We start from the raw sequence: 104759 nt of genomic DNA, 5'->3' as shown, positions 1-104759 counted from the left end.
ACTTACATGTGGATCTATTGAACTTATTACTGGAAGTCAAGTCTGTAAGTGCTAGGGTGCTTCTTACAGCATATACAGTGCTTGTGCCAACAAACAGAAATCAAAATCTGCTACTTCTGTTTCATCGCATACTATAAGACCTTGACCTTGTGACAATCTCACAAAACATGCAGGTGTGTCTGTACCAAGACCAATATTGTTACTTGAATTTTGATGTTATTTATCAAAGCGAGATATACTGAAATGTAAATAATGTAACTATAATGAGTCCAAGAAAGGCAAGATAAAGGGAATCACAAACCAGAAATGAAATTAATTTGATAGTGTGGTCATTTTTATAACTTAACACTATCAACATGGTCCAAAAGATGTCAAGAAATAATTTTAGTGGTTTCACTGAATATTATAAATCAACAATGTCAAAAGGTCAGCTGCTGATTTTTTACTGTATTCAGGGTTTTACTTGACGAGTGATTCCTGCATATTTGACGCAACAATTTTCTAAAAGACTCTCAAAATATTATCATAGGAGTCAAGCTCTATCACAACCATTAAGTTTATTTTCATGACTTAAGAGTGTAGAAAATAGGCTCTGCATGTACAATCGATAATAATATAATATAAATTGTTTGTAAATTGTTTAAAAAAATATTATCTGAACTTATATATTATGTATTAAATATAAACTGCATTAATTTTTTTATAAAATGTATAAAAATAGTAATTTTAGTAAAGTAAATTTCATTGAAGTATTTGTTTTCCCATATTCACATAGCAAACAAATAATCTGAGATGCCCCATATTATCAACGTTTTTAACAAATTCATAAACCCAGAAACTAAGTCTGTCAAAAACATAAAAAAGTGTCATGGCGCATAACACTTTTACTGAAGGGAGCAGCTGACATTTCATAACAGCTTTCCAGTTGATGGCGCAGACTGCTTTTTGATTCAACCCATCCTGACCCTATGATGAAGATATTATTCATTATGGCGGGCTGAAATGATTGGTTCCGGTAATCGAAATTATCATCAATGGGAAAAATGATTATTTTAGTAATTAGTAATATAAGCCTAAATATGTCCCCAGTCACAGTTATGTGAAATTCGATGATTACTTTCAGACGGTTTTGGCATTTTTGCTCAAAGTTCAAGACAATGGGTCGATGTTCCGTTAAGGATTGTCGATCTCTATGATCAATATCAATAACCAGCCCTACTATTCATTTTCAAGGTCAAAAGTTCATGACCTTGACTTAAACACTACATCCCCTGATAGATTTCGTCCCATGGAAAACCTGAAGATGTTATTGTTTTGGAAGATCCTGCCTTTCAACAGTTCCCTTCGACTTCTCAAAAACGACAATTCACAAAGTTGCAACAAACTGAGGAATTCCTTTTGAAATTTTCTAAGGAGGAAACAACTTCTGTCTGACTGGAATTGGACATTATTTTTGTAAACTACTTGCCTAACAAAAACTTAAGAAGTCTAGAGACAATGAGTATGCCTAACCATTAAAGATAGACCAGGAGTGTGGAAACATCAATACTACAAGTGTAAATCGGATCACTTACCCAAAAACCTATTTTATAAAAACTATCAGTCTTTCATTAATTGTTGTTTTAATACTGACTGATACTAGTATATCCATGGCTTTTTCAACCACGAATAATTGATTCTCCCATCAAGGCTCAGGATATGTCTACATGACAGTCTAAGTAAACTTAGACTCAGTATAATTCGTGACACTGCTATACTGAGTCTAGCAAAGCCTTGTGGAAGGTCGCGGCAGGTAACCTTTGAGCGACCTATGACCATCCAATCAAACGTGACACGACCGAACGGATTTAACCAATCAGACAACGGCTACTATTTAGGGTTTGGCGGGACTTACAAAATGGATTTTCTCTTCCCCTGTCGCCAACACTGATCTCACAACAAATGAAAACCCGCGTAAAACACAGATATTATATATGACCTGCAGAATATACGCTTTTGGGTTTCTGTTGACATGGTTATCATTAGCTAATATTTCCGCAAGCTGACATCCTTGAATACTGACAAAACGCTATTTTCAGCGATTGTTTACTCACTGTTGTGGCGTGCTCCATGTGCATCACTCGGAAGCGATCGTATGGAAAATAGCATTCGGAATCGTTCGGGTACAACTCTTTTTCAAGGTAAAAGTTCAAAAGGTATGTGCGAATGTCAAAATTCGCGATTTGGTGAGCTGTGTTCTGATTGGTCCATTGAAAAGGTTAGCTGACGCGACCTTCTACTAGGTTTTGTTAGACTCAGTATAGCAGTGTAATGAATAATACTGAGCCTAAGTTTACTTAGACTGTTTTCAAAGCTATACAGTCAAACACAAATGTGTCGAAGTTGAAGAAACCAATGTATGAACACAGTCTGATACAACTGCAAAATGATTATAAGAAAGGTAAGATACTTTATGGATGATAACTGCTTTATTATATTATCATGTGACGTTTCGTTCTAAAACAGTTGTCTAGCATGAGTCAGTGGAAAGCGATTACTTAAGAAATACAAAAGAAAGAAATTCGAAAGGACCAAGTTTTCACATTGAGACAACTGTAAGTTCGACACATCAAAGTTCGACACATCAGTGATTGACTGTATCTAGAATTGTTATTTTCCACACCCCTGGGGACTACGCTTTCAGTCTTATTAGGCATTACTAATCGCTAAACAGCATCATCCATGCTCTTCATCATCTCTGCCTTCATCATCAGAGTTGTTGGCGGTGGTTCCATCACCGCTGGAGGCGTGGTTCCTGTCTGAGCTGTTCTTCGGGGCTGCATTGTTCGTGTCACCGGGGCGAAATGGCAAGGCTGAAATTACAGAAATATATTGCAGATTGTGATGGACAGCGGTATAGAGTGATGGTCAGCGGTATAGAGTGATGGTCAGCGGTATAGAGTGATGGACAGCGGTATAGAGTGATGGACAGCGGTATAGAGTGATGGTCAGCGGTATAGAGTGATGGTCTGATTTGAAGGAGACTGATAAATCCATGCAGTTGTGCTCAGCAATATTCCAGCTATATGGCGTCAGTCTGTAAATAATTTAGTCTCGACCAGACAATCCAGTGACTGACATCATTAGGTGAGGTGAAATTGGGTTTAACGTCGTGCTTGAGAATATTTCGCTCATATGATGACGTGCATGCGTGTGTATGTGTATGTGCGGCTGCTTGTACTAGCCCAGACTTAAGCTGGTTTTATAGTGCTAGCCCACTGAGATACCATGCCGCAGTGAAGCATGAATACCCCACTCAGACACATTATACTGACTCCGAGCCGACCAGTCCTTGTTGCACCCATTAATGCCGGGCGCCAGGCAGGGACCAACAAGTACCATATTTTAACGTCTTTTGGTATGACGCGTTTGGGGATTGTACCTGCGACCTTCTGCTCTCCGGGGGGACGCTCTAACCACTACACCATGGAGGAGGTTGTGACATCATGAGCATCGATCTATGCATTTATGATACAAAGACATGTCAACCAAGTGAGCGAGTCTGACAACCCATTATCCCTTTAGTCGCCTCTTACAACAACCCTGGGTTGGTAAAGACCAATTCCGACCCAATCATCAGAGGTTCTGCAACATGCTCTGTGAGTAAAATACGATGTGAGTTATCTCCCCTGATCAGACACTTGAGTCATTGATGTACCCGGTCTATCTCGGTCTGCCTTGTCCTGTACCAAAGTATCCTGTACCTAGTGTCTTTGTACCAAATCCAATACCATGTTTTACAAATATAATAAGATAGCCATGGACTTAGGATGAAAGAGGTGAGGTTGCTTCATCATGCATCTCAAACATGCATAAGTGGACAAGTGGCAAGATACTGTTTCTTTCACAGCTAATATTAGATAGTTCACAGTGAAGAACTTCTGATAAAAAACATCAAATATATTGTGTGGCGAAGTCGCATTACACTAAACTCACTCATTCACTCCTCAGCAAAGTACAGATACTAGTACTTTCTCTGGATTGAGTCCAATTTGCGATTCATCTGAGGGAAGCATCTAATCGCCTGCACACAAAGTCAGAGATGTAACCCACTGGGCCACCATGCCTCGGACAACCCCTAGAAAATACTAGGAAAGTATATTTGACCTCTTTTCAAAGACCGCCTCCGTGGTGTAGTGGTTAGAGCGTCCGCCCGGTGAGCGGAAGGTCGCGGGTTCGATCCCCGACCGCGTCATACCAAAAGACGTTAAAATTTGATACTTGTTGGTCCCTGCCTGGTGCTCGGCATTAATGGGTACACCTAGTTGCGGGTACAGCAACATGCAGTAAACTTGGACAAAGTACTGTCACTATGTGTTCCTGGTCTGCTTGGAGTCAGTATAATTTGTCTGAGTGGGTATTCATGCTTCACTGCGGTATGGTATCTCAGTGGGCTAGCACTATAAACCAGCTTAAGTCTGGGCTAGTACAAGCAGCCGCACATACACATACACACGCATGCACGTCGTCATATGAGCGAAATATTCTCAAGCACGACGTTAAACCCAATTTCACCTCTCTTTTCAAAATTCATTGAGTATTAAAACATGACTTACGTTCACGTGAAACAGCTCCATCTCCATCCTGCCTCCCACTGCTGCTGTAGCCAGAGTCGCCCTGTGTCTGCAACAAACAGTACTCCAAGCTAGCAACGTAGTACAAAGAGCTTCTCATTGGCTCCTCCAGCCCACTGCTAAGTCACTCAATAAGAGGCATATTGTTTGACAAGAAAAGACATACCGTATATGACCGTCTATAAGCCGATCCCATGGATAAGCCGACCCCCAAACTTGACCCTCAAAATCAGTGTCAAAATCATATCTCTCATGGATAGGCCGGCCCCCCTCGAATGGGTCGCGGCCAGCAGAGACCAGAGTACCCGGTAAGTATGTTCCATCAACGACGAGACACCATTACGAGAATATTACATAATAAAGATTACCGGTGTTTGTTTACCTTTTTGCATCAACAACGAGACGCCATTTGGAAAGTGGATATACAGCGTAAGTGTTGGTGAGAATATTACATAATAAAGATTACCGGTGTATTGTGGCAACATGTGTTTGTGTTCCTTTTTATATCCCGGCATCAACAACGAGACGCCATTTTGTGAAATCGGTGAGTATGGAAATGTGAACCCAAGAGAAAAAGTACCATCGGTAAATAAAAACTGAAGTCAACTTTTGTTTCAAAATATATTATTTAAGTGTCCATATTTCATCTATATATATATGACAATAAGAAAAATAGTCCACTAACAATAAACACGCGACAAACTCATCCCACAGACAACTGGCAGTTACCAATAATTATAACTTTGGTCCACATTATTCATAGAATTCACTGTCATATATATTGTGTCTACTCACGGATCGAAACGAAGTGTAGTTGACAGAAAATGCATAATATATTTTGCTTCTCTAAATATCATATTTATTGTAGCAACAAACTGGCTTGCTTATTTTACCCCATTCAACAATCACAAACTGATTACGCCTGTTCCATGTCACGCGTGCTTACCACGTTCATGATGGTCCGTTATAACCTTAGTGTTGATTATATATTTTTTACATAAAAACTATTACACAATGCTAGGATATATTTCTTTGGGTTAAATAATAGTATTCAATCAATAGAATTCATCCCGTTATATTATTGTGCATGTTTGAACTTGTTCGCGGGGAAACGTGTGCACAGCTGATTGCTATTTCCGGCTTTGTGTACAAGACAAATTCGCACGGTAATCTTAATTAATTTATAGAGCAAAAACTGTAACTAAAATTACACAATGCTAGGATATATTTCTTTGGGTTAAATAACGGTATTCTGTATTATATTTTACTGTTGACTGCGTCAGAATTCGTCCCGTTATATTATTGTGCATGTTTGAACTTGTTCGCCGGGAAACGTGTGCACAGCTGATTGCTATTTCCGGCTTTGTGTACGAGACAAATACGCACGGTAATCTTAATCCCTGCAAATAAAACAATGCCCAGCAAAAACAACTTATAACTTAAATGGTAATTAATCTTGTCTAGTGATGTTTAATTGCAAATTTGACGTCTCTACTGACAGTCGTCTTCTGTTGTTTGTTCACGCGAAGTGATACGATGTTGTTTTCTTACCCCTGGAAAAAAGTTTGACGAAAGTGTAACTCATGGATAAGACGACCCCCTTCTACAGACTGCTTTTTTTGGTCCTCAAAATTCGGCTTATAGACGGTCATATACGGTATATCCTGTGTGCTGTATCCAGTATAAAATACTTTTCTGATATTTCTCTATACTGCTCACTCTCATTTACAAAAAAATAAACATGAAATGTAAATCAAATTTGCGAGTTTTCATTGCAAAATATGAATTACTTAGTAAGCATTTATCGCAAAGTTTCAACCAATGAATAAAGAGTTACATCCCTTCGTTATGACAAATTCATTTGAGCAGTCGGGTGAGAAAATGACATGTGCCTCATGACAATATCATGTTCTTTTTAACAATGGACATTGTCAAACAAAACAAAATTCTGTTAACCAATTTAAAAATGTAATTTTTAGAGTAAAATTGATATTTTATACTTATCCTGACTCATGCTCTTTTGCTTGTCTTCTTCTTCTTGCGAACATAGTGGAACACTTGTATCTCCTTAATTGAAGCTCCCTTCAATGTAAAATCACTAATTAGCACTCACCAAGAGTTGCCTCCCTTTGCCTCCGCGCGGGAAAAGGTGGCGCCACCCTCTGGCCTCATGCTTCACTCTCTCCTGATTTTACGAGCCCAACACTTGAATTTACAGGGAAATCCAAAGTGTTATGTGGAGAGGATGGGAGGGCTTACCTCATGAGTCAGGATAAGTATAAAATATCAATTTTACTCTAAAAATTACATATTTTTCCTTATCCTGACTCATGCTCTTTTGCTTGTAGAATCCTACGGAAAAGGAGGTGGGAATATATAATACTTTGGATTTTAATAATTAGTGATTTGAACTGTGATGATTGTAATAACCCTATGGGAACTTCATTAAGGCACTGAACTGATGAATTCCTGCTGCTAACTTATCAGCTGCCATACAAAGGTTATTACAATTTACTTATTATGATAAAGTATATATAACATTAATACAATGCTTGAGACTAAAAGACTTAAGCTTGTTAATATGATAGTATAAACACCTTAGATGTTTGCTAGGTAAAATACTTTATGATATAAACATAGTACTAAGCTTAAGATATGATTAAACTTAAGCTAAATATATAATAGCAAAACTCCTTAGAGTTTATAGCTAATATACTTTATAATGTAATCATAATGCTTAAGATATGATGGGACTTAAGCCAAATATATAATAGCAAAACTCTTTAGAGTTTGTTAGCTAATATACTTATATGATATAAACATAGTGCTGAGCTTAAGATATGAATAAGCTTAAGCTACATATATAATAGCAAAAACTCCGTAGAGTTTGTTAGCTAATATATTTTTACGATATGAGTATAGTACTGTGCTTAAGATATAATTAACTTAAGCTATATATACAATAGCCAAAACTCTGTAGAGTTTATTAGCTAATACATTTATAATGTAACCATAGTACTGAGCTTAAGATATGATTAAACTTAAGCTAAATATATAATAGCAAAAAACTCCTTAGAGTTTATTAACTAATATACTTTTATGATATATACATAGTACTGAGCTTAAGATATGATTAAACTTAAGCTATATATATAATAGCAAAACTCCGTAGAGTTTGTTAGCTAATACATTTTATAATGTAACCATAATGCTTAAGATATGATGAAACTTAAGCTAAATATATAATAGTAAAAAACCCTTTAGAGTTTGTTAGCTAATATACTTAAATGATATAAACATAGTATTGAGCTTAAGATATGAAGGAAACCTTAAGCTACATATATAATAGCAAAAACTCCGTAGAGTTTGTTAGCTAATACATGTTATGATGTTACCATAAAACTTAAGATATGATGAAACTTATGCCAAATATATAATAGCAAAAACTCTTTAGAGTTTGTTAGCTAATATACCTATATGATATAAACATAGTACTGAGCTTAAGATATGAATAAGCTTAAGCTACATATATAATAGCAAAAACTCCGTAGAGTTTGTTAGCTAATACATGTTATAATGTAACCATAATGCTTAAGATATGATGAAACTTAAGCCAAATATATAATAGCAAAAAACTCTTTAGAGTTTGTTAGCTAATATACTTATATGATATAAACATAGTACTGAGCTTAGGATATGAATAAGCTTAGGCTACCTATATAATAGCAAAAACTCCGTAGAGTTTGTTAGCTAATATATTTTTACAATATGAGTATAGTACTGTGCTTAAGATATAATTAACTTAAGCTACGTATATAATAGCCCAAAACTCTGTAGAGTTTGTTAGCTAATGCATTTATAATGTAACCATAGTACTATGCTTAAGATATGATTAACTTAAGGTAAATATATAATAACAACCTCCGTAGAGTTGTTAACTTATATATTGTATGATATAATAACCATAGTACTGTTATATATAGCATGTAGGTATTTAGTACTGTTATAAGATAAGTAGAAATCTGTAAGATAGACTTATCTCCTCCGAGGAACTGTCAACTGTTGTGCGAGGACCATGGGACCGAATTGGTGGATACCTGAGGGCGCCCTCGGTGGTGATATCTCTCAGATAATGGTTGGCAACCACCATATCGGATCTCCAGAAATAAACCCTCCATAATTCCAATAGTACTTGTGTAGATCAATAGTAGAAGTTAGCGTTCTAATATCATGAGTATTAGAAGCTCATGGAGGGTCGGGTCCTGCAATCTTGTAGGCACGTAGTATGACAGTTCTGATCCAAAAGGAGATAGTAGTACGTGAGACTTCAGTCTGCGTAACTTGATGATAGAGGAAATAATCTGTTGCATTTTTCCCCCTGTTTGGTTCGGTGGAGATATATATACAGTGCTCTTACTGGCCATCGTGATAGAATCATCGTATCATGGAGTCCAAGTATATTATCAAAGCGTGTTCATAAACCTCACTTGTGAGGTGTTGGAGCACTATGTACAGATCCCCAAGTTGGAGCGTGAAACTCCAATCAGAAAGCTTAAGTAGGTTTACTAACCATCTTGAACTGTGAACTAAGATCGACCTCTGCGTAGGGCGTTGTCCATCGCGGTCCAATCAGAACAAGGCATTTTGATTCTGTAGAATACCCGCGCGCTGTGATGTCACCGGTGTAGCAGGAAAAGAACCTTGTATAATATCGTGCCGTCGTTGATATTAGAATAATCGTCAGTCTTCACCGTAGCTTCCCGAAGTTACCCGAGTGACCACGTGTTTCGAGGGTTAATGGTAAACGCGCGAAACCTCTGGCGCGAAATACCTCGCTCTGTAATATTAATGCTGGGTAGGTTATTTTCCTGGCTGTCGTGAAAGTAACTTCAGTCTTGAATATAATTCCGACTTCCTTATATAAAGGTACAATAACTTGCCAGTTATCAGCTTGTAGACTGTATACATGAATGTATCGTCATAATTGTAGAATTAAAGCTGAACTTGTTGTACATATTTCTTCTCAGAAAACGTTGACGATTATGAGTTATACTCGCTGTAACAAGGCTGCTGTTCAATTTCGATATTGAATTGTCTGCAGATCTGCGTAATGGTCACGCATGTAGATAATCGTATCGTAGTCCGGGATTGCATATCTAGCAATCTATACGGAAAAGTTGATTCCTGTGAAGATCTATGAAACGTCGTTGACTAATTAATACAGCGACGTTCTGTGTTGTAAATAGCCTGTGCAATTGTCTTCGCGTAGGCTTATAGACGGCATATGGCATACAGTTGATAGACAACTTATGCAATGTCTTGAACGGACTGACGAGTGGCTATATATGACGAGTGGCTAGTATATGGAGACCTTGGAGGAGACTTCCTCGGTGAACGCCGGAGACTTCGCGAAGCTCTCGAAGTAACCCTTCTAGATCTTCTGGGTGAAGTAGACTTGGAGCCACTTAGCCTTCGCGACCTTCGCGAAGGTATCGAGTCGGAGCCCGATCAGTATATATATATGAGCGCTTGCTTCGCGAATGACCTCTGTGTTCAACAGGGTGTGGGGTCGGCGAAGCGCTACTCCTCCGCGACGTCCCTTGTAACTGGTGAGGCTCTAGCTCCTTCGCGGAGGCGGCCTGGGACTTCCTTAGCGAAGTGTCTAGAGTCCGATCAATATATGAGCGCTTGCTTCACGAACGACCTCTGTGTTCTACAGGGTGTGGTTCTTGCTGGATCTATTAAGGCCAAAGAACATACGCCTCGTCATGGTGTGGCGTTTGAACTTTCGTGGCTTTATGGCAGGCTGTGTCCAAATTCTGTGGCACCGCAGCAATCGGGTCGATCGGAGGTAAGGTGATGGCGTCTGCATCGTCCTCCTTCATCAGGCAAGTATGCGCCGAGTTACCACTCTTGGAAGGTGAAGAAAGGTCTAGGTTGTTAACCATCCAAACGTATCTCAGCGTCTGAGAAATTGATGCCTCCATCATCTTCTACCACGGGATCGCTGATGAGAGGTTGATGCTCTTCAGATGGTGGACTGTGTGCTTCTACCACTGTACCGGGTGTCTGTGAAGACTTGTGTGGTGACCTGCGAGGAGATCGACGTGGTGATGTACGAGGAGATCGGCGCGGTGAACGGCGAGGTGATCGGCATGGAGAATGGCGAGGGGATCGTCTTGGTGAACGTCCTGACGATCTGCGTCTATGGGTTGACCTTCGCGGAGATCTGTGAAGTGAATGTTGATAGCTACGCGAATCTCATGTGGAATCCCTCGATGTCCTTCTGGGCGAAGATGATTTGGAGCCTGATAAAGGTGCCCTTCGCGAAGGCCTTCGCGAAGCTTCCTCTGCGTCCGGTCCTGAGGAACGGCGACTTGACCTTCGCGAAGGCTTTCGTGAAGTCTGGTGGTCCGTGTCCGAATCTAAGGATGAAGCCGAGGTAGGTGATGATCTATCAAGCCTTCGCGAAGGCCTTCGCGAAGGCTGTACATCTGGGTCCTTCGTCGAGGTGGTCTGTGACTTCCTTCGCGAAGGTGGCTTCGTCGTGGCCGCTACGTTGACAGGGGGTCCCTCTAGGATGTCGTCTACATTGGAGCCTTCGCAAAGGCTCAGGTCCTGGGCTGATCTTCATGATTTGCCGCATCAGGTCGTCTGGGACGGTCTGCGACGATCTAGTCGGTGCCCTCTCTGCGATGTTAGCGACGGGGCCCTAAGGAAGACGATCTAGTCGGTGCCCTCTCTGCGATGTTAGCGACGGGGCCCTCAGGAAGACGATCTAGTCGGTGCCCTCTCTGCGATGTTAGCGACGGGGCCCTCAGGAAGATCGTCCGACATCGGTGTAGACACATCAGGCTGCATGGCGATCTGTGCTGACGTCACTGTTGCCGACACCGGTCGTCTCTTGTGGCGTAGATCGGGGATGCTGATTGGCTGATCATCGTAGAGGCCCAGTTCAGCGGCTGGAACAATCTCAGTTGAGAAAGTCCTAGTAGACTTCGTTGATTTCCCCTCAGAGGTCGACGCTGCCCTGGGGGTGCGGAGTCTGCGTTGAGATGAAGTAGAAGCCCTCTAGTCTTCGGCTGCGACGATGGGATGTCTGGGAAAACAGGACGCTTCTTGGAGACGGCGGACTACGTCCCACGCCTCTCCACCACTCTAGCGGAACACCAGACGGGAGGGGGGTCAACCAACAGCAGTAGACTGGCGAGGGGTTCAGGTGTATCAGTCATGGCTAGACTCTGCATACGCGACCTATCTGCTGCGCGTCTCAAACGCAAAGTAAATATTTATTAAAGGCAGAATTGGATAAATTAGTACCGCAACTGCAACGTGAATAAAATGAACATGGTCGCAGTACAGCTAGGGCATATTAATGCGGATAAGCAGCAGATAAAAAACGTAATCTGCAAACAGTACAGATTTTCATCAACGTAATACTAGCTGAACAATCACGAACTCACGTGAATAAACAGTAGAAATATGATTAATTATCAATACATATTAATGAAGGATACTAGCTATACCTCTATAGTAACCTATAGGAGGTAACTAACTAAGAAAAACCAAAGGATATAGTGTGTAAGGAGACACAGGCGCTCTCACATCCTGCTCACTGGGCGAAGAAGGAGAGAGTGAAGCATGAGGCCAGAGGGTGGCGCCACCTTTTCCCGCTCGGAGGCAAAGGGAGGCAACTCTTGGTGAGTGCTAATTAGTGATTTTACATTGAAGGGAGCTTCAATTAAGGAGATACAAGTGTTCCACTATGTTCGCAAGAAGAAGAAGACAAGCAAAAGAGCATGAGTCAGGATAAGGAAAAATTTAATTGCTTACCAAGGACATGAACATATTTCTGGCTACACATGAGCTATCTTACTGCCATCCTCTAACAAAACATCATAACATGCTTGATAACAGTGTCAGTATCCAGAACAAAACATTGCAGTCACTGTAATAAAGAACATCCCTTGTACATCTCAGTCTGGACTGTCTAATATGAAGGAACACATTTAACCCAATCCTTCGTCCATTAGTTTTATCTGACATAGAGTGTAAAATACCTTTGTGGATGAGGCTTGGTCACCAGGAACCTCTGCGATTCCAGCAGCAGTCGTTGTTGCGGCTGCAGCTGCAGGTGCTGTCGCAGTCTGAGATGAAACAGCATTGGGGCTGACGACTGCTGGCGCCGGTGATTCCTCTGCTGGCGCAGTTCCTGACGTCACAGTTTTAGGGCAGGTTACTTCTGCTGGTGCTTCAGCCACGGTCCCAAATTGATCCGGAGATGTTTGGGTAGCCATCTCTTGTGCTGAGACCAAGTTATGGAGCCGTCGAAAACCGGTACACCCTAACAAGAGAAAGTCACAAGCTGTTCTAATACTCAGTGAAGTGGTAAGTAACAGGCTCTCACAGGAAGAAGAAAACAGACACAACTATAACATATATTATATTTGGGATTACACTTTCTCAATAAAGTACAGATTCTTGTACTTTTGTTGGGTTGGGTCCCATCCGGGATTCGAACCCACTTCCTCAGAGTCAGGCACCTAATCGCCAGCACACAAAGTCAGCCATCTAACCCACTCAGCCACCGGGCCTCCACAGAAATGGAAGTCGAACAACTGGTAGTCTAGGCCATGGACTTTGTGTACCCTCAGATAAGTTAAAATTGGCTCGGCTCCCATGGCCAAAAGTTTAATCCCTAATATACCGAGTTACATTTGATCACTTTCTGAATGGTATTGTGTATTGTGTAACCACTTGTTTTGTTTCAAACAAGAAATCTTGCATCGACAATGACTGAGCTAAACAAATACTTCTCATTTTGTTTCTTGTTAGGACAGTAGTCCGCTTGATAGCCACATTCTGATGTAGTAGAACCCCTAGTCTGTCTCACAGTCCCTAAACCACATTATTTCCCCTACGGCCCAGCCTTCCCTGCAATGTAGTCTGTGTCACAGTCCCTGAACCACATTATTTCCCCTACGGCCCAGCCTTCCCTGCAATGTAGTCTGTGTCACAGTCCCTGAACCACATTATTTCCCCTACTGCCCAGCCCTCCCTGCAATGTAGTCTCTCTCATAGTCCCTGAACCACATTATTTCCCCTACTGCCCAGCCCTCCCTGCAATGTAGTCTGTCTCATAGTCCCTGAACCACATTATTTCCCCTACTGCCCAGCCCTCCCTGCAATGTAGTCTGTCTCACAGTCCCTGAACCACATTATTTTCCCTACTGCCCAGCCCTCCCTGCAATGTAGTCTGTCTCACAGTCCCTGAACCACATTATTTCCCTACTGCCCAGCCCTCCTGCAATGTAGTCTGTCTCACAGTCCCTGAACCACATTATTTTTCCTACTGCCCAGCCCTCCCTGCAATGTAGTCTGTCTCACAGTCCCTGAACCACATTATTTCCCCTACTGCCCAGCCTTCCCTGCAATGTAGTCTGTGTCACAGTCCCTGAACCACATTATTTCCCCTACGGCCCAGCCTTCCCTGCAATGTAGTCTGTGTCACAGTCCCTGAACCACATTATTTCCCCTACTGCCCAGCCCTCCCTGCAATGTAGTCTCTCTCATAGTCCCTGAACCACATTATTTCCCCTACTGCCCAGCCCTCCCTGCAATGTAGTCTGTCTCATAGTCCCTGAACCACATTATTTCCCCTACTCCCACGCCCTCCCTGCAATGTAGTCTGTCTCACAGTCCCTGAACCACATTATTTTTTTCCCTACTGCCCAGCCCTCCCTGCAATGTAGTCTGTCTCACAGTCCCTGAACCACATTATTTCCCCTACTGCCCAGCCCTCCCTGCAATGTAGTCTGTCTCACAGTCCCTGAACCACATTATTTTTCCTACTGCCCAGCCCTCCCTGCAATGTAGTCTGTCTCACAGTCCCTGAACCACATTATTTTCCCTACTACCCAGCCCTCCCTGCAATGTAGTCTGTCTCACAGTCCCTGAACCACATTATTTTTCCTACTGCCCAGCCCTCCCTGCAATGTAGTCTGTCTCACAGTCCCTGAACCACATTATTTTCCCTACTACCCAGCCCTCCCTGCAATGTAGTCTGTCTCACAGTCCCTGAACCACATTATTTTCCCTACTGCCCAGCCCTCCCTGCAATGTAGTCTGTCTCACAGTCCCTGAACCACATTATTTTCCCTACTGCCCAGCCCTCCCTGCAATGTAGTCTGTCTCACAGTCCCTGAACCACATTATTTTCCCTACTGCCCAGCCCTCCCTGCAATGTAGTCTGTCTCACAGTCCCTGAACCACATTATTTTCCCTACTGCCCAGCCCTCCCTGCAATGTAGTCTGTCTCACAGTCCCTGAACCACATTATTTTCCCTACTGCCCAGCCCTCCCTGCAATGTAGTCTGTCTCACAGTCCCTGAACCACATTATTTCCCCTACTGCCCAGCCCTCCCTGCAATGTAGTCTGTCTCACAGTCCCTGAACCACATTATTTTCCCTACTGCCTAGCCCTCCCTGCAATGTAGTCTGTCTCACAGTCCCTGAACCACATTATTTTCCCTACTGCCTAGCCCTCCCTGCAATGTAGTCTGTCTCATAGTCCCTGAACCACATTATTTTCCCTACTGCCTAGCCCTCCCTGCAATGTAGTCTGTCTCACAGTCCCTGAACCACATTATTTTCCCTACTGCCCAGCCCTCCCTGCAATGTAGTCTGTCTCATAGTCCCTGAACCACATTATTTTCCCTACTGCCCAGCCCTCCCTGCAATGTAGTCTGTCTCATAGTCCCTGAACCACATTATTTTCCCTACTGCCCAGCCCTCCCCGCAATGTAGTCTGTCTCAGTCCCTGAACCACATTATTTTCCCTACTGCCCAGCCCTCCCTGCAATGCTAAAGCCCTAAATGAAGCAAGACTGGATTTCATCAGGATCTGAATTTCCCATCTCACTGGGGCTCCTTTTCAATTTAATGTGTTTATTTGTTACTATCAAAATTTCATATATTCAGAGACAAAGCATTAGTCTTGAGAACCTCAAAAGTCATTGCTAAGTGTCTCGTAGACAGACCAAGGTACATCCTTGGTAGCCATATTGCGAGACTAGTGCTTAGTCACTGAAAATACATTACTTTAATATAAACACATCTCCAACACGTTCTATATATATTGAAAAGGAGCTCCAGTGAGATGGGAGATCCTGAACCAAGAAAGACAGAGCTACAGACAACTTTTTGGGTTTTGGAATAGAACCTCTCAGTTTTCCTCATTTTATCTCTCCAACGCTACGCAAGCCAAGATTTGACATTTTTGTGTCTATGCATGTAAGAACTAAGATCAAATTTATTGAGTATTTACAAAAATTCAAGCATACCTAGGAATTCAGTTTTCACATAAATATCTGCGTAATTGTTAACCAAGTCAGCGAGTCTGACCACCCGGTCCCCAATAGTTGCCTCTTACGACAAGCATGGGTTGCTGAAGACCAATTCTAATCCAGATCTTCACGGGTCCATCAACAGCACGAGCATTGATCTACGAAAGTGACATGATGACGTGCCAACCAAATCGGCAAGCCTGACCATCAGTTCCCGTTACTCGCCTCTTACGACAAGCATATCTTACGAAGACCAATTTTAACCTGGATCTTCACAGGTTGACTCTGTATCTATGTATCTATGTATCTATGGATGTTCATACCTTGCTGTTGCTGCAGCAGGATCCGAGGAATCTGCATCTGGAGATGAGTTCTCCTCAACAGGTCTGTATGCTCCTGCCACATCAGTCGGTCCAACAGTGGTGTTGTCACATCAGTGTCTGAAATAGATGTGCCATCATATATTCAACAGGACAAGGGCAAGTTCTTGTGGATAAAAAACATTTTACAACAATGGAGGCATATTAGTTCTGGACAAATTTATCATGTTCTTAAAACTATTATACAATCTCAACTCATCTTGGACAAGTTCTTGTGGATTAAAAACCCATCTCTATTACAATAGGAGGCATATTTTGATTTGAAAAACGTGCTTGGAAATATATACATAAAGGCAAAAGAAACGTTGTAATATTGGAAATGACATTTAAGTATCAATGAAATATTTGGAACTATATTTCTTAAATATACACCGGAAGTCAAGTTTGAGGAAAACTTGAATCGTGGTCATATAGCCTGTCGACCCCATGTAACAACACGTCGCCAGGACAGTCATAGCGTCCATCAACACCTGCAAGACCGATTCGCAAGGGCCACAGAAACAGCTGGGGTGACCACAGGAAACCACCAGGGAGCAGTCAGTGACCGACTCCATTCGGCGATGTCTCCAAGCCAGGAACCTGTTTTGTCAGCGTCCTGCCAGGCCACTCGTATTCACCCAACGTCACTACTGGGAACGTCTCCTGTTGCAAACAGTGGCAAAACTGGCGTGGGGAGAGAACAGAGAGGGGTTATCTTCTCTGCTTATAAGAACCCCAAGGAGGAATATATAACAAAGAATCAAACAAACCTGTAGAGGCTGCAGATTCTTTGAATATATTCCTCCTTGGGGTACGGCCACAGCCACCCACCTCCCAACTTTCTGTCTGATTACGTTCAGTATGGAAAGTGAGGGACAAGGTTATAGTCTAGAGTTACCTGCTCTTGGCTGTAGGGGTCCGTGGGGCCTTTTAGGGGTGGTCTCACAAGACAAAACCGTAGTTTTTGGTTTTGTAAATTTGTAAGTATTTTATTCAAAGATTGTTACAACTGTCATAGGGAATTTAAATGGGTATTTAAATGCTTATAACTACACTAAGGAGGAATATACAGAGCTCCAGATAAGATTTAGCTCATGTGAGTACTGTACCCACTGTATTTGTTTATGGAGTGGGTCCTATGAATGTTGTGTGGGTATTTCATTTTCCGTTACCCACTGCTTTGAAATATGTGGGTCTTTCAGTGATTTTACTCACCTAAGTATATGTAATTGAGTAAGTTTACTAAGCAGGTATGTACTGCCTTATGTCATACCTAAGCAAAACCAACTTAAATATAATGGAAATGATTTCATAAATCTACACTCATCCTATTCTATCAGTACAACACTTGTCCTATACTGACAGTACAACACCAGTCCTATACTGACAGTACAACACTTGTCCTATACTGACTGTACAACACTTGTCCTATACTAACAGTACAACACTTGTCCTATACTGACAGGACAACACTTGTCCTATACTAACAGTACTACACTTGTCCTATACTGACAGTACAACACTTGTCCTATACTGACAGTACAACACTTGTCCTATACTGACAGTACAACACTTGTCCTATACTGACAGTACAACACTTGTCCTATACTGACAGTACAACACTTGTCCTATACTAGCAGTACAACACTTGTCCTATACTAGCAGTACAACACTTGTCCTATACTGACAGTACAACACTTGTCCTATACTGACAGTACAACACTTGTCCTATACTGACAGTACAACACTTGACCTATACTAACAGTACAACACTTGTCCTATACTGACAGTACAACACTTGTCCCTTACTAGCAGTACAACACTTGTCCTATACTAGCAGTACAACACTTGTCCTATACTAGCAGTACAACACTTGTCCCTTACTAGCAGTACAACACTTGTCCTATACTAGCAGTACAACACTTGTCCTATACTAGCAGTACAACACTTGTCCTATACTAGCAGTACAACACTTGTCCCTTACTAGCAGTACAACACTTGTCCTATACTGACAGTACAACACTTGTCCCTTACTAGCAGTACAACACTTGTCCTATACTAGCAGTACAACACTTGTCCTATACTAGCAGTACAACACTTGTCCAATACTAACAGTACAACTTGATAGCAATCGATGTCTTTTCATTACGCGAGCGATTTTTATAAATATATTCCGTACGCATATGTTTTAAACTTTTTGAGTATCTAACATTTTAAATGCGTAATTGGTACGGAACAATTATTTTTCAATGTGTAATTGGAAATTTTCTATGCGTATTTTACCCGGATACGCAGCTTATCTGGGCCTCTTTATACATGAAAAAGAATATCAAATTTGGCCATTATTTCGGTTCTAGAAATATAATTCACCTACCTGTGCACTGTTGAGGAACCATGCGAGATCTGCTCAGATGGATCTCCTGACTGGTTTCGTTGACACCATAAAGATGATGGAGGACCAGCTGACGGGCATGAAGGCGTAGTCTAAGGAATATATCCTCAAACTGCTGGCAGATGAAGCCAGCAATTATGATAACTAATTCATCCCAAGACAGTCTCCCATCTTGTCTTGGCATCTTGACCTGAAACACAAGGTTAGGGCTGGCTATACAGATCAATAATCGGAAATAGCGTCAAAGGGAAGAATTATCAATGATTATCAATGTGAGTGAGTGAGTGTGGTTTTACACCGCTTCCAGCAATATTCGAGCAATATCATGGCTGGGGACACCAGGAATGGGATGCACACATTGTACACGTGGTGAATCGAACCCGGGTCTTCGGCGTGACGAGCGAACGCTTTAACCATGCTACCCTACCCCCCGATTATTGATATTAAAATTGTGTCATCAATATTATCGTGCCTGAACTATTGTAATGACACATAGTGCTAATTTACTGACACAATACACAAAGCTATATTTTCATTTGGGGACTGCTTCTAAATTATGCTCTGGAGACAGTTTTGTTTATAATCTATTAATATGTCACTATTCACCAGTGAAGTGAAGACCCTTTTAGACCCTTTTGCCAATTTTTGTAAAAAATTACTTTCATGATGATAATAGATCAATATTTAGTTAATAATTATTGATCTCTTTGCTCTATATCGATAGCCTGCCCTACACAAGGTGTTACAATTCTTAATCAGATGCTATGAGTAACATATAAAATCCAAGCCCCTGACTGGGCTCGCTAAATAATTGATGATCAGAAATATTGCTGATGGGAAAAAAAAAATAAACTAATAAATTCCCCTCTCAAAATATAAAATCCTAACGCTAATAATGTTATACAAGTGAAATACGCTTGAAATCAGTGTGAACCCTAAACTCACACTCAACTTATTTTTAGTTGATATAAACAAACCAAAAGAATGAACATGGAAACTCATGTGGGTTTTTGCTTTGACTGGTGATTTATTTTTTTGGCCTCCTGCCTTCAGGTTTTCTGAGGACAAAAAGCTGTAAACAAGAAATAGAATTGGTCTGGCCTAAATATGTAATTGTTTTTTTTAATTTATTATATGGTACTTCCCTGAAGGCTGATAGTTAGTGTTACTGAAGGAAATGCATTATGTATTTTTGAGAAACGTGGTGTGACATTGTGCCTTTAACACATGTGATATTTTGTTAATTTATTCACACAATATACAAAGTTAGGTATTTATTCATGGACTGCTTCTAACCACTAAATTATGTTCAGGATGCTGTTGTGTTAGTAATGCATAAACATGTCACAAGTGATGTGAAATATATTAATTTTTTTCTGACCTTTTGGCATGTTTGCCCGAAGTTATTTCTCTGATATTTATCGATAATCGATTGATACTTAGTTAACAATGTTTATGATCTATATTGATAGCCATGAGGCTCACAAAGGGGCAACCTCCAGTAACCCATGCTTATAGTAAGAGGCAAGTTACGGGGTTGGGGAGTCAGGCTAGCTGACCTGGTTGACAAATGTCATCATATCCCAACTGCATAGATCGATGCTCACACCGTTGATCACTGGATTGTCTGGTCCAGACATGATTATTTAGAGACTGCCAAACATGGTAAAGGGATGCAATGTTTTAAAGGCTTATTGCGCTTACTTGCTGTACCATAATTAATTGTGTGTGAGTGTTCCGTGAAAGTTAGGGACCATTATTTAATAAATCTATCTTTGGTTCAAGGGAGAATACATTTATAAAAAACGTACCCATCGCTTTTTAGCAGTCACTCTTGAGAAAATTATTAACACTAATTTTCAAGCTGTTAATCCCATGTTTATACTCATAATCCACTTTCTACGATTCCACTTTCTACTTGTCTGTCCATCACTCTCTTCTCAACGTCAAACAAAATTACCTGGCTAGCTATTCTCGAAATGTTCGTAGCCCTACGAACTTCTTAAGCCCCCAATTGTTGCCAAATTTGTCCATCTTATGAATTGTGATTTTAATCCAATTATACAAAAATCAGCACAATCTGTAAAAGAATATATGTGTCTTTTTTAAATTTCACTGTATGTACTCTATATCACTTTGTGTGATTTTTATGAGAATAAACTTCAGTTCTAGAGCATTGTCTATGGGAGATTTCCTGTTATCAAGGTGTGGGAAGTCACTTTTAGGAACTATAAACACTAATCCCCCAAAATTGCAAGCTTTTAATCCCATGTTTATACCTATAATCCATTCTAATCCCTACTGCAGGCACAGTGAGCTTAAACCATTTTGAGTATTATACTGACTTTTGTGTCATGCAATGCATGTTTTATTTCATACATATGTGTTTTATTGATTCTATTTCATTAATAAGTATATGGTCTACAGCACTCATGAACCCTGGTTGGTTGGGTGGTTGGTTTGTTGTTTTTCACTGCACTGAGCAATATTCCAGCCAAATATTCGAGTCTGGACCTCACAAGCCAGTGATCAACAGCATGAACATTGATCTAAGCAAATGTGATACGATGACATGTACCAACCACGTCAGCAAGCCTGACCACCCGATCCCATTTGTCGCCTTTTACAACAAGCATGGGTTATTCAAGATATAATCCTAGCCTAAGGTACTGAGGACTCAAGCTGTTAGCAATCCTTTCAGTAATTCAGAGTTATGACCAGATGATTAAATGCATCTATTGTAATCCAAGCACCTGTAATTGACACATCAGATTAGGCTCGTTAAGATCTAGCCCAGGGTAAGCATCCAAGCATCCAGTAAAAAGTGCCATCAAGAAAGTCCCCAAAAATCTCTATGTTCAAGCATGGGTTAGTACTTACTGAAGACCAATTCTAACCGGAATCATCAATTTGTACACATGTAGGGGTGTGTCAGGTTTTGCACATGACATGGGGTGGGGGGTGGGGTGTGGGGTGTTGTCATTCACATATTGTGAATGCTTCTCCATAATAATCATCACCCCTTCATCAAATTATGAACGGTTCCTAAAGAACTTCTCCAAATATCACAAACATTGACATATTAAGTATAGAATCCATCAGCATCCCCAACATCTATTGACCACGCCCCGCTTGATTAAAATGGACTCCGCCGTTCGGGTAGCCGAGAGCCGCGAAGGATTTCTTCAAACAAGCCAGGAGTCAGCACCTTATCGCTGCTCTCCCTCTATGGGGTATAGTTCTCACAACTTCTGTACTCTGGTTTGCGATAGGGTACATTTTCGGAAATGGTAAGATATCCCGCAATATGTAGCGATATCATCCCAGGTTGTCAAATATGATGTAATATATTACCGAATGGGTTGTTTTACAAACAAATATGACCATGTTGACATGGCGAGGTACGAGCGAGATGCAGCCATGATGACCCAGTAATCAGCCTAAACTTTTAAGTGCCCCAATACTGCATCTCTGACCGTTCAACAGATTCCTTATGTGTCACCTATAACATGAAACTATACCCTAATACCTTTACCTTTTGGTCCGATCGAAAAACACCAACAGATCAGAAGGTTTGTGATTTTTAAGTCGATACACTTCTCCTTCGATGGTCTGTATTCTTGGTCTATTAATGACTTCCTGTGACTTCCTGTGACGTAACACAATATTGTCCTAAACCATATTACACCTGTCAAAACCTGTACTTATAATAAAACGGACGTCTACTTGAGAAATGCAGTTCGTTCTACCCCCATGTAGATCTGTAATGTAATAAAGTACAGGTTTGCCCTTAATTATTATAGATAAATTACGAGGACCAAAGTGTACTTTATTACACTAAACATGGGGGTAGAGCGAACTGTTTTCTTTTCTAAGATGCCAGATTTAATACACACAGGAATTAATCTAGGCAGAAAGAAATAAAACGGTATCGGTGGCCTAAATTAACCATCCTCGTTCAGGGCTACCTGACGGGCTCTTCCAGTGACGTGTCTGTCCCCTACGGTAAGACGCACATTACCGTGAAAACCAGCTAGAAGATGGTACATTTAACGTTCGGGTTAAATATCTTCTCTATATAATTTTAGTTACGTCTGTGTTTATCGTAAACCACATGGAGCAATATGAACGTCGCACTTCCACTACCAACGTAAGTTTAGAACGGTAAATCCAGATGAAGCTAGTCACGCGACAATGTATAAACATTGCGAACGTTGCCGTGTCGCTGTTGAACTGAGAAAAAAATCAAATTTGTTATGTTTGTCTGTTGTTTTAAGGCCGTACTCGGCAATATTCAAGTTATAGGGCTGCGGTCTGTAAATCTGGACCAGACAATCAAGTGATTGACATCATGAGCATCAACGCAATTGGGATACCATTTTCAATTCAAAATGAAGTTATTTGGTTCAGTCAAAGTTACATATTTTCAGAAACTTTAGTATGAAAAATACTACAATAATTACAAAGTTGGTTTTAAATTTGTAGAGGCACATATTTTCGCTAAACGGTTTCATAACCCCAAATTTATCCACTCGTATTTTATGATGAGGTCTGTTTGGTGAAGTCTTGTTTTCGGTCATTTTAAGCGTATAATTGCAGTTAAAAGAGAACGTGGTGCACGACGTAGATTGTGAGTTCGGGGCGGTGGGGTAGCCTAATGGTTGAAGCGTTGGCTCGTCACGCCGAAGACCCGGGTTCGAATCCCTACATGGGTACAATGTGTGAAGCTCATTTCTGGTGTCCCCCGCCGTGATGTTGCTGGAATATTGCTAAAAGCGGCGTAAAACCAAAGTCAGTCAGTCAGATTATGAGTTCGAATCCAATAGTCATGATTACGATCTTTTGCCTGTCTGAACCACACCCGTGCTTTAAAATATCAGATATTATATGAACCACATGTTGCATTGTCTTCTTCTGTGTATTACCCGAGAAGATCCGGGTTAGAATTGGTCTTCACCAACCCATCCTTGTTGTAAGAGGCGACTAACGGGATCGGGTGGTCAGGCTCGCTGACTTGGTCGATACATGTCATCGTATTCCAATTGCGTAGATCGATGCTCATGCTGTTGATCACTGATTTGTCTTATCCAGACTCGATTATCTACAGACCGCCGCCAAGTAGCTTGAATATTGCTGACTGAGGCGTGTAATAACAAACAAACAAAACAAACTAAACCTGGTTGATGCATTTCATCCAAAACTGCGTGGATGGATGCCATGCTGTCAGTCACTGGATTTTCTGGTTGGGACTCGATTATTGACAAACCGCTGTCGCACAGCTGGAATATTGCTGCGTGCGGCGTAAAACAAACGATCGCGAGCAAGTCGTGCCGTATCTGTGCCGTTTTGGCGAATTATGTAATTTCCTTTTTGCTCGGTGTACTGTGTTGCTGCAGTTTATATACCAAGATGTTTCGAGGCATTCATTCGTGACCGACTCGTGTTACTCCGTGCAGGTTACGGAACGGGGCGAATAGTGACGAATGACAAATTCTGACGTACATTTCCGAGTATGTACTTGTTGAATGTCAATTTTACTGCTACTATCACTAAAAGCGGCGTAAGACAATAAGCGATAACACGATATTGTGCTCAAGAGTCAATTTGATCTATTTAAGATGGGGCTTCCATCAAATAAGTTTATATACTGAAGCTGAATAATCTACCGTGTTTATTCACAACTCTCAAAATGAACTCACCAAGGGAGGTAACCGCACAACGGTGAAATATCTTAAAGTGGAATCAGCGAACCGACATTGCATTCTTCTGGTGTGTCTGTACTGATGTAACATTCTGACTAAGTTAAGTGAGTGAGTGAGTATAGTGTTACGCCGCACTCAGCAATATTCCAGCTATATAGCGGCGGTCTGTAAATAATCGGACAATCCAGTGATCAACAGCATGAGCATCCATCTACGCTACGATGACATGTGTCAACCGAGTCAGCGAGCCTGACCACCCGATCCCGTTAGTCGCCTCTTACGACATGCATGCGTTACTGAAGATCAATATAAGTTATTCTATTTGTACAAGTTAATTTATAAGGGATATAGGGGTTATTAGGTAGCTGTACAAAAATAAAAAAATTCAGTCATTAATTTAAAAATAAATAAATTTAATTGTTCTGTAATTTATATACAAATCCCCTCCTGCAGTCTAGGGTCTGCCTGTTTTCTGTCTCGTCTCTAGGCATTGTGACAGAAATTGTTGACAGTTGAATGAGGTCTGCCTTTAGAAGCATGTTACTGTTGATGTCTAGACCTTTACGCTAAAAAGAGTACATTTCCCATTTCAGCGAAGATCTTTTACCTGCAATTCAGCGGACGACAGAAACAAATCGTATTTATCAATCGTATTTATTCAATATGAAACTGTATTTCTGGAATATAACTTGAAATAATTCAAAGGTCTACTTGTCATTTTTCATGGAAATATTTTGGAAGAAGTAACATCTGCCGAAAGATTGTACAATGGCGATGATATACCGAAATATTTTGGAGACTCTCAGTGAGTGAGTGAGTAAATTTAGTATTACGCCGCACTCAGCAATATTCCAGCTATATGGCAGCGGTCTATCGAGTCTGGGCCAGATAACCCAGTGATCAACAGCATGAGCATCGATCTGCGCAATTGGGAACCGATGACATGTGTCAACCAAGTCAGAGAGCCTGACCACCCGATCCCGTTAGTCGCCTCTTACGACAAGCATGGGTGACTGAAGATCAATTCTACCCCGGACCTTCACGGGTTCAGTCAGTCAGTGATAACACCAGGTGTTCACAACAAATGAGCCTTTACTTTGCCAAAATGGCATCAATCACCTCAATGAAAATAACATTGAATTATGTGGCAAAAGTCAAACTAGAGACCGGCATAGAACATTGCTACTACAGTCTGTACAACTGTACATGCTTGACAACAATACAAGAATCGGTATCGAAACGTCGCATCACCCGAATAAGAAGTTGTTCATCCATAAAGTTTGTCTTTATCTCCCTGCACGTTGACATTTGGTGCCAGATCATTCAAACACTCTGCTACTGAGCTATGTAGCTCTCCTTCCTAAGCTGCCTATAAACCTGAGCCTAGATTTTCGAAGCTCTCTTAGCGCTAAGATAGTCGTAAGTAAGTTAATGTATGGCACTTACGACTATCTTAGCGCTAAGAGAGCTTCGAAAATCTAGGCCCTGGCCTAAAGATTAATACATTCCTTAATTACTGACAACTTTTTAGTGGTATGCGCTTAGAGTATGCCCTTGCTGTATATAGTTCAGTGCCATATAATTGGATTAATTATAAATATATATATGCATAAAAAACACCCAAGTTTATGTGTAGAACCTTTTCCTCTGTGGACCAGGTTCCTGCCACAACTTCTGTTTTGAGGTGCGCACCTCACCCCTGAAGAGAGGTGTCCACATAGAGCTGTAGGTCGTACGCGGGCTCTTGCAAGAAGGTTCCTCCACAGACATTCAATCTGTCCGTCCACCATAGTAGGTATTTTTTTAGATGCTGTGGAGCTGGGCTCTTGAAATCCGGACGATTGACATAGGTTTTGATGAAACGTTGGACAGGTCTCAGTTGAAGTCTTCCCCTGCATGTAACTGCCTGAGCCGATGTGAGAAGACCCAAGATCCCCCGCCAAGATCTGATGGTCTTGCGTGGGTTCTAGGTCCGATTTCATGAGATTGACCAGCCAACCAACTGGATTAATATATAGTTGTGTGGTGACGTTCAACAGAAGTTTGAGTTGATCTACTTGTTGATGAGCTTGTATGTTGTCGTCCAAGTAGAAGACCAAAGATCATTATTTTGTTGTCACTTTTCGCTATTTTTGACGACGGGGACCACTTGCTTGTAGAACAGCCAGGTGTGCGAGTTGCACGTGTGAAATTGAAATTTTACTACACACGCTTGTTGATTACCTGGCTGTTCTACCAGCAAGTGGTCCCCGATCGTCAAAAAATATGGATCGTTTGTTAAACAACTTTGTTTATTTTTAATTGTGTTACAAATTATTGTGTGATATTTCATAAAGGAACAGGCTTTAGAAAACATGTGTCGGTATGTGGCGGTATGAATGAGAGAACGCGGCAATGTCCCTTCTCGGATTCCATAGCTGAGTGCGTAATGGTAAGGCATATAGGCGTTTTAAACAGAGGCTATTCCCCCATGTTGACATGTCCACCCGTATATCCGCCCCCGGAAACCCGCCCCCCGGAAATTAAATGACAGTAGATTGTGAGAACATATAGCTTTCATTTTCCACAACAATTGTCACGATTTCAGGTTTATACAAGCCTGTAAACAAGATAATTTCCCCCCTAAAATGTAGATGAATTCTGCATCGGCCCTCAAAGCTATTCCTCATATGACGTCACAGAGACGCGCCGCTCTGATTGGTTGAAATTTCGTTCGCGGGTGAGAATTGTGCACTGTTGTCAAAAAGGTCGATTTAAGTCAATTAAAGGTCGAAATGAGTAGTTTTAATGACGGGGTTTCATTTATAACGATGCCAGTTAGTGATTTATGTATTTGTACCCCCTAGGGTATATGTGATCTTTAAGAAAATATCAAAGAGGGCCCTCATCAACCAAATTTCCAATAACCCCAATAATTTCAAAATGTCTATCGTAGAAGTATCATGCTTAGAAAATTATCATTTCCAATCAATATCTGATAATTAGCAAACTAGGATGTGGTTTCAAGACCCGTGAAGATCCGGGTTAGAATTGGTTTTCAGTAACCCATGCTTGTCGTAAGAGGCGTCTAACGGGTTCAGCTGGTCAGGCTTGGTTGACACATGTCATCGTATCCCAATTGCCTAGAACGTCGCTCATGCTGTTGATTACTGGATTGTCTGGTCCAGACTACAGACTGTACATTATTACAGACCGCCGACATATAGAAGAAGAAGAAAATAGTTTATTAACGTGTCACGTGGTTTACAATTGACATATTAAAATCACATAAACTTCACAATAAAAAGCGCAGACCACCCGCCCTACGGCCTATGAGACACGATAACAGCTTTAAATCCACATACAAATGTGAAAAGTATTGAGACAAGACAAAAACGTTAAAGTATTAACATACATTACGATGATTATTGACTGGAACTAAAACGCGTGTTTTCGTCTATTATACATTTGTGATATTAATGCGACAATAGGCTTCACAAATCTTTCACTACGTAATAAGAATATAGATTAGCTTTTGAAGACATTTGTGAAAATAGAGGGTTAATACGGGAGATATCCTGCCATAAATTATATCTAATATCAGAATAAAATCGCACTCGTCGACAAAGTGTACCTCATCTTCAACAGATTTGCTGCAACAAAATTTACAAATCCTATCTTCTAAAGGTGTTTTCGGGTGGATATACCCGCCTGGTTTTATCTGCGGCAGAGTGCCACAGCGAAGCTAACTCAGTACACTACGTTGGGATCTTGTTAACAGTGAGGTGACATACTGTTCTGGTGACAAATAGCTGGAATGTTTCTGAGTTCGGCGTTAAAAATCAATCAATCAATCAATCAATCAATCAATCAATCAATCAACTCACCGAGTGTTTGCGAAGCAAGCGTCAGTGACTGCTTAATTTCCAGGGTCTGCTTCTCAACATCTGACAGGACTCTGTGTAAAGATGACACTTCGGAAGTGGTTGTATTGAGAGTGCTCTGTACTGAATGAAGATCCGCCTTGACCAACTGAAGGTCTTGTCTTACGTCATTAACCTCAAAACAGGTTGAATTTGTGTCTGGCTGTTTGGAAGCATTGTGTGCCAGCAGACTTGCTATTTCAGCATTCGCTTCTCGTTGCTGTTCCTGGCTGGTCTTGAGATCTGCTTGTACCGTTTGAAGATCCTTCTTCGTGCTCTCCAGTTCTGCCTGGGTTGCCTGAAGATCCTTCTTCGTACCTTGCAGTTCTGCCAGTGTGTTTGTTAGATCCGTCTGTAGACGTACTGTAGTTGACTGAAGAATGCTTATATTCTGCTGTAACAGATTAACGTGGCTCATGAGAATTGAAACATCATCATTACCGTTTGGTTTTGTCACAATTAATCCTGACAGAGACCTAGCCAGCAAAGTCCACAAAACAAGAACAGCCACGTATATCACATCCATTCTGGGTTATGCGGTTCACATATGTAGCTGGCTCACCTTCTTGTGTGTAAAACCACGTGATGGGTGCGACCTTGCGATAACAGCGTCTGACCTTCACTTTGTTCCATTTTTTACCTGACATAAGAAAATCTTAGCAAAATGTGTCCAAAGCGAGTGAGTGAGCGAGTGAGTATGGTTTTGCGCCGTTTTTAGCAATATTCCACCAATATCACGGCCGGGGACACCTGAAATGGACTTCACACATTGTACCCATTTTAGGAATCCAACACGGTCTTTCGGCGTGGCGGGCGAACGCTTTAATAACTGAGCTACCCCACCGCCCTAAATATGTCCAAGAGTACGAGGGGACTATCAAAAAGTTTTGAGCCTAAACAAATTCTGATAGGTGCATGATACTCGTACTGCGGCCAATCGCTCATCAATGTGCTTCGCCGGGTGGCCATCGAGTACCATGCAAACACTTTATGATTGGCCTGTAATCAAGCTTGTCCATTTCTGTCATTTCACATCTGTTTTCCTTTTCATCTGACTTTCAGGAGAAAAGTGGGGTTCGCCGATGGCCATTGAATAGACTGGCCTTCAGGACCATTTCACAGTTCGTTTTCATCTGTTTTCATGGAGTGCGCACATTGAATAGACTTCACACACCTTTCACCCCACCCCCACACCCTCTGGATCCGCCTATGTATAAACCATTCTTCAGTATCATGCAGGTTTTTTATCATGCACATATCAGAAGTATTTTAGGCTCAAAACTGTTTGATGGCCCCTCGTATGTCACGGAGGATTGTGTTTTTGCGAATAGTGAGATACTTTAAACTTCAACCTTATCACCCACATATGTCACCACTGCCTATGAACCTGAAACATGTTGACGGTTATTTTTAAAATAATGGTTTTCTTGTTCTTTGTTATTAGAAGCCGTGAGCCCGAAAGGGCTTCAACAGTTAAAAAAACATGATGAGGCTCAACAGATGACACGTAAATTACACAAGCTGTTGCAATGCAACTTATCAATATGCCTAGAGCTAAAACGTCCCGCCGCTACTCATTGAATAAGTGAGCGAGCGAGTGGCATATTGCTGGAAGAAGAGTAACTTTACTGAGCATCACATTAAGGGATCATGAATATTTTAGGAGAATTTGTTTTATAAAATTGTGATCTCTTAAATATCCCCAAATATATTCATGTTTTGTTTGTTCAATGTTTAACGCCTCCCTCTGTGGGCATCTGGTTTAATGGCAGTTAGCCAGTTTGATGATGGACATAGTCATAATTACAGCATTCCTATATGGCGGCGGTCTGTAAATAACCGAGTCTGGACCAGGCAATCCAGTGATCAACAGTATGAGCATCGATCTAGGCAACTGTGATACGACGACATGTGTCAACCAAGTCAGCGAGCCTGACCACCCGATCCCGTTAGTCGCCTCTTACGACAAGCATCGGTTGCTGAAGACAAATTTTAACCCGAATCATTATGGGTTTATGATGTTTTATGTGTTTCTTTAGAACGACAGGACTAGCTGTCCTCACTCTTGCAATGGTATTACTGTTGTAATGCGGACTAAGATTATATGTATTTAAGGCATTAAGCGTTTATTTGTGGGGAAAATGAATGATCATGATCAGTCAAAGACGTAATGTGTACGCGAAACGGCCTATTGTCTCTTGTTCATGAGACGGGTACACGCTACTGCACAGGGGTTCGAATCACTGTTTGGACAATAATTATATTAAAATAAAAATCTAGATTTTTGCAGCCGTATATTGTTATAAATGTTATGAGTAACTTATATTTCAAATTTGAACGAAATCGGTGAAGAAATGGATTTTTTAGAAAAAAGAAATGGATGTTTTTAGAAAATTCACATACATGTATGTGTAATGAGTGTAGCGGGAAAATTTTCTAAAAAATCCATTTCTTCGCCGATTTCGTTCAAATTTGAAATATAGGTTACTCATTACATATAAAAGCAATAAACGGTTGCGAAAATCTAGATTATTATTTTAAAAAAAATTATTGTCCAAACAGTGATTCGAACCCATGTGCTCTATGGTACTAAGTGAAGAGCTTGGCCATAATTAAATGAATTGCTGTGGAAGCCAGTCAAGAATCAACGGGTTTCTCGGTCTCTGTGTTTGATAATGATTGGACACTCATGAGCATCGATGTCCCACGCAATGGGGACACGGTGACATGTATCACCCAAGTCATCGAGTCCTGTCATGACCACCCGATCCCCTTAGCCGCCTCTCAAGACAAGTATGGGTTGCTGGAGACCAGTTCTACTCCAAATCTTCATGGTTTCATGATGTTTAGGTGTTTCTTGAGGACGACAGGACCAGCTGTCCTCACTCTTACAATGCTATACTGTTGTATTGCAGACTAAGAATATGTGTATTAAAGACATTACAGGGAGTTCAGCTTGACCTGAGCTACTCTACATATGCATGACCCGGGAGGTCAAATGGCACAAACGGCTGGTCGAGTGAACAGAGGATGTTGTTATTGTTGCGTTCGTGCGAAACATACATACATGGATTCGTTACAGAACTTGTCCCGGAAACCAACACTAAAAAAACAATCATTTCATGTTTTAATTAAATTGTTTTTACAGTCATATGCTATCTGGTTTGGTTTACTAACTTTACAACGTAAAGTCTGTTATTTTCACAATCCGATTCACACTCGCTATCACTCTCTCCACCCAGTTCTTTTCGACCCAGGGTTGAACTGGAAACTCCTGTTGCTGCTGCTGCTCGCTACCTAAAAGCCCGAATAGGAAACATAAAACCGTCTGTAGCTTGTTTTGGAAAAAAAGTAAGGACATTGCTGGCGATTTTTCGACACTGAGATGTCAAACGGCGACCTTGTCGCTCGGACATGTTGGACATCAGCTGACAAAGGCGCACCCCTTCACAATAATAGACCCAACCAGTTGTGACACGGTCACGCAATGCATTAGTATTCACTTGATTAGGTCAAGCTGAACAAGCTGTAAGTGTTTATTTGTGGGAAAAAAATGAATGAACAATGGGTGGATGAATAAATTAATGAATGGGTGACAGGGAGGTTTAAGGTCCAGGACTGGGGGATGGGGTGTTAACGTGCCTCTAGACAGTGATGCAAAAAGGAACTCGAATAAATAACACATAATCACAGTGAATGAATGTTGCATTTGTATTTGGCAATATTTGTGCTGTAACAGTGTCCTTTTCATTCCATGATTTTTCAATCACTCAGCAATTTTCTAAACGCAACGTGAATGCACCATTTACTCAGGCACACTGTTTAAATGCCTTATGTCCGGTTTGATTCGCTTTGCTCCTTTTCTGAGATGTCTGTTGTGACCTTAAATGTAGATTGGGCTTAAGTTTCATGACTATTCTCATCAACCTGACACCGAGTATACAACGTAATAAGAGAGTGAGTGAGTTGGGTTTTACGCCGCTTTTAGCAATATTACAGGAATATCACAAGAGCGGACGCCAGACATGGGTTTCACACAGTGTACCTATGTGGGGAATCGAACCCGGGTCTTCCGCGTAACAAGCGAACGTTTTAACCACTAGGCTACCCCACCGCCCCGTGAAGCCTATGCTTCGAAAACATACATGAAGTTGGAAAGGCATGAATATACATGGATATTATATACATCCATATTTCTATCAGTCTTTCATGGAAACTTAAAAATATTCTTGCCTTTCACAAGGCGAATAAGGCGAATGTGATTTTTCAAGAATTAGATAGATGGTATCTAAACATTCGTTGGTTTTATTGATATATGTCACCGAATTTGAGATATCAGTAAATGAATATACATTATGTAAAAACATCAGAGAGTATATGGTAAATAGTAAACTGACAAGGAAAACAGGGGTAGCCTTTTCAAAAAACAATGGAATGAAAGATTCGTAGACAAAAAAGCAGTCACATAAAAGAAAACGATTGTGGTACAAATGTTCGCTTAGGAGTTCTGAATTCTATTTATGATTCACATAAATCATTATTCTAATCGATAGGTTAACGTTGCTTGGTATTGTTAGGCCACGAAAACCTTGCAATTATGGCGAGTTTTAGCTGTTATTAACTTTTGTCAGACTCAAAATGGTCTTACCTAAGAACAAAACAATTTTCATGATGCCAAATATTAAATGCCATAAAATGATAGCAATAATCCTCCTTTGTGAGTATGCTTATCCTGTTCTTCGGTCACTTAAACACCCACGTTGAAAACTGACGACATGTATCGACCTGTTTTAGTTCAGCATAGTAAACGCTGTAAGTAAAACGAACCAATCAGCTTCCAGAATCCAGATTATAGCGCGAAGTCAACTTTGACCTCAGGTGACCCCGTACGCATGGGTCAGCTGTAGCCAATCAAAATGTCCGATTTGTGTAGTAACCTACAATTTCGCGGGTAATCTTTCATGGATGAAGTTTGTGATGTGCCGAATCATTGTAAACATTTCGGACTAATCGATGATCAGATACACCAAATCAAACTTTATATGATTGATTGTGGAACGGTTAATCGATATGGCGACTGAATTAGAAGAGAGAGACGCCAGTTCGCAGGATTCAGGGTAGGTTATCCCAGTCGAGCACTGTTGATTTGCTCGCACAACTTGTCGATGTGTGACCTGCCCACTTTCGACCTGTCGTTTTCACAACCGGTCGTCAAAGTTGATTAACTGGTATTGAACCGAATGTGTACGTAATATTTTCATTATCTTTACTTTAATAGGTAGGCCGATCGCGATCTTATACCCTCCGTTTTATTGGATTTGTGAGAACTGTACTGGGGTGAACTAAATATTTTGCTTGCATCATATTACAAAATAACTGCGTCGGGCAGAGGAAACCCTCCATTCTGTTATGTTTTATTTTATATGAATAGGCAATATTTCAATACATAAATTTCAATCGTATATGTTTCTGATCTCAATTTAAGGATGACAAAATAACCCGGTGAACGGTGAGCTCTTTCGCTTCCTAGTAAATAGAGTTACTTCCCTTGTTTGTGTTTTGACAAATTTTCACCGATCTCTTTGTAAAAATTATTTCAACTTCGAAGAGAACAGTCAATCCATGTTTAGATCTTAACGCTGACGGTAAGACATTTTGTTAGTATTCACCAGGTTACGTTTGATTTATTCTAGCTTAGAGTTAAAGCAAGACAGTGGGCACATGCACACTGCCACCGATTACAGGCAGAACACCAATAAGCTGTGAATGACTGAAGTTAAGAAATCTTTCTAAGTTTGAAGTTTAGAAGGACAGACACAGGAAAAACCTGACTTTTGTACATTATAAGGTTTGTTTTACACAGTTAATCAGAAATGCCGCAAATACTCCATGTTCAGTCAGTATTAACAAGAATTTTGAAGTCCACAAATTTATCAGCAATCAGATGAGTCAGAGAGTGGTGATCAACTGTGCCATGTTTGCTTTTACCAAGAGAAGATCGTCTCAGATTCTTCATCCATGGGACTGAATTGTGATGATTTTAAGCCATGGCTCCTTTGTATTTGGACCTGTGAAGTTCTGAGATACAATTGGTCTCCACTAACCCATGCTTGTTGTAAGAGGTGACTGGGTGATCAGACTCGATGACTTGGGTGATACATGTCATCGTATCCTAATTTGCACAGATCAATGCTCATGATGTTGATCACTGGATTGTATCGTCCAGACTCAATTACTGGTTAGTCAACACTGTTCTTCAGGATGTAGACTCAAATTTTAAACACCCTGAAATTATTACACAAAAGTCAAATTTATCAGTGCACAGAGTTTTATTAGACACAAGTTGCTGGACAACACTTTGTGATTTGGGATAATTGTTTTTGCCTTTGTATATTTAAGCACAAGTTGTCAGTCTTGTTAGGTATGGATAGTTTTCACTGTGTATTGAGTATGTCAGTGCAAAGTATATCACTTGATATATGTCAGTTATACACATTTGTCCTTGGTTTAAAAAAATTATTTGGAAATAAATGTGACTATTTAAGTCATTATGATTTTAAGCCATGCCTGCATTGTGTTTGGACCCGTGAAGATCTTGGCTAAAATTGGTCCCCAGCAACCCATAATTGTCGTAAGAGGTGACTAATGGTCAGATGGATCACTTGGGTGATCCATGTCATTGTTCCCCAATTACATAGATCACTGGATTTTCTGGTCCGGATTTGATTATTTACAGACCACCTCCCTCTGTATGGGGTTAATCAATGGACAAACATACTTGAACTTTGACAATTCATTTAGCATGTTAAAAGTCGAAATTGTTACAATGTTATTAGTTAATTAATAAACACCACTTGGCAGTGAATGAACGATTCCGTGTCATGTACCTATATGTTGTTGATGGTTGAACAAATTCATTAAAAAATTGTCACAGTAAGAATCAAGCTGCCAAAACCAACTAGTATTACATTATACCTGTCCCTTCATTTCAAGCTGTTTTGTTCTTGTATTTTATACTGTTAATGAAGAGTAATCTGTTCAATTCAACCTCCCAACAGCACAAATGGGTGGGTTTAGGTTTTCGCCACTTTTAGCTATTTTCCAGCAATATCATGCCGGGGGACGCCAGAAAGGGGCTACACATTGCACTTATTGGGGAATCGAACCTGTGTCTTTAGCTTAATGAGTGATGCTTTAACCACTGGACTACCCCTTCACCATGTTCTCAGTATGACAATATGGCATGGATATGTCAGTATGACGTATGTGAAAAATGATTGAGATGATGTATAGAGCAGGACGATACACTATGTCACGATACAATACATATCGCAATATTTTACATACGATACGTATCACAATACATACACCGTGAAAGAATGACACAGTATCAAGATTTAAAATAATTTATTTCAAGTTGTTTGTGTTTAACAATAACACTATTGTAATAAACAAACAAGTAACTCTATCATACTTGCGTATTTTTCTCTAAATAAGTACTGTAACATGTTTAAGATAATACTGTTTTGAAAAAAAAGTTGTGTATCGTTTTATATCGATACACCAGTCCACGATACGATAGCTGTATCAAACTTAAATGTATCGCGGTGAATCGTCTCAGTCCTATTGATGTATCAAGATTTCATGGGGCAATATGGTGACTAACACATCCCATTTTAGACCTGAAAAGAACAGGGTTAGATTTAATTAGTATTCAGCATCCCATCCTTTTTGTTAAAATCTTTGGTTTGTCATGCATGTGATTGTATCCCGATTGTACAGATCAATGCTTGTTATGGCAATCACTGGATTGTGTGGTCCAGACTGTTTACAGACCACAACCATATAGCTGGAACTCTGCATGTTTTAAGCATCTCAAGAAACATGGATATGTACGATAAACATTGTTAATTGCAATCGGCACTGAATTTCACTAGTTTACAACGTGATTAACCAGAGCTCAACAGCGGATTTGTTGGTGTGCTATTTTTGATGATGTGAATATGTGTGATCACTGGGCAACTTTTTTTATGGGAGCCACGGATTACCCCGCGGTTTAACCGAATCCGCGGTATTGCGAAGAGCGTTATTGTGAGGGATGTACATGGTTACATTTTTATTTCAATTGCAAAATTTCGAAGCATTTACGGATCCTTATTTCAGTTCCAACAACCCAAGAATAACTTGGAAAAATAAGATCTTCATTCAATTTTATCACACCTTAAGAATAGGTGTACAGCAGTTTATTCAGAATCTGAACAATAGCTACATCAAGTATATGTCTGAAAGTCCAATCAGTATCAAAGACCGAGACCGAGAAACCTGTTTATTCACGACTGGCACTTAACCACCACACTTTGTTCCTCGGTGATTGATTTAATTAGGGTCAAACTCTTCACTTAGTATTATAGAGCGTACCTGTCTCACAAACAAGAGACAGTAGGCCGTCTCACATACACATTACGTCTCTGTCTGATCATGATCATCGAGTGTTAGAAATCGAGCTGAGAATATTGTGCATCTTTTATTGAAACCATTGAAAATGAGTGTCTGGTGAACGTCAAACAGTGGTGTATTTGTTTTGCAGCCAGGGCACAGATATGACCAAGGAAAACACCAAGGTGCCTACAGCTCAGAAAATGGATACTGACTTTCTGAAGTTGTGTGAAGAGCTCGAGCTGTCAGAGGATGTCAAGAAAAAGGCTCTGGTCCAACTGAAGTGTCTGATGATGGGGAGCAGCCCTGGGGAGGGTCAGGTGAGATGTGCTTTTCTGTCAGCAGGTGTTAAAGGGGGGACCAGCGTCTTGAAGTAAGGATGAGATCTATGCTTGAGTTATAGATGAAATATACAAGAATTAAAGATGCGATCTGCTAGAGTTATAGATAAGATATACAAGAATAAAAGATGAGATCTGCTAGAGTTATAGATAAGATATACAAGAATTAAAGATAAGATCTGCTTGAGTTATAGATGAGATATACAAGAATTAAAGATGCGATCTGCTAGAGTTATAGATAAGATATACAAGAATACAAGATGAGATCTGCTAGAGTTATAGATAAGATATACAAGAATTAAAGATGCGATCTTAAAGATTTCTCTCTTTTTCAGTCTTCTTATTTTGACCTATTCACATGTGCCTTGTACATGGCGATGGTGGACTCGAGGTAAGTGCTGTCAACTCTGGGTTCAGTCAGGTGTACTACAGTGGGTTCAGTCAGGTGTGTACTACAGTGGGTTCAGTCAGGTAGTATACTGGGTTCAGCCAGGTGTATGGTAGAGTGAGTTCAGTCAGGTGTATACTACAGTGGGTTCAGTCAGGTAGTATACTGGGTTATGCCAGGTGTATGCTAGAGTGAGTTCAGTCAGGTGTATACTACAGTGGGTTCAGTCAGGTAGTATACTGGGTTCAGCCAGGTGTATACTACAGTGGGTTCAGTCAGGTGTACTAATGTGGGTTTAGTCAGGTGTATACTACAATGGGTATAGTCAGGTGTATACTTCAGTGGGTTCAGTCAGGTGTATACTTCAGTGGGTTCAGTCAGGTGTATACTTCAGTGGGTTCAGTCAGGTGTCTACTACAGTGGGTTCAGTCAGGTGTATACTTCAGTGGGTTCAGTCAGGTGTATACTTCAGTGGGTTCAGTCAGGTGTATACTTAAGTGGGTTCAGTCAGGTGTCTACTACAGTGGGTTCAGTCAGGTGTATACTACAGTGGGTTCAGTAAGGTGTGTACTACAGTGGGTTCAGTCAGGTGTCTACTACAGTGGGCTCAGTCAGGTGTATACTACAGTGGGTTCAATCTATCAACACTGGTGCATCCTACAGTGGGTTCACTCCACCAGCATGTATAGCACATGTCAGCCTGATGGCAGGTCAATTTTTGTCTCCGGTCTTGATGATTAACGGGATGCCTTCTTGGAATATTACTGAGTGCAATGTGTAACCAACAAACACAAACAAACACAAGCAAACATGTTTCTTTATCTTACAAGAAAAACATTTGAGTGTGAGTGAGTTTAGTTTTAGGTAGTGTTGGGAATTGGTTGAAATTTCACAATTGATGATTGCTTCATTACCAACGAACAGTCATCGAAAAAAAATTGGTTAGCGTCATTTTTCAGATTTTCCTATCCAGGTTGTTATTGTAGATATGTATAACATGATGCAACTTGCTACTTTGAAGTGATGACTAATATATCATGAACATAAACTTCCTGGAGTCTTAGAGAAATATTCAGTCATGACTTTTCAGTTAGTGAAGTGACTTTTCTAAGAATTAAACATGTTTTCAGGACCTGACAACTTCTAAGATATGTTCCATCGTCAAGTATTTCAAAGACTAAAACAGTAGTTCCAAAATCTTTTATGTTCGATTATGAGAAAATGTGATCGATTGCGTGGTCGTTTGGTCACTGCGACCAATGTTCGATTATTTCAATTAAATCGGAACACCACTAGTTTTAGGTCACTCTTAGCATTATTCAAGCAATATCACTGTGGGGGACACCAGAAATGGGCTTCACACATTGTACCCATGTGATGAATCAAACCCGGGTCTTCTGCATGACGAGTGTCTGAACATTTTGGACTATCACTTCTTGCTTTTATTTTGTTGAAATGGCATTCAGGAAACCTATTCACTATTCAGTCTTATAAACATATTAGACTGAGTTTTATCTCTGATTTTAGGATGCCCTACGGTCCACTAGACCCCCAGTTGCAGTGCGGCTACCTTGACGGCAATCCCAGCATCACCCTCACCAACCTGCTACAACACACCAACCTCAAGTAAGTCAATGGTTACCATGGTTACAGTACAAGAAGGCTGAAGCTCACCTGACAAGAGTCAGCTTATGTCATTGGCAGCCATTGAGATTTATCCATCAGAGATTTATCCAAGATTTAAATCTAAGTGTTCCTGAAAACACAATACCTGTGGTGAATGTGGTCAGATGTAAGATATGAGATATTTGGGATTACACTTTCTCACGAAAGAACAGATTGTAGTACATTTTGGATTCAGTCTCATTCAGGACTCGAACCGGCACTATCAGACTGAGGCACCTATTCTAGCACTATTAGGGCAATATCACATCAGGGGACACCAGAAATGGGCTTCACACATTGTACCCATGTGGGGAATTGAACCTAGGTCTTCAGCGTGATTAGCGAACGCTTTTAACCACTAGGCACAGACCTTGTTATCCCCCGCAACGCGTTTTGCGGGGGGTATTAAAATGGACTCCGTCCGTCCGTCCGTCCGTCCGTCCGTGCACATTTGTCTTTTCCGGAGCAGAACTCTAAAACCGTTCAATATGTCTTCACCAAACTTGGCACATAGATAGGTCTGGTGGTGTACTGGTGCCTTTTGGTAGTTTTGGAATTCTGAATAAAATATTTTTGGCGTTTCCATGGCAACAAGTTTGACTTAGACTGAAATTGGTGGTAGTGCTCTTTTCCGGAGCAGAACTCTAAAACCGTTCAATGTTTCTTCACCAAACTTGGCATATAGATAGATCTGGTGGTGTACTGGTGCCTTTTGGTCGTTTTGGATTTCTGAATAAATTATTTTTGGCGTTTCCATGGCAACTAGTTCGACTTAGACTGAAATTAGTGGTAGTGCTCTTTTCCGGAGCAGAACTCTAAAACCGTTCAATGTTTCTTCACCAAACTTGGCATATAGATAGATCTGGTGGTGTACTGGTGCCTTTTGGTCGTTTTGGATTTCTGAATAAATTATTTTTGGCGTTTCCATGGCAACTAGTTCGACTTAGACTGAAATTAGTGGTAGTGCTCTTTTCCGGAGCAGAACTCTAAAACCGTTCAATATTTCTTCACCAAACTTGGCACATAGATAGATCTGGTGGTGTACTGGTGCCTTTTGGTAGTTTTGGAATTCTGAATAAAATATTTTTGGCGTTTCCATGGCAACAAGTTTGACTTAGACTGAAATTAGTGATAGTGCTGCGTTCTGGAGCAGAACTTTAAAAACCTTTCAATACTCTCCTTCCACTTTTCTATATACACACCTAAATATTTGACATAATCATAACTCGTAGACATAATCATGAAGAGTATTTTGCCATTGCGGGGGATATTGATGACTTTGTCTTCTTGTTATGTATGGTTGTGTGTACTACTCTGGACGAATCCTGTTAAAAAATGTCAGTCCTTACTCCTGTCATAATTGAGCGAGTGAGTGAGCATAGTTTTATGCCGCTTTGAGCAATATTCCAGCAATATCATGGCGGGGGACACCAGAAATGGGCTTCACCCATTGTACCAATGTGGGGAATTGAACCCGGGTCTTCAGCGTGACAAGAGAAGGCTTTTAACCACTAGGCTACCTGATGTGATCCAAGATTTTACTAAACATGGTAGACAGTCATCATGTTTGTACTTTGATGTGTTTCAGCATCACAGAGTTCTTCCGGAGGATGCGAGTGTTGAAAGAGAGGGTAGTTGTCAGCGAGTCCGTCCGGCTACATCTGCTTAGTCTGGAGAAAAACTACTGTATTGTGTCCGCTCTCTTCCACACATTTGAAAAGTAAGCACTTTAAATAACAAAATCTGTCAAGGATGAAAATAGTAGGCCCACCTGTTGACATTTCACTCTGTTTAAATTTATGTTTGATAGTTATCACATCCAAGACTTTAAAAAATATGGCATTCAAGATGTAACAAACCCATTACATATCATATTTGGGTAATACTTACTAGAAAGTATTCCAGCTTGTTCAGTGTTGCATCCAGGCTGCGCAATTGTGGGATTCACCCCTATTAACGTACATCTCCCTCAAAAAATGAAAATCGATGTGCCACATCTCACACAATATAAATGACCACATACCCATCATATTATGTCAACTCATGCACCTGCATAACGTGTGGGTCTCGTGTACACATTTGCATATCGCAAATCAAAAGCATCTTTGGTAAATATGTAAGCAAGACCGCGAATCATGTTGATATAATCTTCCGTTTGTTAAACCAAACCAGTTTCGTTATTCTCTCTTTTCATGACAAATACCCAAAGTGGTTTCTTCACCTATATCATTGCTGTGATGGCGTCAGCATTACAGTAAATTCCTATCTGCAGTCAGTATGTGATCCCCCCCTGCTTGGTGTCAGGTCCCCCTCTTGTAATGGATAAGGGGGATGTTAAGGTTGGATGCAACACTGTTGTTTGATTTTTCTCTGTATTCTGCTAACACTGGACCCGTAAAGATCTGGTTCAGAATTGGTTTTCAGGAACCCATACATGTCAATGCTGGGTTCATGTTGCTGATCACGGGATTGTCTGGTCCAGACTTAATTATTTACTGACTACTGGAGTAGCTGGAATGTTTTTGAGTGCGGCATTAAACAAACAAACAAAAACAAATAACTTCAGAATATCTTTGTTGTCCATTGTACCAGAAATGTTTAAAAAAGAAAATATTTATCGATATATAGGTTCTTACATCATTTTGAAGTTGGAATATGAATCTATTTCGTAGTCTATACTTAATCAACACTAAATGCAATAAACTGTAAGTTATTCTCCATGATGGAGTACCTGTTCTCACCAACCTCTAGAGGTGAGGTGAGGTGAAATTGGGTTTAACGTCGTGCTTGAGAATATTTCACTCATATGACGACGTACATGCGTGTGTATGTGTATGTGCGGCTGCTTGTACTAGCCCAGACTGAAGCTGGTTTTATAGTGCTAGCCCACTGAGATACCATGCCGCAGTGAAGCATGAATACCCTACTCAGACACATTATACTGACTCCGAGTCGACCAGTCCTTGTTGTACCCATTAATGCCGAGCGCCAGGCAGGGACCAACAAGTACCATATTTTGACGTCTTTTGGTATGACGTGGTCAGTGATCGAACCCGCGACCTTCCGCTCTCCGGGCGGACGCTCTAACCACTACACCACGGAGGCGGTCACACCAACCTCTAGAACGCGAATGGAACGACTATTAAGGTATTATAAGGCCAGATGTCACCTGGTGTATGTTTGGTTGTTGTACAACACTGCATTCAGCGATATTCCATCTGTATAATATCGGCCGGTAAATAATCAAATAACAACCAGACAATCCAGTGATTAACATCACGAGCATTGATCTACACAATTGGGATTCGATGACTTAGATCAACCATTTCAACAAGCCTGACCAGGGGTGGAAATAACCCATTGCTCGACGTCCGAGTCCAGTGTTTTTTTCTGTCGGGCAAGCAAATTTGTATATCACACTGTACCAGTGTCCAGTTGACTTTCCAATGTTAATTATGTTGTTTATTTATAAAAAATCAACAAGAAAACAGCCGGTATATAGCGGAAAAATTATCAGGGCAAGTGATTTTACATGTGCCCTGTACTGGAGTACACTAGCAATTGTAAAGTTAATTCCACCCCTGCTGACCACCCGATTGCATCAGTTCATGGCTTGCAACAAACATGGGCGTGCTGAAGACCAGTTCCAATCCAGATCTTCACTGGTATTTAATGTGTGTGATCTTCATGTTGTAGGCTATGCCGATCTGTATTTAGAGAAGACCCCAAAACAGATGAGGATTCTAACGAGTAAGTCATTATTAGAATTTGGAACTTACTGGCAAACAAGGATAAGTTGGACTGGCGCAGAGAACGTGTTTATGAGAAGTAGGCGGTGCATGGCAATGTGCAAACCCATTTGGTTTGTGAAAGTTAGAGCAGATGTAGGCTAGCGCATGTGCAGTGCATGACGATGAAATTGATTCCACGTGTAGCTGCACAGGCCTTGCTCATAAGACTCTCACGTGGTCGGTGCAGCTGGTCGGTAATATTCGGATGTATAGATATATTTTTCGAGAGAATTAAGCATGTCAAAGTCAGATAATACATTCTCAGACCGAGAAGTGGCATACAATGTTATTATGTACATGGAGAAAGAATGTATTCCACGGTTTTGTCTCTCTCTCACCCATCATCAGCTACACTTGATCGCGGACAACCTGGGGCCCATTAAACCACAATGGCGCGCCAGTCGGCGGCATTCATACATGCTAATACCCAGATAGCATTCAAGCGTTATTGCGTTGGCAATGGTTTTGCCAACATTGGGTCAGCGTTCAATGCTATCTGGAATAAGGAAATCAATTGTCAGGTCGTGCTCAACTTATCCTTGTTTGCCAGTAGGCAAATTGTGAGGTAACAAGAGGCGTTATAGTGAGTATGGGTTTGAACCTCTCTCGGGAGGGGAATAAATGGCTTTATACCTTGTACTATAGTACTATACCCAGTAAATGTTTCCAGTCCAGTCCATTCTGCAGTTCTTCAATAGTTTCATTCACTACTCGTTTTTGGAGCCAATCCAAATCAACTTTGTCTTATCAATGTTTATTTTAAACCGGAAAAAATTCTTTTCAGAAGAAGTCCTCCTTGGGGTACATATAAGCATTAAAATGTCCATTTTAAAGCCTCGACAGTTGTAACAATATTTCAATAAAATATTTTACCAAACAAAAACTTCGTTATGTGTGGTGAGACCACCCTACAGGGCCCGTAGAGGGCCCCTACAACTCAAAACATTATGCAGGTAACTCTGGCTGTGTACCTCGTACCTCACTTTTCATGCTGTAAAATTAGGCCGTGTAGAGTGCGTTTGCATGGTCAAGATCTGAATAAGGATGAGTGAGATAGAGTCAAATCCTGTATGTATGGTTCCTTTTTTTATTTCGAGCTAGCTGGAATCTTTGTATGACTTTTTCATTCATGATTTGTTGTAACTTTACGGCGTGTTAAGCTGTCTCCAGCCACGTGGCAGGCAAGATGGCGGACCGCGGGGTTCCGTTTGCTTTCCTTCTCCTGGCTTTAGAAAAAGCCTTGTAGTCGGGTTGTGAAAGGGCTGATATTTCATTTTGTAGATTATACTTGCCTAAATTCCTCTTTTTTCAGGCTTTAGGTAAGTTTTGCTTGAGTGTTTTAAGTGGCGGCGTTTGCGTTAATGCTCACACATGTTGCTCTTTGTCACCTATATATGCGCAATTCAGCAGCTATTATGGCTTTACGCTAGTAATTAATAGCTTTGCTGTAGCAGTTAAAATATCGCCCGGGCGTTGTATTTTGTTCTGTTTTGTTGTGTGCATATTATATTATGTATATCGTACAGTCCTTGCTATTATCATAGCGTGGTTCTGTTTTTTGCAGCCCAAGGGGTGTGTCACCTGTAGCGGCAGTTTGTTAGCCTCAGGATCGCCACCTGGTTTGCTTCGTTGTTTAGCGGAGGAAGCCCATGGCGAACAAAGGTTGTTCTATGTGTCAGGCTTTCTCCCCGCTTTCATCAAGTCCAGGCGTGCTGATTACATGTTCTACGTCCTTACTTCAGGCGGGGGGGACATTTAAGGGTCAGGAGCAGCCTAAAGACAAAGATAAAAACAAAGAAAAGAAGGCTTGGCTTCCTCTCTTTGAGGGGATGCTCCTAAGCGGTGAAGAAGGTGCGGGGCCTCCGGCTCCTTCACCTGCCATCCCCTCAACATCACAGGCACCTTCCCCTCCTGTCCCTGTTTCTAACCAGCTAACAATTGATTTACTTTCTGATATATTGCAGAAGCAGATGGATTCGGTCCACACTCTGGTGGCTGGCGATGGCTGGCCTCCGACAGGAGGTGGTGTCCGACCAGATGCGGGTGTGTGTGTCGGGTCTATGGCGGGCAGTGCTCCCAACCTCAGCTTAGGCTCTGGTGTGGGGGTTTCTGTCCGAGTGCGTCGGCTCGAGTTTTATCTCGGTTGCTGGCCACCCCTCGCTGTAGTAACTACTACCGGCCCGAGCCTTGGCTCGGGGTCTGAATCCAATAGTTAGTAGTTTGGCAGTCCCTGTAGTTGCCGCTTCGCCATGGTGGTCCCACGCTTGCGCCCGGCTTGGCGGGCCATTCGGTGTCTGGATCATTTTGTCTACCATTGAGGAATCCCAGCGCGCTCTTCCTCATCCGCGGCACCCAGCGACTCAGTCTCGAGTCTTGGGTGGGGTGTGCGGGCAACCCGGCTCTGCTCGAGCCTTTGTCCCTCTCTGTAGACCCCTCGGATGATCCCTCAGAGCTCTCTCTGGAAACAGAGACCTCACTCGTTGAGGATCGATTCGAGGAGGCTATGGAGGAGGATGAGGAGTCGGGAGGAGTTAGATGCGCCTGCTGGTTTAAGCTCGGTCGTCCCTGAGGCAGATGCGGGGCGTGTTGCTTCTGTCCTGCCCCAGGTAGTGGTCAGTACTGGCACCCGACCCTCAGGAGTTTAAGCCTCCCAGGGGAGGCTTTTGCTCCCACCAAGGTGGGGGACACAAGGCTGCGTATATTACCCTCAGTCTTGTCTGAAGTAATCAACCCCTCCTCTGTGGTACCAGGTCCAGGTTGATTTGCCAGAACTTGACCGTCGGTACCTCATGGGGAGACTTGCCTCTACAATCCCCAGTGGTTGGCGATTGTGTTTTACGCATCCATTAAGCCCTGGGGGTTAAATCGAGTAATTCTATGGCTTCAGCCAAGCAAGGTCGCCGGCTTCCGCCCGTTCCGACGACTAGCAGCTACAGCGCTTAAATCCGCCTATCGATCCTTTGAAGAGCAATACGCAATGCGGTTCAATGCCTCAAAGTGGCGATCCATTCGCCTACATCTCCGGTGTTGCAGAGGCAACTACTGGATGTGGGTGGGGTGGAGAAGATTAGTCTCCCTCCACCTTGGCTAAGCAATTAGCGGAGGTACAGTCACATCTGGTAGCGATTCTATCAGGTGCGTCGGCTTGCCAAATGATGTCGGCGGTGATGGGCCTCCGTTAAGCCTGTGGCTTTCGTGGCGAGGTATTAAGCCTGCCCGCATAACAGGCTCTGCTGGCTGCCATTCGGATGGGTTCTACCCTGTTCCCGGGGCAGCTACAGTAGTCGGGGAGGCAGCGGAGGCTGTCTCAACCTTCAAGGACTCTAAGCCCTTGCTGGAACAGCCTCACCGCGTCTGCTTCGCGGCCCCGGTTGTCTCCTCCATATCCTTCTGCGGCGAAGGAATCTGTTAAATGGGCTCAGCCCTTGCAGTGTGCGGAGGGTAAGGGCAGAGGCAGGGGGCAAGGGCAAGGCCCGCGGCCCCCACCAGCCTTTTCAGAGGAAGGGAAGTCAGCCCGGCTTCCCAGCTATAATTCCTCCGGAGCCCTTGTTGGTACCAGACCAAGCAGTCAGAGTACTGCCAAAGTCCGGTATTCAATGTCTCCTGCCACATATCCCTGTGGGTGGTCGACTTTCCCTCTTCCTGTCGGAATGGGAAAAAGTCACGTCCAATCCCTGGGTCCTGTCCACACTCAGGGAAGGCCACTTGCCACAGTGGGCGAGACCCACCCCTTCTCCGGGATCCGTTGCACTCCAGTGCGGCTGCCCTAGAGAGGCGGAAGTGCTCGATGCGAGGTCAGTCGTTGCTGGACAAGGCAGCCATAGAGATGGTTCCTGTGGGACAAGAAATGTTGGGTTTTTACTCAACTTATTTCCTTGTCACCAAAAAGGACGGAGGGTTCAGACCTATTCTAAACCTCAAAGGTCTGAACGACATGTTAGAGGTACCGTCATTCAAGATGGAAACACTGCGTTCGGTGATTTCGTCTGTGGAGAAGGGAGATTGGCTCACGTCAATCGACCTCAAAGGCAGCGTACTTCCATGTCCCTATGCACCCGAGTTCGGAAATACCTAAGGTTTTCCTTCGGCGGGAGGTGCTATCAGTTTCGAATTACTCCCCTTGGCATTTCCACAGCGCCAAGGGTGTTCACCAAACTCATGCTAATTCCAGCTCAGGTAGCCAGGTCACAGGGCAGGTGCTGTCACCCGTGCCTAGGCGATTGGCTCCTTAGATGCTTGCCACTCACTTGAGTCGAGTTCGCGACACTTGCTGTGATGAGTATTCTCACCAAGTTGGGCTGGATTATCAACCTCAAGAAATCAGAACTGGTTCCCACCCAGGATCTGGTGTTCTTGGGGCGAGTTGAGACAGCGCGAGGATAGTCTCCCTGTCTCGGACAGCGTCACCAAAGTCAGAGAGTTGTGTTACAATTTCTCGAGTTCCCCAGGGCCTCAGCTGGGACTTGGCTCCAGTTGTTAGGCAACATGGCGGCAGCGGTGGACATCGTTTGGCGGCCTTGGGTTGAGGATCGCGACCCATTCAGCAGGCTCTAGCTTCGAATGTGGGTCCACACCCAGGGTTCTGAGTTGATTCTCCACACTCCAGGGTGGCTAATTCCTCATTCACGGTGGTGGACACTGGCAGGGAATTTATCAAGGGGCTCCCTTTGGACATCCCATCGCCAGATCTCTCAATTCAGGCGGGCGCTTCCCTCACAGGGTGGGGGCGTGCTGAAGCGCCCTGTCGGTCTCAGGCCTGTGGTCACAGAAGCGGCGCAACTGCACATCAATGTGCTAGAATTGAGAGCAGTCAGGTTGGTGTTCAAAGCGACTTGGGAGCAGGTTCAAGGCCGTGTGGTCCGTCTCGAGATGGACAACCAGGCGGCAATGACCTACATCCTGAAGCAGAGGCGATGCGGTTTCCCGTCTCTTCTGCAGGAGGCATGGCAGTTTCTGCTCTGGTGCGACCAGTTCGACATCACGGGTAATGCCTGTTTATCTCCCAGGGGCGGACAGCGTTGAGCAGATGCACTCTCTCGTCATATCCTGGCCCCTGCAGTGGATGCTCCATCGGGGGATATTCGGGGCTATCTCCCAGTTGTTGGTCGTTCCAGGTGGATCTGTTTGCATCTGGGGGGACGAACCAGATTCGGTGTTTTGCTCTCGGATACGGATCGAGAGCCATCGCCCAAGGCGGCTTTCCAGCTCGATTGGGCGGACAGGGTTCTGTGGGCGTTCCGCCACTACCCTGATTCCCAAAGTCCTCTTGCAGCTTGCCACCCAACCAGCTCGACTTCTTGTGCTCCTTGCACCTTTGGTCGGCTCAAAGCTGGTTTCGGTACTACTCAGGTTTCTGGCTCAGCCTCCTGTACTATTACCCTTTCGACCGGACTTACTATCCCAGAGCGGGCGCCGCACCGAATCCCAGGATTCAGTGGGTGGCCTGGCCTCTGTCGGAATACAGCCTCCGCAGCGGCGGAATTCCTGCACCAGTTGCAGACACAATTCTGGCCAGCGGAGGGATTCGACAAGCGTTCAGTATGAGGATAGATGGGCCTGTTATGCTTGGCGCTGGTGTCGGCAGAGGATTCTTGATCCCTTTTCTTCAACTGTAATTGAAGTACTGGAGTTCTTGCAGTCTCGGTTAGAAGCCCGGTTTAGCGTCGTCTACTATCGGGGCTACTCCACGGCAATCTCTGCCTTCCATATCCCTGCCGGCGGTGCTCTCTTGGGGCAGCACCCTCTCGTCAAGCGCTTTTTAGCAGGCGTGGACAGAATCCGTCCGACTGTCCGGCGGATTAGTCCCCGTGGGACTTGTCAATCGTTCTTGATTGGATGTCGGTCCTCTCTTTCCGCGATCTGTCGTCTCTTTCCTCCAGCTGTTAAGTTGGAAGGCTGCCTTTCTTGTGGCGGTAGCGTCTGGCAGGCGGGTAGGTGATATCCATCGCGATGTCAGCGGATCCTGCTCTGACTGTCTTTCACAAAGACAGAGTCAGTATTCGGTTGCCAGACTCCTACCGTCCTAAGGTGCGAAGCCTTTCATATAACTTGGCGCCTATCGAACTGCCAGCTTTCACTCAGCCTCCATCGTCCGGTACCTCTCTTGGTGCTCCGTCTTAGATGTCCGTAAGACTCTCAAGGCTTATATCAAGCGAGCGGCTGCTATCAGGAAAGATAAGCAGCTGTTCTGTTGTTATGGCGGTGGCAAGGCTGGTCTTCCGGCGAACAAGCAGACCATATCTAGGTGGCTTGTCTCTGCCATTTGTTGAGTTACTCTTACAAAGGATTAACCATCCCTCAGGGTTTAAAGGCTCATTCTATTAGGGCAGTGGCGACATCAAAGCATCGCCCGGCGGCACTGCCCATTGAAGAGATCTGCTCAGCGGCTATCTGGAGCCGACCGAGTGCGTTCATCCGCCACTATCAGCTGGACAAACACTCGCGGGGCGTGCTTTCGGTTTGGCCAGACAGTTCTCACCAGTGGGCAGTGTCGTGATTCTCTAGCGAATGAGCCTTAGAAATCCGCGTTTGCTTTTCTCATGGTGTAGGTGTTAATAAATTCCTCAATTTTTATCGGTGGTGGTATCACATTGGTGGTGGTTTTACTGTATGTAGCGATTATCACTTTCGCTACAGTCACTGTGTTCATCCCTGCACCAGCTTAGCTGGTTTGGGTTGCTGAGGGATATATATTGGACTGCGCCCATACTTTCCCTCCCATTTTGATGGTTGGGGGTGGGACTTGCGTCCGCCTTTATAAATTCCACCAATAGCCTATCGGCTGAGCTCCTTTTCCCCGCCTTGCCGCCCGCCCCGCCTGATTGACATCAGCGGTCAGGTGACTAGGTGAGTGTACTTTCTCTCTCTGTGTCGGCGGCCCGGCTGTGCCTTCGACTGAACTAGGGGTATGTTAGGCAGACAGAATACCACTCCGACTCAACATCGTTGGGAGTCTGTCTTATGCTTATATGTACCCCAAGGAGGACTTCTTCTGAAAAGAATTTTACAAACCTGGAGAGGTTATGAATTCTTTGAAGAAAAGTCCTCCTCAACAAATCTGACACTCCACCTCCCCTCATTCTGTCTGACCGTTCAGCATGAAAAGTGAGTCACGAGGTACACAGCCAGAGTTACCTGCTCTTGGCTGTAGGGGGCCTCTCACGGGGCCCTGTAGGGGTGGTCTCACCACACATAGCGAGTTTTGTTTGGTAAAATATTTTATTGAAATATTGTTACAACTGTCGTGAGGCTTTTAAAATGGACATTTTAATGCTTATATGTACCCCAAGGAGGACTTTTCTTCAAAAGAATTCATAACCTCTCCAGGTTTGTAAAAATCTTGTATACATAAGCGAAGTCAGTCAATGAGAAGTTGATTGGTATAGCAAACTGATCCAATTAACAAACCAGCTCGGCTCACACCTTTCCGCCATAGACGGGTGAGTTCAAAAGGCAGATTAGTGATTTTATGGAAATCATTGTCTGTGCTAATCAGACTGGAACTGATAAGGTGCCCCTATTAGTGATATGGAAATCATTAGATAAACAAATGCTTAGGTGGAGGAATTAGGACTGGATCATCTTTTTTCTACCCTCATAGACATACCTATGTCTCGAATACATGGATAAGTCGAATTAATTACTTGGTCCCCAGCGATTCGACACATCGGTATTTGACTGTAGTTATTTTTAATTTTTTTTTCAAAACTTCACATCTTTAAAGGATGACTAGTATGCTAGGAACATAAATTTCTTGGCGTCTTTAAGATAAATTCAATCTTGCCTTGGAACGGGCTTGTAGTGCTTATGAAATGTAACAGACAAAACCAACCTTGTTAAAAATATTGTTGATGAAAACAAGTGTTCCAGAATTGTTTGTGTTTGATTATGAGAAAACATGATCGATTGCTTGGTCGTCGATTATTTCAATTAATCGGATCACCACTAACATGAACCAATCAAAAATAAAGTTCTGACAAAAGGTGGGATAATAAAGGTTCTTCCATGTTATTGGTGCTCTTAGCAGTATGATGCATCTTACCTCTTTACAGTCATAAAAAGTTAGAACTATATTTACAGTTATGATAAATTTAGTTGCAATTTAGGTTGGCTGTATGTTGTCCACAGAAACGTGATGCCATATAATTCTGATGCAGGTATATGAATTGCTTCTTTGAGTGGCATTTTAGAAGTTGGGAAGCACAATATAGAACAAACTTTATGGATAACAACTTCTCACGAGTAAAAAGAAGTTGTTATCCATAAAGTTTGTTCTATATTGTATATGAATTGCATTATGCTTTGCGAGATATTTGGAACTAACGTGTTGGACAGTGATAAGCATTGTTCATGTTGATCCTATTTTGCTCATCAGTGATTTACCTTGAGTCCTGTATTTGAGGGTCCATGGGACTCATACTTATGATCGTGTCCTGTGACTGGGGATAGTAATGTTTCAATGTACATAGCGCCGTGAGTAATGTGCCTGGATATGACCGCCATATAAGCGGACTATTACTATTATTACTAATTTTCAGGGCTCCTGGACTACAAAAATGGGAGTCCCAGACACTTAAATATTATTATTAATACTATGTTGTAATATCGTTGTAATTCAGTTACTGTTATTGTATTGTGTATCATGATCATCACAACCTATTTAAGGTCATCTTGGCTGGTATATGATATTGCAAGTCTTTGTTCAGTTGACCAGTGTTTCCATTAAGTTCTAATGTCAATTGTTCTATTTTCAGGGAAAATGTATATTTCCGCGAGAATGTGATGCCACCAGTGCCTGAAACTGAAGGAGTGTCATTTAGGAAAAAGCTGTGTTGGACAATCTTCTTACATACAAAAAGTGAGATATGAATGTATTGTTCTTCCTTCAATGTTTGTAGGTTATTTAGTGTACAAGGTTCCAAGTCAGAGAGATTTTTCATTGGAAAAAAGAGAAAATCTACAGTTTAATTACCTCCCTTATCTTTAGAGAATTTCAAAGAGCCTTTGAGTTCAATTTGATCAGTTGTTATAAAATTCCAAATAAGTTTGTTTTTTCTTTATCCTGACTCATAGTTATGTCTTATAGTCTGTTTGGGTTCGAATGGAAACGATGAATGATATAATATCTTGAAATAGTGCTATTTTCACGCTTCACACCGAGGGGTGACATACGGCTGGTGGAACAGCACCAACACACATTCAGGTGCAACTCAGCACAGCCAGGTGAGATGACCCCAGCTAGTCAGGCGCTGTTCCACCAGCCATTTGTCACCCCCAGTGTGAAGCGTGAAAATATGACAATATTCCATGAAAGTTCTTAAACAACTTTTTCCGTGATTGAGCAAAAAACGTCAGATTTCAGATCCTGTTGGGTACAGAGGTTTCAGGACCTTGTGTCTTATTTATGTTTTGTGCACTTATCAGAGATCCCAAGCACTCCGATTTTCAAACACAAAATCTGCTCTCCGAATTCTCTTTAAAAACTCCGATTTTTGAGAAAAAATTCTGAATTTATTTTTACGATGTACAATTTTTTAAGTCACCAGTGATTTATTTGAGTGAACACTGGTAAAAGCATTCAGAAGCTTAGCATGTGATCCTTTGGATGTCGATTGTGTATATTGCGTGTTATTGACGATGAAGTTTCACAAACTTTTTCCTGAATGCATGTCATAGTCTGTATGAAAGTGAAACAAAATGGCAGAGCTCACCACTCGCTCACCCCCAACTCACACCTTTGATGCTCAGGCCTAGATTTCATCCAGTCATGACTCCGTTTTTCTTAGATTCAGGGTTGGCATCTCTGACTTATCCCAGTTTCGAGTTATTTTATGATATGTCGTTCTCATTTGAACCCAAACGGACCATGCCTATCATTCTCCTGAGATCTGGTCTAAACTTCCTATGCTCTATTCCTCAAGAATAGAAAACGTCTCGCTCAAACACACCTGTGCCATAAGCAAGTGCACTTGAACCACATGACCAATCTGGACAAGTCACTGCAGGGATTAGAATAGTGCTTATTATGCGTGACATGGCTAATCAAAATTGAAATGGCATTTATGAAATACATTCAATGTGTCCAGGTAGCCGCGACTGAAATTATAAAAATAATCCTGTTTTCAGATCACTTCCTCGTGGACAACCAGGATCTGAATCATGCTGTGTTGTTGCTCATGTGTTGTTTAGAGTTTGTCCTCGAACAACACCGTCGTTTCTGCTGAATCCCCCATATGGTAAGATTTAAAAGAACTAATCAAAGCTCCAGATAAGATTTAGCTCATGTGGGTACTGTACCCACTGTATTTTGTTGGAGTGGGTATTATGAATGTTGAGTGGGTATTTCATTTTCCGTTACCCACTGCTTTCAAATATGTGCCTATTTCAGTCATTTTACTCACCTAAGTAAGGTATGTTCTGCCTTATGTCATACCTAATCAAAACCAACTTATATATTATGGAAATGATTTCATAAAAAATCACTCATCCTATACTGACAGTACAACACTTGTCCTATACTATCAGTACAACTTTTCATTACGCAAGCGATTTTTATAAATATATTCCGTACGCATTTGTTTTAAACTTTTTGCGTATCTAACCTTTTAAATGCGTAATTGGTACTTGGTACGCAAAAATTATTTTTCAAAGCGTAATTGTAACTTTTCTATGCGTATTTTACCCGGATACGCATCTTATCTGGGCCTCTGACTAATATTGGTTTGTTTGTTGTTTAACTTGGCACTCAGCAATAATTCCGCTATATGGGGGCGGTCTCACTCTCCTACCCAGAGTTCCATGCGGCAAGCCAGCATAGTATCTGTGCCAATGGCCAGAAAAATGTGACGATTCGTCACATCTTGCACCGTCCATTCAATATAATTTACATATTTCTCAGCTCTTTTATTTTTGACAAGTCTACACAACTAATTAAACATCTTTGATAGAATGGTTTGGTTTCATTGAGAAAATATCCTAAAACATGTAACACTATTTCGATTTGCGTAGCGATCCTTTGTTTACATAGGTTGTGCGGCTCCACGTGCTGTCATCGAAGCTGATGAAGAGCAAACGATGCAGCCATTTGATATCTAAATATGTACTGTCATAGACCTTACTGTCGCAGTTGTGGAAAAATATATATGTAACAATGTAAAACATTATGAAGGGAGCGCCGAAAAGCTTTTGTGAGTCCAGTCTCTTCTTATTATGAATATGCGTGTTTGATTATGAACAAGAGAAAAGTCCGGTCACGTGATATGCAAATTAGCCTGTTGGCAGTGATGTTATGTTAAGTCATCGCTGTGCCGGAGTGTGGGGGCGGTCTGTGAATAATTGAGTCTGGACCAGATAATCCAGTGATCAACAGCGTGTGCATCAATGTACACAATTGGGATACGATGTGTAAACCCAAGTTAGCGAGCCTGACGACCTGATTCTGTTAGTCGCCCATTATGACAAGCATGGGTTTCTGAAGATCCATTTTAACCCAGATCTTTGCGGGTCAAAAGGATCTAAGATGACAGGTTTCTATGGGAAGTTTGAGTCTGTCATCAACACTTCCCAGCCTTGTGTATACAGATTTCTTCCACCACACATGTTTTCTCAGTGGTCTAGTGGATAGAGTGTCTGCCCAGGGGCAGGTTGAGGTTTGAATCCCAATCATTGCTCGTAATAACAATCACTGGTTTGTCCGGACTCAGTTATTTATAGACCACTGTTACAATATTTGAGTATTGCCAAGTTCGCATTTGAGTGGGAAACAAACAACAGTGTTTTAAAAACCACTGGTCCACATTTACCAAAATGAAATGTATTTTAGATCCCCAACATTTTAATGCCAGACTGTACCTTATTTATTGATTTTGCATTTTTTCTTTCATTACTTTCAGATGTAATACGCATTGGTTGTTTAAAAACAACAGAAAGCAGAACAACAAATATGTTGTTGAAACTTGCTGAACAAGTCAAAACAAGCATTGAAGAGGTGAGTGTTCATGACAGTTAATGAATAGGAATCTTTTTTTTTGAGCTGAACAGTTCTTGTGATGAGGGTATCACAAACTGGATGCGGAGTTGTGTCCCTTTACACCCTTTGCAAAACATAGGCTTTCCTAGTATAGAGAGTATGGGGAGCTGAAATACCGAAATAATTGATCACATCATGCTCTGTATTTATCACACCATGCTCTGTATTGATCACATCATACCTTGTATTGATCATATCATGCCTTGTATTGATCACATCATGCCTTGTATTGATCACATCATGCCTTGTATTGATCACATCATGCTCTGTATTGATGGCATGCCTTGTATTGATCACATCATGCCTTGTATTGATCATATCATGCTCTGTATTGATCACATCATGCTCTGTATTAATGCTATGCCTTGTATTGATCAGACCATACCTTGTATTGATGACATCCCGCTCTGTATTTATCACATGAGGCTCTGTATTGACGAAATGCCTTGTATTGGTAACATCATACTCTGTATTGATCACAGTTTGCCTTGTATTGATCACATCATGCCTTGTATTGATGACATCTTGCTCTGATTTGATGACATGCCTTGTGTTGATCACATCATGCTCTGTATTTATCACATGATGCTCTGTGTTGATGACATGCCTTGTATTGGTCACATCATGCTCTGGACTGATGACATCATGCCTTGTATTGATCACATCATGCCTTGTATTGATTCACACCGTGCCTTGTTTTGATCACACCATGCCTTGTATTGGTCACACCGTGCTCTGTATTGTTGACATGCCTTGTATTGATCACTTCATGCTCTGTATTGATGACACCGTGCTTTGTTTTGATAACACCGTGCCTTGTATTGATCACATCGTGCCTTACTGATCACACCGTGCCTTGTATGGATCACACCGTTCCTTGTATTGATCACACCATGCCTTGTTTTGATCACATCATGCCTTGTATTGATCACATCATGCTCTGTATTTATCACATGATGCTTTGTGTTGATGACATGCCTTGTATTGGTCACATCATACTCTGTATTGATCACATTTTGCCTTGTATTGATGACATCATGCTCTGTATTTATCACATGATGCACTGTGTTGATGACATGCCTTGTATTGGTCACATCATGCTCTGTAGTGATGACATCATGCCTTGTATTGATCACATCATGCCTTGTATTGATTCACACCGTGCCTTGTTTTGATCACACCATGCCTTGTATTGGTCACACCGTGCCTTGTATTGATGCCATCATGCCTTGTATTGATCACATGCCCTGTATTGATGACGTCATGCTCTGTATGTATCACATCATGCTCTGTATTGATGACGTCATGCTCTGTATTGATGACGTCATGCTCTGTATTGATGACATCATGCCTTGTATTGATCACATGCTCTGTATTGATCACATCATGCCTTGTATTGATCACATCATGCTCTGTGTATCACATCATGCCTTGTATTGATCACATCATGCTCTGTATGTATCACATCATGCCTTGTATTGATCACATCATGCTCTGTATCAATGACATGCCTTGTATTGGTAACATCATACTCTGTATTTATCACATCATGCTCTGTATTGATGACATGCCTTGTATTGATGACATCATGCCCTGTATTGATGACATCATGCTCTGTATTGATGACATGCCTTGTATTGATGACATCATGCCTTGTATTGATCACATGATCATCACATCACATCATGCCTTGTATTGATTCACACCGTGCCTTGTATTGATGACACCATGCCTTGTATTGGTCACACCGTGCCTTGTATTGATGCGATCATGCCTTGTATTGATCACATGCCCTGTATTGATGACGTCATGCTCTGTATGTATCACATCATGCTCTGTATTGATGATGTCATGCTCTGTATTGATGACATCATGCCTTGTATTGATCACATGCCCTGTATTGATGATGTCATGCTCTGTATTGATCACATCATGCCTTGTATTGATGACATCATGCTCTGTATCGATGACATGCCTTGTATTGGTAACATCATACTCTGTATTTATCACATCATGCTCTGTATTGATGACATGCCTTGTATTGATGACATCATGCCCTGTATTGATGACATCATGCTCTGTATTGATGACATGCATCATGCCTTGTATTGATGACATCATGTCTTGTATTGATCACATCATGCATTGCATTCACAGGTGCAGCTTATTCAGCAGAACTGCACGAACCCTTCTTCCACGAACTGCCGCTTTTGTCGATGGAGACCTGGATGTAAGTACCACACCCTGACCTTCAGTGTCTGAGGTTCAAGGTCATGTTATGTAAGTAGGTCGCCCCATGGTGGCCCTGTTTAGAATCGGTGCCCAGCGCCCAAATGGCCTGAAGTAACAGGTACAGGTTCTTTAGTTTGATTTCCTAAGACTCTTTGCCATTGCACCTCGTATCAACCACTGGCTGTTCTGGCTGTGACTCAGTATAATACTGAAATTAGTAGACCTGTTAGGATTCAAATGCATATTTGGTGAATCAATCTGTATCCCATCATGAATTCAATTCAGTATTTGTCGTCACTAAGATCGAATATTTTTATGAATAGGTTTAAGAGAGCATTATTTTTGGAAATAGTTGGTTGTTGTTGGTTGTGAGATACATAAAATTGAATATATCCAAGCCATGCAGTAGCGTAACTTGAGTTATTTTGAAGTGGCCCTGTCGTATGCATTGATATAAATTATTGCACAGTTTGCAATGTATATCTTTGTTACATATGTTATATTTGGGATTAAACTTTCTTAGTAAAGTACAGATTCTAGTACTTTTCGGGTTGAGTCCCATCTGGGATTTGAACCCACACCCTCAGAGTCAGGCTCCTAATCGCCAGCACATAAAGTCAGACGCCTTGACCGCTCAGCCACCGCGGCTTCCATTTACTTTTCTAAGAAAGTGTAATCCCAAATATAACATATGTTACGTTTGACCACTTTCTAAAATGGCATTGTGTATTTCATATATCTTTGTTGTCCCTTCGCCGCGGAACGGGGGACTATGTATTCAGTGGCATCCGTACATCCGTACGTCCCGATTCTTGTTAACGTGATATATCATGAACTGTTGTACCCAATGTCTTCCAATTTGGTGACAGCCTACATTGGGGGATCACACAGACACCAGTCGATGTTGGTGACCTGGACTTTATTTTCAAGGTCACTACGAGACGTGGAACGATTTTCAAACTCTTAACGCGATATCTCATGAACTGTTGTACCCAATGTCTTCAAATTTTGTGACAGCCTACATTGGGGCATTACCCAGCCAGCAGTCGATTTTGGTGACCATGACCTTATTTTCAAGGTCACCAAGACACTTTGACCACTTTTCAAACTCTTGATATCTCATAAAACATTGCACCCAATGTCTTCAATTATGTCGACAGCCTACATTGTGTGATTTTGCAGACACCAGTCATTTCAGGCATCTTGTACGTGACACACACACACACATACACACAAAAATAAAAAAATGATGTAGTAAATGTGTTATAAATATTCCATTCTTCTGTGGCGGGGGACATTGCCATATCAGTAATTTCTGGCTTTGTACGATATGATGCGATACGATATGAGTAATACATATTGTATTCGCCTCATAATGTTTCGTTACAACCCCAGAGAACCGTGAAGGTCCGGGTTAGAATATTGATCTTCAGTAACCCATGCTTGTCGTAAGAGGCAACTAACGGGATTGGGTGGTCAGGCTCACTGACTTGGTTGACACATGTCATCGGTTCCCAATTGTGCAGATCGATGCTCATGCTGTTGATCACTGCATTGTCTGGTCCAGACTCAATTTTGCCATATAGTGGAATATTGCTGAGTGCGGCGTAAAACTAAACTCACTCACTTACAGCCCCAGAAATTTGACATTATCTGGCATATGTTCTGTTTCAGACCGTATTATATTATCCTACAACTACTGTCCAAATTTATGTAACAGATACACTGTGCTATAGAGACTTGACTTTCTTTGCAGAACTGAGCACAACATTCTCATTTAGTTGTCATCATTTGTCGTTCAGATTGTTGTGTCAAAGTGTTGGGTTACTTTTGATGCAGAGATGTCCCTTTTTCTGTTGCAGCTGGAGAGGCTGATAGAACAGTATGACGAGCGACATAAAAAGGAAGGGGATATCAACGAGATGCTTTTTCTCCGACATGACAGTCACCTCATACCCTCCGACCATAACAGGAACAGGTCAGTTTGTAACAACAGTAGAAATTTCTCCTTTCTTATCACTCATCTTCATAGGGATAGACCGCCTCTGTGGTGTAGTTGTTAGAGCGTCCGTCCATGCTTCACTGCGGCATGGTATCTCAGTGGGTTAGCACTATAAAACCAGCTTAAGTCTGGGCTAGTACAAGCAGCCGCACATACACACCCATGCACATCGTCATATGAGCGAAATATTCTCAAGCACGACGTTAAACCCAATTTCACCTCACCTCGTAGAGACAGGGAAAGATTCCTGAGAATGAACACACGCACGTCCTTCCTCAGAAACGACAGAATGAACAGTGAGGTACGAGGTAGACGGTGTGAGTTACCTGCTGTTGGCAGAAGGGGGTCCTGGGAGGCCCTGTAGGGGTGGTCTCACAAGACAAAAACAAGTTTTTAGTTTTGTAAATATTTTCTATTAAAATATTGTTACAATTGTCGTAGGATTTAAAAATGATAGGTTGCAGAAGACCAATTCTAATTCTAACCGGATCTTCACAGGTCTGTAGGAAAGTAGAAATTGGAACAAACCTGTAGAGGTTTCTGATTCTTTGAAGAACTCCTCCTGGAGGTACATATAAGCATTAAGATGTCGCTTGTTGTAAGATAGGGTGGTCAGACTTGCTGACTTGGTTGACACATCATCGTATCCCAATTGCATAGATTGAATTTGTGTCAAAACATCACACTCATGAAAAAAGAAGTTATGAATACAAAAAGCCAGTTAGAAATTGGTCAAATGTAACACATGTTATATTTGGGATTACACTTTCTCAGTAAAGTACAGATTCTAGTACTTTTGTTGGTTTGTGTCCCATCCAGGATTTATGTGCTGGCGATTAGGTGCCTGACTATTGGTGTATGGGTTCGAATCCCAGATGGGACTCAACCCAACAAAGTACTAGAATCTGTACTTTACTGAGAAAGTGTAATCCCAAATATAACATATGTTATAAAAGAAGTTGTTATCCATAAAGTTTGTTAATATTCTACTAATGGTTGTTGTTCTTTACAGAACCAGTCTGGAGCAGTCCTGTGTGTCGGGATCTCCACAGATGATGACACCTGTCAGGTGTGTAACTCTCAGAGCAATTAATTTACTGGTTTGCCCCTCATTGTACAAACATAACTCTAAAGAAGCAATCTGGTCTCCTGATCGATGTTTGTCAAACCACATCATGAGTATTGTCAGCAAGTGAGGCGCGAGAAGGTTAACAGTCATATGACTTACCCACCGGGTACCCATTCACTGCTGGGTGAACAGAGGCAATTTTGAACAAACTCACTTGCCTAAAGTGTGACCACATAGGTGTTTCATTGTGAGGCAGGGCTGAAGTCCTAGAAACTCTCAGGAGTCGAGGTGCCAAACATGGTCACCCATCCATGGACTCTCCTTGACCAACGTTGCTAAACTTGAACTGATTTTTTACTTAGACTCTGAACACAAGACCACCCACTAAGTACAAAACTAAGCCTCTTTATGAGTCTTCTATCACTGTAGTGAAGGTAGATCACTGCCAAGCACTTCAATGCTTGAGAACAAGGACACAGGTATAGGCTTTGTCTAAAGGAACGGCTAAGAACGGCTCTGATCCAAGAGCACAGCTGTAGTCTCTGATCCAAGAGCACAGCTGTAGACTCTGATCCGTATAGGCTTTGTCTAAAGAAACAGGCTAAGAGCTCTGATCAAAGAGCACAGCTGTAGTGTCTGATCCAAGAGCAGAGCTAAAAGCTCTGATCCAAGTGCAGAGCAACATTTTCTGATCCAAGAGCACAGCTGTGGACTCTGAAACAAGAGCAGAGCTAAAGGCTCTGATCCAAGAGTACAGCTGTGGACTCTGATCCAAGAGAGTAGCTAAAGGTTCTGGTCCAAGACCACAGCTAAAGGCTCACACATCATACCCATGTGGGGATCAAACTTGGCGTGCTGAGAGAACACTTTAACCACTGGATACTAAGGAATAGTTGCAAGTACAGTCGACGGCTTGACCAGTTCAAATGTCTTCAGAATTTCTACTCTCAACATTGGGCAGATTGCCAAAGGTTTTCCATGTTGCAATTGTCTCTTGCATATCCTAGGATGTATTTGATTGAATGTTTACAGAGCTGCCATGAACACTGTTCAGCAACTGAAGGCCATTCTCAGCAATCAGGCCAGTGATCAGGCCAGTGACAAGCTCCTCTGTTACTTTAAGGTAGGAATGTACATTTGGGTCATTGTCTCTTTGGATCCATGAAGATCCAGGTTAGAATTGATCTTCAGTAACCCATGCTTGTCGTAGGAGGCGACTAACAAGATCAGGTGGTCAGGCTCGCTGACTTGGTTGACACATGTCATCGTATCCCAATTGTGTAGATTGATGCTCATGCTGTTGATATACTGGATTGTCTGGTCCAGATTCGATCATTTACAGACTGCAGCCAAATAGCTGGAATATTGCTGAGAGCGTCGTAAAAAACTAAACTCACTCACTCATTGTCTCTTTGGGGGATTTTGGGGCAGAGCAGGTTTCATATTTGTTAGACCCTTTGTTGTCACCTGTTTGAAAGTAGGGGGATAAAATGATCAGTTGCTTTGTTTGTCTGTCCACTGTCTGGTTTTTGTTTCTGTATCCGAATTCCTAAACTGTTGAAGATTTTGTGTTGAAACTTGCTATACTGATCAGTCAAGGGTTAGTTGGTGGCTTTTCATGATTTGGGATATTAGAAACACTTAACAGCATTATTGTATTTTCACTGGCCTGAAAGTCGCCCATGGTAGTTAATTGAAACTCCATTTGTGAATTGCACCAGACTGAAGGGATATGTTCTCTCCTGATGATTCATCTTTAGAAGTTTGGTCTGCTAACTCACTCACATACTCACCCACCTGCAAACCCACTCGCCCACCTACCTCCTATCTCTCACATCTCTCCATGGTATGTTCACCCACTCACTCACTCACTCACCCACCAACTCACTCACTCACTCACCCACTCAACCACCGGCAAACTCATTCACCTACACACGTCAGCCAGTATGCTCACCCACCAACCACCAACCAACTCACTCACATACTCACCACCCACCAACTCATTCACATACTCACCACCCAACCAACTCCCACTCCCACATGCTCACCCCACCAACCAACTCACTCACATACTCACCAACCCACTCACTCACATACTCACCCACCAACCAACTCACTCACATACTCACCACCCACCAACTCACTCACATACTCACCCACCAACCAACTCACATATTCACCCACCAACCAACTCCACTAACATATTCACCACCCACCCACCAACTCACTCACATACTCACCACCACCCACCAGCCCACTCACCTACCTCTATGTCTCACCCACCACAACCAACTCACTCACCAACCCACTCACTCACATACTCACCCACCAACCAACTCACTCCACATACTCACCACCCACCAACCAACTCACTCACATACTCACCACCAACCAACTCACTCACATCACTCACTCTCACCACCCAACCAACTCACTCCCCATGCTCACCCACCCACCAACTCCTCCCATACTCACCACCAACCAGCTCACTCACATACTCACCCACCCACCAGCTCACTCACATACTCACCACCCAACCAACTCACCCACCCACCAACTCACTCACATACTCACCACCCACCAACCAACTCACTCACATACTCACCCACCAACCAACTCACATACTCACCACCCACCAACCAACTCACTCATTCACCTGCAGAACATGAACCAAACTGTTATTAGTCAATCTGATATGAAGCACAGGGCGACCAGTGAAATAACAGTGGCAGGATTTGAGGACATAATCACATGTTTCTGGTATGACTAAATTGCAGATTGCTATGAAAGGAATTCTGTGACTTGAGATAAATCTGCCAAATCTTTTAGATCTGAACTCCATGACTTACAGAATTCACAGCACTTTCCAAGTTCAGAATATACATTCTTCAGTATTTCTTAAAGGGTGGGAAGTTATATTTGACATATTCTCTTGGCAGAACTGTGCAATCGACCCAACTACCTCAATCGCAGAAAGAGTGATGGAACTCGAGAGAGTGTTCACGTCCAATTTCACGTCCAGTCAGATGACCATTGCGGAACAGCGTTTCACCATGGTCAAGAGGTTGTACTACAGAGTGATGGAGTCCATGTTGGACATGGTGGGTGCTGGGCAGCTGTTTTAACTGTAACAGTATTTATGTAATATTGACCCATGAAGATTCATTAGAATATGTCTTCAGCAACCCATGCTTCTCGTACAAGGCGACTAACGGTATCGGGTGGTCAGGCTCACTGACTTGGTTGACACATGTCATTGTGTCCCAATTGCGTAGATCGATGCTCATGCTGTTGATCACCGGATTGTCTGGGCCAGACTCTATTGTTGATAGATCGCCACCAAATAGCTGGAATGTTGTTGAGTGAGGCGCGAGCCAACATACAAACAAATTTTTATAATATCAAACAGGTTTCCCTGTCATCTTGTTTTGCAGGGTTCACACAGATTTGAAAAGTGCCTAAATTTAACTGCTTTCGATGAAAAGTACTTGAATTTGAAAATTTACCACAAAAGTAATTAAAAAGTCCTGGATTTTTACTGTGCCCATGAAAAGTGCTTGAAATTCCATTAAAATATATGTTGTGGTTCCACTGACGATCAATCGATCGTTTTGATTAAATTGCATCTATCCTGGTCCCTTACAAAACTGAAAATGAACTTTGTCTGTGATACTTTGGGAAAAAAAGTGGTGCTTGAAAACACATCATATGTCCATGAAAAGTCCTTGAAAAGCCCTTGAATCTCATGGGCTCTTGGCTGTATGAACCCTGGGAATGCCATATGTGTAGACAAAATTTTTGCTAGTTTGTGCTTTTATCACCTTGTCTTTCAATTTATAACGTAAAATAACTGATAATCTGAAATTATCTCATGGATATCTGCGTTCACGAATGGTGTTTCAAAGTAACAGGATATTGGGTCCTGTAAGTTTCAGATGTCTGTCTGACACATTGCAAATTCACAGGACCCATAGAATAAAATTAAACACACATTTCAGAGTTAACATTTCTTATAATTGGCATTGAAATTATTAACAAACATATAACAAGTTCAGTCAAAGTCATTGTGAAATATACAGTCAGACACTGGGGCCGGCGGGTTGTAAACTTATGTCAGACTGTTGGTGAATCTACTGGATTTGTCAGAGGATCTGACGCTATTCGTGAACTCTGGGATATTTTGTATGGGAGAAACTAGGAAATGGTCAGTCTCATCTTGATTGTATTAACTGTCTGAACAATATTTTCTAAACAGCAAGAGAATGTAAGAGTCATCTTTGTAATGACTTCTTTGAGAGGTATGTAAGACAATATTGACAAATTTTATGGATTACAACTTCTTTTATTTTGTGAGCGTGACATTTTGATACAGATTCTTGTACCATTGTCCATCTTGACAAGAAGCTGTTTTCCATAAAGTTTGTGAATATCTGAGTCATGGTAGTGACTTTGCTGCTAGCAGAGTGTTACCTGAGGGTGTCCGGGTGTTAGACCCTTCTCCCTAGGCAATCTGTCTATCCACTCTTGTTCTGGGGATGATGTAGCTAAGATGGATATTCAAAGATAAGTCCAGTATGGTGGTCAAGTCCTGTTTATTGTTGGCAAGAATTCTCACACAAAGGTCTTCAGACTAGTTTTCCAGGTCTACACACAACGCTGATTCACAACTTCAATGGAAGAACTTGCCCAGTATCGTGCACCACTTTACCATCCTAGTGACAAAATACAATTCCTGTCAATTATGGATCTCTCTTCCTCTCTCTCCCCCCCCCCCGAAATAATGTCCTACGTCAAACAAAATTGACTCATGTCCCATCTGAATAGTTAATTACTTTATTACCATATTTCCTGGACCTTTATGGTACCATCAAATTCTTCCAGTTATAAAATGACATTGTTAGTTAGCTTTACGCCATTTACCACCAAAAATTTACATATCCAGCTAATATTTCAGACTGGTAGGTGCCAGAAGATACTGAATCAAATCATTTCAGATCCTCTGTGTGCCCCTTTTACGACCAACTGACCATCTACATCCCAAATATCTCGAATGCCCATCCACCTAATTGTGTAGAGACACAAGATATGATCTTTCCTCCTCCTTTATGACAATTCGTAGAAATTATTATTCTCTAAGAAAAGTTAGTCAAGAAAACTTTGGTTACTCTGGTCAATGCACTTTCCAAGTACATTGACCTTTCTAACGTGATTTCATATTTTCCTTAAATCTTTATGAAACGTATGTATTGTTTTCAATAAAAGGATATTACAACATTTTAGCTACTACGTGAGCATGTAATCCAACTCTCTTATATATGTTACCAAATTGGAAATACATTCAGGAAACTATAGATAACACACAGTCATGACTGGACAATGAACCAATCTAAAACCCAAATTTATGAAATTTGAACGAAGTGGAATTGCAGCTTTGAACTAATATTTAATATAATTGCTGAAAACTTTTGTGATTGAATGATTGAAAGTGTATTACGTTGTGAACTGTTTTTGTTGTTGTGATCCAGGAGCACGAGAGGTTGTCCACGAATGACTTCAGCAAGCTTCTGTGTTCGGACAGTTTCCATCGATCTCTCCTTGCTGCCTCGGTGGAGATAGTGCTGATGACATATGGGCTTTCGTGTAAGTTACTTCTGAGATAGGTTTTCAAATTTACAGATGTGTATCCTTCATATTGAGAAAAGAAAATTGGGCTCTGATTCAACTAAGCGAAATCAGAATATAAAGTTATGTTTGGTGAATAGTGGTCATCACAACTTCAAGAGTTCACACAGGGTGAGAAAAATGATTTGTGAAAAATGCAGCCATACGTAAAAACATCTTTGTGGCCATTACTAAGCCAATTTCATGTTTATGTCTCAACGTAGCCAGAAAGTTACTCTTCCTGGCACAGGTGTTAGAGCTACAACACAGAATTCCCCCTAGTACAGGTGTTTGAGCTACAACAAAGAATTCCCCTTAGTACAGGTGTTTGAGCTACAACAAAGAATTCCCCCTAGTACAGGTGTTTGAGCTACAACAAAGAATTCCCCCTAGTACAGGTGTTTGAGCTACAACAAAGAATTCCCCTAGTACAGGTGTTTGAGCTACAACAAAGAATTCCCCCTAGTACAGGTGTTTGAGCTACAGAGAAAGTAGTCCCCTAGCACAGGTGTTAGCACAACAAAAACATAGTCCACCATAGTACAGATGCTAGAATAGAAAGTAGTCTCTGCAGTACATATGTTCAAGCTACAGAGAAATTAGTTCCCTAGTATGGATATTAGAGCTTCAAAGAAAGTAGTTCCCTTGCATAGATGTTACAGCTACAGAGAAAGTAGACCCCCGTAAAGATGTTAGAGCAACAAGGAAAGTAGTCCCCATGTACAGGTGTTTGTGCTACGAAAAATAGTTCCCCTGGTACAGATGCAAGAGCTGCAGAGAAAGTTGTCTTTGCAGTACAGAAGTTCGAGCTACAGAGAAAGTTGACCCCTTGTACAAATATTAGAGGTATACGATAAGTAGTCCCTATGACAGACATTAGAGCTACAAAGAAAGTAGTCCCTATGACAGACATTAGAGCTACAAAGAAAGTAGTCCATATGACAGACGTACTCCCCTAGTACATATGTTAGAGCTACAAGGAAAGTAGTCCCCTAGTACGGATGTTACAGTTCTATGCCTTGTGTTCCAGGCAATCCCTCCCTCGGTGAGATTGGTCGGGAAGACTCCCAGTTCTGCTTCCCGTGGGTGCTGAATGTGTTCAATCTCCAGGCCTTCGACTTCTTCAAAGTGCTGGAGAGCTACATCCGAGCGGAACCCAAGCTCACCAGAGAAATTATCAAAGTTTGTGCTTAGTGTATATTAAACAGTGAGTTGAATGAGTGAGTTTAGCTTTATGCCGGCGGGGCGCACAAGAAATTGGTTCCATACATTATACCCATGAGGGGAATTGAACCTTGGACTTCGTCTTGACTAGTGGCTAAATGGGCTTTACGGCTCCACGTGCTGTCATCGAAGCTGTCTGAGAGCAAACGATGCAGCTTGTTCGATATATAAATATATATTGTAATGAAGCTTACTGTTGCAGTTGTAGAATAATAATTATGTAACAATATAATACATTATAAAGAGGATGGAGAAAAGCTTGCGTTAGGCCAGTCTTTTCAGTATTTACGAATATGCGTGTTTGTGTACAAACAAGAGAAAAATACGGTCACATGATATTCAAATTAGCCTGTGGCAGTGATGTAATGCTAGGTCATCACTGCGCCAGAGTGTGAAGGGCCGCTGGGATAGATGTGTAAGATTGTTGGTTGCTTTGTCAATGAACAAACAAACAAACATGTTGTTTTAATACTTCAGCACTTGCAGTGGGTTGAGACACAGATCTTGGAGAGCATTGCTTGGAAAGAGGTTTGTATAATGTAGGCTGCCTATTATAATGTAGGCTGCCTATTGATACAGATTCTAGACATAAATAATCATTCACAAAATATTGATCGGATATCATTAAGTATCGCTGAAAGCATTTTGAGGAAAATTAAGATAAGAGGTCCAAAAGAAATCAAAATATTTCAACTTACTGGTGATAGGGGACACATGCAGTGATTTCTAACAATATTCCAGTAATGTCACCCCTTAACACAAATTGAACCTGATCTTGATACGGCCATGAATAAAAACATAACTGTCGATTTTGTGTGTAATTTATAAATGTATTTCATCAAAATATTTATGTAAGATATTTTTCAAATTGATGATCAAAGATATTACCAATTATTGATCTCTTTCGCCAGTGCATCACAGTTAGGCATTGTAACAAACTATAGATTGTCTTTCCTATCTTTCCATAAAACTTGTTTTATCATGGTATGGCTGAAATACTGCTGATGTGAAGAAAAATCTTAACTCACTCACCTACTCACTCCTATATTTCATGCTAGTTTTTGGTGTAAGGACAAATTTTAAAAATCTGCCCTTGTTTTACTGTAAGTTTTCTCTCTCGTTCACAGGGATCATCGTTATTTAGTGCTATCGAAAACTCGGACATCATGATGACACAACCGCAGTCTCCGTCAACTTCGTCTCCAAACTCCCACAACACAAACACAGCTGCAGACATGTGAGAATGTAGATTCGTGATGTAGATCGACAAGAGGAGATCCTGTTCGCTGAATACATTTGTAGATTATTTAAAGGGTCTGACTGTATGTTTTGACGGGCAGATGTTTGGAGGGAGGCTTGGTGTTATGGGCTGGGGGATGGTTGGTTGGCTGGTTGTTTAACGCAGCACTCTGCAATGTTCCAAGGCCTAGATTTCCGAAGCTCTTTTAACGCTAAGATAGTCGTAAGTTAATGTTAATGTATGGCACTTAAGACTATCTTAGCGCTAAGAGAGCTTTGAAAATCTAGGCCCAGGTTTATGGTGGCAATTCTGTAAATAATCGAGTCTGGACCAGACAATCCAGTGATCAACAGCATGAACATCAATCACACAACTGAGATAAGATGACATGTGGTCAACCAAGTCAGCTCCCGTTAGTCGCCTTTTATGACAAGCATGGGTTGCTGGTTCTTTAACTGAGCACTCAGCAATGTTCCAAGTATATGGCGGCAGTCTGTAAATAATCAGATTTTGTCTGAGAATATTGTTTTGTCTGAAAGAAGGAATTTCGATAATGCATTTTTGCTCAGAAATGAACTATAATGTTCAGGAAATGAGATTGAGGTATAGTTTGTCCACTATAACTGGTTAAAATACTTTAATATCAGCCCATCCACCACTTATATCTCCTTTTGCTGCTTATTTGCTGAGGTGCCTGCTCTAGCCATTTTTGTCGTAAGGATATTGAATTTATAAAAAAAGATTATTTTTCCTTATCCTGACTCATGATTATTTGCTCTCTCTTCCGAACGGTCAAGTGGAAACTTGAATCCTTTCAATTCCCTTGAAGCGAACGTACAATCACTCACCCTCAATTACCTCCCTTGGTTTCCCGCCAAAACCGGCACATGACCTCGCCATGCTTTGGTCCTCACTCTCTCCTCTATCGTCCTAGCAGACGGTTGGGCGGTCACTTCAGGGTCCTTTCGCAGCTTATAACTTCAAATATTTTGGATATGTAGCACAAATTCTACAGTGAATGTGGTTATTAGTATGTTATTTATCATATTATTAACAAAATTTGTACAATTCGTGTCAAATTAATTCACATTTTACTCCGTTTTCAGATGACTGTCTGTTTACAAATGTATGTGTAAACAGTGATCCATCACGTCTCAACGCTTGAATTACACCCTGGGTGTTCTTCTTGGCTGGTTAATGGTTTGAATATGTCTTGATGTTGATTATTGTGTATAATCATATGTGTATATATTGAATTTGTGACTTCATATATTAATTGAATTGAGAAAATTTGACTTGTAAAATTACACAACCTGTTGGCAGAGTTTAACCAGCCTGCGTGAGAAAGTGATGAAGTTGTGAGGGTTGTGAGTTGCTGTGACTATGTTTTAAGCTACGCTGATATACGATGTCATCCCAGTCGAAGTCTGCGACGTAACCCGTACGGGGGAAGGTATCTCCGCGCACTGTAAGTAAAAGGAAGTCCCCTCCGGCAGAGACGGCATCGCAACATAAGAAACACAAGGCGGCTTCTTCAGGGAAGCAGACCTCGTCATCCAGGCATTCATCTAGATCGTCCCACTCTGGTAGATCGTCAAGGTCTTCGCTACATACCCTTATGCAGCGTTCATCAACAGATGTTGTTGTACCTGGTGCTGAAGCAGATGGTTCCAGGCTGGAACCCATTAGCGTTTGCAAACGCTCCCCCATCAACGATGTTGACAGATGAGTCAGTTGCAGTAGTCCCGCAGCAGCATCCGATTACCAACACAGAGGTCCTCAACGCTGAAGACTTTGCTGATACCATCAGGCGATGGAGATGAGATTAGACCGTGACATCACGGCCTGGCAGATGAGGGGCAGCATACTGAAGATGATGACCTAGTCTTCACTGAAGCTGAGATGCTGGCGTGGGTGGCTGATGGTCTCCCGTTATCGTCTCCGTCCAAAGATGCTAGTCCTGCTGAGACGTACTGTATGAAGGATGATGACTACGAATCGATTACTATCCCGCCGATGAAGCCCATTGCCCAGGTAGCAGACAACCTGAAAGCAGCCTTTGAGAAGGCCTCGAAGACACAAGGGCAATATACTCCGCAGATGGTTCCGGCATCACAACATGAGTCAGTTCGACAAGGCGCCTGAGGTTGATGAAGATTTCTACCTGTTCACTGACTCGAAGTCTCGCAGTTACAAGGTAGAAGACAAGAGATTGGCGCAGCTTGATACGACAACCCGTAGGGCCTTTTACGGGTTAGCATGGTCTAGAGCCATCAACTAGGCGCTGATGTACGCTTTCAAGAATCCTAAGACGGAGGAAGAAAAGATGATCCGGTCTACACTAGTTGTCCAGCGCAAGGATCAGGAGTTTATCTCCGATCACTTGGCTTCTACATCGGCGGGCATCACTCTGCTACGTTCCTGTAGGTGGCCAGATGTCTACACCAAGCCTCTACTTAGGAAGCCTTGGGCAGTGCCTACTCTGTTTGATGGCGGCATCCAGCAGTTGTCACGTGAAGTATCTCAAGACTCCAAAGACTTGATGTTGATCAAGTCCATACAGACGATGAACACAATGGTGCGTCAATCAACTCAGTGCAGTCAACTAAGATCCTGCTTCTCTGGTATACAGAGAGTCAAAGAGAAGAAGTTCCCGACTACACGTGGCGGCAACACGGGATCCTTTCGTCATCCCAGTAATACTAGAAGTTACTCAGGCTGAGGACGGGCCTCCGGCGCCGGCAGGAGATCCCGTTACTGAAGGGCAGGTTCGGAGCGCTTCCACCCCCAGCCGTTCCTGTAAAACCGTCATCCGCTGCTGGACGTCTGGGTCTATACTGGGAAAATTGGAGAGTACTACAGGACGACTACGTCACAGAAGTCTTACGAGAGGGCTACAGCATCCAGTTACAGTCGACGCCACCGTTGACAGATCAACTGTTGGTCTTCAAGTATCCTCAGCTACAGCGAGACAAGTACGTGGCAGCGAATCTTGGGTCTACTGACGTCGGCACAGGCTCTCACCCGCAGAGGAAGACTGCAACTTCATCCGCTACAGAGGTTCCTGATAGCTCATCTAGACAATGTCCAGAAGTTCGCCATCCCACAACATCTAAAGCAATTCCTGCTTTGGTGGACAGTAAGGTCGAATGTTTGCGGCAGAACCTATTTGAGAGAGCCAAATTACAACAGACATCTCTACGTGGATGCGTCCCTCCAAGGCTGGGGGGGCACATCTCAACAACGAAGTTACAGCAGGGCTGTGGTCACAAACAGAGAAGATCTGCACATCAATCAGCTAGAACTGAAAGCAGTAACAGAAGCAGTACTACATTGGGCGGCGCAGTTAACAGATCAGGTACTGATGATACACACAGACAACTCCACGGTGGCCTTTTTACATAAATCTGCAAGGGTCCACGAGATCAGCGCCTCTGCTTCAACTGACGTTCCAGCTATTCGACATCGCAGATGAAATCAACCTGAAGATGAGGGCTTGCCACATCCGAGGGGCAAGGAACGGACTAGCAGACGCTCTATCCAGACCAGTACGTCCGTCTCCCACAGAGTGGAAGTTACATCCGAAGGCGTTCCAGTGGATAACAGCCCACCTCGGCCGCCCTCTCATAGATCTGTTTGCGACCCATTTCAACCAGGTGACAACGTTCGTCTCGCCAGTGCCAGACCCGCTGGCATGGGCTGTCGACGCCTTAGCCATATCAGAGAATACGCCTTCCCTCCACCAATCCTACTACCACAAGTACTACGCAAGATCAGCGGACGAGGGTCCTACAATTGACTTTGGTAGCGCCTTACTGACCAGCGAGACTATGGTTCCCAGACCTCATAGATCTTCACGGCGAACCAGTACTACGACTCCCAGACTGGCCGAATCTACTCGTCCTTCCTCACACCAAGCAGCGTCATGGCGACCCAAAAGTGTTCCAGTTACACGTATGGAGCATATCACATACTGCTTGAAGAGTTGAGGATACTGCACTAGAGCAGCCAAGGCTGTAACCTTGGCTCTACGTAGATCTACATGTAACCTGTATGATGACAAGTGGAGAAGCTTTGAACAGTATGCTGTTCGACAAGGGTTCACGGCCAGAAGAGCGACTAATCCACAAGTAACAGATTACTTGTGTCATTTGAGTCCACTAGACATCTGAAGGGTTCCACATTGTCTACTTACCTTGTGGCAATCAGCTCGGTCATCACCATGGTCATCATCATGAAGACAGGGGTGAAGTTGACCAAGGTGCCTGAACTTGTAGCCCTGCTGAGATCTTTCAAGTTAGAAGATCAACAACAGAAGTTCAGGGCACCAGCTTGGGACCTCAACATAGTACTACAGAACCTCATCAGTGAGGTATATGAGCTGCTGACAGGCGACATTTGAGTTATTAACTCAAAAGACAATATTCCTCCTTGCCTTGGCTACTGCAGCTCGGATGTCAGAGATACACGCCCTTGACTTCAACCGTACGAGATTCGACACAGGAAGAAGGGAAGCAGTCAATCTGGGCCTTAGATGGGACTTTATAGCCAAGAACCAGCTACAGGGACAACCGGATCGTCAATTCTACGTTCTGGCATTATCAACCATCCTGGGTCCACAGGACTCTCAAGATCTATCTTTATTCCCGGTCAGAGCGCTGAAAATCTACTTGGAGAGATCTGATATGAGAAGGAGGAAGTTCAAGCGTCTATTTATCCCGCTATCACCCGCTACGACGGTAGAAGTCTCGCGTACTACGGTCTCCTTTTGGATCAGAGCGGTGATCCTAAGAGCCTACAAAGCAGCAGGGTTAGAGCCTCCAAGAGCATCTAACCCACATGAAGTAAGAGCGTTGGCCTCGACACTCGCCCTACATGGAAATTGCTCAATATCATCTATAATGGAAGGCTGCTTTTGGAAGTCAGACACTGTCTTCGCTAACCACTATCTGAAAGAGATCTCCACGGCCCTCTAGTCGTAGCGCAGCAACTCATTATGCCGGCCAGACGATGAAGAATCTCACCCTTGTCATGCAGACTCGTTGACGCCAGGCAACTGTTCCATTGCCACCGGCTGAGAGTCCATGTTCCCCTGTCTTACGAGATAAGACAGCGCATGAGTGATACATAGACTCAGTTATGGTAATGTTCTTGCCTTAACAGATGGGTCGTGATACCAGTTTTGGTAATGTTCTTACCGTAAACATATTGGATCGTTGCAGAATATCTAGACAACACAACGTCTAGTATACTAAATCCTAAGTAGTTTACTTCTAATACGTATGTATAAGAAGGTGGTCCTCCCAATTAGCATCAAGAAGATATTGAAGTTAGCCGCAGAAGAAGAAAATTCCCAGGGGGGTAAATCAAGCGAACGCTGATGTGAATACAATCATGCAGGGAATCCCGTAGGTGGCTGACCCACCACCTTTCTGTTGGATTCAGTAAGCAAATAAGTCAGGATAAGGAAAATATATGTAATTTTTATGATGAAATTAATATTTTATACTTATCCTGACTCATGAGATGAAGCCCTCCCAACCGCCCCCTCTCACCACACGGGTTTCCCTGTAGACCTGTGAGGGGCATATATCGGCGAGAGTGAGGACCAAAGCATGGCGAGGTCATGTGCCGGTTTTGGCGGGAAACCAATGGAGGTAATTGAGGGTGAGTGCTTGTACGTTTGCTTCAAGGGAAATTGAAAGGATTCAAGTTTCCACTTGACCGTTTGGAAGAGAGGATGAGAAAGCAAATAATCATGAGTCAGGATAAGTATAAAATATTAATTTTATCATAAAAATTACATACTCTGCTGTAATTGTCATCACAGAGTTTTTAACCTTAAAGTGACATTGTTATACATGATGAGGATTGGCATTCATTCATTCATTCATTCATTCATTCATTTTCTATTGTGGAACTTTGAATTCGAAAATCACGTAACAGCATGTGCAATATATTTAGTATGCAATATGTATGCAATGTATCACTTCCTGTACAGCCCTTCATTCTTCCCCGACAGGTATCTTTCACCTATGCATCCACGGTCAGGTATCATTCCTCCATCAGCAACAAATGGCACCTTTCCTGTGAACTCCAGTCCTTCCTCCAGAGGAGCTGGGAATCCGGGCGGTCAAGATGGAGCGTCCGCTCCAGCACCAAGGCGATCTCAGTCTCTCAACCTTTTCTTCAGCAAAGGTCAGAAAACATTTATCTGTGAAATTTCCAATAACCCCAATAATTTCAAAATCTCTATCATAGAAAAATCTCAGCAATATTCCAGCTATATGGCGGCAGCCTGTAGATATCGAGTCTGGACCAGACAATGCAGTGATCAACAGCATGAGCATTGATCTACGAAATTGGAATATGATGACATGTGTCAACCAAGTCGGCGAGTCTGACCACCCGATCCCCTTAGTCGACTCTTGCGACAAGCATGGGTTAATGAAGATCAATTCTATCCCGCGTTTAAACGGGTTTGCAGCAGGTATGGGATTTCAGGTATGGGAATGGGAGTGTCCTTCAGTAGTAGTAACATTTTTAGCAAGTTTATGATCTTGTATCTATAAAGGAATAAAATGTATGATGAACCATATCGTTGTATGAAGACTGGTGCACCAGGGTGTAAACTCTTGTAGTTGTGGGTTAGAGAGCATTGTTCGACAAGCATAGAAGCGTGATGGAGGAATGCTGAAAGACTTCTCTTGTTTCAGTTGGGAGGACAGGATTTCACAAACTCCAGAAGTTGTGCACCATGCTGGAAGTGACCAAGGATGTGGTGAGTAGGCATCTCCGAGAATAGGTGTAGGTTCCGATTGAGTGGTCTCGCTTGAACCTCTGTTAGAATTCTCAGTGTACTTCCAAGTGAGAAGGCAACCCTCTGTTAGAATTGCCAGTGTAGGTTCGATTGAGTAGGCACAACCTCTCTGTTAAAATTCCCTGTGTGAGTTCGATTGAGTAGTAGCAACCTATCTCCTAAATGTAGGTTCCTCCCAGATTGAGTAGGCAAGCAACCTATCTCCTAGAATTCTCAGTGTACGTCCCAAGTGAGTAGGCACAACCTCTCTCAGAATTCTCAGTGTAAGTGAGTAGGCACAACCTATCTCAGAATGGTCAGTGTAAGTCCCAAGTGAGTAGGCACAACCTATCTCAGAATTCTCAGTGTAAGTGAGTAGGCACAACCTATCTCAGAATTCTCAGTGTACGTCCCAAGTGAGTAGGCACAACCTATCTCCTAGAATTCCCAGTGTATGTCCCAAGTGAGTAGGCACAACCTATCTCCTAGAATTCTCAGTGTACTTCCCAAGTGAGTAGGCACAACCTATCTCATAGAATTCTCAGTGTACGTCCCATGTGAGTAGGCATGACCTTTCTCCAAAAATGACAGTGTAGGGATCCTGGGATTAGACGACTTACCTCACTTCAGTAGAATTCCCTGTGTAGGTTCCCAATGAGTATACACAACCTACTTCACCCTGGTTAGAAGACATGACATGGTTCCTCATAGCAGAATTCCAAGTGTAGAATTGTGCTCTTGCCTATGTCCCTGTGCAGGTTGCCAGTAGCAACTGCTTGCTTGAAAGTCCCTATCATAATGTCCAATTGGACTGTCATGATTTTGAACTCAGTTAAAAGTTAAAATGTTTCCTTCAGCAACAAAAGATCTGGACATGTTTTGAATACTGCATCACTAACAAGCCAGCACTGATGAAAAACAGACACATCGACCAGGTTGGTGGTGACTTGATTTAATGCCTTTTTTCACAATTATACTTTATATGCAGTGTTCAGTTTGGCCAGGATGATGGCTGGTTTTCAGTTTACCCATGAAGATCCAGGTTAGAATTGGTCTTTAGCAACCCATACTTGGCGTAAAGAGGTGGACCCTTGAAGATCCATTTTAGAATTGGTCTTCAGTAACCCATGCTTGTCGTAAGAGGCAACTATTGGGATTGGGTAGTCAGGCTCTCTGACTTAATTGACACATGTCATCGTATCCCTATTGCGTAGATCGATGCTCATGCTATTGCTCACTGGATTGTGTGGTCCAGACTTGATTATTTACAAACCATCACCTATGGCTGGAATATTGCTGTGTGCGGCGTTAATCAATCAATCAATCAAATCAATCAATCCAAAGAGGTGACTAATGGGATCGGGTGGTCAAAATCACTGACTTGGTTGACACATGTCATTGTATCCCTATTGCATAGATCGATGCTCATGCTGTTGATCACTGGATTGTTTGGTCCAGACAGTAAGTGGGCATGGCATAAGATATATCTCACCTGACATCTGTCAAAGTTACCATATATGTTCTAACAAGTACTGTGATGTGATAATAGTGTGGTTGATGTTGTAGATCATGATGTGTTCGCTGTACGGGATCTGCAAGGTGGTTGAGAAGGAGATCAAGTTCAAGACGATCGTCCACATGTACAGGAACTTAGCAAATGTGGATCAATCGGTAAATGCAACCATTGTCCCTGTGAGGTTCTTATACACCGACACGGCGCCTGTCCTTGCCATCAGCATTGTTATTCATATTATTTGGTTAATATCCACACAACGCGTTTTGCGAAGGGTATTATTTTGGACTCTGTGGGTCCGTATGTCCATCCATGAAAATTCGTCTTTCCCGGAGCAGAACTCTAAAACCGTTCAAAGTTTCTTCACCAAACTTGGCACATAGATAGGTCTTTTAGTGAACTGGTGACTTTTGGTAGTTTTGGATTTCTAAATAAAATATGTTTTGTGTTTCCATGGCAACAAGTTTTACTTTTGACTGAAATGGGTGTTGGTTTTCTTTTTGGTGGTAGATGGTCTTTTCCGGAGCAGAACTCTAAAACCATTCAGAGTTTCTTCACGAAACCTGGCACATACATAGCCTGGTGGTAAACTGGTACTGGTGCCTTTTGCTAGTTTTGGATTTCGGAATAAAATAATTTTTGCATTTCCTTGGCAACAAGTTCTCCATTGACTGAAATTGGCGGTAGTTCTGTTTTCAGGAGCAAAACTTTAAAATCTTTCAGTGCTGTAATTCCACTTTGTGGGTTTTCAACAGTATCACTCTATTTCTGTATCAGCATTACTGAGGTACATCAAAACATGGAAGCACTCAGGCAGTCTGTTGTTGATACAAGCATGCTCGTATATTAGTAGATTACATATGTATGTTTTCATTAGAATAATGTGAAGAACAATGTGACATAATTTTGACATCATAACTAGTTGACATATTCCTGAAGAGTATTTTACCATTGTTGGGATATTGATGACTTTGTCTTCTTGTTTGAGACTTGAGATTGTTGTTTTCTCTGCTGTAGGTTTACAAGAGTGCCTTCATACACTTGACGTGAGATTACGTCTGTTGTTTTCTCTGCTCTAGGTGTACAAGAGTGCCTTCATACACTTGAGGTGAGATTACGTCTGTTGTTTTCTCTGCTGTAGGTGTACAAGAGTGCCTTCATTCATGGGAGTGAGTTCGACTCTATCATCGGATTCTACAACAAAGTTTTCATGCAGAATATGAAGACCTACATTCTTCAGTTCTCAGTCAACAGGCCCATGGTAAGTCGCTGCAGTGGTCCGACTTGCTGATCTTCAGCAACCCATGCTTGTTGCTTGTGGAGGTCAGTAAAATGTCATATTTGGGGTTACACCTTCTCAGTAAAGTGCTGGTTCAATCTTGGGCCTTTCAGGAAGAGTTTCTCTGTGGGTACTTTAGTGTCTTATGCTGAAGTTTTAATCTCGGATGGGACTCGATTCAAAGTAGTTCAGTATTTTACTGAGAAAGTGTACTCCAAAATAAAACATAAGTTACATTTGACCAAATGGCATTGCATGGAGGTCTGAATTAGTAGTGTCTTCAGCAGCCTAGACTTACATCTTGACAATGAGATCTTCATCATTGCTTTTTGCAACCTAGTTTCTTCTTTGAGAGGCATTTTAGAAGTTGTGAAGATGAAGGAAAACTGATCTCTATGGATAGTCAACTTCTTTATTTATTATTTCATCTCGTCAGCCTATCACCACCTAATCAAAGACCACCACCAGTAATCCTTCCCTGCCTCCTTTGTCCATCTGGCTTCCATGCTCCCCCCTTTGTGCTTGTAATCACAACTATTGTACGTCAACTCATCAATTGTATAAACTCAACTCTAATCACAATCAATCACTCTGTACATCAACCTCCTCTGCTGTAATCACTTATCAAATATCCAATGTACATCAACCTTGTTAATTGTATATACTCACTATGCAGCTATGTATATATTCTCCTTGCTTCAGTTGTTGTATCACTTGCTTGATAACGGTGTTAGTACCTACACCGAAACGTCGTACTCATTGCAATAAAGAAGTTGACTATCCATAGAAATCAGTTTTCCTTCAACCAAGTTTCTTGTCAAATAAAGTAGTCGGGTATCTGGCGTGCTGCCTTGTTTGATGCTAATCATTTTAGCCCATCACATGCTGATACTCATAATGTCAATCACTGGATTGTCTGGTCCAAACTCAATTATTTATGGACAACTGTCACATAGCTGGAAAAGTTGCCAAGTGCATTATTACACAACAAATAAAGTCCAGTTGACATGCATGGAAACCCAAGAGGTCAGGCTTCTGTGAAAGTTTTTTTCATCGCTTGTCATTGTGCCCAGACATTGTGCTCATGTAGGTGATGATGTTGCTGCTGATGGTGATATAGATGATGATGGTGATGATATAGATGATGGTGGTGATGATATAGATGATGATGATGGTGATGATATAGATGATGATGGTGATGATAGATGATGATGGTGATGATATAGATGATGGTGATGATATAGATGATGATGGTGATGATCTAGATGATGATGGTGATGATCTAGATGATGATGATGGTGATGATCTAGATGTTGATGGTGATGATATAGATGATGATGATGATATTGATGATGATGGTGATGATATAGATGATGATGGTGATATTGATGATGATGGTGATGATCTAGATGATGATGGTGATGATATAGATGATGGTGATGATCTAGATGATGATGGTGATGATATAGATGATGATGATGATATTGATAATGATGGTGATGATATAGATGATGATGGTGATGATCTAGATGATGATGGTGATGATATAGATGATGATGATGATATTGATAATGATGGTGATGATCTAGATGATGATGGTGATGATCTAGATGATGATGGTGATGATATAGATGATGATATTGATAATGATGGTGATGATCTAGATGATGATGGTGATGATCTAGATGCTGATGATCTAGATGCTGATGGTGATGATATAGATGATGATGGTGATGATATAGATGCTGATGATGGTGATGATATAGAGGTGAGGTGAGGTGAAATTGGGTTTTACATCGTGCTTGAGAATATTTCGCTCATATGACGACGTGCATGCGTGTGTATGTGTATGTGCGGCTGCTTGTACTAGCCCAGACTTAAGCTGGTTTTATAGTGCTAGCCCACTGAGATACCATGCCGCAGTGAAGCATGAATACCCCACTCAGACACATTATACTGACTCCGAGCCGACCAGTCCTTGTTGTACCCATTAATGCCGAGTGCCAGGCAGGGACCAACAAGTACCATATTTTAACGTCTTTTGGTATGACGCGGTCGGGGATCGAACCTGCGACCTTCCGCTCTCCGGGCGGACGATGATATAGATGATGATGATGATGATATAGATGATGAGATATAGATTGGAGTTACACTTGACTCACACCTGGCGATGGACACTCATGTAAATCAACTCTGCAGGATATGCTTCTTTCATCTACGAGCCATTGGCAGAATACGCCATCTCATCAGTCGTGATGCAGCACACGGTCTGGTCCAGGGACTTGTTATATCAAGAATTGATTACTGCAATAGCCTCCTTTTTGGTATTTCTCAGAAGCTGCTATCAAAATTGCAAAATGTCCAAAATACAGCCTCCCGAATCATAAGCAGAACTTCAAAGCGCTCACACATAACACCTGTCATGAAAAACCTCCACTGGCTGCCTGTTAAATCAAGAATTGACTTTAAAATATTGTGTTTTGTCTACAAATGCCTCAATGGCATAGGCCCAGAATACTTGAAAGAACTTCTTACCCCGTACACTCCAGAAAGACAGCTCCGTTCTCAAAATCTGAACCTACTCTCTGTGCCTCGGTTCAAACTGCAAACTTTTGGAAGGAAATCCTTTGTCTGCTCTGCCCCTCTACTCTGGAACTCTCTCCCTATCACCATTAAATCAGCAGTTGACTTTTATTCCTTCAAACGACTTCTCAAGACTCATCTGTTTTCACTGCATTATGAATAGCAACTAGTCCCTTATTGTATATATGTATATTATCCACTCACTTTGTTAGCGCTTTGAGCATGGGCCTTGTGCATGGAAAAGGCGCATTATAAGTTCACATTTATTATTATTATTATATGATGATGATATAGATGATGATGATGATATAGATGATGATGGTGATGATCTAGATGATGATGGTGATGATATAGATGATGATGATGGTGATGATCTAGATGATGATGGTGATGACCTAGATGATGATTGTGATATAGATGATGATGGTGATGATATAGATGATGATGATGGTGATGATATAGATGATGATGATGGTGATGATCTAGATGATGATGGTGATGATATAGATGATGATGATGGTGATGATCTAGATGATGATGGTGATGACCTAGATGATGATTGTGATATAGATGATGATGGTGATGATATAGATGATGATGATGGTGATGATCGAGATGATGATGGTGATGACCTAGATGATGATTGTGATATAGATGATGATGGTGATGATATAGATGATGATGATGATATAGATGATGATGGTGATGATCTAGATGATGATGGTGATGATATAGATGATGATGATGGTGATGATCTAGATGATGATGGTGATGACCTAGATGATGATTGTGATATAGATGATGATGGTGATGATATAGATGATGATGATGGTGATGATATAGATGATGATGATGGTGATGATATAGATGATGATGATGGTGATGATATAGATGATGATGATGGTGATGATATAGATGATGATGATGGTGATGATATAGATGATGATATAGATGATGATATGGAGCATTCACTCAATCACTGATAAATATTTGTGTCAGTCATGATCAAGCCTAACTTTTCAGTGATTTCGGGTCACGGAATTAAATACTTTTGTCTGTCACCAGCCTTTCAAGCTGCTCCCACACTCACCTTGTTCATGTCAATCTGACAATTGTTTGTATTTTCAGGCCCCGACACTATCTCCAGTTCCAAAGCAGATGATGTCACCCCGCACTGCCTCCCCAGCGTACAGGTAGGCAGGGTTGTCCTGTGTGTGTCGGGGGGGCGCGTGTAATTGATAGCAAGGGGTGGTGGGGATGAACTAGGGCTGGGACGGGTCCAAATTTCTTACCTGGGAACCTGACCCCCTATTACCCGACCCGACCCGGCTACCCGTTATACCCATTATAACACTACAGGGATAGAAATACTTTTTTTCTAAGTGTGCCTTAGAAGTGTGCCCACATTTCTTTTTCAGAAGAAGTCCTCCTTGGGGTACATATAAGCATTAAAATGTCCATTTTAAAAAACCTACGACAGTTGTAACAACATTTCAGTAAAATATTTTACCAACTAAAAACTCGTTATGTTTAGTGAAACCATCCCTTTAGGGCCCCTCACAGGGCCCCCTACAGCCAAGAGCAGGTAACTCACATGTTTTCAGAATAGATGACTGTAGCAATGATGATGATCATGAAATTTGTTGTACAAATGTAACCTGTTTTCTGTTATCACTGATATGTCTTCTGTTTAAAATGGTTTTCTTAAGCTTCATTTGTTCTGCTGTCCCAGCACCTTTAATAGCTAAGAATTGTGGGACAGGTTATCTTGTTCAATATATCTAACATACACAATTTCCTCTTCAATAACCAAACTATCAGTACTCCCAAAACTCTTAATGGAAAAACAACCAGATTTCTTTACATCATCCATCATAGTTCCAGTGATTTCCTGGGCGGTAAAGTTAATAAATGTTTTTGCTTGTTTGTCATTTGCGCAAGTGTTTTGAATTGGGGATTAAATGACTAAAGGTGAGGTATGTCTAAAAAAGAATTAGGCGTGCCATAAGGGCACCAAAACATCAGAACAGCAAACATCCCTCCATAACAAATAAGGAGCTACAAGCAACTGCCAATTAATTAGGGCTGTAAGGATGCATCAAACTATCGATGCATTCAATTGTTGAGACTCTGATAGCGATTTATCGATGGTAGAAACGTAAAGCTATTATTTTTCCTTATCCTGACTCATGTATTATTGCTTGTCTCCTTCCTTTCCCGAACGTTAGTGGAACACTTGTATCTCCTTTTTGAAGCTCCCTTTAAAAAAAAGCAGACGTAAAATCACTACTCACCACGAGTTGTGTCCCTCTGGTTTTGGCGGGAAAACGGCGCCACCCGTCTTCCCATGCTTCACTCTCTCCTTCTTCGCCCTAGTGGACGGTTGGGAGAGCGCCTGTGTCTCCAATACGGCACTATATCCTTTGATTAATTAGTTATTTCCCTATAAGTTACCTTTATAAGGCTTTAGGGAGTATCCTTCTACAATATGGTTTGAAATTTATTCGTAATTTGACTGTTTATTCACGGTTTTTTACGTGATTGTTCAGTTGTTTACATTTCATGAAAACCTGTTTTCGTTGTAGGTTTAGGTTATCTGCTGCAGACCCGCATTTACTGTGCCCCAGTTGCACAACAATATGTACTTCCAGCTCTCGCTGTAACTTATGTCAGCAATTTACACAAATTCAATTTAATAATTATTATTTCTCTGTACTTAGGTGTGCTAAGGATAAATCCAGATGACTTTTGCAAGTCATGGATAAACCGGCTGAGTCCCTCAAGAGCTGTCCATCATTGTCAGACGACATACTTCCATCCAGTGACCTGCCGGAGGCGTCCTCTGAAGATGGGCGTGGGATGTTGTCCGCCATTACACCGAAGAAAAGGTCTTCTACATCGGACAACTCCTCAACCCATACGAAGAAGAAGGGGCCATCTTCGTCGCAGAAGAAGCCTTACACCCCTAAGATTTCAAGCAGCTCTACGGGGAGTTCTTCGCAGATTACGAGGACTTTTTTGGCCAAAATCGTCCCGATGGAAGAGAGAGGATTTTATGATGAGCCGCTGCTGATCATCCCACAGATACAGCATAAGAAAAGGAAGCAGGCCTCAGCAACGGTAACGTCAGTAGCCCTATCTACGCAGTCCGAGTTACCTTTTACACTGACAGCAGAGATCCATGAGGCACAGCGATCCCTGGACCATATCGCTACCATCTCAGATACGACATCACTACAATTGTCGCAGACATTCAACCCTGGGACCTTCATGCAGCAATTCTCTCAACAGATGATGGAGATGATGGAGAAGCGCTTCGCGCAGGAAAGAACCTCGCATGATGGACAGCCAGGCGGCTCTCATGCTCAAGTCATCAACCTCAGAGAGGATCCAGACCTGCACGAACGACCCCACACTGATGATACATCTGAGAGGCCCACCAGAGAATCTAGCTCTAGGACGAAGAGCAGATCTTCGCTTCATGACGTCAGCAAACCTGCGCGCAGGACGGCATGCTCTTCAGAACCAATGAGATCGTCATCAGATGATGAGGCTAATAAAGAACCTTCACGCAGGCTACCCACTTGGCAGAGAAAGAAACCTACACCACCTAGAAGGTCGAGAGAGACGTCTCGGGACTCATACCCTCAACAAAATCTCTCACCTGCGCGAAGGTTATCTGAATTATCTTCAACAGCGTCAACAACAAGATCGCCAGGAAGGCAATCCCGGACTAGAAGACTCTCACCTACACGCAGGTCGCCTTACAGATCGCCTCTTAGAACTACACGTAGTTCAACATGCTCATCCCCACGTAGATCGCCACGTAGATCGCCACGCAGATCCCCACGCAGATCCCCAACAAAGGATGGTCAACGATCTCTTATACCAGTGGACATGATACAGAGGACGATGGCGGTATCATATTTTCGGACTCAGAGATAAAATATTGGATGGCTAATGGACTGGACCTAGCGTCACCCTCTAAGGAAGAGAATGAAGCACTCACGTACCTAATGAAGGACGATGATGTGGCCACGATCACTCTACCTCCAATTGATCCCATCTCGGAAGTACCAGAGGATTTAGATGCAGCCTTCAGGAAGGCAACGAAGTTCCAGGCTCCTAAGAAGTTCTCACTACACAACATGGACCCGTTCATGAAGGCACAAGAGATAGATGAGAACTATAAAATCATCAACGACTCCCGGACCAAATCTTACAAGATTGATGACAAAAAGCTGGCACAGATAGACACTATGACCAGAAGGATATTCTTCGGACTTAACAGATCCAGGGCAGTTAATGAGACGCTCATCACCAAGTTTAAGAACTCTACTGCAGAGGAAGACCGGATGATTTATTCTGCCCTACTAACGCAGAAAAAGGACCACCAATTTATGTCGGAGCATCTATCTTCCATATCAGCAGCATTGACGCTAGCTAGAAGACAAGGACTATTGTCATCATGCAACTGGAGTGAACGCTTCACTAAGACGCTGTACAGAGGTCCATGGTCTACAACATCCATCTTCGCAGGGGAGATTGACGAGGTCGCCAAGGAAGTCACAAAGGAATCTAGAGAAGTCTTGATCAAGTCCATTGATACACTAGCCAGTGTCATCAGACAGACGTCCCAACGCTACTCTGGCAAATCCAAATTTGCAGGCATCCAGAAATCAAGAGAAAAGAAAATGGGGACCTCCAAAGGAGGAAAGGATTCTTTTCGTCGCCCATCCGGCAACTGTAGAGGACGACCCGGACGAGGCAGGGCACCCAGAGGCGCCAGAGGCTATAGACGATGAAAGACGGGTTCGGAACGACTGTAGTCTTCCACCCTCCAGCCGTTCCTGTTCAACCTTCCCAAGTGGGTGGACGTCTACAACGCTACTGGGAGAACTGGGGAATTCTTCAAGATCCATTTGTATCCAACATCCTAAGAGACGGATATCACATACAACTACAAGCAGCCCCTCCACTAACAAACGCACCACAGAGGTTCAACTTTGCAACCCATCGGACAGAGAGGCTACAAGAAGCGGTCACATCTCTACTAGAGAAGGACGCTATAGAGGTGATAGACCAGGACCAGATCTCACCAGGATTCTACTCCCCAGTTTTCCTCGTACCAAAGAAAAACTCCAAAGAAAAGTTCCGACTAATTTACAACATGAGGACATTCAACAGAGATTATCTACGCAAACCAGCAAAGTTCAGCATGATTCATCTACCACAACTACTACATCTCGTCCGTCCGTTGGACCACATGGCCAGCATAGATCTACAGGACGCATACCTGCATATTCCTATACATCCGGAATCAAGGAAGTACCTGAGATTCGTACTAGACGGACGACACTACCAATGGAAAGTCCTGCCATTTGGAATATCATCGGCCCCCTGGTTGTTTACAAGAGTGACGAAGCCCATAGTCACATACCTACATCATCGAGGTCTACGCAGTGCGTTCTACCTAGACGACGGGATTCAGGCTCATCAAGATCCCAGTCATCTCAGACTACAGCTGGACTTTACCATCAGGCTTCTCACTCAACTAGGGTGGCTAGTGAATCTCCTCAAGTCGGAACTAGAGCCTACACAGGACCTGCAGTTCCTAGGAATTCGGCTCATCACAACAGAAAACCGCATAACAGTACCAGAGGACCGTTGGCTAAAGATACAACAGATGGTATCGCAAGCTCTACTCTCTCCGTGGCCACTACGACAGTGGCAGAGCCTGTTGGGTCTCCTCACATCAGCACAGGATATGACGCGCAGAGGGAGATTACAACTACGCCCACTACAGGTCTTCGTGAATGTACATCTGGACGATCAGGACCCCTTCGGACTCCCGGACAGACTAAAACCATATCTACTATGGTGGACTCAGAGATCGAATGTTTGCGGAGGCACCTACTTAGCAGAGCCGGAGTGCAAGACCCATCTCTATGTGGACGCATCTCTCCAAGGTTGGGGAGCACACCTCGACAACGAAGTATCAGCTGGGAAATGGACAATAGAGGAGAAAGATCTGCACATCAACATGCTGGAAATGAAAGCAGTGATAAACGCCATACTCCACTGGACCAGCATTTTAAAGAATGCACATCTAACGGTACACACGGACAACTCCACAGTGGCGTTCTACATAAACAGACAAGGATCAACAAGGTCGGCGAACCTTCTGAACCTCTGCTTTCAACTGTTCAGCATAATAGACAATCTGAACATCCACATAAAAGCATGCCACATTCCAGGAGCCAAGAATGTGATAGCAGACGCACTATCTCGGCCCAACTCAGCCATCCCCAACAGAATGGATGCTACATCCAGAGATCTTCAAACAGATCATACAAGAGATAGGAGCGCCACTAATAGACTTATTTGCCACAAGATTCAACAATCAACTGGTAACATTCGTCTCTCCAATACCAGATCCACGAGCATGGGCAACAGATGCTCTAAGCATCTCTTGGGAAGGACTAAACGCTTACGCGTTCCCAACACCAGCTCTAATACCGAAAGTGTTGCAGAAAATCATACAGACGAGGAACCTGCAACTGATTTTGGTCGCGCCTTACTGGCCAGCGAGAATATGGTTCCCCATTCTCATACAAGAACTAGGACCGCCTCAACTGCAACTACCAGAGAGGACGAACTTGCTAGTACATCCACACACAAAGCAAGCACACGGCAACCCACAGGTGTTCCGGCTACACGCGTGGAGCGTATCAAGGCGTGCTTGAATAAGAGAGGATATTCCGCCAGAGCAGTGAAAGCAGTCACGCTAGCTTTACACAAGTCAACTTGTACGACGACAAATGGCGAAGCTTCGAGACCTACGCTTTGAAAACAGGCTTCACAGCCATAAAAGCGACACACCCTCAAGTGGCGGACTATCTTTGTCACCTAAGACAAACGAAGCGGTTAAAAGGGTCAACACTCTCAACATAACTAGCAGCATTGAGCTCAGTTATCACTATGAGGACGAGTGTAAAACTGACTAAGGTACCAGAGTTACTGGCCTTACTTTACGCTTTTAAACTGGAGGACCAACAACAGAGATTTAAAGCTGGAGGACCTCAACATAGTTCTGAGCATCTCACCAGTGACGCTTTATGAACCATTAGATAGGACATCTTTTGAGTTCTTGACGAGAAAACTCTATTCCTGATCGCCTTAGCAACAGCAGCAAGGATGTCGGAAATACATGCTCTAGACTTTGAGAGGACACGATTTGACAAAAATCAAAACATCGCGGCATATATGGGACTGAGATGGGACTTTATAGCAAAGAATCAACTGCCAGGTCAACCGGACAGACAATTCCACATCCCAGCACTATCATCAGTCCTTGGGCCACAGGATACACAGGACCTATCCTTATGCCCAGTAAGAGCATTAAAAGTCTACCTACAAAGGTCTAGGACCAGGAGACGAAAATTCAAGCCGCTCTTTTCATCCCTATATCGACAGCCACACAGACGGAGATCTCGCACTCTCACGATATCAATATGGATGAGAACTGTCATACTACGGGCCTACAAAGCAGCAGGACTTGATCCTCCAAGAGCCTCCAATCCACATGAAATTAGAGCTCTGGCGTCAACACTCACTCTACATGGGAATTGCTCTATCACGACGATAATGGAGGGCTGCTTCTGGAAATCGGACATGGTGTTTCCCAACCACTACCTGAGAGACATTGCCACCGAGGACGTCTCTGGCATTCACCATTTCGGCCCACTTGTTGTAGCACAACAATTGACAGTTCCACAGAGGCGCTGAGACGGAGTCTCGCCCTTTTATCACATGACTTGCAAAAAAGCCTACACCCAGGAGAGTTACAGCTTTAGAGTCCATATGCACGTCTAAGACAGACAAGCATAAGTGATAAGACCCAGTACTTGTAAGGACGTACTCGCACATAAAAAGGGTCGCTTCTCCACTTGATGCTTGCATCAAGAGATGGAGTTGCAAAATCCACATAAAAATGTTAACAGAAGCAATGACCAAAAGTTAACAATTGTGGTCCCCCCATCAGAGAAAGCTGGAAGTAAAGGGTTACAGCAGCAGCAGAGCCTAGCAGTAAATTGAAGTGCTACCAGGAAGTTCCCATAGGGGGGTATGCAAGACGTAAATCACTAATTGGAATCCAGAAGTGGCTTGTCCTACCACCAGATCCGACGGATTCTACAAGCAATAATACATGAGTCAAGATAAGGAAAAATATGTAATTTTCTGAGTAAAATTGATATTTTATACTTATCCTGACTCATGAGGTAAGCCCTCCCAACCTCACCGCTAGGCCCTTTGGATTTCCCAGCAAATCTAAGTGTCGGGCTTGCTATTCGGAGAGAGTGAAGAGTGGGAAGACGGGTGGCGCCGTTTTCCCGCCAAAACCAGAGGGAGACAACTCGTGGTGAGTAGTGATTTTACGTCTGCTTTTTTGAAAGGGAACTTCAAAAAGGAGATACAAGTGTTCCACTAACGTTCGGGAAAGGAAGGAGACAAGCAATAATACATGAGTCAGGATAAGTATAAAATATCAATTTTACACAGAAAATTACATGATGCACATTTTCTAAAGGTAGGATTTCCAAGTAAATCCAGGCTGCAGCACCGATGTCTCCCCATATATGCTATAACCTCGAATCTTATTGCAAACCCCATTTTGATTTTATGTTCACCAGTATTCAGGGCAGGAAGAGGTTCTATGTGTCACCGCTGAAGGAGTCGCCATTCAAGTTGCCGCCCTCACCGAGTCAGCTGACGCCAAGGAGCAGTCTGCTATACAGTTTCGGGGAAGGTCTTGGAGTAAGTCACAAGCTCGTTGTTCATCCAACTAAATATACATTGATAATACTTAACAATAAGTAGATCTGGCTAAAAAGATTGATAATCTGAAATATCTTGAAGGGAACAAATGCAAACATTTTCGACATGAATATTGTGTCATCGATAATATGTTACAAAAACTGTTATTTAAACTCAAGGTGAGGTGAGGTGAAATTGGGTTTAACTTTGTGCTTGAGAATATTTCGCTCATATGACGACGTGCATGCGTGTGTATGTGTATGTGTGTCTGCTTGTACTAGCCCAGACTGAAGCTGGTTTTATAGTGCTAGCCCACTGAGATACCATGCCGCAGTGAAGCATGAATACCCCACTCAGACACATTATACTGACTCCGAGCCGACCAGTCCTTGTTGTACCCATTAATGCCGAGCGCCAGGCAGGGACCAACAAGTACCATATTTTAACGTCTTTTGGTATGACGTGGTCGGGGATCGAACCTGCGGCCTTCCACTCTCCGGGCATATAGTAAGTTAAATTAAATCCTGAATTTGTCACCCAGTTATTGAGTTTGAAACATAGTTGTTGGCGAGTTTGTGTGTTGTTGTTTTTCTAAGTAGTCAGACAATGCTATGCGATGTTCTTGTTCTGTGTGTCTGACACTGACATGTTGTTGATGATGATGTTGTTGTAGTCGTCCGAGAAGCTGAGGAACATCACAGAGAGTCTCTCCGCATACAAACGACAGTCAGCGCCAAGAAGTCTGAAGCGCCTCCGCTTTGATCAGGTCTCAGCAGACGATGAACAGTATGTGTCCGCACAGTAGGATTGTATTAGCCTCAGGGTTTCTCAGCACGTTGAGAAGTTGATTTATCTTAAAGGCACTATATCACACCACACCTCTAAAGTACATCATGCATTTCTCACAATAATACTAACTATCAGCCCTCAGGGAAGCTACCATGTTATTTATTACGGAAAATATTACGTAATTAGTTAAAAAATACAGTTCGCTCTACCACCATGTATAGTGTAATAAAGCACACTTTTGCCCTGAACTATTATAGTTAAAGCACAAGGACGCTTGCGTTTATTACACTATACATGATGGTAGAGCGAACTGTATTTCTTTTCTAAGATGCCAAATTTAATACTTTCTAAGGATAATTATGATTAATGTAAGGCAGAAAACAAACGACGGTTTCGGTGACCTAAATTAATAATCCTCGCACAGGGATAACTGGCGTGCTGTTCTATTGATGTGTCTGTCCCCCTACGTTAAGACAAACGTTACCAGAAAAAAAACAAATGATAGAAGTTTGATGACGGTTTACGTTTGGATTAAATATCTTCTCTGAATTATTTTAATTACATCTGTTATTAACGTAAAACCATATGAGGCAATGTGAACATCGCATTTCTACTACCAACGTAAGTTTAGATCAGTGCATCCAGATGAAGCTGATTAGTCAAGCGACATTCCGCGATTGCATTGTGGGAATGTAAACATTGCGAACGTTACCGTTTCGCTGAAAACTTGTGAGTAGAATTGAGACATTTTAACTGTCGTAAAACATAAACACGTAATGTTTCCACCAGTGATGTTAGCTGCGTGAAGCAACTGCAAACCAAGAAATGGGATGCAACGGAGTAGTTTACTGTAGGAGGCAATGATCGTTGCTTACATTGTGACGTCATGTAAAATGGTTCGATTACGAGGGAGCAGACTAGAATGGCGCAGTGACGCGAGTACATTGTGACGTAATGTAATGTATTGTCGGATAAAGTACTGTCCGCACCTTTGATCTTTCACCGAAGCATCTTAGAAATTACAAATTCTTCCTTATCCTGACTCATGATCTTTTGCTTATCTCCCTTTCCATTTCGAATGGTAGTGGAACACTTGAATCCCTTGAAGTTCCCGGAGCGGACGTATGAATACACTCACCCACGAGTTACCTCCCTTTGCCCTTTCCTGAGCAAACCAGTCATGTGACGTGCCTTACTTGTCACTATCTCCCTTTTTGCCCGAGTGGATGGTTGCGCGAGCACTGGAGTGCCGTATATGGCATCATATCCTTTTTATTTAGGCCTATTCTTCAAAATCACGCTGTAAATGGATTTGGCTATAACTACTATGTAGTATTTGTACAATTTTGTATAAATTTATTGACTTTGAGTCGTGTTTTCATCGTCATCTAACGTTGTATACATTTCATGAAATCCTGCAGTGTTTGCAGGCACAGGTTATCCGTGGCTGATCCTCACTCCCAATGTCCTTCGTGCATAAATCCATGTTCCTCGAGTTTGCGCTGTACTTATTGTATTGATTTATCTAATGTACAATTTAATCAATATTTGTCTTATATTTATAGACGTGCCATGGATCGGGTGAGAAAGTCATCTCAAGTCACGATTGATAAATCTGCAGATCAGCCTTCAAACCGTATGTTGCTTGCTACTGCTGATGTTCATAATACTGGTGCTATGTTTAGTACGTTACAGGGGCAGCCTGCTGGTAAGGGGGCGAAGAAGAGATCGTCTACATCTCAGTCGACGCCGTCTCAGACTAAGAAAAAGATGTCATCCTCTTCTACTGTGCAGAAGAAGTCTACGGTTACCAGATCGAAGCGCAAAGCTACGCATGCTAGGTCATCTAGCACCAGAAATCCTTCAACGAAGAGATTGTACCTCCTCACGAACTAGACGTTTTTGACGAACCCCCATTACTTCTGCCTGAAGTATCTATGAGATCAGCGACTCTGTAGACCTCTACTACTAGGAGATCGTCCCCTACTACAGTCACAGCAGGACAGATGTTGACGAACTACCTCTTACTTCTTAGAGTGAAGTTGAGGCACATTACTCATCAGCGTTTGTGAACGCTTCCCCTACACCGCAGCAGCGTCAACCTATGCAGAACTTCGACCCAGGGGAATTTATGACAGAATTCACCAACCAGATGATGGCCATGAGGGAACGTAGATTCCAGGAGGAATCGAAGGCTAGGAAAAGCCTCTCATCTACCGACACCGTCCGCAAACCCACATGCCTGCGCAAATCTACAGGTTCGCAGATGGATGAATTGTCGAGACATAGCTCTCATATTCAGGAGACTTCGGACTTGCAAACGGACTTCGCCTTCCCATCCACAGCATGGATTGCCAATGGGTTGAACTTGGAGTCTCCTTCTAAGGATAAAGATGAAGTCTACACTTATATGATGCTCAACGATGACCTCGACTCTGTCACAATCCCTCCGATTGAACCTATATCCAAGGCACCTTCTAACCTACGCACAGCTTTGAGAAAGCTACAGACATCTACAAGGTTCAAGAACTCTCAGATCTACAGGCAGATAATAGCAACATAGACATCTACAGGGTTCGCAAACCCTAGGGTTAACGAACCCTTACATCAACAGGCAGGATGTTGACGTCGACTCTATTACCATACTATACGTTTTATACCGGGTAGCAGATAGCCTGCGGATATTGTCGTTCACTCACTCACTCCAACCCAACAGAGACGTACTGCATATACGCTGATGACTTCGACTCCAATATGATATCACCTAAGAAGCCGATATCTCAAGAACTGGAGAACCTCAAGACGACCTTGTAAAGGGCTTAAGGTTAACATCACCTTCAAGTATCCTTGAACGGACATACAGATGATCGTATTAACACTCGTCACTCAGCGTGTGGATTAGGAATTATATCCCATAAACTAGATTCAACATCGGTATTTCTTCAAGATCCAAACAGACATACGTCTTGACAGCCTCCTTCGTCATGCTGGGAATAAGTGATTTATATCACTAAACAAGAATTTACACTTGGAGCAACCCTTAGTAAAGAACTTTATATGAGCGGCGTAGAATTACGCACGCTTTTACTCAACCAACTAATTGCATCAGATTTTATGGAGTCGAACTTGCTACAACACTGGTGATGTCATGCTTGAAGCTGATTGGTCCACATCAGACAACGCCTCCCACTGACAGAGCAGGCTCCAGCATGTTTTCTCATTGTAAACAAACCCGTGGTACGAGGGAATACTTCATCAACAGCCTTGGAAACAGTATAGAACTTCAGCCTGTTATCATCATGGGAATCTAATAGATGTCTAGCTTTGACAGCAGGATAAACGATGTCTATTTCAGAGGTTGTCGCTGATAAAAGTCGGTATGAGTACCTGTCCCCTGTGATACTACACGGGAGCCAGCCTTGCTACAAATAGACAACACTTCGATGTCAACACAGATCGCCTGCATATATAAGGGGAAGAATGATGTATCATCACTGCAATCAGAGGTTAGCACTTCCAATGGAACGTCCTATCGTTTGGAATATCGTCGGCTCTATGATTATTCATATGAATAACCAAGCCTATCGGCACCTATCTGCAACATTGAGGTCTATGCAGTGCCGGTAATCTGGACGACGGCATACAGGTTCTTCAAAGTGCCTATCAACTCAGAGAGCAGCTGAACTTCACAATTAAGTTGCTCACGCAACTAGGATGGCTAGTGAACCTGATGTAAATTGGAGTTAGAATCAAACAAGATCTTCAATTGCTGGGAATAAGAATTATCACAACACAGAATCGATATTGGTCCCAGAAGTTCATTGGATCAAGATACAAGCCATGATTCAACAAGCAGTCATCTCTCCATTAACACTACGAACATGGCAATGTCTACTAACCTCGGCGCATGACTTGACTCGCACAGGAAGGTTACAACTAAGACCGCTGCAACGGTTCCTGATAATACATTTAGACAGCGTCGACCTTATCTTGCTGCCGGAAAACCTCAAGAGGTATCTACTGTGGTGGACACACAGGTTGAACGTTTGCGAAGGAACCTATTTACAAGAGGCGGCCTTTGACACACATCTCTACACAGACGCCTCGATGCAAGGATTGGGTGCGCATCTGAATGATCAAGTGGCATCGGGAAAGTGGTCCAAAATGGAACAGCAGCTTCACATCAATCTGCTAGAGATGAAGGCAGTGATCAACGCCTTACAAGTATGGTCGAGCTTGCTGAACAACAAAATGCTGATGATCCACACGGACAACTCCACAGTGGCGTTCTCCATACACCGGCAAGGATCCACAAGGTCTCCAAGCCTGTTGTAGCTCACATTCCAGTTGTTCCAGATTACGCAGGAAGCAAAATAAAGGTGTGTCTGGATAAAGGCGTGTCTGGATAAAGGCGTGTCACATACCCGGAGCCAAGAACGTACTGGCAGACGCTCTCTCAAGACCACTACACCCGTCACCTACGGAATGGATGCTCCATCCAGAAGCGTTTCGGAACATAAGGGAGATAGGATCCCCTTGCATAGACCTGTTTGCCACGAGGTTAAACAAACAACTACCGACGTTTGTCTCGCCAGTTCCAGATCCTCAAGCCTGGGTAACAGATGCACTGAGCATGTCGTGGGAAGGACTAAACGGCTACGCTTTTCCACCCCCGATACTACTGCCAAGATCAAACAGACTCAGACGCTACAACTGACTTTGGTCGCGCCCTATTGGCCAGCGAGAGCTTGGTTCCCAGACCTAATAGAAGATCTCGGAAACCCAGTAATCTAATTACCAGATTGGCCGAACCTACTAATACATCTGCACAGCAAGCAAGTCCACGGAAATCCAATAGTGTTCCAGCTACACTTGTGGACCGTATCAAAATGTGCTTGAAGAAAAGAGGATACTCCGCCAGGGCAGCCAAACCAGTAACGTTGGCGCTACGCAGATCGACTCGTAACCTATACGATGACAAATGGCTGAAGTTTGAGACTTATACAAGGTGGAAAGGCTTCACAGCGATGATAGCCACTCATCCTCAAGTGGCGGAATATCTGTGTCATCTGAGACAGACCAGACATCTGAAGGGTTCGACACTATCTACATACCTCGCTGCAATCAGTACAGTGATTACCATGAAAACAGGCATCAAGTTGACGAAAGTACCAGAATTACTTGCTCTGCTGAGATCTTTTAAGCTGGAGGACCAGCAAAAGAAATTCAGAGCTCCAGCCTGGGATCTGAATGTAATTCTACGTCATCTTACCAGTGATGCCTACGAACCTCTAGACCAGACTACACTCGAGCTGCTAACACAGAAGACGCTGTTCCTGCTAGCGTTAGCCACAGCAACTCGCATATCGGAGATACATGCGCTGGACTTTGGTCGAACCAGATTCGACAGAGGGCAACATAATGCAGTTCATCTAGGACTTAGATGGGACTTTATTGCCAAGAACCAGCTACCTGGTCAACCAGATAGACAGTTCCACGTATCAGCGCTGTCAACAGTCCTCTGTCCACAGGATATAGAGGACTTATCCTTGTGTCCAGTCAGAACCCTGAAGATATATCTTCAAAAGACCGAGACAAGGAGACAAAAATTAGAGTGCCTATTCATCCCATTATCAACAGAACGACCATATCGTTCTGGATGAGAGCCGTTATATTGAGAGCCTATAAAGCAGCAGGACTAGAACCTCCTAGAGCCTCCAACCCACACGAAGTCAGAGCACTGGCATCAACACTAGCTCTGCACGGAAATTGCTCTATACCGACAATGATGGAGGGCTGCTTTTGGAAGTCGGACAATGTGTTTGCCAACCACTACCTCCGAGACATAGCCACTGAAGACATCTCAGGCATTCACCAATTTGGGCCTCTCGTTGTAGCACAGAAACTAACGGTTCCTCAAAGGCTCTGAGTTGGAAAATCTCACCCTTTATCACGCTAAATTGTTGATAACTTTTACTAATGAAAAGTACTAGTTTGAAAGTCCATGCGCACAGTCTAAGGCAGGCTAGCATGAGTGATTAAAGATCCTGTACAGGTAAAGATCTTACCTGTACGTGAAGGGGTCGCAACTCATTTATGATAAAGATCTTATCATAATCTATGGGTTGCTATAAGATATCTAGTAATAAGAAGATACTAGTTTATCTGTAGCCACATGAATCAACATGATTCAACTTGTCTGAGATTGAAGTAAGGCGGGGCGGTGGGGTAGCCTAGTGGTTAAGGCGTTGGCTCGTCATGCCGAAGACTCGGGTTCGATTCCCCACATGGGCACAATGTGTTAAGCCCATTTCTGGTGTCCCCCGCCGTGATATTGCTGGAATATTGCTAAAAGCGGCGTAAAACTAAACTCAGTCAGTCAGTTGAAGTAAGGCAAGAAAGTGGTTCCCCCCCCCCGAGTTATAACGGAAGTTGGAAGAATAGGATCACGGAAATGCCGTCCGCAGTTCCCATAGGGGGGGATACAGGACGTATCTAAGGACAGCTGTTCAATCCAGTGGCTTGACCCACCACCTATCCGTCGGATTCTATAAGCAAAAGATAATGAGTCAGGATAAGGAAAAATATGTAATTTTTAAAGTAAAATTAATATTTCATACTAATCCTGACTCATGACGAAGAAGCCCCCCCAAACCTTCCTGTTGAAGACACCTGAGATTTCACAGCAGATCCAAGTGCATGGGCGGAAAATAAGGAGAGAGTGACAAGTAAGGCACGTCACATGACTGGTTTTGTCGCGGAAAGGGCAAAGGAGGTAACTCGTGGGTTAGTGTATTTCTTAAAAATTACAATATTAAATTAAAAGTTCGAATGAATTAATGCAACATTACATGAAATGGACTCCGCACCCTTTATCAGCTGAACATTATTTCAAGCAAACCCCATAGAGTTATGTCCCTTGGCTCTTTATGAATATCCTATAACCCAACTTTATTGAAACCAGTCCTAGACGCCGCAACCAGCGTCATGCGACAGTTTTCGATGTACGGAGCAAATGTTTACATTCCATATTTGGCAAGTGTTATCTGTTTTGAAGCTGTTCACCTCAAAGTTTCAATTATCGATTTCAGGCAAGTCGTAAGGGATAATAAATCTTTTATGGTATCAATAGGAAGCTAAAGTGAGGGTATATGCCCCAATATAAAATAATTGTCCAAAATATTGTGAAATGTGACATTGTGTCTTTGAGAGACAACCAGTTGGATTGGGTGGGCCGTCTGGTTACTTGGTTTACAGCCTGACACAATATCAACCACTCACTCATGCTCCCAATATCAACCACTATGTCTGGTCCAGATTTGATTATATACAGCCTGCCATATAGCAGGAATATTCTGGAGTGTGTCATTAAGCAGTAGAGGTGAAATGGTGCAGCTCTAACCACTTCTGATGCGGTGCGTGTTATTGTGGTACAAGGCCTTCGGTTTTGTCCGTTTCAGTTCGGTATATGAGATATAATCATAATCCAGACAAGCAAAGAAATGGATTGATTTTGACAAAATGATTGATTTCTACACATTTTAGAAAAGGTTTAAAAGGTTAATAATAAAATCACGGTATGAAATCAGAAAATACCGGAAGTTTTGGATTGCATTATGGTATACCGAACTGAAGTCAAAATACCGTTTCACCCCTATAGAGCAGCACACAAACATCAGAAGATGATATTCGGTCCCAAGTCGGCAGCAAGTTCAGTAAAATGTCTTACATTGGAATTAAAACATTCCCAAATCATATTGTCATATCTAATGTGAAGCCATTTACAAGTCAACTTCTTTTAGTGATATGAAGACCAACATAGAGGACACTTTATGCTTTATTTACATCATTGAATGGAGTGTCAGTATTCAATGTAGATAGCTAATTTCAATTATCATCACTTATACTGTTGCCAAGAGATCAACTCTTGGAACTCACTGAATTGCTGCATCATTTTACCCTGAAGGAGTGAGTTGGTGCTCATGTTGTCAGTCACTGGATTGTAGTGTTGGGAATTGGTTAAAATCTCATAATTGGTTCATTACCACCCGATCAAACATCGAAAATAATTGGTTAGCGTCATTTATGAAATTTGTTAAAATCACAAAAAATAAGGAAAAATAATTGCGTGTTAAAGCACAAAAATTATTTGGGATGTTTTTGGCAAAAGTTCACATCTTTAAAGGATGACTAGTATGCTAGGAACATAAATTTTCTTGGTGTCTTTAAGATAAATTCAATCATGACTTGGAACGAGCTTGGAGTGCTTATGAAATGTAACAGACAAAACCAACCTTGTGAAAAATATTGTTGATAAAAACAAGTGTTCCTGAATTGTTTGTGTTTGATTATGAGAAAACATTATCGATTGCTTGGTCGTTTAGTCACTGCGACCAATCTTCGATTATTTCAATTAATCGAACCACCACTACTGGATTGTGTGGTCCATATACAGTGGACTCACTCTAATCCGACATTCCCTGTAAACTGACATATTTATTTGGACCCGAATTTGTGCCTATATAATATCATATAAGAAACTCCCTCTAATTAGACATCCCTCTGTTCCGAATTCTGACACTCAAATCCGGTCCCAAAACATGTTTTTAGTGCAAATTGACTCTCTCTAAACTGACATTGTAATTTCACAAGAGATTGCATCAGTCTACACGCTAGGGTGAGCGGTGGCCTGCCAAGGCGTAATAGGATAAACTGTTAATTACTTGCTAATTGCTCACCAACTTCTAAAATGCAAATCAAATAGATAATTACATGTTCAGTAGATTCATAGATTGGTGAAATCACATGTTAAGTGCTTGTTATGAGTTTCTAAAAACTCCCTCTAAACCGACATCCCTCTAAACCAACATTTCTCCTCGGTCCGAGCGATGTCTGTGAAGAGGGAGTCCACTGTAGTTGGAAAACAAACAGTGCCAGTGGGAAGAGAGATGGCACCATTACACACGAGAAAAAGGAGAGAGGGGATAGGTGTTCGGAATGCATGGTCCTAGCTGTGAACAATGTTCTGAATGAAGGATATATAATTCTGTATTTTATCAGGTGTGTCCCTGAAACTTGCCCTAAAGTTGTGAAGAGAATCGCCATGGATGTCTCTCCTCACAAGTCTCCAGCCCACACCAGGTAAAACACTCGGGCAGTCGAGTGATGATGATCATGATGAGTGAGTGAGTTTAGTTTCACGCCGCTGTTTGCAATATTCCAGCAATATCACGGTAGGGGGACTCCAGAAATGGGCTTCACAGTTTGTACCCATGTGGGGAATCGAACCTGGGTCTTCGGCGTGACGAGCGAACGCTTTAGCCACTAGGCTACCCCACCGGCCATGATGATGATGATTGTATTCTTGATTCTGAACTACATACAGGTGTATGCTCTGGCTGTCAGCATGTACTTGATATTCATTATCAGCTCCCTTTGGAGTATCCAACACACGTTGTCAATGGAGTTCACAGTCACATTACAGTCTTTCCTCCTGGGAAGACCTAGTCAAGTTCAACCCGTAAAGGTTAGAATTGGGTCTTCAGTTAGCCGTGCTTGTTGTAAGAGGCGACTAACGGGATCAGTTGGTGAGACTTTTTGACTTTGTTGACACATGAGTTTTGTTGGGCATAGATATTGCTGCCTTTATTATCTCCATTCAGAGCTGCTTGTAAATGTTCATTTCTTGCAGTTAAGAAATCAGATCTGCTGATTAAAATGTTTCACTTCTTTGTTCAAAGAATATAGCAGATTTAGTGTTGATTGGCTGATTAGAAAGGTCAGGTGATGTGATAATTTGAAGTGTTGTCAGATCTTCGCACAGAGTATCATATAGGAGTAATAGAATTGATATTAATGAGACTTTATTTTGCAAAGCGTTTTCATTTCATTTCAGTAAAGAGCCCAAGAAGACGAATTGACGTAATCCCCGCTGACAAACTTCACAGCCTTAACTCTTCTTGTTTACTAAGAAAATGGAATTATTAAACTGTAGTGCTAGTTATTCAAATGGATTAATTATGTATAAAGGAAATTTTGTTTCAGAATAGTATTTTAATATTGAATTTTTTTAAGGTATAATGATGAATTTTAAATACTAGATAGTTATTTATTTTAAGGCTCTTACATGTTGTTAACAAAATTCAGATGTGTGTATTTGTTATAGTTGTTTTTAATTAATAACAGATTGCCAAAATATTTATGGAAAAACATTTGGTAGAATTGTACATTTTAAGTAAAATTTGTTTTATGTATTAAATAATGGTTTCAGCATGTTGAAAGGGAGTATACTACTGAACTGTGTTTTCTTTGAGGATTCCTTCGACAAATTCTGTACGTTTTAATGAAAATTTGACCGAATTCTTTAAGAATCATAGTTTTGTTTTTTGTTACAGATATGCAATCTTTTTCTTGTAAAGAAATGAACTTTAATGAAAAACAGGCAGATTTGTATTGAAGTGATAAGTTACTGTAAAACATTAAAACTATCATTTATGCTTTTGTTGCAATACCCCTGTCGAATCCAGTACATAAATGACGACTAGCTCCCATTCTTTAATTCACCTAAGCAATATTTCCTATGGAAATAGTTTGTGATGATAAATACACTTCACCTCTCACAAAGTAGAGCTTCTTATTGATTAAGGCACTTTGGTAGCCCTGCCGTGTTAAAGTGCTACAGTAAGAGGCGACTAATGGGATCGGGTGGCCAGTCTCGCTGACTGGGTTGACACATGTCATCGTATCCTAATTGCGTAGATCGATGTTCATGCTGTTGATCACTGGATTGTCTGATCCAGATCCGATTATTTACAAACTGCAGCCATATAGCTGGAATATTGCTGAGTGCGGCGTAAAACTAAACTCACTCACTAAGGTACTACACTTTGCTGTGCAGAGTTGCTTCTCTTGGGAATGCCAGAAACACATCCATGGGTTCAAATCCATGTTTGCCCAAATTATTATGTCTGCATTAGAGCTACAGATAACTTTTGGGTCATTGAGTTATGTACTCGCTTGTGTTCATCTCAATTGGGTATCCTAATTTTCCTTTGAGGAACATAATAAACTGTACCCACCTCACTCAAACTCAATTGGGTATTTTGCCATTTTCCATTAATTTTAAACGTACAATATAGTTTAAATGTTAGTTTTTGTTATTTATTTTTTATCTGTAATATGAAAAACGATAAGAAAGACTGCAAGTTGTCAAGTTCATGTCCTGAAATAGAACCTCTCAATATACCTCAGTTATTTTATATGTCATTTTTTCTATCCACTGGTACGCAAGCTAAGATTTGACATTTTTGTGTGTACGCATGTAAGATCATATTTATTGAGTATTTACAAAAATTCAAGCGTACTTGTACGCAATAGATTTAAAAGGAATTGAGTTTTCACATAAATATTTGTGCAATTTACGCAGATAAGCAGCTTATCTGTACCTCAGCTGCATTATATTCAGGTATGCTGCAGTTCTCTATACAAACGATATGTATTGCAGTATTTACTTCTGACAACCAGTACATTAGGTGAAAAATATGTATGACGTGATATTGGGTAAAATAATTGTGAATGTATGAAGTCAGATTGGGTAAAAATATTGTATGACATTTTGCGAGTACCTCTATGGTTAATGTTAAAATCTACAGACTTTCATTATCAATTGATCCCCCTTCGTAATTGACTGATTGACAAAAGAAAACTTTATATGCTAGAAATTGTATAAAAGGGAAGGTATACTGAAACAAATAGAGGATCATAGGAAAATTCAAGCGTTCCTATATTACTTTCCAGTTTTTATCATCTCAGCTCTATTCAAAGCTGATGATGATGAAAACTGGAAAATATTAAACGAACGCTGAAATTTTCTTGTGATCCTTTATTTGTTTCACTCAGTATATCAGAGGCCCAGATAAGCCGCGTATCTGGGTAAAATACGTATAGAAAATTTCCAATTATGCATTGAAAAAATAATTGTTGCGTACCATTTGCGCAAAAAGTTTAAAACAAATGCGTACAGAATATATTTATAAAAATCGCTTGCCTTATGAAAAAGACATCGATTGCTATCAAGTTGTACTGTTAGTATAGGACAAGTGTTGTACTGTTAGTATAGGATGAGTGATTTTCATGAAATCATTTTAATTATATTTAAGTTGGTTTTGATTAGGTATGACATAAGGCAGAACATACCTGCTTAGTAAACTTACTCAATGACGTAATGCTTAGGTGAGTAAAATGACTGAAATGCACGCACATGTTTGAAGCAGTAGTGGAGTACTTGAGATGAAAATACCCACTCAACATTCATAATACCCAAAAATACCCACTCCATACAGTGGGTACAGTACCCACATGAGGTAAATCCTATCTGGAGCTCTGGTATATAATATTCAACACTCCAACCTAATTTTGAGATTGCTGTTACCAGAGCCATAATAATTAGTTTTAGGGACTTAGCATGTAGAGATTTGGATCTACATGTACATGTACAATTAGTGTCCCTCACTGTCAAACAATTTGTCCCCAATGTGTCCTCATATCATTATTTACGCAATACAGGTACCTGAATCTCAATATATTGCAGTACAATGTATTTGCCGATACACAGCCCTACGAGGTATGTTTCTAGATATGTCTGCACCATTCCCATGTGTTTCACTAAGTGGTCAATATCGAGACCTGCATCAATTGATTCATCCCATGCTTAACTCATAGTGAGTGAATTTAGTTTTGTGCAACTCACTTTTAATTGAGCAAAGCTTGAATACGAGTGAGTGGGTTTAGTTTTTGCCGCTTTTAGCAATTTTCCAGCAATATTACAGCGGGGACACCAGAAATGGGCCTTACACATTGAGCCCATGTGGGGAATCGAACCCGGGTCCTCAGTGTGACGAGGGAATGCTCTACCCACCAGGCTACCCTACCACTCCTGAACTTGAATGTGATCGTGTTCTGTGATGGTAGATATGAGCTAGGATGTCAACAGTGTAAGACCTGCCCGGTCAGGTGTTAAATCTGATAAAACTTAATATTTTACCGATTAAAGACTAAACTCTCAATGTTATTAGTCTGTCCCTGTTTTTTTTCCTCCTGTCCTGATTCTTAGCTTAAATAGTTAAGAAAAATGTTCTCAGTTTTTCCCACGGGAGATATTTTGGCCATGATGACACAAATACTCTTAACCTTGTAGACTCCTAAAACCCAGGTCAGCATGATCTTTTTTCACCAACATAATATTTCATGTACTTAGTTGTTGCTGTCCAAGCTGAAATATTGCTGAGTGTTGCAGTGAATGAGTGAGTTTCATTTACGCCATGGTAGTATTTCAGCCATATTGTGATTTGATCAAGTTTTGCAGTTGCACAAAATTTTTAAAACCTTATCAATAGACCGAATACCAGTAAGTACAAGCAGTATATTGCATATTTGTAGTATAACTAGTTAGGCCAGACTAATTTTATTTCTTGTTTTACAGATTTTTGTCCTCAGAAAACCTAAAGGCAGCAGGCAAAAAACCCCAAAACCTGTCAAACAAAATCCCACATGAGTTTCCATGTTTACAGTGAAGTCTTTTGGTTTGTTTATATCAACTAAAAATAAGTTGAGTGAGTGTTGGGTTTCACACTGATTTCAAGAGTATTTCACTTATATCACATTAACATTAGGATTTTATTTTCTGAGCAGGGAAAATTAATTTTTATTTTTTGTCTTATTCTTGATCCATAAAACAAGAAAGAAATTGGTCTGGCCTTATAGAACATTCAAACTGAGTATTTGGCATGATGCAAATGAATTGGGCTACAGGACGCCAGCAGCATAGGTAATGCCACCATACTAGGACCATGGAGTCTCACGTACATGGTTCCCCAGACAGATTTACACCTTTAGTGTCACTGGCGAATAGACTTCAATTCACTCTTTTCTAAACGTATTCCATGTGTATTTGGTTGTTTGTAAAATAATGATTAGATCAAGATGTAATTTCAATTGATATTTCTAAAACGATATAGTTTGTTGTTAGCCTTTAATGCTGTTTATTTAGACTAGTAAGTGTTTTAATGAAAAAGATGTTTGTGCAATAACAAGCAAATTTTACCAAAATCTATTACAGAATTATAAAACAAGGAATAAAGTGACCTGGAAGGAATTGTAATGATCTTAATGATCTGGGCCTAGATTTTCGAAGCTCTCTTAGTGCTAAGATAGTCGTATGTGCCATACATTAACATTAACTTACGACTATCTTGGCGCTAAGAGATTGGTGAAAAATGAATTCGTCATGGATTGGTATTCATTGGTAATGGAGAAACTTAGTGTGTACAAACTAGGGGTAAAACGGTATACCACGGTATTAGTAGAACCATGGTATTTTGCCTTCGGTTCGGTATACCGTAATGCAATCCAAAAATTCAGCAGTTTTCGTACCGTCATTTTTTTAACCTTCTTAACCTTTTCTAAAATATTTAGAAATCAAATCATTTTGTCAAAATCAATCCATTTCTTTGTTTTTCTTCGTTATGATCATATCTCATATACCGAACCGAAGGCCTTGTACCGCAATACGTACCCTACCCTGGTAGGAGC

The 104759-nt window shown here is 42.0% G+C and overlaps 3 protein-coding genes across 3 annotated transcripts; 2 read left to right on the top strand and 1 right to left on the bottom strand.

Annotated features, from left to right (window-relative positions):
• Positions 1 to 2316: 2316 nt before the first annotated feature.
• Positions 2317 to 18895, bottom strand: LOC124261104. Its single transcript, XM_046695422.1, has 5 exons — positions 18692 to 18895; positions 16282 to 16398; positions 12674 to 12957; positions 4596 to 4662; positions 2317 to 2852 (listed from the first exon to the last, which is right to left on the bottom strand). The coding sequence occupies exons 1-5, from the start codon at positions 18891 to 18893 to the stop codon at positions 2716 to 2718; spliced, it is 807 nt and encodes a 268-aa protein (XP_046551378.1). The 5' UTR covers positions 18894 to 18895; the 3' UTR covers positions 2317 to 2715.
• An 18147-nt stretch (positions 18896 to 37042) lies between these two features.
• On the top strand, positions 37043 to 57168 carry LOC124261093 (retinoblastoma-like protein 1). Its single transcript, XM_046695414.1, has 9 exons — positions 37043 to 37069; positions 37426 to 37481; positions 39006 to 39104; positions 40732 to 40863; positions 42840 to 42893; positions 51688 to 51791; positions 53060 to 53169; positions 54826 to 54920; positions 57120 to 57168. Exons 1-7 carry the CDS (start codon positions 37043 to 37045, stop codon positions 53155 to 53157), a joined length of 570 nt encoding a protein of 189 aa, XP_046551370.1. The 3' UTR covers positions 53158 to 53169; positions 54826 to 54920; positions 57120 to 57168.
• On the top strand, positions 54453 to 100920 carry LOC124261083 (retinoblastoma-associated protein-like). The gene is made up of 20 exons (XM_046695402.1): positions 54453 to 54478; positions 57120 to 57192; positions 59057 to 59172; positions 60209 to 60265; positions 61298 to 61388; positions 63205 to 63366; positions 65791 to 65905; positions 66957 to 67108; positions 67628 to 67678; positions 68278 to 68387; positions 74413 to 74588; positions 75107 to 75171; positions 76047 to 76124; positions 76756 to 76860; positions 77844 to 77963; positions 81693 to 81757; positions 89258 to 89381; positions 90055 to 90167; positions 99231 to 99311; positions 100066 to 100920. Exons 1-20 carry the CDS (start codon positions 54453 to 54455, stop codon positions 100088 to 100090), a joined length of 1905 nt encoding a protein of 634 aa, XP_046551358.1. The 3' UTR covers positions 100091 to 100920.
• Positions 100921 to 104759: the final 3839 nt, after the last annotated feature.

Source organism: Haliotis rubra, unplaced genomic scaffold (genome assembly GCF_003918875.1).
Source record: "Haliotis rubra isolate DU_JTF1 unplaced genomic scaffold, ASM391887v1 Scf789, whole genome shotgun sequence".
Taxonomy (NCBI): Eukaryota; Metazoa; Mollusca; class Gastropoda; order Lepetellida; family Haliotidae; genus Haliotis; species Haliotis rubra.
Note: the sequence above shows the minus strand (reverse complement) of the source record. Positions and strands in the feature narration are given on the sequence as shown.

Bases quoted from the DNA above. Each gene is read 5' to 3' on its own strand.
- LOC124261104 (XM_046695422.1), bottom strand. From the start codon at position 18,893: ATGCCAAGACAAGATGGGAGACTGTCTTGGGATGAATTAGTTATCATA. The intron at 12,958-16,281 runs GTATGAACATCC...TTCTCTTGTTAG, and splicing joins CCTGCTGCAGCAACAGCAAG to GGTGTACCGGTTTTCGACGG. The intron at 2,853-4,595 runs GTAAGTCATGTT...CTGTAATTTCAG, and splicing joins TGGAGCTGTTTCACGTGAAC to CCTTGCCATTTCGCCCCGGT.
- LOC124261093 (XM_046695414.1), top strand. From the start codon at position 37,043: ATGGGGAGCAGCCCTGGGGAGGGTCAG. The intron at 39,105-40,731 runs GTAAGTCAATGG...GATGTGTTTCAG, and splicing joins CTACAACACACCAACCTCAA to CATCACAGAGTTCTTCCGGA. The intron at 40,864-42,839 runs GTAAGCACTTTA...TTCATGTTGTAG, and splicing joins CTCTTCCACACATTTGAAAA to GCTATGCCGATCTGTATTTA.
- LOC124261083 (XM_046695402.1), top strand. From the start codon at position 54,453: ATGACAGGTTTCTATGGGAAGTTTGA. The intron at 76,861-77,843 runs GTAAATGCAACC...TCTCTGCTGTAG, and splicing joins TAGCAAATGTGGATCAATCG to GTGTACAAGAGTGCCTTCAT. The intron at 89,382-90,054 runs GTAAGTCACAAG...ATGTTGTTGTAG, and splicing joins GTTTCGGGGAAGGTCTTGGA to TCGTCCGAGAAGCTGAGGAA.